Here is a 133,652-nt window from a genome sequence, read left to right as displayed (position 1 = left end):
TCCAATTATCTGGAGAAACAGCCACCAGACTGAAATATCCCTTCTAACCTCTTATTGCTTAGTATTCCAAACCTGTACCATCTCCCTGTACTGGAAGTTTCAGAAGTCACCTAATAAAAAAGATTAGAATTACCCTTAAATAGTTTCCATAAAGATTATTATTATCTAGTGATAATTCTATCTCTGAGCCTGTGTCGAGTACTTTTTGGATCCAGATGAGCCAAACAGAGCTGATGGCTTTAAAAGACTAAATTTATTTACAGGCCCTCTAGGGTGAGGCAAAGAGCTTGTGGGACTAACTGTGCACTTCAAATGCCTGGGAGGAGACTTCCCTCTTTCCTCCCCACTCTTTCGTGTTTGATTGATTTATGGAACTCGGCACTGCATGACAGGACTGAGAACTATCTACAAGAAAAAAACCGAAGATGTGATTGAAGATGCAGGTAAAAGGCACCTGCTTCATTATATTGATCCTAGCGAGTATCTGAATTTGCACTTGTCTCACAAAGTTTAAAATGATTACTGAGTCGAGAAGAGGTTTGCCTCCACAACTTAGCACAACAAAAGCATTCAGTGCTCATCATTACCAGCCTGTAATAGCCAGAGTGAACATGTCTTCCTGCAATGGATGAAGAGAGATGGTTTTGGTCTATGAGTCCCGTTGTGAATGCATATGCCAGAAGAACAGATGCACTCAGTAAGGGGGATTCAAAACTGTTTATTGTCTACAGTAGTCTGCTTGTTTTTGTTTATGGAAAAAGTGTTTTGCTCTCTGGGTTTTCTGTTTCTTGGGTGAGCTACAGATAGATGAATGGGTAGATTTACACAGGATATAATCCCGTGGAGCAGTATGATATGGAACAAGCAAGAGAATACTTGAGAGACTGAGGATATGGGAATGAGAGTATAAGATGTTATGTGAGAGTCTCCATTTTCTACAGAGGCCCACTGAGGATTGTGTAGACTGAAAGCACATCTGTTTCATAACAGAGGGCTTGCATTTGCCAGACTGCTATTTTAGTATCTGTCTTACCTGTAGATCTCTGCAGAAAATTCTGTATGTGCCAGAGTTCTACTTCTGGTCCAAGAGATGGTAGCGAAGGAGATCAGGAAAGCTCAAGAGTGCAAAATTCCAGCATGCCATGGGAATGTTTCCTTCTGCTTGTTTGATCTGACAGTGGGACAGATGTGGTGGGAACCACAGGAACTGTGAGACACTGAGATGATTCCCTTCGGCAACACTGCTTGTGATTCCTCCCCATTTGCAGCCTTACAGAGCCTGTTCTAGAGCTGAAGAGTTTTATGCTGTATTTACTGCTTTCTCATTTCATCCTTACCCATTTTTTCCCAGGTTTTCACTTCCTTCTCTTAACCTGTTTAGTCAGATAATGCATCTTTCCCCTTGCTGGGGGACTGAAGGGCAGCACTCCCACTGCAGTCAGTGAAAACAAGTGGCAGTCCAAAGCGTTTTGGAGGGGAGTAATGGGGAGAATTTTGGTTGAATTGTGGAGGTTCCTTGCAAACACTATACAGCTTCTATAAACTTCAAATGGAACACCTCCCAGAAACAAACACCCTATGAATTGTTGTTTCTTTAAGTTTTTAGAGAGCTACACAGAGGTGTATCTCTTGTTTGCAAGACGGAAAGTAGTAGTGCAACGGAGAGTGTGCAGCAGACTGTTCCTTAACCTGCCCACTGCTTGTTCTCTGTAGGGCAGTGGTACGTAGTGGGAAGTTTCCCACCAAAGGAGTTAGGAACTTACATAGTTTGTTCTTGTCTGGGTTTTGAGCACAAAGGTTGTTATGGCTATTGTTTTTTATTAGTTTAATATATGTTGAAGTCTACAAATAAATCCTGGGACCCAGGTGGAACAGATGAGATGTGACTAAGTTCTTGGATGATTGATAATGAGCAAGGACTGGAAAATCAATTGTGTTAATTCCTGGCTTGTCACCAGGACGGAGAATTAATGAGAAAATCTGTCTAACTTAATGGTATTTACACATTATACAGACTATGATAAAATTGTCTTCAGGCGCTACTTGGCATCACAATTATGGGATTATTGTAGATCCAGAGGCAGGAACAGAAATCCACAAGAACAAACATCTCTTCACAAGTGATGACATGGACCAGCTAGGAGGGCTGAAGAGGAAAGAGACAGGCATCATTTTTTGCTTCTTGTACTGTATGCTTAAGAACTTACTATAGGGGCTGTGACATTGGTGTGTGATGATTCATGTTGTGTGTGATGCTGTGCTTGTGATAAACACTATGCCCCATGGGAATCCTTCCCTCCAGAGGCCTTAAAGCACTTTGTAGTCAGCAGGGAGGCTGCTCATCTCCCAGTGCAGTGGATTCTGGGTAGCTGTTGGAAACAATTGAAAGACTTGAGCCCTCATCTTCCTCTTGAGTTAGGGGGTGGTCTGCAGTTATGCTCACTGAGCATGAAGAGTTGGTGCCAGAGCAGCAGCGGTGTTGTGGCACTGAGGCTGAACCAGTGGTGCTGGCTTCCCTACACTGACCTGCCAAAAAAGTTAGGTAGGCAAGCAGCAGATAGCCATTGGACTCCTGCAGAAATTCGTGAAGCTGTCAGTAACTCCTCTGCAGAACATAGTGCAAATGTACCTGCTTGAATGAGTGGGGAGCACTGGTCTTGATCATGACTGACAGAAAAGCGAATCCATCTCCTAAACTGCCTCCTGTCTGCCAGGAGTTAATCCAGCTGAGACAGCATCAGTATAATTGATGGTGTAATACTGAGTAAGTCATCCATAAACCCTGTGTACTCAGAACACCTGCATCCCTCTTGCTTTTCTTGTCAACCTCCCTCTCCTTGCTGTTGCGCTTCATATGCCCTCCCATCCTCCAGTCTACATTTCAGTATGCTGAATGGTTAAAATCCCAGCAGCTCCCAGGGCTGTTGAAAGGGGAATAAAGGAAAATGCTATATAGAGAGTGACACTAAATTTGTTTCATGTTTTCTCTCTAAAGATTTGGTGCAGGTTCTTTTTTTTTTTCCATCTCAATGTGTCAAGGTTTTAGTTGTGTTGGAAAGTTTTGGAAAAGAATAATTAAATGTTCCTCCTTCTGACAGGCTGATGACTACAGCGGTGAGTCAGGGGAATAGGCCAGACCTCAAATGCCCCCAGAGCTGAACTCTGCTAGTTCTTTAGCTGCTTAGGTAGCCTCTATATAGCTGCCTCTATAACCTAGAGGTCCCAATTCTCAAATCTACATTTTTTAGGAGAATTCCTACAGGGCAAGTCCTGGTTATCTCCTATAGGTTGTGTTATCCTCATGTTTTCTACAAGGGTCCTTAAACTTTCAGTGCCTTTCTTTCTATTAGCGAGATCTTATTGCTACCAAGAGGTGTAAAGAGTTACAGTCTGCTTAGCAAGAAAGGGACCCAGATTCTTCACAATTTCCAGACTGCTGTAATAAAGGTTGTCTTCTCTATTTGCATGCTTTGAAATTACAGCTGGGTTGGATGCACTGTGAGACTTGTCTCATAGTGGTTGTTTAAGAGATCACATACTAGAGGTATCTGATACACTGGTGGGCAGTGAGCAGAGACAGGCTTTCCAAAGTTTTACTGTGCATAATCTGTGATGGAAGAAGAAAGTAGCATCCAGAATGAAACAGTGTGGGACATACCTTTTTGAGATACAAAAGGTTGAGATACAAAAAGTTGAGATATAATCTTTGCCAAGATTCAGCTTTAATAAATATTTTCACAGGTGCTCAGTAAAATCCTAGATTCAGGCAGAGACAACCTGTGCTGTGACTATGTTTAAATGCTGGAAAGGAAGTACCATGGTGCCCTGAAGAAAAGCAGCTGAGAGCTCCCAGATTTGATCTCTGTCTCATGCATAGTGTATTTCTTTGTATGTTATCTAACTGGGAGGACTTGATAACAATGTAAAAACAGTATTTCTAGGGTGTGGCTGTGTAGCAAGAGATGTAAAATTCAGTTCTTCCAGCTCTTAAAACACCCAGGAGAATATCTCTAATGCGAGCATAAATGCACATGTAATACATGGGTTGACTGGTTCTGATCCTCTCCAGTGGAGGATAACGGCTTGCCTGCAGCCTCTCAGCTTTACTACACATCTGCACTTAGCCAGCGGGGAAACTTAGGAGCAATGTGCTGAAGCAGCCTGCTTGAGGCCACACAGTGAATCGGTGGTGTCGCAGATATAGGAACCAGAAAGTTAAACCATTTGCTGGTCCTTTACTTTGTTTGTTCATTTCATGGGGATGGGAAGATGGGCTTAGAGGTAAGGAGAGCAGTAAAGGATGATTCTTCGCCAAAATGTACTGAGAAGTCTCTAAGCTTCAGTTTGCCACTACACTGTTCTACTCCTTGGAACCCCTCACAAAGGAAGCAGCTGCGCAGAGTTGATTTGGACGTGTGTCCGAGGTGATTTGGACTTAAGGTATGTTGTTTCCCCTTCTGAATGTAATTGAATTCAACCCTGACAAAGCCAAATAAGGTGGCCACTGTGGCTGCCAACTGTAGTTAAGAACAGAATGCTCTCTGAATAAAAAGAAATTGAAATCCCAAGCATTCTTAATTCTCATGATTTCTGACAAGCTTGTGGAAAGCTGCCTCCTTAATCCTCAGGCTGTGTTCTGCTTGGATTCTCCCTGTTTTCATGAACTCCTGCTATGCCTGTGTCACATGAACATCAGACAGGAAGATCAATGAGCAGATTGAGCTATGCCTACATACTCTGACATACAGGTGTGCTGCCTCACAGTGCATAAATATATTTGGATGGCCCCAGACTGGATCACTTGCATGCAGAGAAGACAGGAATTATGAGGCTGTGAAATCAATCCATAATGATGCATGGTCTGCTTGGCTGATGCTTTCAATGTTGCTACCCCAAGTAGAAACTACACTGATACGTTGTGGGAGAGGATTCTCAGCGCTGAGAGCCTCAAATAGTAAAACTCAGTGCAAGTCTGTGCCTGCTGCAGTGATCTGTCCTGGGAAGAGGGGCAAAGTGTTACCGAGGGAGAACAAGACTTGCTTCATAGTGAGTTTTATGTTTAGGAGGTAAATTATAGAAGTAGCTAGTGGTTAAGGCATTAGTCTGCAGCTTGCAGGCTCATGTTAAATTCTTTGCTCAGTAGCAGGTTTTGTGTCTGATAGTGGATCAGATACTTCCCTTTCCTGGTATCCGTCCTCACCTGTATAATGGAGATAATTGTATCATTTGGCCAGAGTATTGTCATGACACATCTGTTAAGACTCTGAGGGACGTAGATACTGTTGTGATGAAAGCTTCATCAGTAATTAAGATGGAAGTTTAGATGTTTTTCTAGGTGATCTGTCCAGGCCTGGTTCTGGGAAAGACTTGCTGACAAGAGGCTGAATCAGGACTTCCTTTCTTTTGTTCTGCTCTTGTCTACAGGGGAGTTTTATCTCCTCCTGTGGGCTTAGTCACTGGAAACTCTGCAGTGCATGGTAAGACTGTGAAGAAAAAAAGATGAAAAAGCAAAAGGATTAAAATCTAAAGGCCTCATCCACGGTGTGCCCTGGAGAATCTGCTCAAACCGAAGCCTCTCGCAGAAGCTGCATATATCTCTGTATTAGTTCTGGCAAGGAGAATGTCTCTGTGTCTCTGTAATTAAGGCAGAGCAGCTGTGTTCCTGGACCTTGGACAGCACTTAGGCATCAGTTTCTTCAGACCATAGCCCGGAGGAGACCTTGAAGATAAGGCAGGTAGAGCTGGGAGCTTAACCTGCAAAATCTAGGTCCTGAGTAATAGAGTGTGTTTCATGGGGTTAACTTATTTTCTTTCCTGGGGAAACCATGACAAGAGTTTCTCTGATTTGTTATTTGGCTTCTTTTGAAAATATCTTAAACATTGTGTGTAGAGGAATGAAGGCAGTGGGTTGATCAGCATTGATAACATGCAGCTGTGCCCTTGCCTCAAAGGCAGTGGGTTGATTGACATGGATGATGTGCAGCTGTAGCTCGTTCCCTCTAGGTAGTTAAATAGCCCTAAGGAAGCAGGGTGGGGGGGTGTTGGATGGAGGAGGAGTAGTACTGTGGTCTGACCTCTGGAGGAAGGGCATAACAGTAGGGACAGTAGAATCTGACTGAAGGTAAAAGCCTTGTTGTAGCCTACTGGTTTGTTTGTGCTGCAGCAATTGTGGACTTGATCATGATTATGTCTTGTGGCTGAATGCAGGCAACTATGTCCTTCTTATGCCAGCTCACCTTTGGGAAGTGTGTAGGACTTAAAACCAAGTGCTATTTCTCAGCTCTGAAAGCCTGCAGAAGAAGAGAACCTGTGGTCTGCCAAGGATGGAGTTTGTGGTACATCCAGTCATTGAAAGATTTCCTTGAAACTAATGGTATAAATTGCTTAGGAATTGAGAATGAGTTGTGGTAAAGGAAAGGAGGGCGTGGAAGTAGGTCCAGGAAAAGAACTGTCTCTTGGGAAACAGTCAATAGAATAAAAAATTCAGCATTCTTTTTGCTGCACAAGGCTTACACTTGGATGGGTCCTCAAAGTCTTTTGAAGACTTTTATTTAGCAAAGCTGAATGCTGGCAGTGTATCAGTATGCCCTTTGCTGTGATAAGAGTCCTGAATTTACTTTCAGGAGAAGCTATGTTTGCTTAATTCTTTAAGGGCTGGAGCACTTGTAGAGATTCATTATCTAGTTTCAGAGGTTCCTCTCATCTAACTCCACTCCTGTCTTAACAAGGGATTAATATGTCATCTGCCTGGCTTCTAAGTTATGATGGGAGAGTGAAAAATGATGGATTTGATGGAATAGCAAAACTTGTTCATCTTGGAGAAGCAGATATTAAAATACTTCAACAAAAAAGAACCTTTATATGCTTCAAAAGCCTAAAATAGCTGAAGGGCTGATGAGATGTAACAATAGGAATAAGGGAAAGGTTTATTAGCAATATACCAGGAACTCAGAGTAGCTGAATAACTCATAAATCTTTCATGAATTTTACGAAAATGAGGGATGAAATCCTAAATGCTGTAGATAGAGATATGTATATGTATAGATATATTTCTTTTGCCTGAGAATATCTTGGTAAATCATTATCTTTTGAAATTAAGAAACTATCTGGTTTGGGTTTGTATTATTTTTCTGGAGTCTGAGAATCTATTGAAGATTTTGTCTCAGTGTTCTGATCTCCCTTGACAGAAGGAAGGGAGAGAGTGGATGTTTTAAATATTAGACAACAGATTTGACTGTGAAATTGTTACTCCAAAGCAAAAATGGGATACAGTGGGTAAACAAGATTGCACTCCAATTTATTGTGGAACCTCTGTGATTTCAGTTTGCAATAAATAATCTGATTTGTGCCCCTTATTCTCTGCTGATGGCCTGGTAAAATGTTTCCAGGAAACCAAATTTGCCAGTCTCCCAAAGAGGAAGAGACCTGGGGAGAGCAGCTGGAGGATGCGTAATGTGCTTTTCTTTTTGTGTCTGCATTCTTATATTACCGTTGTCACTGTAAAGGGGTCTGAGCCAGATCTCACTGAAGTCTGTGCTCAGAAATGAGTCTGTTTGATGGACTGGGACCTGGCCAACAGCCTTAGGCAGCCACATGGTTCCCAGGAGCACAGAGACATGGCACAGCCTATTTTATATTGCATGGCCTATACTCTGTGGTGCTAACGGGGGATTAGGTAGGAGATAAAGCCCACTATCCCCCAAAAATCTGCCTAGAAGGTTTAAAAAAAGAAAGGAGAGACAACCAAGCAGTACAGGATAAGTCAATGGAAACTGCAGGGTGAATGTTTAGTGGAGAAGGGCCACTGAGGAAAGGAGGCAATTTGGAGATTTGTAGGCTTACAAGAAAGGTCTGTCCTACTCCAAGTAGCTGTATTTCATCCCCTGCTGGGAATCTAATCCTCCTTGATCTTCAGAGCTTTGCCTGTGATTCCAAAAGTGTCAGCCTCAATGCCAGCTTGTTAGTAGTGCATGGGGGCAAAAGGTCAAAAATCAGAATGGAATATGATACAGCAGCACATACTTTTGGAGCAGGCAATGAGAGAGAAATATGCTGGGGACTTCCTTGGTTATGTGTCCAGAGATGCTGTGCCTAGAGTTGGAAAGATCTGAGGACCATAAAGGGTCCTCATTCCTTTGCCTAACCTCCATACCATCTTTGCATGTGCTCCCTCCATAAATACTACCTCAAGACCTATCCATCTTCACTGTCTCTAAAACACAGTGAAGTTTAGTGGTCGGTATGGGTATTTAGTTGGTATTATGGGTATTTTGGTCAAGTGGTAAGATCTTATGCCCATTTCTTCCGTAGGCAATGTTTTCTCTCTGCTAAGCGCCTGAAGTTCTCCAGTTGCTCTAAAGAGTGCTGTGAGCATACTGTACTGAGAGAGCTCTAGAGGCTAAGAAAACACTTAGCATCCTTCTAGTGTGAAACTTTTTCAGCACATCCGATTAGAAGAATGAAGATATTTTGCAGTATACTTGATAGAACCTCTAGGAAGAGAGAAGTCACAGCTGAAGAAACTTGTCTTTGAGTGAGAAAACTGTGGCTTTGCTTCTGTGCAGGCATGCAGCTTGGTGCTGCGTTGGCCCCACAGAGAAATGGGGTGGCCCCCACAACAGTTTGAGAGCTTCCATCAGATCCTAGTCTTGCTGGAATTGTCCTCTTGCCCATGATGCTGTGCTTTGCACATTGTTACATGCAGTTACAACTGTAGCCAGATAGGCAGGTGGAAAAACTGCTCTGTTCTTCTCTGGCATCTTTTCGTTGGCCTCTGTTGCTCAATTTGAACAAGTACTGATGAAAAGCTTTGTGCTGGCATCATAGGAAGCCCAAGTGCTCTGCTACTACGGAAGATGATTAGAAGTTTCTCTCAGGCTGTGCAGTCTGTGTGGTTCAACCAAATCCGAAGGTAGCATTCTGCAACATCAGGAGTCCAGCCCTCAGCGTGACTGCTGAAAAGGCACCACTCAAAAAGGATTAGCTGCTGACAGCTGCAGTAGGGAACTGGGGTGGGAGATCTGTCTCACTGCAGAGAATTGCCAGGACCTGCCTATGATGAATATGAAGGCAGTCCTCTTTGAAGCTGCTGGGCTATGTTTCACCCTGTTTTCCTCTAGCTTTCTACCTAGCTCCCCAGCTGACTGCGTGGCCTATGCCCACAGCAACTCTTTGATGTTGATACACTGCAGTTACTGATGTTGTCAGAGAAATTCCAGCAGGCAGAAAGGCGCTTTTTCCCAGTGCTGATCAATCCCAGATCCCTTGTGTCCGGCACAAAATACCCTGCAGTGTCAAGATTGCCTAGAGATAAGGCTTCGGTTACATCACTAGGTGGAGCTCACAACATAAGAAATACTTGACTTGGAAGAGCCAGGTGCTGTGTTATTGACTAAGCTGGCTGTTTTAGAAAAAGCTGATGTGGGGGGGAAAGATGTAGAGTACTAGAGAATGGGGGATGAGGAAGCATGAGGCTGAGAGCTGTTGCTTTGGGGTGAAGATTGAAGCTGCAATTCAGTGAGACGCATTGTCCTTTGAGGATCTGCTGTATCCTGTATTTGTGGATAGTTTGAGCACCTGTCCTAAGAGCACATTGTGGAAGTATGACTGGCAAAGACAATTAGTACAGGACAATGGTATCTTATCAAGTACAGGCATATGTGGGCACATTGTCTATACAGGCGCATGCACATCAGAATAAAAGGATGAATCTGTTTGCATCTGTTTGTTTCAGTCTTTCTCACAACACAGGCAAGTTGGCTCACTGACATCACTGGAAGGAACATACTTTCTGTGTGAGGGAGGTGTCTAGATTGATTCCTTTGTGTTCACTTTCTATAGCATTCATACCATCCAATCATACTATGCAGCAGGGAAGGAAATTTTAAATTCCATTTCTGTCAGCATCAACATCAGAATCAATCAAGGAACTCAATCGTTTGTCGAGTCATAGAGCAAAAATAATTCCAAATGACAATTGTATCTAAGCAACCTAGCCTGACTGTTGAGTGGTATAGAAAATGAAATTAGTGAAACATTTTGGTAACCAATTTGAAGTAACAAATCTGTTGGGTAAGAAAAAATTCCCCTTTCTCCAGAGACATTTTGCAAAAGAAGGAAGAAAAACTTGTTGAGAAAGTTATTTGTTGTGATTTATCTGGCTAGTAAGCTCTTTGGGGCAGGGATCATCAGGGTCTTTTATCCTGTGGTTATACTGTACCTAGCACATTAGCTACATGCATAGGCAGAGGGTAGCTTAATTCAAACAAATGTAAGTGCACTACAACCAGATTAAGGTACTTCATAAATAGATTGTAAAGGCTCAACACGTATCTAGTGTCTGAGTATTACATGTTAGGGGGGTGGCGTAAGGCGCTTGCATCATGATAAATGTTTATCGAGATCTCCCATTCATTTATTAATGGATAGATCGTTGGTATTTGGTAACCACATTGTTAATGCAGTTCCAGTATACATGGTGATGAAATGTTGATGAGAGCAGCACTGGGGCAATTATGCCAAAGCTCAGCATCCTGATGGACTCCACATGCAACCCATCCCATCCCTGGGTATGAGACTGGAGCTGTCTTTATGCTGAGATGATATCGACTTTTCTAGGTATAAATCAAGAGGGAAACCTCATGGGCCCAGATAACTTCTGCCATGCTTGAACTGGCTCAGGCAGAATCATGCTAAGGAAGAATTTCTTCTCTTCTGCTATCTTTCATCATCCCCTGGGCTTTAAAGCCAGCATCAGAGAGATGGTATCTCTTGCTGCTCTCTATCTCTTTGAAGTTGGAGTCCTTCTTAAGCCTTGGATGTTAACATACTCCTCCACAGCCAGCCAGCAGCATGTAGTGGCTGTAGTATCATTCTTCAGTTTCTTAATAGCACAGTATCATGACTAACTCTGTTACCATACCACTGACACAGAGCGTTACTAATTATGATGATTAATGGGTTTAATTTACTTAGAAAGAATAATGTGCAATAATTCCATTGTCAAAGCTGAAAATCTGGAGTTCCAGCTTCAGATTCTGTCAGCACTGTTGTTACAAACCCTTTTGTGTTGGAGAAGAGTCATTGAGAGATGTTATTCCCACATGTTTTAGGATACAAGCTGCCTTGGAAATTTTCCTATCCACTGATAAGGCTGCTTTGTCATGAAAAAGACTATTAGGAGAAATTCTGCCTTTTTCTTCCCTGTGCTTAATGTTTTCTTTAGTGATGCTTTTATAAACGATAAATATTTGTTACCTGTTGTGTAGAGGTAAAGGAGTCTGCTGTTTTTTTGTAGTGGTAGATGAGAGAGAGCTCTTGGTCGTAAAGAATATGAATGGTATTATTTCATTTGAGGCTGCTGGCTGGACAGGCCCTGCAGTGCTGTGTTTTCTAGCTCCCAAGGCTGACTGGTACTGCCTATTGCAGCTGCTTCCTAAGCTTGAAGGAGCAATATTGGAAGGAATTGCTTACATCAGGGCAGTTTCATGCTATCCCTGTTGATGTCCAATCTGAAAAAATAATTACAGTTTTTTGTAATGTCAAAGCCTCCAAAGATGATTGGGGCCCAGGTGATCTGATTCAAAGGTGGTATAGTCCCTGCACATCCCTATCTCTCCAGGACAGCCTGGCTGCTTTTCTGATTTCTTCCCACTACCCAGGTTTGTTTGGCTATGACTTCCATCCACCAGACAGTTAAGTTTCTTAGATCAGCAAGATCACTTCTGCACTCTGTAAGCAAGGCAGAAGAGGTCAGATACAATGCACCATTGTCTATGTTTTGAGAATCTTTATGGCTTTAATTGTTGACTTAATTATTGCTTCCTGTGAGCAAGAAACATTCCCCAGAGGTAAAATGATAAAATATCCACATTCCCTCTCCCAGCTGTCATTCTGAGATCTAGCAACTTTGTGTTTAACAGCAGCTATAAATAAACCATGCTTAAGCCCTAGTGACTACTATGATTCTAGTGAGTCACTCAACTGACGAAGCTTTAATCTGTATATCTCTGCCTCTTCCCATTACTTATCCAGTCTCACATTTTGTTGTGATCTATGCTCATGTCAGTAATTTGCATCAGGGTCTGTGTCTGGCAAAGAAATAGTTCACATGCCCATTGTACTGTCTGTTAAACCTTAATGCTGCAGAAGCATTAACAAATTAATTGCGCTGTGATTGAGGGGAAACTGAGGCAGAGGAAGGTCAGCCAAAGCCTCCCAACTGATTGTTGACAGAAGGAATAGCAGGATGTAGCTGTGCCCCCTTAGCCACTGAATGCTGCTTTCTAACTTAAATCTTGTCTAATCTGTGCTGTACATGGCATAGGTGTTCGACCTTTTTTCCAAAATCTCCTCTTAAGCTTCTGGCCAGAGCAGTTGCCCTTTAATATTGATGCACATGAAGGTCACAGTTGCTTGTTCGTGATCCTTGATGGGAAGATGATATTTTTCAGGTACACTAGAGGAAGGAAATCTGAGTTATTTACAACATATTAGCAAAGAGTTGTCAGAAATCTGTGACTTCCCAGCCAAACCAAAGTCTCATTAAAGCCTGTACTTAGGTTTTTCTGGCTTCAGTGAGAGCTGTATGAAGCTATTATGCTGTCAGCCACTGGTGTGGCTTAATATATTTAAATAGGATTTGTCGCTCCCTGCTTCCTACCCCTATCAGTGGACCAGTGTCAGATGCTTATTAAGGTGGAGAGTGTGTATCAGTAATGAGCAAAAAGGTGTCTGATGTACTCTGCAAGGCACCTGGAGAGTCATTGCTTCTGGAGAAAAGCCCTTGTAGAAAGAAAGGATATTACTCCAGTTATGAATATCCTAAGAATTGTGATCCGGGCAGCCTGGCTTGTCCTCGCTGAGCCATTCAGAGCCAGCGTGTTGTGCTGCTGGGGCACCCCAGGCAGAGTATTCCTTCTCTGCAGAGCCGTTGCTGTGTGCCCTATTCTGTACCAGCTGCATTGCATGCCGCCAGGTTACATACTCAATGAACTGTCAGCTTGCCAGAAAGTTTGTTTAATTCTTCAGCTGCCTCTTTGGCTGGTAGTTCTAACCATAAAAAAAGGGAATCTGAAACCACCCACAGGCCATTGCAACAGGGGACTGTAGTAGTTTGTCTCTCACCTTATGCACTTTCCTTCTTCTGTATTTTCTAGGCTTGCTTGTGAGCGGGCTCTTTGCTACTAGTGTGTGCAGTAGAGGAGATGGTGCAAGATCCCCTCTGAACCTTGTGCTTAGCCCACAGTTTTAGACTGTTTATTCCATAACTGCCCCTCCTCTCCCTCATAACTCCAAGTCAGATAAATCTGAGATAGCCAGCAAAGCCTGTCACTGACTACTGCCATCTACTTTCTCTCCAAGAGTTTATCTGTCAGCGTGCTCAGATGCGGCCTCCGCTCCACTCTTGAGCTGGCAGGGTATTGGATCAGACATTAGGAAAGCAGGTTTCTGTGCGCTTCTGGTGTGACTGGTGTGACTTCTGGAAGTGACTGGTGAGACAGAGGGCAACTCCTGTGTCTCTACTTCTCCTTTGCAAAATAGGACAATCCTTTCCTCCCCATTTTTTTTCTCTTTTTAGATAGTCTCTTGAGGTATTGATATAGAACAAACACACAGTGCAGAAGGGCCCTAATTTCAGCTGAGATCTTTAAGAATGCTATGATATCCAAGGGGATATTTTGTGGCAGAAAAGAGGATGATGTTGAACTGTATGTCATTCCTTACTGGCTCAGCTCTTATCCCCCCTCAAATGAAGCAGAATCTTCAGTACCCATTCCCTCTTGCTCCACTGAAACAGTTAATAGATAATGTTCTTGTTTGTACTTCTACCAGGAGTTTTTTAATTACCTGTATGGTTTTATTTTGTAATGGCAATGTTTGCTCCATTAGGCTATTGGCATCTTTGCAGGAAGCAAACAAACCTACTGGCATCCATCAAGTTGAGTAATTACTGAGAGTTTTTTTACTTTTTTTCAGTTTTCCTGATCAATACTGGCACTAGCTCTGCAGCTTGGGCTCTGAGCCTGGCTGCTCATGCAGCCAGTGCTTATGCTGCAGCCTTAGCAGTCAGCTAGCTGGGAAATGAGGGCTCGGTAGTCCTGAAAGAACCAGAAAGGGACAGAGAAAGGCTATAATATCATCCCCAAGAGCCTAGGCACAGGCAATGCCCAGATTGTGCCCTGATCTCTTCCTGTAGGATTTTACAGCTAGTGGAATCTAGACTTTTGTACCATAGGTACTTTTTTAGAGGGAGCTGGGAAGTTTTGTTTAGGCTGGTTGCACTTAGGCAGGCTAGGTATCTATTTTGTGAAAGCCTTCAGAGTTAAACATCTGTTCCATGTGCATCTGCTGTTGTAGGACCCAGCTTATGCCTTTGAGGCCTATGTTGAGAAGGAAAAAAACTAAAAAAATGAGAGCCCAAGTGTATTCCCCTTCATATCCTCATCCTTATGTGCTCATTATACTTGTCCAAATAAGGTGTGAAATGCTACACAGCAGAAGGAAAGCTTTTTGTATCATAGCTAGCAGTAAGATAAGGTGCAAAGTGGGAACAGCCTAACCCAAGGCACACACGCAATGACTGTCTTTCAATCATTGTGGTGTCCTACTGGGGAATTGTGCCAGCCAGCCATCTTTAGCAGTGAAATACTTCAGTGACAGACCAAACGCACCCTTAGTAGTGGAAGAAATAGATATAATCATGGTAGAAGTGGCATCTTGAGCGTAAGCCCTACTTTCATGGCTTGTTTATACAAATGCTCTGGAGTGGATCACTGCTAGCTTGTGGAGACCAGGACACGCAGAACATGCTATTCACCAGAATAGTTAGAGGACAGCAGAGGGTTCTGACTCCTCTTCCAGTGAGGGCAGAAGGGGAAGGAAAGGACCAGGCATTGAACTGAGCGGTATCCATCCTGAACAAGAACAGCTTCTGTGTGCAGAGGCAAAACCTCTTCTGCCTGTGTTAGAATTTAACTGGCAGGGCTCAGTAATTCGTAAGGATTTTGCAGCCTGACCCTCATCAAGTGGAATGTGTTGGGCACTGCAGGGAGAGTGCAACATTGTCACTATTTGAGCAGTGAGATGTGGTATAGCCTAGTGCAATGATTTCCTGAAGAGAAAGGAAGCTGCAGTGAGCTCTGAGAGGAGGTGGGGAGGCTAAGCAAGGATGGCAAAGGGGAAGGATAACTTGTATAAATGGCAGCGCTTTAACCCTCCTTTCCAAAGCATGGTAAGTCCAAATGCCCTGATACAGGACATTCCTGTGGAGATAACTACAAATGGGACAGCCATAAAAGAGTAGAGGAAAGGCCACATATTCCCCCCCTCAGTGCCTGTCACTTTTTCTCCCCACAGCAAGAGTCTATAGGAAGTGGAACAGGGCCGTATGTGCTGATATGCTGTTGATCTGAAAACTGCTGTGTCTTGGAAAGTCAGAGCAAAGGTTCATAACTGACTCCAGCAGGCACAGGAACCCAGCTTGGGGGCTGATTGGTATTCAGCTCTTGTGCAAAGTGCTTAAGAAAAAACTTATTAATTTCCCCTTCTACAAAGAGCAGGAGTGCGACAGTAATCACAGTATCAAGTCATAATAATAAAAAAACCTCCATTGAAAATAGCTGTTAAGACTCTGGAGGGTTCAGCAGGGGAAGATTGTATTAAGATAAAGTAGATTATAACACCGGTGGACATTAAAGGTTGTCATTGTATGGTAAATCACATCAGGAAGTCACAAAAGCTGCTCTTTACACAGTCAGGGATAGAATACTCTGATATAGCACCTGATTTATTCTCTGCCCCTGTTAGACCATCCCTGGAAAACATGTAGGTAGAAAGAGGACAGGAGGAAAGGAGAGGCTTACCAGCTAGACTGGATTTCTGAGCTGCAGTTTTGGGGAAAGTTGGATGGGACTGGGTTGGGGCCAGACAAATTCCTTTCTTCCCCTGTTGGGGTTGCTGGGTTTCTGCATACTTATTGCAATGCAGTGGCATGGACTAAATAAAGCTCTTCCTAAAACCCTTCTCTCCCCTGGAATACCTGCACTGATCTGAGTGGGATACACATGGTTCTGGTGCTGTATATCCCACAGGGAGCATCCTGTGCTCCCCTTGATGATGGGGGCTGCCAGCTAGGCAGTTCAGACTGTCTTATTGCCACCACAGAGACAGCAGCCCACCAGCAGTCCCCAGTCCCCAATATGTGCATATCCAGCCTGGAACATACCCCCAGCCCAGTCCCTAGCATCCTGAAAGTGTCCCAAGCACACCTACCTACCTTTCAACTGTCCAAACCCTTTTGAAACCTGCCTTCTTGCTTCTCTGCCCAAACTAAATTGCTAAAATCTCTTTACTCCTTGCTTGACAGTTACAATCCAGGAACACGTTTAAACCTGTCAGACATTTCCTGATGGGACTTCACACATTGCATAGCTTGACCAAAGCCCTTTCACTGTTGGAAGTTTGTATGTTGGTAAGTGGGCAAGACAAGGGCTACTGGCTCCTTCCTCCCTGGTCAGTGCTGTGTGTGTGTCTTTCCAGGAGTGTGAGTCAATTCTGTCTCAGATATGGATTAAAATAATGCCTAAAATTAACATACGTACGTCATTGTCCCCCCTTCTCATTTTGCAGCTGAGTGCTTTCAAACAAACTCCTGGCTATCATAGTTCTGTGTCCTTGACAGGCAGTTGAAAATCAGTGTTCTGCCCCAGATCTAAAGGTAATGTTTTACCAGATAGCCATACCAGTGAGGGGTGTGAAAAAACAGAATGCCTTGGCAAAGGTTGGAGCGCTGTCATCTTCCTTGCACACTGAAGGTGACCTGCTCTGTCACCATCAGAATTGTCCTGGAAACCCAAAGTGTCCCTGTTAGACCTTGCTGTCAGTCACAGAGTTTATTAGATTCTCCAAACTGACCCTCAGGTGAGGCCCAGCATGACAGACTTAGCTTTTTTGGATGCAGTTATATTCAGAACTTTCCTCAAAACACCACTTTGTTTTCTTTTTCAGATCAAACAAATACTGTTTTCACAGTCCTCCCTCCAAACATTTTCTGGTGTACAAAGCTGAATCAAAGCAATATCTCTGCATCTTTTCCTAGGGAAATGTTATATTGCTGTTTGAGCAGCTGAGAAGGGCATAAGGTCTTGCTAAACTTGCACAAATGTGCCTCTCCAACTAAGATGTATGGTTTTTTTCCTGTCTTTGACACCCTGATCTTTCTAGTTCCAGGTAAAGTGTCAGCATGCTGGTTTCATTAGTGCTTCTGAGTTTTATGGTCCTGAGAAGTGAAAGAGAAGGCATTTTAAGTATAATAGGCTTTTGCTGAGATGAATGTTAGCTTGCATAGATTGACTTAGTAAGTTGTTCCACACCTAATATGCACATTTAGAAACAATTTTAGAGTGTGAAAACATTTGAAAGGAATGCTGATTTCCAGCTGAGGGAAGTATGTTTGTGTAGAGAATAAGAAAGCCAGGACCGGCCAGGCAAGAACCAAACTGAGTTATTTCTGATTCTTCTGGTTCAGCTGCGTTACTATATTTGTTAATGTATTTCAGATCTTTTGCCCATTGTGCTGCTTTATGAGCTCTTATGAAGTGGAGGGAGAAGAGAATTAAGTCACCACATTGCTAAAAGATGTCAAGGGGAAAATGTGAATAACTAACTGAAAACTGTGGCAACAGTCAAAGAGCTGGACTGAGAATGGAATAGCAGGCTGCATATTGCAAACAAGCACTATGATTAAACTGTATGATTTCAACTAACTTGTTAATGCATGATTTTCCAAAGAGTAGCCTGGATTCACCCAGGTGCTGAGCTCTGTTGAAAATATGAACCTGTTGTGGGCACTGAGTTTGTTTGCATGTTCTGCCAAAATCATATTGCCACCCCTGTTTGAAGCAGAAGAATGATAGGGGAAACCTTAGTTTGCCCTTGATACTTCTTTTTCCAAATATTTAAGCAAGTGCATTTTGCTGGTCCAGAGGTTTTTAAGTAATTTGAGGCTGCACGCACAAGCACTAAGAGGAGTCAACATGAACATTTACACACTTCTGTGCTCTTCAATTGAAATCGTTCTGACTTACCTGGCTAGCAGCAAAGGAATAGCTGCTCAAGCCAGTGAATTTTTATCAAAATTTTATGTCCAGTGCAGATAAATCCAGTGAACAGCATAATGACTGCACTTCTGGAAATTCTGTTTTCCATCATGGTAGAGTCACAACTTGTGTATATTTATCTTTATGCAACTCTGTGAAATGTGACAGTGCCAAGAAGTTGCATCTGGTTTATACAAAGGAAGCTAAAGAGGTGACTTGATTACAGTCTTTAAGTACAAGGAAAAGATTTCTGATAATAGAAGGCTCATTAATCTAGCAGACAGTGGCCACAGTGAGATCCAGTGCCTGGAGACCGCATAGCTGGAAGTGCGTTTAGTCTGACTCACTTAGGCTGGAAATAAAATTTAAACAATGCAATAATTGGGTATTGGAAAAGCTTGTCTAGGGTTGTTGTGGGTTGTCTGTTAGTAGAAGTCTTTGAATCCAGGAGTCTTTCCAAAAAGTGTATGATATCTTAGGTGGGTAGGCTTGTCACAGAGATGGTCAGTTTTCTAGCTTGCGCTAGGGAAAAGACTGTTAAACGCGTTAATGATCAAAATGTTTCCTTTTGGCTGCAACAGCTAGAAGCTTTGCTCTTGCTTCCATATCACATCTGCCTTCTTATAGCGTTATAAAGGGTGGGTGTGTAGAGAGGCTGTGGCTAAAGTCCCACAGCTCATTAAATTGAATGGTAGGTTGGTCACTGACTTCAAAGGCATTAGGATTTTACTCCTTGTTTTATTGGTGACTTTCATTCCTCCAGGCTTTTCTATGGCATGATGGTCCCACCAGGAGAGCTGTGCCTTGTAGGTCCTGGTACTTGTTTTCTTCTGCTGACTGCTGCAAGGACTGGTCTTTCTCCATGTCAAAACCACTTCTAAGCTTGCAGCTAGTGAGACTCTTTCAACGCAGCTGCAGGGTGTCCCTAACTGGATGTTGGCAGTCCATTATGGCTTTGTTTCTCACTGACTGTTAGTATTTGAAGCACCCTAGAAGTCTAAGGTCAAGATCAAGGGGCAAGGAGAGAGGCTGGAATCTCGAACAGACCAGCTAGAGGAGGTTGTTCTGGAGTCTCCCTAACAAAACTGAGTGCTGTCTGCTTTCTTGACATTGGGAAGCCAAAGAAACTGTCTCCTCTAGGTCATCTCTACCTGCTTCATGTAAACTATTTTCCAAGCGCTTTTCTGAGCATTCTGTCTTGTTCCCTCAGGGCAATTCCTGCATGATTTTCCCAGGGCATTTCCCTTTGGATCTTCTGCCAGACATGCATTCCTCACATGCTGGTAAGTGTAACATGCCTGGCCTGAAATTGCCCAGACAGACTCGTGAGGCTGTAGGTTCGAGGCCTGAGTTCCATCATCTGTTGTCAGAAGCCTAATGAGCTGTGTTATTGAATGGCTCTACATTGTTACCTTGTGCTGGTGATGAACATGGCCAGCAGGCAAAGAAGAGCTAAGCTTCCCAATTGTATTGAATTTTCCAGTGCTTCACAAATTCTGGATTGCATTGCTGACAGGGAGTTGGTGTAGCACTTCAGTGACTGCCCAGAGCTTCGTGCCGCCTAGGAAAGGCAAATGTGACTCACAGAAGTTGCTACAAATTAGGCAAAGGAGGGAGCTCAGTGCAAGGGCTGTCTCAGGAGAGAACGTACCTTGTGTATTTTGAATCCAGTCTAAGAACTCCCTAAGGTGGGGAGTTTCTCTGAAAATGCTTCCCTTGCTCTTGTTTTGCCAGGAGTTGAGGCTGGATTATCACTGTGATTTCTACTGTGACAGTACATGGAATCCCAAAGGGCAGGCTCCTGCTCTATAGATACTGAGAGACATTGTCGCTTCCCCAGAGAGCTTGTGGTTGAGGTAGGTAAGACAGACAGTGGACAAGTGGAGAAACAGAGACACACATTGACTTGCTTGTCCATTTTATCTCACCTTGGCTGGCCAGAGGGTGGTTATTCCAGCTCAGTTTTTGCATGTTACATTGTTAAGTCCCAGTTGCAAACTTGCTCACATGCCTGAATGCCACGGCTTGCTGTGAGGGAGTAACTGGGAACCTAAGGCTGGTGATATGGTCACAGTAACACTCAAGCATGTACCTGTTTATGGCAGCCCTCCTGAGAAATAGTGTCCCATGAAAGGGACATGTCAAATCCTGTTCAGAGGGCAGAAGGCGTAAGTCTGCACTTGAAAACAGCAAAACAAACTAGGAGAGTTTGCCTTGTTACTAAGTAGCAAGTTGATCACTCCCATTCCTCCTGGCTCAGAGGGAAGGAGGCAGTGTCCAAGTATTTGTCTCTCCAAAGGGCAGTTTTGATTTAGGAGTAACAACTGGGAAATAACAGTGGTAGGAGACACAGGTAATGCAATTATGATGATATAAAACTAACAACAGGCACATTCTGAGTGACAGAATGAGGCTGAACTGTGTCTGGAGTGTGGTAGGGTGGTACCTAACTTTCCATCTGCCTTCCTTGCCTCGTAGTGGGGTGTGCTGTAGGGAGCTGGAGCACCAGCAAGGGGGTGACAGGGCTGTGAAGGAAATAAATGTACCTGTACAGAGTGCTGCCCCTGGGAATGGCTTGCTATTAATAACAGTAATAACATATGCCAGGATGTGGAAGAAGCATCTTTTGTAAAGTGCTGATCACTGCCACACTATCTGGGGTGAAAACAAATTGAAAAAACCGGTTTCATTATTTTATAATGCACAGTAATGCCACTTTTCTATTTTTTATTATTTCCCTGTTTTAAATTTTGCCTGTAGGAGAGCTGTTTGTTTTTAGTAGGCCATGCTGCAGATTGTCAGGTAAATCGAAGCACTATATGAGGGAGGGTGCTCAGCAGCCCTAGACAGCCATAACTAGAGTAGCCAGAACAGTAAGGTCCCAGAAGCTAGCTGCTCTGGAGTCTTACTCACTCAGACATGTCACGGTCAGCTTGCTTGTCCTCCCTCTGTCCCAGATCCACTACAAATGGAAAAATTTGGAATGCAGCCCAAATCCCACTGGAGCAATTCAGATGCAGATGGTGAGGAAAGCTGAAGGTGATTTCTTCCACCCCTTATGCCATACTAAATAGTGAAGATGCAAAGAGAAAAACCTTTCCTGTACTAAAGAAGAAGGAGCAGAGAAGAGAAATTCACAGGATTTGGACAATTCTTGAACCAAAGTCCACGCTGAAAGCGAGCTGCCTGCAAGGTCAAGGGATGTCCATTCATGGGATTAATGCATGTGTGGACACAGTGCAGAGAATGTAAGCCTGTGCAGCACTCGGGCAATGAGAAAGATCACCCTAAGCAGGGATCAAAGGTTGTTCTGAAGGAGTTAACCTGGGCAGTATCTAAGTACTATAGCTTCAACAGCTTTTCTTTTATTAAGGAAAACATTTTTGTCATTCTCATAAAGTAAACTCAGCAAAGCCTCCTTACGCTGAATCATTTATTTTTCCACAGGGAAAGATGGCTGTGAGCATAGCCTCATTATGGAGAGAGTTGCAATGTGCTTGTTTGCACTGATGGAACAAGAGTGTTTCCTGATGTTCCCTGATGCAGTGAGTTTCTTTAAAGGTGAGTAATCTCCAGCCCCTGAGGATGTTCCCTTTGGGCAGGCAGCGCAGGATTCAGGCAGACTTCCAAGGTCCCGGCCCCAGGGCACACCTGGATCAGAACCTGGGGAGGCTGGTCAGAGGTGTGAGGGTGCTCCTACAGCCCTGCTATGCCATAGCTAACAAGAAATGTCAGTGCCTGGGTTTAGAGAGGTCACAATACAATGGGGTTCAATGCCAAAGTAATTTGTACTTGAGTGTGAATTGAGGGGCTTCTGATCAGCCTGGGTATATAAGACAGCCCCCAGACAGAAAGCAGCTGCCACATCAGCGCAGCTAACTGATGAATTGTGTAGTAACCCTAAACACCCTTTGCTGTGGCACTTTGCCTCTGCCACATGTGAATAGTGCCCCTAATCACATATTATGTGTATGAGATGTCAAAGAAAATCCCTGGCAACTTCGAGAGGTTTCAGCTCTCTGCTCTTCTCCCAAGCAGCAACTGAAATGGCTCTACTTTTTCTTGCTGTGCTGGGCACCCACGCAGAACTGAAAGGGTCCCCTTAGCCATGTTATCCTTGTAGTTATATGGAAGTAGCAGCAAGAGACAAACACAAGGGAGTTTTTCATTTTTCCTAGGGCTGAGACACAAGTCTCTGTGTGTGCTTTTCTCTTTTGCCTTTTTTTCACTCTTTCCCCCTTCCCCCCCCCTTTTAATGAGATTCACAATGAAAGGAGGAAAAGCAAATTTAATTATAAAGCCATGTCTTCCTCCCCTCTGTCTTTCCGGGCTGGGAAGTGCAATCATCTCCCCTTTGATGCAAGAATGAATTCAGCAGCATACATTGTTAAATTATTATTTATTTAAAATGAAAGGAAATTACTTTCAGTTCAGTGCCAGTTTCTAGCTCAGCGAGAACAGCAAGGGAAGAAAATAAAGCAGGAGTGCTTTAGGAGACAACACCACATATATGTATATGCATAGTTGGTAAAGGAGCTGGGGCAACCGCACTGAAGGGTTGCATGCTTCCCAGACACGTATTCTCCCTTGCTAGCACACAGCTGTTAAAAAAGCAGAGAAAGCAGTGTCTTATTTGACCCTCTAGAGCCCCCTTTACATGCTGAGTTGTACTATTATGTCACCTAGACCCTTTAAAATAATCCACTATACTGAATTGTAAGGCTCCAATTTGCAGATGAGGAAAGAGAAGCAAAGACAAGTGAAGAAATGCTCAAGGCCAGGCTGTGGATCAGTGAAAGATCCAGAAGCAGAATTCAGTAGCCACAGCCCACAACAGTAATAGACTGTGTGTGCCTCACATCTTTAAAACAAGCTGAGAACATTGGATGTGTTCTCTGGTACAGGGGCAATCTTCTTGGTATATCTTTGCACCTTAGGTAGCACAGAGGAGTCTTGGCTTACTGGCTAATGCTACTGCAGTGTGAATAGCAGTATTTCACCAAACCAGAACCATTCTTGTTTGTCAGAACATCATATTTCAGAGCAAGCATGGGTCTGAGGGAGGGGTGAGTGTCAATGCTGCCTTTCTCTTGACCCATCATTTCATTTTTCTGGTTATGAGCCAGACATCCCCTTGTCCTTGCAGTACACTGTTAAAAGGGAGGACAAGGCCATCTAGCCTTCAGTGCGTCTGTCTTACTGTATTTCTCTGAGCTGTGAGCAGCCTGGGACTTAGTGTAAGGCCTTAATGAAAACCAAGCAAAGGTTGACTTAAAAAATAAAAAAATTTCTTTATGATCTGTGCTGCAGATGGAGCAACAAATGGATAGTAAAAGAGCTGGAGACAGGAGGTAAATCCTCCCCTTAGATTAAGGCAAATTAAGTCCTTTGGGGGATATGTGATGTATGAGGCTTCATTATTCTTCTTGGGACAAGCAGCGTATGATCCCTTGGTCAGAGAGATAAAAGGATCATAAACTCAAATGGTTCCACATAGTCCCGTGACTCAGACGGCACCAGAGAATCTGCTGGAGGTAAGCTAGATATAACTGAGCCTGCCTTGTGCTGTAAAAGCAGTTCCTGTGACACTGGAAATCGTATTGTCCCCATACTCTCATGTCTTCTCAGGTACTATACTCTTGGCATTTTCTCAGGGTGGGTAAATACATACTGTCTGCATGGATGTCTTAACTAGGGAAAGGATCTTCTGGAGGCAAGTAAAGGACCCCAGAAGAGATACATATCAGAAATAAGTGTAGGTCAGGAGGCCTGTAACCTCTCCTTCACAGTCCCAGGTACTCACTCTTCTCCTATGCGGTCTTTCTGGGTGCTGCAGCTCATTTCCACCTCTGCTTTCTTTCCACCGGATGCTTTCCCTGGCCCGCATCCCCATCTCTCTTGCACTTACTGAGTCTTATCTACCTTGTGGTGCCCAAATACATTTGTTGTCCCTACTCCCAGCTTCTGAATCCTTTTGTTCATTTGATTATTTTTTTTCTCCAAATTTTCAGCTGATTTATACTGTTCTGAGAGGTCCCAACACATCCTCCATCTTTCCAGAGCTTTGGGAGCACATGCTTAACCTGTAATCAGCATGACTCAAGACAACATCGGTGTCTGTCCCTGGAGCAAAAAGAAACAATGCGCTTTATTCTGCTGCTCCCTATTCAAAGGTAAATTGTTTTTTTTTCCTCCAAGAGCAGATGCTCACTTCTTTTCTTTACCTCTTTCCCTGGTGTCTAACACACAATTAGGAGAAATCACTTTCTCTGTTTTTTTATGGAGTTTGAGGGTGGAGAAAAGTTGTGTTACTGGGGAACTTGACATATCTCTTATTATTGAGTTGTAGGTCAAAGACAGACAACATATGCTCTTGTATTCATCGTGACACTGCACAGGGGAGTGCGTGTCTCTGTGCATCTTTTGAGTTTACTTTCTATATTCCTGCCATACTTACAGATTCCAAACACGCTTACATCTCAGTGTGCGCCCCTTTCCTTTGTGTGTGCTAAGCTGTTATACATATATTTTTCTGGACTTGTGCGTATATATGGGCCTTGTGGAAGTATCTTGTGTGTCTTGTGGCTTGGTACATGCCTACGTGCTTGTTGGTCTGGGGTGGGTACGTGTATCTATGTGCCTGGCCTTTTCAGAGGAGCAGGTTGGCTCCTGCTGAGGAGTCACCTCTAAGTTAGAATATGAACTAGTGCCATATAGTGAAATGCTGCAGTTTGCTTTATATTTCTTCAAGTACAGGGCATCACCTCTCTCCTCTGTAGTGGAGCTGGGGTTGATTTCTTCTGCCAGTGGCAGTTCCCTAACAATAAAATGCCCTTGCCATCAAAACTATCCAGTCATCATACCTGGAAGTGATTAAAACCTACCACAAAACTCTAACTAGCAAATGGGAAAGCAATTTCTGGTTGCTGCTGGTATGGCTGACACCAGAAAGCCCTGCTCAGCTATGTGAGGCATTGTAGTTTGTAAGTTGTCACTACAAACACAAAAAATATTTTTCATGTCTTTCATCTTGTTTTACTTCTGTAATTCTGAAGTTCTGAGAAATCCTGCGTGGATTTTCCACTCTAGGCTCACTCTATCTCCATCATTTTCCTTTGTTTCACTTTCTGCCTCTGAAAAGATGTCACCATGATGAAGCTCTTGATGGATTCCTGGGTGACTCCTACCCAGTGGTGATGGATTGCTGCTCTCTTTGCTGCACGCTCCAGCTGTCTCTGCAGTTCAGTCTGCTGGATTGACAGGGCCCATAAATCACTCTTGGAAGGCTAGGTGCTCTGAGAGCTCTGGCCCCATTTGCGATGTGCTGGTGTGACATAGCTCCACGTATACCACTTGCATGTGGACAGTGGCAGATTGGGGTGGTTGTGGATCTCAGATGTGACTGCCAGGCTCTCATATGTCCGTCTGGGTTTAAGGAGGCTGTGTTAGAAGGGCTGGGAACATGCTGTTCCTCCTACTGCTGTTTCCTTTCTGTGCATCCAGTGCTTCACAAAACTGAAAAGGAAGGAGCTGTGGTCTGAAGAAGTTGTAGAGGAGAACTGGGACAGTGGATGATAAGGAGGCCAGGGTGATGCACGTTCAGGCAGCTGCAGAGCCTCCTCACAGAAGTTGTGGATAGAAAGAAGGCGAAGGGCATATTTGGGTAGCACTGCTATCTTGGTTAGTCCTCCTTGGCCTTTTTTTGTATGGAGTTGGAGGAACTGAAGGGCGCAGTGAAGAGAGTTTTAGGAGGAAAAAAAGGGGAATCCCAGCAAGGCAAGCAGGTGAAGCTGCACATTGGACTATCCCAGGATGTAAGAGATGCTTGGTCATTGCATGTGTCCAGGAATTTGCCAAAGCTGTCCTTGGGAGCCTCTGCAGCAGTAGTACTTCATCCTCTTGATGCATGTGCCCCCTGTGCACCATGGGTATAACACAGACACCATCAATCATTCCTGAAAGTGCCCAAATATCTTCATTGAAAATCCTACAATTGTTTAATAGAAATTCCCCTGTTTCTTTACCCCTGGGTCTCATCAGGGTAATGACAGCTTCACAAATCACTTTAACCACCATACCAGCTGTAGCTTTGTGAACCTTGAGTGGTCCCCAACAATTGGGGGCCACCATTTTCCACAGGGTGGCAGCAACATGCTTCCATTTTCCATGCTGAGTGATCCCACTTGGATGCTTCTGTCAAGGTTCTGGCCAGGATTAAACCTGAAAAGAGAAATATTTCTAGGAGGGAGTGAGAGAATTCACATGTACGCCATGCAGACAGCATACATCCCCAGATGAAGCATCCTGACAATGTTAAAAGAGACAGTAGGCAGAGCTATATGCAAGACGTCCCTGCTTCTTTCCAATACAGCATGAACCTGCCTTCCAGATTAACCCTACTGTTTTTTTCCTCGTCCCCCACACAGAAAATCCTCAGGGTGGAAGAGAGGGTTTGTTTCTCAGAGGCTGAAACTGTGAAATGACAGATGAAACTTTTATTGTGATGATTTTTATTTTTGTGTCTGGGTTTCAAATGATGGTGAAAATTCTCAACAAAAATACCTCATGAATATTCAATTACAGTGCCAGCAACACTTTGCAGTCATGGATTATTTATATACGAAATAACCAAAGCTTCATAAATAATAAAATAGCAGCAATCTCTGCTGTATTTTATGTTCCCCACAGCCAGCACGGGGGTGGGGAGGATGTGTCTTTGTAGCACATTTACATGCTGTATCAGCCCCTTGCAGGCCAGGAGCAGTGGGGAGGACAGAGGTAGCAAAACAAAGTGTGCACGTGAAGGCAATAAAGGCGTGGATGTGCACAGCACAATATGTTCACAAGAAAATGTTTCATTTGCTCCAGCGCTTGTGGGTGCATCTGGCTGCAGAGGACTTCTGGGATAGCATGAGGTATATGTATTTTTGAGGGCAGAGGTAGGAGTACATGCAGAGGGATTGCAGCAAGGGGAGAAAACTTTCAGCCAGGGTGTGTAGCTTGTGGGCACGAAGATCAAGCACTTGACTGCCTTCGGCTTGGTGTAGCTTGGCAGCAGCTCTCTATATGGCCATAAACATATGGGGTAACCCCATAATGGACTGCAGGAATAGCAGGACATAGAGTTGTTTAAGGAAAGGAAGCCCTCACTCCTCAGACTTGGCCCTAATTGATCCACCCTTGGTGATTTCAGATTATCCTAAAAGCCTCATGTTGGCAGAGCTAATGATCCCCTCCTGTGCAAGGCTCGGGTTTGCCTAAGTGGGCATAGGTGTAAAGGACAGGGGAGTGGGCTTTCCCTCTAGCCTGGGCAGCACCCCCGTGCAGTCCCCTCTCCTTTAAGTAAACCTGTGCTTTAATTCCCAGGACAGATCTTTCTCACTCACATTTCCCAGCTGAACAACTGGCATGTGCTATGCAGCTTATTATACAAGAAAGGAGCGTGATTCTGGGGAATTTCTAATGGAGCTCCTCTCCTCCAGCCTAACCCCACTGTTCAGTCAATAATAAAGCAGAATAAAACTTAATAGTTGCTTTCCTTTTCTCCGAACAGCAACATAAGCACGTGATCTTTTCAGACTCCACTGCTTTCAGGAGAAAGGCTCTTCTGCTCGGATGCCTTTGCTGGGTAATCCTGTGTGGATGAAAGAGAACTGAGCCCTCCATTGCCCGTGGTATTCCCTCTTTTCCTGAAGCCTTAGGCTGATGTCCCTCTCCCTACAGCTCCCACTGGGAAGCCTTAAATGCCATATCAGTAAAAAGCATCATTGTTTCCTCTGAGGGATGATTCATCGCTCCAGTTTGGTGGCAGCATATTTATCCCCCCATCAGCCCACCCGGCAAGAGCAGAGAGATAAATTACTGTCACCTCTTTTTATGGAATGTATAATGGGGTGGTAACATGGATAGTCGCCTCGGCTCAAAGTCATTCAGGATGAATTACTCATTCACTTAAAATGCCTTAAACAGAAAGGGAAATTGTCTCCCTAATACAGTATCTCTTCGTGGCATTGCTGCAGCTGGACATTACTTGAAGACTTCTGTTCTGATATATAGCATGAAGTATGGACAGCTCCCCACCAGGGTCGCAGGACCTTCTGCAGCTCTGCAGTGGCTGACATAGCACTTCTGCACTGCTCCCAGGGAAGAAGACAAATCTCCCGGCTCAAGGTTTAGGAGCAGGCTCAAGAGTTTCTCAGCATCCTCCTGAGGGCTTGTCAAGGCAGCTTTGAGTGTATGTAGGCCTTTCTGCACTGGATCTTTGCACATGGGGGAATTGTAACTACTCTCTAAGGTCCTCACCAAAGGCTTCTTGCTTTTATTCCCCTAAGAATACCTGTCCCATGAAAGTTACCCCCTCCACAAAGAAAACCTCCTCACAGTGAGCTCAAGGCGGCCATGGTTCTCAGAGAAAAAAAGACTGAGGTGACCTCTTCTGAAAGAGCTTCAGAAGCAATCATCTAACCACAAGTGTACTTCTCTCTATCCTGCAGGAGCAGAGAATCTGGCTTTTTAGAGGTTGCCTTCTTGCTAATTCCCAGTCTGTGTATCATGACAAGTGACACTTTCTGATACCTTAAATTCTGATGTCCTTGTTTTGGATTCCCCAGTTGGAACTGACTGAAGCTTTGGCTGTATTTTTTCCTAAACTGTCTTATATAGTAAAAGGGTTCCTGAAGAAGAAGTTTATATAATAGCCCTGGAAGATCATCTAGCAGCTTGGAAGTATGTCTGAGGCTGCTGAGTCATTGGAGCAGAATTAGACATCTCCCATGGAACAGGCTTTCTACTGAGGTTTACTCATCTTGCCAAAAACTTCACTCAAGACTCTCGGTATTTTTAGCATTTTGTTGAAAAGTGTGGATTTTTCACTCACTGGAAAATGGCCTTTAATTAAAACTTTCCTGAAAAATGTTGGTAATTGACAAATTGGGACTTCTCATGATTACATAGTATTCTCCATCTGGTTATCTGGAATAATAGCTTTTTATATTTACCAAACCAGACGTTTTCAGGTTAAAACATGGTTTTGTTTGTCTGTGTGTGGAAATATATTTACCATGATTCTGTGAAAAGTTTTGAACAAGCTGAAAATCAGCTTTTCCATTTCCCATCTCAGCTAACAAGGAGGAAGAAAAACACTCTTGATACAAAGAAAATTCCTCTGTATCTACTTTCTCCACATAACCAATTTAATGCTCATCTTTTTCCAGAGGAATAATATTGGGAAGCAGAAGTTGCTGAGAAGGGGAAAGATTCTGTACCCATATATACTGGAGAAGGATGAGGAAAAGGACTTCTGTATATTCCTGTGGCTTTCAGGTAGGAGATACAACACATAACACGTGTTTCTGGGATTTCATGGTGGTTTATTTTGTGCTGTGCCATGGGGAAAATGTCAGTCGATTCCTCACTGTGTCCTAATCTGTCTGTGCAAAAATGTCAGTAACACTTTTATAACACCTAGAGCTACCCTTGCCTACCAACCTTTCAAATGTGTCTCCCTGAGGCTGCTCTTACCATGTTCATTAACACACACACACAAAAACCATAACAGAAGAGACTGTCAGAATTCAGAGCTATGAGTGTGTGTCTATGCAGTAACAGTACTGGCAGGATATCTGAAAGGTCCTTGGCATAGGCAGCTGAAATGTTTATTTCTGAGCAGTAAACTATTTAAATTTGGATCCATCAGGAAAACTTGGAAAGGTCTCCCATCTTTCTTGATGCGCTCTTTGGTCATTTTCAGAAAGCCATAATTGCTTGATTTATTTTATGTCACCTGTTAGAACAGTTGCGAGTGGTGTTTCTTAGCACAGAGAGAGTACATCTTTTAATAATACATACTTTCTGTTGCATGATCTCAATGTGTGTGAGGTAAATAAACTCTCCACTGCGAGGGAATGATGTGTTTTATCTCTCATTTATGAGTGGGGAAATAAAGGCAAGAAAAGCTACACAATATATGTGTCGGAAATCCATGTACAGTCCCCTGACATCATAAATGCTAAAGTCATCCTCCCCTCTCAACACCTGGGAGATTAAGGAACCAGTTATTGATGAAAACCCTTTGGTTTAATGGCTGTTTCCTCTCTATCACTGTTCTGGGGAGGGGATCTTTTTTATTTGCTTCCCACTCATTATCCTCAATTTAAATTCAATAACAGAAAAAAACAACACTGCTTTCTGCTAAGAACAAGGCCATGTGTCTGAGCTCCATCCTGTCCTGCAGAACTAGGGCAGTTCCCCTTTGCCATACAGGTAATTCAATTTACAAGGAGTTTCTAAGATAATGGTGAATGAAGCATGAGCTTGTTATGTCCATGGCGAAATTAGTTCTCAACAGAACACTGCTGAAAGAAGTAGGGAAGGAAAAATGAACAAAATGAAATGAGAAAGGTTATAAACATATTAAGCTGGGCTTCCCTGCTTCAGTGTTTAGAGCTGTCTCTGCTATAAATTGTATTGATTAAGAAACTTATTGGAGCTACCTGCTGCTATCAATTACTTTTCACTTACTGCTTTCTTTACCTGCTGCGCAGTCAATAGTCTGACAGAACTGAAGCCCCAAGTCTTCTCTAACCTAGAGTTCACGAGAGCTGGAAAACAGAAGAAACTAATTTCTACTCCTACTGTTTCCTACTGAAAAGGGAAACAACCTACATGGCTCATAGGGGTGGGCTTTTTCTTTTGCCTGGAATTGGGGTGGAGGAAGTCCATGAGCTTATGAAATATGAGAAATCCTACAAAATGCTATGGTCTTATGTGACAGACAGTTCTCAGCATGTAGTCTCGTGGTAGAGCTGCCAGTCCTGCTCTGTGCAGTGTTTCTGAAGCTGGATACTGCCTCCAGAGCCTCACACTGTGGAACAGATAAAGGTGTTGTCAGGTAATGAAATAATGATGTGGAAGGATGGGATGGAAGATTCTTAGGACAGTAGAATCCTCCATTGTTTCCACCCGGTGCTGCAGGGGGTCTGGTAAGTTAGGGGAAAACTGATGTAACCCTGTTTATGTTATGGTAAAAAGGAGGGGAAAGCAATAGGAGCCACAAGACCATGAATGTCAGTAACCCTTCTGCTGTTCTGGAGTCTCTTTGTAACTCCCTTTTATACCCTGCAATGATTCCTCTGTAGCTTGCAATTCTTGACCCTTCAGGCTCTCTGATGGAAATGATTGGCTGGTTTTGCTGATTCTTTATATAGATCTGTATATAAAAAATAAAAAATAAAACAAAGTCTAGCTCCTCTCCCAAATTCAGACCTCCAGAATCAGAGCAGCCCACAGGATTTTCTTCGTAACAATCCAATAAAATAAATGGAAATGAAATCCAAGTTGTTGAGAAGGCTTTGAAAATCTCAGCCTAAGTCCTTAAAAAGTCCATTTGCTTTCTCACTGCTGTGACTTCAGGTCAGTTTGGGCTCTTGACTTCACTAACTGCTTTAAAACTACCTTAAATTTCTCATCTCTTTTATCCTATGGGATTTTTCTTTCTTTGCCTTTTTTCTCTGACCCTTCATAAAGCCTTTCTCTTTTTCCTCCTCGTCCTTGCAAAAAACTCACCAACCAGAGATGTGGGGCAGGGGCAATGTGAGGGCGTGCCTGGTTCAGAAAAATGCCCCTGGTGTGCCCTGCAGCCAGATCACCTCAGGCTGTTGTCAGTTCTTGCATACTAAGCAAAATTGGACTGGATAACAGATGCTGAAAGAAACCTAGGTTTTATAGGAGGCAGTGTTGGGAACCTGTCAGCTTTGCCTGCACAAGGCCCTTAGGTGTGACACTGGTGCGTTTGGTCCTAATGTTGCCATGTGGGGTGGGGAATCAGTTGAGGAACCAGTGATTTTGTTCAAATGTTGTCCATTTCCATGGTATTTACTGTGAACTTAGCATTATTTCGTCTTCTTTTTTCAACCCTGGGGATCCTAGAGGAACAAGATGCCACAAGATATTTTGTTGTGATCAGAAGCCAATTCTTTCAGTTACAGTGCAAAGCTTGAACATTTGACACTGGTGCAACCTGAAGACTCAGGAGCCAGAAGGCAGAAGAGAGCACCTATTTATAAAAGTATCCTGTTCGATAAGCCAATCCGATAATCTGAGTTATAAAGTGTCCAACTTAGGTTTGAATTCAAGGGACTTAAAGAAGTCAGCATCCCTCTTGCCCATATGTATCTGTTTATCTTGGGTGCCCAGACACTGATACCATAAAGAGGCAGGGAGATCTGAGTACTTTCTAGAAATGAATCCCTTGAAGGCATTTGTCAGTAGGATTCTGAATTGTTAATAGTGTTTAACAAGCCAGGCTTTATGCTGACTGTATGTTGTGGTTTGACCCCAGCCGGCAACCAAGCACCATGCAGCTGCTTGCTAGTGCCCATGGGATTTTGGAGGATGCCATGTGGGCTAATACGAACTGAGCTGGAAAATGTAACGTTATCCTTTGTGCCTAGACTGAAGTGGTGCCCTAGCAGGCTCTAGGAAGCAGCTAGTGCCTCCGGAGCACGCTGTTAGCAGGGCTGTGCAACTGCATTCTTGACCTGGAAGACCAGAGATGTCGGAGCATTTTTACTTTTAGGGCACTGGTTTTAATTTCTTGTGTTGTGGCCACTGTTCAATATGGTGCAAAGGCACTGGCAGCCCATCTGAAGTCTTGCCCTGTACTTTTAGCCAGATATTTGGGTCTTTTGTACCAAGAGCTCTTGTATTGTTTTCTAGTGAAGAGATGTCTGCATTTTATTTACATGGACAGAGACTTTTTAATGTAAAAAGCTGAGCATGACTATATATTGTAAAGACGTATTATTTAGCATGCAAAAAAAAGACAGTCTTATTCTGAGGTGGCAGGGATTTGTTTTCACTTGTTAGAGTGCAGTATGAACGCATTAATTTGATAGTGTATATACAAGTGCTATTTTTCTATTTAAAATTGTGACAAAGTCACCCCCAGACATCTCACAGTTACTGCTCAGTTTCATGTCTTTGCATCTTGAAAAGTCATTGTGACAAAGGCAATTGAACTCAGATCTGTCTGGTCCAAAGTTAATCACTCTTCATACATGAACTAAGGAATTTGATGAGGTCCTTTATGAGCAAGATACAGGTACGGACTGCGACACGGATTAGCATCTCTGAATCTGCCTGTCAGAGGGCGATTAAATGCTCATGTGGAAGAATACACTGGTACACGCACATGTCTTCTGCCAGTTCATTTGCTTGGGGTATATATCTCTCAACTGCCACATTAAAATTCTAATGCCTGTAACAGGTCTTGAAATTACAGTCATGAGCCATATTCCTTTGACCTTCTCCATATTCCGTTTGGATTCACTCCTGCCAATTTAGCCAGGCAGCCAGAAAGTAAATAAATGCTCTCCACCTGGCAGGTGCGGAAAGGTTAGATTTGCATAAAGTGGCCAGTGTAAATTTGTCCTGTTTGTTGTCACCTCTTTTCTCCAGCTGGGAATTCCAAGGCAGAGATAAATGTCAGCTGGAAATAGCCCTTCATTGCCAGCAGTTAATCTCTTCCTGCTATTTCCCTGTAGCCAATCACCTCTTGTATGAGCCTCTCATTACGGGGCTCTTCTGTTATTGCTTTGCTTGGAATCTTGACTTTCCTTTTATGTTTCCCGTTTGTAAATTAAATTCTTCTCAACTGGTAAGTCACCGTGCTGAAATGGTTGTGTGAAACAGCCTGCTACCAGTTTAATTCCCTGAATGGTTCAGTGTCTCTACCCTCCATTTCTGAGCCTAGATGGATTAAGAATCACATAGATTCTCTGTTATGTGTTCGTCATAGAGCAAGCAGATCATATGAGGCACTGGAAATCCCCAGGCTGAGAATTCAGTTCTGCAAAGCTCTAAGCTGTTCCTGAGGTCACTGACTGCTGCTTGCTTGGTGATGTTACTGAGAGTCCACGAGAGTCAACTGGAGTTCTGCATCTTGAGCACCAAAAATCTCAGCGTGCTCCTTCTGTAAGTGCCTGTCTCTTGCTCGGGAACTATTGGGTAACGGGGATGCCACTGCTGAAAAGGAGAGTGAAAGCCTCATGAACGGGTCCAGTTTTTCAGGTCTTTGATTTGGACACTCATTCAAGGGCCTGCTGCTGGTGTACCCTGTAACATGCTACACCATAATGTTTGAAAAGACTTCACTCTATGAGAGCAGGGACTCCCCACTCCTGCTTCGCCATTTACTCTGCTTTTAACTCTCTCTGGTTATTAGCGCCACTTAGGAGGCAGAGGAGTCTTTAATCACCCTTTTTTCTAGTACCATCTCACTGTGTTTTTTGTCGGGTTTCCCTTGCTTATTCTGACTGTTCTTGGTGATCTGCTCCAGTTCTGGTTATTGTTGTATTCTCTCTGTCTTTTTGACACACACGCATGTGCGCACACACACGCACGCACGCACCCCTCCAGCTATTAGTCTAGAGTAAACTCGCAGCTCTGTTTTGAGCTGTAACCTCCATTGCTTCAGTTTGTACCAAGCAGAGACATGTAATTGTTCTTTGATTTAGCCTGAATCAGAGACCTCTGCTTTTCTCGCTGGTTCCAATGAGATTTAACCTAGCCCATAACGAGTCCCATATTGCCATCTCCCTTCTGCTTTGCCCATGTGCCAGAGTGATTCTGTCTTCCAAGCAGCCACCTGCCCCATGTTTTTTCCAGCTGCCTCTGTCTGTTCTCTGTAGAGTCCCCCGTTCCTTAAGAGCTGTTTCCTGGCTTGTCTAAACCAGACTCATCTGTACCCTTGGAATAAATTATATGATTGTTTTGGTATTTTTCCAAGAACAGTTTGGCCCCTTCATGTTGGACTGTGGTGGAGGATGGCTTTCTCTTCTGTCTACCCTTCTGTCATGTGTTCAAAATCCGCTGTTTCAGATGGCCTTTCCAGTGCTGCTATTGCTGCCTTCAGTAAGAGGGAGGAGGTAAAAGAAACAGTTCAGTAATTGGGTTCTAAATCACTTCCCCAACAAAGCCAGCGCTGAAGGTCACTTGTAATGAAGCTGTCGTATGGGTAAGGCCTTACAATCAGGGAGAAAAAGAGGAAAATGAGGCCGGAGACGAGTTCATGTTAATCTTGAAGCAGTTTTATAAAGATGCAGGTGTTTGGATTGGAGTCTGGGATGCCAACAGGAAAGTCACGACAGAGAAACTGCTTGCGTGGAATTTCTCTGTTGTGGTACAACAGACTGCACAGTCCTTTAGGGGTACTTAGCCCTAACTGTATGAAAACCTGTGAGCAGGGTCCCAAGCTCCAAGATCTGTGGGGGGAGGAAATTATGAGATTAAATCATTGTGACCCTGCCTGGATGCCTACAAAGTGAGTGCGCATAGATTCACGTCCTCTGATAACTGCAGGAAGGTTTGCATGGAGGTTTGAAACCCAAATCCCTTCCTATAGCAAAGTGGTAGTATGGAGAAAAGAAGCCCTGATTTGCAGGAAAAGGTAATCAAAACCATTTATAAATTGTTGAAAAATTTATATTTGTTTTTACATTTAGAATTTATGCTTTCAAACAAGAAATTAATCTGCCAAAAAAAGTAAATAACATCTTTTAAAGGTTGACATAAAATGAATTGGTTTAAAATTATTGCAAATAAACCTATTGATTGACCTAGGTTGAATTTTTTTAGACAGGGAGTTTAGGTTCAGGAAGATTTTTGTTGTATTTCCATCTGGTTCCAGGATGGAAATTATTGTTTGTCAAGATCGATGTTGTCTGGCTTCCATCTCAGGCTGGCACTGTGTCTGGGTGTGAGATGCCTAGGGCTTTGGTGTCCTGCATGAATCCACTCCCCCTGCTGCAGTTCAGCTCAGACCAAAAGTCTTCATTGACACAAAAAATTGTACCCATGTAGCTGAAGCCTGAGAGCTCAATTCACTCACCTAACAGCAGGTGTGCACAGGTCCGAGACTTGCACATGAATCCTGAGCACTATCCTTAGTGCTGCTTGTCCCCCAGCTCAGTGCCTCTGTTCTCATCTGCCCAAGTCTCATTCTGGCTCCCAGTGAAACAAATTGTTCATTGATGCAGCTTTTGAATAAATTTGCCTCTCTTCCAGAATTATTTCCCCTGGGATTTCCCAGAAAAGTACTGCAGCAGAGAGGAGTGGGAGTGAGGAAAGGAAGAACAAGCAAGATTCCCTGATATACAGCCTTGAGAGCTGCAGACATGTTCTTGAGAGTGGGATGGGATGATCTGTCTTTACGATGACCCTTTATCATAATAACTGTTCATTGAAATTCATGGGAGGGGGGGTGAAATTTAGTGTGAAAATATTTCCTGTTGGTGTCCCTGGATCTAGCTCGCTCCCTCCCTCCTTCTCACCTACCATCACAGAGATCACATTGTGATTTCTGGAGAACCCAGATCCCGAGCCCAAAGAGAGCAATATTTTAACTTGGCACTTAGCCCCCAGGACTCAAGGTGATATTTATACTGGCAATGGTGGGAAGAGGAAAAGAAATAGTGCACTTGCTGGGTTTTACAGTGCCTGTCATGTTTATCGTCATTGAAATTCACTGGAAAAAGACTTCAGGAAAGACAAGCGGGAAGTAAATCTTTTTCTTCTTTGGGGAAGCTGTTTGCATTGTAAGAGATTTCCATGGCTGAGTTCAGAAGGAACTTTTCAAACTGCTGGGCAGGAAAATTTTATAGCATAACCATGGATTTCAGGGGGTATCCTCAACAAATAGTGATGTATCTCTTGCATGCAGTGCCCTCTGGGGAGGGCTTTGGGCCACTGATGATGAAAAGGCATCAGTCATCCTGTATAGCAGTGTTTGACAGTGGCTTAACTGGTGTAAGAAACTGCGTGAGAAACCAGGCATGTTGAACTAGGCTACTAAGTGTCTTTCAGGGCTTCTGGAATGAAGCCTAAAAGGAAAAGTCTTGAATGTGTTTTGTCATGGGCTTTTGCTGGGGGAGGATCTCAAGTGTCTGTGCTTTGAACATCACAAAGCCAGCATCCTTGGAGAGCTTATTATCACAATTCCTTGAACAGCTGGCCACTCCCAGAGGGCTGCATGTACAATAATGTAATGAAGAACTGTTGTCTTCAGTCTCAGGCTAGAGCTCTTCTACATCACACCCCCTGCCTCTTTGTACAGCTCTGGATGTGTGGCCTTTGTTTGGCTAATGAAGCTGTCTGGAGCTTTGAAAGCCCAAGCATGCTCCTAGTGCTCATTACCTGGCTCCTGCAGCAGGAGCCTCACTTAAATACCTGTTATTTCATAAGAACCAAAAGGATCCATTGGGAAAGTAAGCTTGGAGATGCAAAGTAATTTTGTGGAGAAAACAGCTCAGGTAATTAGACTTGACAAAACTTTTTGGTAAGTGACTACACCTTTGAAGGGAATGTAATCTCTCTTCACAAGCATCGTGTCTGTACCCTAATGAGTACTACACATGCATATATAGACACAGTGGCAGGCATACATGCACGTTTGTCTTTGAGCCCATGACAATATATATGCAGTATACACAGTTGATTTGCAATGTCTTGAACATATGCATGTGAAGAAATATTCTTGGTCATAATACTGTGTAATGCTGCCCATGTGCACAAGTGCTGATGCACACACATGACAGAAGCTTGGAAATGATAGAGAAATAGTTAATAACTCTCATGCTCTGCTTGCATTTTTTTGCAGTTACAAAATATGCTGTAGCCAAAATGATGGTTGGTTTGCTGGAATTTTCCATCAGCACCCCTCTGTCCTAGCGTTTGGTTTTATTTTACATATTTGTTTGCATGTCACACCTATGTCAATTCCTTTGTCAACTTCCAAAAAAAGCCCGTCTATGTAGTGGACAAGATCTAAGTTATGCACGTTCAGATAAGCAGATCTCCCAAAAACATACTTTTAAGTGGCGTCACCTGGTGTTGCCCTGCAGCGTAGCAGTGAAAATGGATCTCTTCCAATATTTAAAAGAAAATCTGAAATTTTCCTGCAGAGTTCTTATACTAGAAAATAGTGTCCTTGGTTGCAGGTTCATCTGTTAGACAATGCACCTTGACGTCATACATCCCAAGCCATGCTGTGGTCCATCGTTTCCTGCTAGAGCACATAATTGGGCTGGGGAGCAAAGAGCAATTGTGGGATACAAAACCAACTCTCCATGGGACACTCTACAAAGATTTTTCGCAGTAGGAGCTGGCCACATTCCCCTGAGCTGCACAGATGCTTGAAAAGGAGGCTTGAATTTCTATGGCAACAGGCTGCATTCTGCTGACTCTGGTAGTCTGTCACTCTCCGGATATGTCTGTCACCCCTGGTGCTCTGAGTTTCAAGGCCAGCGACTTGTGATGGACAAAGACTGAAGTGGGGCTGCGCTGGGGTCAGACATTCTGGTCAAGGGAAGGTACTGCAAACACACTGGGGGAGAGGCACTGTGAAGTTAAGATGATGCAGGCGAATCCCCTGGCCTGGCTCAGGCATCAGTTACAATAGGATCTTGCTAGTTAAGCCGTTGTCTAGTTACTAGGAAGCTCAAAGGCATCGTGTCAGAATATGATTGTGTCTTTGTCTAGCTCCTCTCAGCTGAAGAGCTCAGTTTTTTGTATATGTCAGATGACGAAGTCTCACAGTGTCTCTGTGAGGCAGTCACAGTGGGGAAACTGAGGCAGCCCTAGGAAGTAGCTAGATCTACAGAAAATGCTAGTGCCAGAGCTGGGAGCGGGATCAAGAAGTTTTTGTTTCCTTTGTTCTCCCACTTCATTGTGAGGAGCTATCACCTCTCGTGGAACTTGTGGTAGAAGGATGTTCCTGGTTATTTCTTGAATCACTTCTAAGAAGAAAAAACATTTAACATGCACATACTCAAAACAGTAGGCAAAAAGGTTGTAGTGGAATAGAGGACAGTAGCTATGGACAAATCTGAGGGAAGGGAGTTGTGTGCTAAGAGGTAGGGGTGGGGTGGGCTGAGGAGTTTTCTGCTTCTGGGTGGGATTGAGGCAAAAGAGGAGGGGAAGGTGCATTGATGGTGGTGTGAGACTGAGTGTGAACTCAGAGGGATAGGAAAGGCTCTGTCTTGAGTTTATCCTGAGTGTAGTGCAAGTTCAAGGGTTGGCACAAATCCTGTTTGTCATGACCTGTGTATTTCCTATGAGCTGCAGGAAAAATATGGGTTACAGCTCACAAGAGAGAAAGGGCTCTCTCTGCTGAAAGGGCTGCACATGGCTGGAGCCAGAACACTGGACCTAGGGGAAGGGCAGAGAGGCTCACGAAGGAGGTTGCTGGTGGTGATCTTTGCCAGGCTGCCTGGACGTGTCATGTATGTGAGGATCCTGGTTTTCTGTTGTCACACGAAGACACTCCAGCACAGAGGCACTGTATATGGCAAGCTGGGCTGAGGGGAGGAGCTGAGGGAGAGGGATGGTGTGGTGTCCTCTTCCATCGTGTGGGAACATACCGGTGTGGCTGTGCTGCAAAATGGAGGGGGCTGTCAGGCAGAGCACTAGCCTCAGCTAACTACACTAAGGGAAAAGCACGTATCTTGGCCCCCTCGAGACACCGCTCGTACTGTGAATGAGATATCCAATGACGATATCACTTCTGTGTGCAAATGCAAGAGGAGTGGGATGGAGAGAGTGCATTCCCTTTGAGAATTGGGTTATCCTTAGGGAACTGGCATGCAGGGGAGGCTGAGCATCTGCAGGCTGGCAGGCAGCATTTGCCTCCACTGAGCAAGTGTGTTTATCTCTAGAGCTCTCAGTGATGTTTATGGCTGAGAAAGGGTGTAAATCTCATTGGATTCGAGTCCTTGGTGGATAATTATTCACTGCTTCTTCCGCCCCCACTCCCCATGCCCTCCTGCCCTGGATATGAGACACTGTTCACAGACTATAAATGGATGCAGTGCTATGCTTAATGTGGAGAGACACCTTATAATCAGGTGAGGCACAGAGTGGGAGGTGAGGGACAGGGTGGGAGGCAGCGTGCCAATTCCTGCTCCTTCTCACATGTAGTCAGTCCCTGAGCCTCCTATCACGCTCATCTGTGGGAAGCTCATTTCTTCCATTTCCCCTTAAAATGACTTGTAGCCTGTAAAGCCTGGAGCAGGGCAGCTGCGTGCTCAGAATCCTAAGGTGCTGTCCCTGACAGGAGAAAGTGGCAGGGTGCAGGGAGGGAGGCCGTGACACTCTAATTCCACATCAGGACTCTGGTTTGGCTCTTGCAGCTTATGAGGCTATCAAAGCCTCTCACTTAATTACAGCCATAGCAATCAATCTTTCTTCCTGTTCATTACGCTTCTAGCCAGGGTTAGCAGTATTTTTATTCTTGAGGCCTCAGGAGAATTCTCAACTCATAAGGAATCACGGCCAACCATGGTGATTGGTACGGGTTGTGTCTGTAGGACTGCATTCCTCCCCCATGGCTGCAGGAAAAGTGTGGGGCAGTAAAACTTGAGACATCTGGCACTGCAAGATGTGGTTCTGCTTTGCACAACGAAGGTCCGTTGAATGGGCCCTGTGCCTAGAGAGGCATACAGGGCTTTGCATTAACTAGACACGACCAGCTGAATTGCTAGAGCTCTTGCACAGTGGCAGTTAGTTGTTCCAAGGCATTATGACTGGGCTGAGTGTTACATATTAAGTCATTATGGCATTATCTCTTCATTACACGCAAAGTGCTGTTGGAGCTCAGGGAGGAGCACGGGGACAAAGATGGAGAGGAGGGAAGTGGCTCATTAGCTGCCCAGAGGAATCAAGCTGAACATCTCTCTTTCTCAGGCAGAGGCTCTGTCATCACCCGCAAAGGACAAGTCTAATCAAAATTAGGGCTTGCCTCAAGGACAGCTGTGTGTAGCAGTATGTACATGTGCTAATACACAAGAGCATGTCACCTACATATACCCCTACCCCTGGGCCAACTAACACACATACAATGCAAATCTTGGATACTCCCATAGTGCAAGAACAACCAGCTTTCCTTCCAACACTATCCACTTACATTTCGAAACACATGTACCAAACCATGTTATTGCATCTACAGATGTGTTCATCTGCTTTACAGGCACTGCTTACAACCATATCCACACAGCTACATCTAACAATCTCTCATTGCTTACCCTCCTACCAGAGAACAAGCACAGCAACTGCACCAAGCTTCCTCCCTATGGACAAGGAGTTGTCTTCCCCCCTGTATTCATTCCTCTGTGTTCACACTGTGCACTCCACTGCATTCTGTCCCTTCAGCTGTGAAATCTGCTCCTGTGCAGATGCACTCACCAGCACAAGTGTGTTCTTGCTTTTCCCTTCCTTCCAATTTTCTTTATCCTGGTTTCCATGAGTTCTGCTGGCATGCACTGGGGCTCCTGCAGGTTTCCCCCTGGTCATGCCCTGTCAGAGCCAGCTGGAGCTCTTGCAGCCAATACAAGGATGAGCAGAGTGAGTTGGCAGCATAACTAGGTGAGCTTTCTGGTGTAAGGCCCCCTTTCATGGGGGCTGGGAAGCATTGCAATTTGCCTGCTATTCTGGATGAAGCATGGGAAACAAACTCCTGGTGCTCTCACCCACCAGCTGCTGAACTTTGTCTGCAGTGACTTTGCAGCACTTCTTATCCCTGCTGTGCTCCCTCTTCGGACATGGATCAGGAGGCCATTAACTTGTTTACTCTATGCTGGCCCCAGCCTCACAGACTTCTTGCTGGACAATATATCAACAAAAACCATTTGGCAAGATTTATGGGGCTGTTGCTGCCAACTGTGGACTGTGGAAAGTAAAAAATGTCCTTTCTGAGGCAATAAAATATAAAACGGGACCCAATTTCTCTCCAGGGTAGGAATCATTATGTTTGACAATGCTGTAAAACACATGGTGCTACAGTGTGGGGGTGAGAGCCAGAGTAAACACTGCCTTCGGAAACCTCATTCATTGCAAAGCTGGGATGTGTGATTCATTGCAAAACAAGACAGGAAGGGTCCTGGGTGGAGACAGTCTCCGTTCAGCATTTCTCTTCTCTGAAAGAACCGGAAATCCCTCTACAAGCTTTGCACAGTTTTTCTGAAACTGATTTTAAATTCATTTGGTTAAATTGGAGCAAGTATTCTGGGTATATTCAGCAAGACAGGTTTGCTCCTCTATTAAAGCAGTTTAGCTGAATTGGCTCACAGAACGATTAAACCGGTGGAGTTATATGAAGGGAGTTTTCACTAGTTAAGCTGTACCAATTAGAAATCAGGCCTGATACACCCAAATCCTCCTCCTTGTGCCAGAGACTCTGGGCTTTGTACAAAGACTTTGTCTAGGGGAGAAAATAAGTAACAGCTCTCAGATGATTAATTTCCATTTGTGTGCCTGCCTCTTTATCCTTCATTTTTTCTATACATACTACTGTGCTGGTCTGTATATACTGTGAATCTCTGGCAGTGTTGCTGTAGTGAAATGCTATAGCTACAACATTTTGATTTAAGTTACCCTATACTAGGGAAGACCTATATTTCTAAAATCTACCTGAGACGAGGGAAAGAGGAGGTGTTATGTCAGGCAGGAATAGAAGATGAAAGAGAGATGAGAGAGATGTAGCTGTAGGGCTGAGTTGTTCCCCTGGGTGTGGATAGGAAAGAGATGTTCATGCCAGAAGAATAGTGCAAAATTGTATTGTCTCATCCCTTATGCACTGTGCTCTGCAGAGCATGTGTGCTCAGCAAAGTTATGTCAGCCTGGTGGGAGAAGCATCTTTTCTGGGTCCTTTTAACTTCGTGTCAACGTTTCCAATACTTAATAAAATCAAATTGCCTCAGGATTCAAAACTCTTGATGTTCAGTTCTAGGAGGGCAATAATGAAAAGAGAGCCCTTTGAGAGGAAGAAGTATACTGGGCAAGTGTGAGATTCCTGTCCTTTTCCTAGGCTGACTTCTGGAAATCCACCCCATTCCTGCTTTGTGAGCACTAACCACTGGCTCTGCAGCAGTAGCCGTGTCCCAACAGTCTTGTGTTTGGCTGAGCTTGAGGCTGGGTGACCCTTGTTAGACAGGCAATTGTGTTATAAAAAGGGCTGGAGAAAACAAGTGGACCTGTCCTTCATTCTATGTATCTCAGGAAATTCAGTGTAAATGCAAAAAGCAGGGAGATCACCTTAAGCTAAGACAGCAGGGTCTTTTTGGCTTACCAAGAGCAGAAGATGCAGTATTCTGAGAAGTGGTTACTTTGACTGCATCTGTGGATGCAGACATTTACCTAAGTTGGGGCACTGTAATCACTGACAGCTCCCAATAGCACAGCAATACAATTTTGAACAAATGCTATTCTGGCTTGACGGCTTTGGTTACCACTGCTAGCTGGCCAAGATTCCTTTGATCCTCAGCAGTGCACGTTATTGTTAGCTTTTTCTTTCTCAAGTGTGTTCCTTCTTTGATGAATAAGTTTCTTTCCTGCAATATTCTTCGATTCTGCTTATCTGGTGTCAAATGCTTTGTACCCAACTAGGACATAATTTACACCAGTATTGAACATACCACATAGCCTGTAGTATGTGTCCCATTATATATATCCTAATAAATCTCTAGAATATGGACTATATGGACTAAATTTTCACATGGACACAAGCCAGAGTATTTGAACGAGAGAAGCACTCCCTTGATATCCCAGATGCTGAACTGTTTGGGAATTCTGATCCATGTGGTGATGAACTTCATCCCCCTGCTACAGCCTCCTGGTGCTTCTCCCCCCATCTCCTTCCACAATCTGTGTTTGGTACATCACTGCCACTTCAATAAACATGCGAAAAGACCTGTCCCCACTGGCTGTAAAACACTTAACATTTTCACACAGCAACTGTTACAAAGTAAGTGAATTACATAAGGCACTCTTTAACATCAGGCAAAGGTGGTGGTGTGATCATGATGTGTGAAAGACAAAGCAAAGGACTCTTAAAACCAGAGGAAAAAGGTGAACAAACGCATTGAGGGCAGCAGCTTCTTGTTAGGACAAAAACTGTTTTTAGTGAAGAACTCTTTTTGGTTTTGCTGGTTCTCCTTATCCTCTCCCAACACCGTATCTCCCTCTTCTGTCAGGAACCTGCTCTAGGCTTTCTTCTTTACTATGCAAGCTTGTCATGTCTGTATTTAATGAAGTTTAATTATCTTCTGAGATTCAATGAATAATTATAAATCTCTTCAAGATGCAATCACAAGCACTTCATGGTTCATTAACAGTGGAAAATCAATTGTAATTCACGTAATCCGTCTCTCCTGACCAGGCATACCCCCTGTGCACCTTGTTGTTCCTCCCTCATTTCAGCACTGGGGAATACATTGGTCTGCTTTCCTATGAAGCAAGTTAGAGTTTAGGGTAGGGGTGAAGAACTGGAGAATGCAGGAAGCAGGAAATGGGAGCCTGGAGAGTGATGTTGGATAAGCCCACAAGTGAACTCTGTTGTGAGTGCTTTGGAGGTGTCATCAGCTCCAGATTACCAGTTTCCTCAGTTTGGAGACATTCACCTCCAAAGAGTGCAGTGGCCTCCCTTTGGGAATTGCCTTTGGCTGTGTACATCTTGTCTTCCTCTTGATCTGGTCTTCAATTTGAACTTGTTACAGTTTTCCCTGCTGAAAATCTCCTGAGGTCTGTGAGCCTTTGCACTGCTTGAAAAGTAAGGACTGAAAGTTTATTTTTATTGGGACTGAAAAAGCTGGAGGTGTCAGCTCTAGCACAGGAAGCTATTCAGTGCTATCTTTAACTTTCTAAATGGCAGGCAGCATGTGAATCCAGCTGCACAGTGATCCTGGAGTGACCTTTCTAATTGAAACCCTTTAACCTTTCTGCACAATTATAGCTACAAAATTTTACTGAATGCAGAAAAGATGGTTGTTTTTTAATTTTTTTATAAAGGTTAAAAGATTGAAAAATAAAAGAGAAAGTGAGATAGAGAAAGAGGGATGGAAATTAATGCAGTTGAGTTGCAGTTTCCAGCAGCCCCAGGAGAGCTCTGCAATGAAGATGACATTTCCATACAATTGACATTTCCCGGCTGGAGCAGTCCTCTGATTTGCAGCTGCTTGTGTGCAAAGACCATCATGAAGAGGATCATTTAGTTTCTCATATTCATCAAATGGGATTTAATTTTCCCCCATCCCCACATACCCCACATCTCTTTTCCAGAACTGGCACAAGCTGAAAACTCTTCCTCTCCCTCACCTTTTGTAGGGGTGACCTTTGCCAGACCTCCTGCTTTTTCAGCTCTCTGCAGAGTCTTCCAGAAGTGAGAGCTTGCTATTTACTGGAAAAGTGGATGGGATGGGGACAATGGCTCTCATGATTTCAGCTTCCAATGTTTGAAGTGAGTGTATTATTCCATTTCTTTATGTTTGCATATTTGTGTTTCTGTATATGTCTCTTCTTGGCTAATGTTGCTGTACAGCACTACAAGGACTCCTTGCAGAGCATAGCTTTGTGGCTTTCAGGATCTGCAGGCTCATACACAGGCTTCCAGTATCTTATACACAAGTCCTTCGTGGGTGATACTCCTTCTGAGCACAGGTTACTGTGAAACAGAGCAGCTTTTCTTCCAGATTATAGAAAATTTTCTAAAGTGCATGTATCAAACTGGAGATGTATGCTCCATGACACTACATCACTTTGAATCTGCTTAATTCAATTTAGTTGAGTAGAATATGCATCTTCAGCTGAATTATTCCTCTTCAATAAATATGTTGCTGCAGTAATCAATTGGCACGTAATTAACAAACAATAACTATCTTATTAAATATAAATGAAATGCAAATGCAATTTGGATTCATTTAGCTCCCCAGTGATGAGTTCCTTTGCTTCCCCTTCAGCCATTGCTCCTCTTGAACAAGAGCGGCTGCCACGGCCGTCACTAGATATAATAATTGGCATGCTGCCTTCTAGGGCAGTGTTGAACCAATGTTTCATGCATGCCTTGTGCTTGCACAGCAAGTCACTATGGGCAAAGCTGGATCAATTCAGTCAGCAGCTGTAGGCCACAAGGCACAGTGCTTTTATTAACCCTCTAATCCTGATGCTTTCCTATAGGGGCACTTCAGACAGCACAGAGATCAAGGCCAGCCCTTTCTTTTCACTCCTTGCCACCAGCACTGTCGCTTCTGTCTTTGCCCCAGACCATGCCTATTCTCAGTCTCTGCCTCAGTCCATCTAATCAGTGCTTTGCTACCTCTCCACGCCGAGCTGGTGTGCAGCTGCAGCTCTTCCCTAAACTAAAGCCACAGCTGCTATACGTGTCCTAACTGCTTGCCCTGTCGGTCTGCTGTCCCTTGTGCAGCTGCTCCCCTGCCTGCCTCTCCAGACTGGGCTTTCTGAACGTTGCTGCTCACTGAGCACAGGGGCAGGTTAATGCATCCCTGGCTGGGAGCTGTTGTGTTGCTGGGAGCCCTGATGGATGGATGAGAGGAAACTAGGAACCCCAGCAACTTGGTGAAGCAGGCTTCGCTAGAGATCAGCTCATGTTATTGTCCTGTCCAATCTGAATTCAGGTGTCTGCCAGCTGTGTACGGGATAGGATTTTGGATTAGATGACACAAATTAGATACAACATCTAAGTCACAGTTGTCTAAATTGCCATGTAACGTTGGTATGCCGTGCTCATAACACACAGTTTCAGCTGAGAAATGGTGGTGTTCAGCAGTGAATGAGCTGATTTTTAGCTGGTGTCATCCAGGGCATTGGAGCAAAACTCGAGGCACTTGAGTTTGTTTCTGACTTGGCCAGTAATCTGCTCTAATACCTTAAGCAAGTTGTTTAATATCTCTGTACTTTCATTTTCCTGTTTATAAAATGGATATAATGATACACACTTCCTGCATAAACAGCTTCAATATCTTTTGCTATAAAAAGCTAGAAATTTTCTTTAATATCCTCTAGTTTGATGTTTTGCTAAAATAGAAGGCACTACAGGTGAGATGATTAGATAAGTGTTGACAGATTGTTTTTAGCAAGAAAGCCACTGGAAAGCATTCCTTGCAGATTTTGGCCATCATGGGCAAATTCTTCCCTATAAATATACCCCCAAAATCTTACTTGAGCACAGGTTACCTTTTGACCCTGCTTACACTGAGAGTATCAATGACTGACAACAAACATAATTGTTTAGGAGAGAAGCTGAAGATAGGAATGGTATGCTGGTAGACAGCTGTGCTTGAGCTAACACAGTAACAGAAAGACTTTGATGAGTGGTATTCCTGTTGTCTTAAATGTGTCTACAAAAGAAAGCTACTCCTGTAAAACTAAATTGCCTCTGAGCTTCTTTCAGAGCAGAGATACACATTCACAGGTTAACAGAAATACTTTAGCATCTTTTAGAAAAGAAGTGCCAAGCAAAATGGAAACTTCTGCCTTACATTTCCAGACGAGGATCTCCAGGCCATATTCACACAGCTTTTAATTAATTGATGGTTCAATTCCTGGCATCTTGCAGGTGCAAGGTAGGGTAGTCCAAGTGCACATCTCAGATATTTCTCAATTCCTCAAGCTGATTTAGGCCTGTTCCTAAACCCAGAGGAACTGAATAGGAGTTTATCATTGGCTTCAGTGGAGCAGGCCCTTTACAGAAGAAGGCTTTGATGACTGTGCAGTGGTGGAAAGGGTCACTTACAGGGCTGAAAGGTTTCAGTGGTGATGTCTCAGAAAGAAATCCATGTATGCTTCTGACGTAGAATACCCACAGTCCAGCATTCAGGATCCACCAGATCCATTGTGCATGGGCTATGGTGGATACGAAGTAGCAATGGGCCATTAATGTGCAGACTACAGCTGCTGAGGATCTAGTCAAGGGTGATAAACTGAAAAAGTACATACTTTTGTCCTTTATGAGATGCTCTGTATTTGTGGTAAGTCTAGCAACTACCCACATTGAGCTGTGGCTTTTGAGAGGGTCTATGCAAAACTGAAGGAGTGATTTCATACTCTTGTCATAGTGGTCCAGGCTCATTACTGAGCAGTGTCATCTACTGCATGCCAAGAATCTTGTTTACATAATTTCTTTTAGAAATGTTAATCTCAATGCTTTAATGCACTTGCAAGTCATATGGGAGATGAAACTAGGAGAAAACCCCAGGGGACTCTGATGAGAAAAGAACTGGCTTTCGTGTTTCGAAATAGAGTATTAGTGCCAATGTAAAATGCAAGAGGCCAGATGCAAGAACTTCCCAAAAGCATTAGAACAATCCAGGGCTGCTGAAAGGCTGTAAAACATGTTTGTTTTCCCTAGTCCTGCAGCTGTCTTCCATGCTGCTGAGCAGAAACTGCTGAGGACTTCTGTGATGTCTGCTGGTTGCCAGATGAAGGTCCATGTCCTTGTTTCTGGCAATATTGGAAGTCAGTGTATTTTTTCCATATATGTGAGTAGAAAGAGAGAGGGAAAGATCACCTAACTTCTCTGTCATTTTGATGATGGCACTCCGGAATATATCCCACCAAGGGGAGCAGTGCCTGGACCCATTTCTTTATTGCTTTTAACCTGCTTTCACCATTTTTAGCAGAGTGAGATAGGTGGAACACAGTTTCACTCCCAGTGGTGACAGTTCAACAACTGCATTGCCCTGGTACAAACTGTGATACAAGAACAAGGTAAAGAACAGAGAAGGCCAGTACCTGATAGGAGTTTGCCCTACATCCTGGAAGTCTCCTGTACTGCAGGCTCTTGCCCTACTTTTCTTTGGGAAGGGGGATGAGGGATGACTTGTGTTAAGTGAGGGAGATGCTGTTTGGGAATCATCTCTATTACAGAGCCATTAGGTAAACGTTCCTGAAATAGCAGCAGATCAATTGATTCATAAGTAATTCATGCATTCCCCTCCCCTTGAGCAACTCAGAATCTATAGCTCAGGAAGTAGATGACACAGCTCAGCTCCGTTCAGCTGAGAAAACATTGGCACTTGTGTTCCCCTCAGTCCTGCACATACTACTGTGAGCACCATCTCTTCTACTGCAGAGACCTTCCCTTCTTGTGCTGGGGAGCCCTGGCACTTATCTTCTCTGTGAAATGGAGCATTTCCTGCTGTAGTTGCTGGCAAATTCTGGTTTTAGCTGTTTGAATGGATGAATCGCCTGCATGCCGCCCCAAATGCTGCAGCTGTCTCACCTTTTCTCCATTTGTCTGGTAATGTCACCCTCAGTATTGTTGCCTGCAGCAGTGTGCAGAGTGAAAGAGCAAGAGATGCTTCTGGTCAACACCAGTGTCACTGAGATCAGAATCAGATCCTTTGCAATGTTATAGCAAGAGCTTTGCAGAACTTTAAAAAGGGAACAAAGCCTGGTACATCCATCTATGGAGACTGGTGCACAGTAGCACAGATGGGCTTCAGTTCTGCATAGGTTTCTGTATCTCTTAGTGGAGCACCAGGACTCTGCAGCTGTGTACCCAGGAATAACTTTTCCTAGGCTATATCACTTCTGACTTCAAAGTATGAAAAAATAAGGCTTTCTTTCAATTCCTGGTCATAAACAACCTATTCTTAGCTGTGGTCCTTGTGTGAGAATGGACGAGCAGCAAAACACAGCGAACCTACAATGTGTTTAGCTGGGTGGCGTGGTTCTTGGGAATTCCAGTTGTGCTCTCTCTGCTGTCAGGGACGGTTAGATTAAATGGAAGCAAAGGCCTTCAAAAACTTGGGCTGTGTTACTACAGCTTTCTGATCTTCTAATATGCTGCAGATGCTCTGATCCAAACTATCTGGGCATGCAGTAGGAATTGAGCAGTGGGCATGCATTGGACAGAAAGAAACCAAGCTCCTAATATTTCTAAGACTTACAGGAACATTATTATTTTTATTTATTATTTGCAGTCCCTACAAACACTAATTAGCAGCCTCCCAGGGGAATCTGCTAGCTGTGCATCCTACTGGGCTTGAAAGCTACTGCATTCATTTTGTGTTTAAGTTGATGTTTTAATTAAACTGCCCCCTAATTATCTTAACTAGCTTTTAAATAATAACTTTCCACTGAACCATTCACATCAGCTGCTAATTGGCTCCCTTCTGTTTACATAGATCTGGCTGGCTTAAACAAATGTGGCAATGGAATGGCAGGTAGGTTTGGGAAGGGGCTACGCTCCCTTTCCTACGCTGTGCTTCTGCTCTGTTTGCCTTCATGATAATGAATCAGATTCCAGGGTGAAATGGAGATGGCTATGCTGGCAAGTGCTTCACTATTTATCCATGTGCTGTGTGTGACGAGGGTATTATATGCTCATGTTTCTGCAAGTTACTCCATCTTCAGGGCATCTGATCACTGGCCCAATGGCAAATTATTCTGTTTCTGTGTTCACCCAGTTTGGACTAATTCACAGTGCATAATTAATAGACCCTGACCCTGGCGGGGACCAGGGTCAGTTCTTGGCACAGACACTGGCATTAATAATGTATGCAGTGGCTGCCGCAAATTCTAGAGGTCACCACACAAGCTCAATAGTTCATGGGCTTGCTGTGTCTTGTACTTAGTAGGACTGGAAGGAGGAGCAGCATATCCAGAATTCCAGGCATCCCTCAGCATGCTGATATTCTGCCTTCCATGGGGCAGTATTTGCTGTGCTGGGAGAAGGCTGGTGTTGTCTGACTGCTTCCCATTGCAGCCTTTCCCCTGCAACCCACGACAAGCAACAACTGTTTGAGTGATGCTCTGTGGTGACAGTCACACTCCTCCCCACCCCTGACTGATACAGCTGGGTGGAGAAGAGCCTGAAGTGTGGACATGATATCTGATGCAGTGTTACAGCAAACGTGTCTTTGTTAGATGGTGTGTGCTGGGATTTTGGGGGTGTCTGGGTGTTACTGGATTACTGTGTGCACAACTAGGTGCATATGTGTGGGCTCACACACGAGTGTGTGCCTTTATGTGCACTGCAGGCTAGACTTGTGTGCACATCTGCAAGTGGGTGGATGTTGCTGCAAACTCTGGACGTGCAGCCATACTGGTGAGCAAGTACATGACTGCACTGTTGTTAGCACATGGGGATCAGATTTGATTCAGAGCTCTGTACTCGTGTTATTTAAATGTTCTCTGCTGGATTGCATTCCCAAGGTTCTGATCTATATATTCTGTCTCATGCAGTTTGTCAGCCTGTTTTTTCCTTCTTGTTTTCCTGTGTTTGTTTAAAACCTCTACCACAAAACCAACAAAACATGGTGTGAAGAAAAGTGTCCCAGAGGTAGCAGGTGAATGTATGTAATCATTCATTACTTGTGTCACCAATGCAAAACCGTCCTAGATGCCACCAGCTCCCATTTGGAGATGTGTGCTAATCAGACTTTTATTACAATGTGTATTTGAAAACAATTAGAATTACAGTGCCAGCATGTGGCTAATTCAGCCTTACAATGTTGATTCGGTGAAGTCAGCAACGGGTGACTTAGTTTGATTGCCAGAGTGCATGTGTGTGTGAATAGCCTTTGATCAGGTGCCACTGCAGCCACCTGTCGTCAGAGAGGGACACAAATACTCTTCAGTGCTCCTTAGCATCATACAGGGTCCTGTCTAAATTTTGGGGGTATAAATGTCCCGGCGCCCTTGAACATTTATGTTGGGCCATGAGAAGAAAGTATGCATGGTGTGTGACATGCCAGGATCGGGTGGGCTGGATATAGTTTATCCTTTACCTCACCATTCATCACATTTTCTTCTGAGTATAGTGGAGCTGCGATGTCAGTGTTTGCCCCCGTGTGCTCCAGTGCCAGGCTGCTGTAGTGCAGAGGTCATTCAGCTGGGGGTGGAGCGGTGCAGGTATCTGTCATGTGTCTTTTGAGTGAAAACTCCAGAAGTTTTGAAGAGAAGGGGCAGCCCTGGACTTTTAGAAGGGACAACCCTGGAATTATAGATGTGAACTTGTGCGTTTCTGTAGTTTTGTGGAATGAGACAGGACCAAGACCACCAATTTGTCTCACCTGAGACCATCAGCAGACCTTAGGGCAATGATCACTGCTGGCCAACAAGAGCCATTACCTGAAAGAGAAAGGCTTTCACTTCATTGCTATTCCCCTGATACATCTGGCATTGCTCCAAAGATCTCTGTTGCCAGAGGATGCTGAGCAGAACATATTCTTGGAAATAAGTGATTCTTCCTCCTTGAGGAATTTGCATTCAGCAATCTTCATCTACTCATATTAATTCCCATGTCACAATGCAAAATAAAGGCCTTCATCTTCTACATTTCCAACAGCAGAATTTTGCCTGCCTTACAGGAGAAGCCTTCTTTTTCCATCATTACCATCTGTTGTCAAATAGACTGTCAGGAAGTCAGGTTTGGGTTTAGTTTAACAGAGAAGACTTGCTGTTTGTCTGTAAATTCTTTTCTTTTGTAAATGCAGCACTGTTTCACATCATAATTGTGACAGGTTTAACCTCTGCAGCTGTACTTTCATGCTTTACATCCTGTGTGTGTTTTTTTCTAACCTGTGGCTGTTAAATCTGGAGGTCTGGAAAGGGAGGAATGGGAAGACAAAGGCCATGTGTTTTGCAGGGAATGGCTCGTGCTTAAGTGCATGGTCTCACAAGCCTCCTCCTTTGAATGCATTGACAGGTGCCTTCTTTGGCAGCCTTTGTCTAGCTCCCAGTCTCTACCTGGATTAATGCAGTGGTAACGCTAATGCAGGTTTTAAGCACCTTGCATGCACATCAGTGGCCGTAATTGTCAGTTAAAGTTTGCTACTGGAATAAAATAAAGACCCTTGAAGGTATAAAAAAGTAAAGCTGGAGATAAGGAGCTGTTTTATATTGACTTTCATTCCAGAGACTGGAAGAACATAGGTTTTTGTCATCTGAGCAAAGCCTTTATGCACCAAAAAGGACAGAAAAGCAGAGAGAGATACAGAGATTGATGGATGAACAGGAGGAGAGTGAGGAGGATGCATAGAAAATAAAAGTGGTAAAAGGGATGATTTCCTGTGATTTCAATTCTATATTAACAGACATTAAGTTGCTTCTTCTAAAGGGCACCTTCACAATTCCAGAGCAGTGCAGATGTGAGCACAATGGCTCTTCAGCATTTTGCTGGCACCTAAGGGGAGCTTGTGGGGCTTGTTTAACAACACACACAGATGTCTGATGAGAGAACTACCAATTTTTGCATGCAGGCAAGAAAATGAATGGGATGAGCTTTGTTCCCCCTTCATGCATCTTCAACAGAGCACAGTGAGGTGTGCGTTTTTTGACAGGATCTTTTGTTAAGGATATGAGGAAACCTGAAGGTTTGATCTGCCCAGTGCTCACCCTGGTGAGCTGTCCTTACTAATCTCAACACGCAGACTATACCCCAGAGTTAGAGTCAAAAACTAGGGTAAATTCTTTAACTTTGAGTCAGTAAATTAACACTCAAGCAGAAGTTTTTCACTGAAATAACTGAACATTTTGGCACCAGATTCAATAGATTCAGGATTTCACCTTAGCAGTCTCTCTGAAAGGCACACTTTAAGCTAGCCACAGGCTCTTGGACTCTCTGCAGCAATGCCTGGCTGAAACACTACATGCTGCCCTATGCAGACTAGATCGCTGCAGGACTTTTAGAGCTGATAGCATTTCAAAATAGTCCAGAAGACCATGCCTTCTTCATTTTTATCAAAATGCAACCTCATTATTTTCAAGTATTCGTGCCAGTGGATTTTGAAGTGCAATGTGAGTTACACTGCACCATCAGTTGGGCCCCGTGATTTATTTCCTCCCCTAACTCAATTTACCTGTCTATTTTAACTCTTGCTGTGGCTGGAAGCCAGAACATGCTGAGAGCCTCATTCTTCTTCACCAAAATCTCACATTTTCCTTCCTTTTTTAGGGAGGCCAAGAGAACTGAATTATATTGTTCGGCTTCTTGGCCTTTATTTTAGACAAGCTGTGCTCATTTTCTCTGTTAATCAGTTTGAGCTACTAACACCACAATACAGAAACAATGGGACTTTGTGCCTGGACAGGAGTCAGATTAAGGAGTACACTGGAGCTGTAACACAAATGAACTTTGCTGTGAACACAAATCTGAGAGCTCATGTGAGTTCCAGGTGTTATCTACTGCTCTGCTGTTCTGGCATGATGGAGGTACAGAAGGCTTTCTGGATTTTGTTGTAATGGAGAAGCAGCTCTTTGGGGATATTTTGATCCCTTTGCAGCTTTAATTTTAGCAGAACTTACTCATTTTGGCCTGTCTGTTACACTCATTGTAAAACTGAGCTTCATTGTTAAAACATTTTAACTGAAAAATTCTGGAGAAAGGAAGAGATTGGATTTTCTCGGTTACGTAATTTTCTTTTAAAACAAACAAACCATTTTCCAGATGACAGGATTTATGTGGGTACTTAATCTGGAGCCAGCCATAATCTCTAAAAATGCAGCTTCCTAGTAGCTGGCTTGCTGTAATACTTAAAGTTTATAGAATTGGTGCAGCCAATCTGGGACCCTCAGAGAATCATATCACCCCAGTTCCTTCTGCTGAGAGAAGCAGCTTGCATCTTTTTATGACGTTCTCCCACCCTTTCAGCTTCCCTTGATTACTGTTTTCTTGAAATTAGCTCCTTAAAATTCTTATAGCCAATCTCCTAGACCTCCCAGTTGACGCATCTATCTTATGCTGCTGGTTTCCTCCTTCATAAGCATTCACACGGAGCATGTGCAGTACTTCACATTTTGTTTGCTAATAAAGACCATGGAGGGATGTTAAACGAATAGAAACCACCTTACAAGAAGATGGGTTGAAAAATATTATATCACCATATCCTTTCTTTGATTTATAAGCTCAGCTCCTAGTCTGGCAATGGTTTAAAGCTTGATGTTCCTAAGAAAAACAAGAAATAGAAGTGGAAATAGAAGGCGCTGTAGTTTAATGGTAAATGCACCAGCTGTCAACATCGCCACCAGCTCAGTTCTGCAGCTTCAAACCACACAATGTCTTTTATGTGGTTTTATTTCTCTGTGTGTGAAAAAACACTGTCATATTACCTTTTCCTTCCCTCTCTTGTGGTAGCCCCCCCTCCAAGGTATTTCCAGTATTTTGTTCAGCGCACCTTATTAAATCTGTAGCATGCTTTAAAACCTTGAGCTACTGTGGAGATGGTTTGTCTTTTAGTCAGGACTCCAGGGTGAAGTATCTAGAAACCATTCCCTCTGCCATGCTCTTGTTTCTTCATTTGGTTTATTAATTAAATATTTATTTTGTTACTTCATTATTTCAGATTTTTATTTGCCTTTCACATTTAGAGGAACTGAGTGAAATACTTAATTCATTGCCTTCTGCGTATGCTGTCTGTTGGGGAATTCCTCCTGAAAGTGCTGGGCTGCTTTGGTGCTTTTTTGCGTTGCCATTTCTGAGGAGTTTTATATTTACTCAATTAGCCAAAGGTGATTATTTATTCAACCGGAAGAAAAAAAATCATAAGCAGCTGGGAAGCTTTATTTGTACTTGTGTCTTTCTTCTCAAATCTGCAGTTTGTTAAAACCTGCTGTATGAGTATTTAACAATCATTTTTCTCCCTCATGCATGTCTATTTGTGAAAGGAAAAATAGACACTGATTGCATGGTGTAGCTGATTAGTTAAACAAATGCTCTGCAAGCCTCAGCCATATTGGAGCTTTCTGTATTGACCCCATATACTATTTCTCTGCACATAACAAATACCACGTGACTTCTATCCACATTTGGCATAAATTGGCATAGGAAGTGCTGCTGATTTACACCACCTAAAGATGTATTTACCCTGCTAGTAATGATGGATTTCATCAAAACTCCTGATGCCACTAACAGAGCAGATCATAATGAGAACAGGATGGACTGGGATCAATAGCATTTTGATTTCCTTAGGTCTGCAGTCCTGTAGCACACACATTTTTTTCATTATTATTCTTTCAGAACCATGGCTGGCAGCCAGAGTGGTTCCATGCACTGCACTGAACTCTCTGAGGTATTAAGCGGTGTCTCTTTGTTACTGACAATGGCATGCAAGGCTCTGGTGGGACTGTATAAATGCACTGCAGGCCTGAAAAATGGAGAAATGGCTCCCCAAATACATTTTGCTAATCCAGACATGCAGCAGAGTCAGAGCAACAAAAGAAAACAGATCCTGCCTTGTTATAACAAAGTTTTGCCTTCCCCATATCTCTGGGGATCCAGTATTCTCATTATCACTAAAGTGATGGTAGCAGTCACAGGCACAAAGTGACCGAATGCATAGGAGATACGCATTTATTCTTACAGATGAGACAAATGTGGAGGCAGGGGGAAGCTGGCAGGGAAGATGCAATGCTGCCATCCCCAACTGCTGCAGCTTGAAGACACATCTTTAGAAGATGTTCCTGCAACCCAATTAGGGAGGTAATTAGATAACACTGTGAAAAACATCCTGGTAGCCAAGTATATGGTAGGCACGAAGCTGAAGAAGTTGCATACTCTGTCCACAGCAGGGGATAAACATGAAAACTATTTGTCTCCTTTCTACCATTGCAACAATTTGTAAAGTCTAGTCTCCAATTCTACAAAAGTCCAAACAAAACAAAACCAATGAGAAGTGTGTTGATGAAAGTGCTGTTCATCCAAAGGACTTTTGGCAGGATAAAGGGTTTGTCTAATCTAGGTCCTGGATTGACACTGTATCACAGTGAACCTAGCATTTGCACCTTTCTCTTAGCTTTTCTAGGTAATAATAGCAGATGGGATGCAGTGGGACTGCAGTCACAGAAAGATGCAATGGGATGGAGGTTAGCACAGGTGAACCATGCACACCCAGGACACTGGGGAAGCATGTGCAGCCCATACTGGAATTTATGCTTCTGTTGCTACTGTGTGCTTGTTTGAAGCTGGCTCGGGTACTTACACTGCAGGCAAACTCCAGTTGCATGGCAGGTGAAAGTAACAGGATAAATCAATTGCTAGTACTCATTTTTACAGGATAAGGGAATGCAGAATTCTGCAACAATCACATCCAATTGAAATAATGGCAAGGCACAGGCAGGACTGTTTAAATTTTCTGGGTTGCTTTTTCGTCAGGGGACCTGAACACTGAATTGTGTAGCAATTATGGATGTAATAACTTGACAATGTTAAATATCATTAATGACTGATCTAAGGGAACTTGCAAATGACCATGTAGTTACACAGTGTTTGCAGCATAAATATCAATTAACGTTGTAGCTGTAGCTGTTTGTACTTAGTAGATTATATCAGAGAATCCCACAGAGTGGGAAGGAGTGTCAAATGATCTAGCACAGGAGAAAAGGGTGATATTATGAAACTGATAATTAAGGAAGATCTTGGACTTCTCTATGATACATCTGCTAAAACAATAGGGATGCTCAGGAGTCATGTGCAGAAACCTGAAAAGCAGTATGTATATGTCTATATCTACATCCATCCATCTGTCCCTACCAAATTAGGCAAGGTAAAGGAATTAATGTGGCAGTTAGCTCAAGGAATTTTGCTTTAGCTTAAGCTGCAGAGGCTGTATTCTTGGACTAAAAGGCTTGGGACTCTGGATTTTGGTCTCAGTGATTTATACAGTAATTGTCTGCAGTATGCAGCACATACATTTATTTCAACAGGAAGCTGAAACCTGCTCCAGTGCAAAGATACTTCTGGACTCCCTCCAGAGCCCACACTGAAGGCCGATGAGTGTCTGTCACAGTCACAAGCTGCAGAGCTCTGGGAGCACCAAAATGACACACTGGCTCATCAATTTCAGCAAAGAGGTTATATCTCTGTCTGATGCACTAGTCATCTACTAGATGTTTGTCACTCTCATAGAAAGGGGAGAAAGCAGCCAGTTAGCCAGGGTTTGCTTCACAAGGAAGCTTGGGAAGAAGCGTTGTATTTCATTGTGGACAGAAATTGCTGATGCTTTTTCTTTCCCCTTCCCTTAGCTATAAATGAGACCTGGAGAGAGGGACAGAGAGAGCAAGGAAAAAGAATTGATAAAATTCAGTAAACCTGTTTCTAATTAGGAACTACAGCAGCAGCAGGTGCATGGTGTATGTTCTCCTGCCGCGTACTCATCCTAACAGTAAGAAACCAAATTTTAATAATATTTGCATCAGCATGAATGTGAAGTAATCCCAGTGAAATCATGGTGTTTATCCTGGATTTGTACCAGTATCAAAGAAAGCTTAATCTGTCTGATTCATGTCAAGGGTCTTCTTTACTGTAATGACGAAACCAGCCTGAATTGCAGCTTGCCTTTCTGCAGGCTTAAGGACACCCTTATTTTCTGTTGTCCAGGGTTTGGGTATTTCATGTCTTGGCCCAGTGGTATACACTCTGTTCTTCCCTTCAGAAATGGTGGCCACTGTCCTGATTGGAATTCTTGATTTTGTGTTCAGTACTGGTATATGTAGGAGTAACTCCATCACAAGTGTTGGAGGCAACATCTTTTATGCCTGGCCTGGTATCCCCATTTCCTGCTGGGGAGTGTAGCAATCAGGCATTTGTATTTGAAAGAAGGAAGTTGTAAAATAAATAAACTAGTAGAAGTATGGAGAGAGGATTCCAGCTTGTATGGAAGAGGCAGGAAGAAGAGAGGAGAGATGCAGTGGAAGGTGGAAATGACAGGGGTAGAGTATTAGGTGATGCAGATAGGCATCTGGAGTTCTTCCAAATCACATCAGAAGAGGCCCAGTCCCATAACTCCCACCTCAATGACTATTGCATTAAAAATCTGTCTAGCAAATCAATCTCAAGTGAATACTGACAGTAAAGTGTATGTTGTAGGGTGAAGTCAAAGGACCTAGATCGATAGAGGTGAATATCAAATGCCATAAGAGCTGGCAAAGGGCTTTAAATGTGGTGAGTAGGACAGGAGCATGGGAGAGCAGTACACGGGAGAGCAGCACAGGAAACAGTGTACTCTCTAAATGTGTCAATCTCAGAGAGGTGACAGCTGTCAAGGCAGATGACAGCCTGATGGATTGTCACCTGCACTGACAGACAAATGAGCTGTGCTTATTATGGGAGATTTTTTTTTAATGATGTGCTGCTTTTTTTCCTGTTTTCCAGAATCAGAGTTGGTCTAAATTCTGATCTTTGTTAGATGCTGTTAGTGTTTTTTATTGAAATCGAAAAACCTTTTACATCTCATCAGAAGCATGATTTGGCTCTAGTTCCATTGGACTCACTGGAGTCTCTGAGTGGAGTCGGAAGGATTCTATAGGCACAGATGTATGCAAGACCAGTCCTAGGACCAGCCCAGGATGTTCACACAACCTAGGGACAGCCCTTTTATGGGGCCTCAAGTTAGTATAACCTAGCAGTTTGGAGAATCCATTAATTTTTCTTCTCTTTTCTCCTTTCTGCGCCATGGACTTGAGGAGAGGTTGAGCTGCAGTGCTAACCACTAATTCAGAACACATTATCTACACCTCTGCTTTATTAAACGGTTCAGTTCTGCACAAGGATTAAAAAACCCTCCCTGCCAAAACATGCCTGTTCCACTCAGTGTGTTGGCTGACAGGCAAGAGCAAGCAGCCTTGGAAATGCATTGTTCATCCTCAGACAGGCCAGGCGGTGAGAGTCCTCCTATCCCCAGCATTTCTGGAGCAGATTATCGGGACATCAGTGTTCTGTTGATGCTGTTGTGTCTCTTTCCCTGCCAGAGAAATGATAGCAAGGGAGGGCCTGGTAATCCTTTAGCTCTTTTATAGCTTGGAAGGGAGCAGGGCCATACTTAATTCTTGGTTTATTATTATAAGCTGACTCAGTTTGTCCTTCCTGTATGTTTATTTGTTTTGTGTGTGAATATCAGTAAACATTTCTGCACACCTGCAGTCAGTTCAGTGTGGGTGGCTCCTTAACTAGATCTTGGTCTGTCCTGGAAAGATGTTCTGTAGTAGGAAGGGTTCAAAGTTTATAGCTGATCGGTCATTCCATATTTAGTCCCTGCCTTCTCTGCAGGCATGTCCAGGTACTATCTGCAGCTGTGATTTCACAATCATTGTACAAGATCAATACAATCCCAGTTCTTCTGGCAGGACAAATTTGATTTTTGCACTTTGTTACACATGGCTGCATTTCTGTGGGATTAGCAAATACATGTAGCACAGACTTTAAGCCAGTTTAAATTTTTATGTCAGCTTACACCCTGCCTGTGGGAGGACAAGCAATATCTGATCCAACATAAAGTTAAAGCAGGGCAGACAGATAATGTAGACGTTGCTTGGCAATGTGATGCTTTGTCTGGGACTGTCCTCCCAGCTGGGGAGAGTACAGAGTTTGAACAGAAGGGGCATTGTGGAAGATACCTGGAAAGGGAGAGGGAGACTGGCTAAGTTGAAAAAAGAATGGCAGAAAGAAAGAGACAGAAAAGCAAACAGGACCTAATCCTGTATGGTACTGAGTTCCCTTTAAGAAGCATACACTGCCTTCAGCTCCTAGTGACTGCAGCAGAGGTGGCTTTTACTGATACACTTTTTTATTATTCTCACTCTACAGTTACAGACAGGATTTGGATGGAGGCAGGAAATGCTTAGTACCCTGCTGGTCTGACCCATGGTGACAGAGAACAATAAGGGCACAGCTCAGGGGTTGTGAAAGAGCCAAGAACTGGGGACAGGCAGGAAATCTACTCTTATCGTTTATCATTCCTGCTCCGTGGCCCCTTACCAAACATCAGCAAAGATCCCTTGCACTCTCCAAAAAGCAGGAAGCCATTTTACAGGAGGGGAAACAGAGGCAGGGGTAGAGGAAGGCTCTGTTTTCCAAATGAGACTATCTGTTTTAGATGACTGTTTCCTCCTAAATCATGCACCAAGTTTGTGTGAGATGCTGCGTGTTGCCAGAAGAGGGTCAGAAACAGAACCCAGGCGACCAGATTGCCTGAACAGGGGGTGTCGTGTCATATCCCAAAGGAGCTGAAAGTACAGTCCCTCTATCAAAGGCGGGGAGGAATCTGCAGCTGGGGTGCCAGCTGAAATAGTTAATAGAAGAAAATATTCACCTAACATTTAATTATTTAGAGCCAGAGTTAATTTTGCAGTTCCTCTGGCAGGTTTCTCTGGTCATTAGGGCACTGGCAATGAGTCTTTCCCAGGAATCCAGCTATTGATCAATCTCTCTGAAGGCTAATGTGTCACTGAGAGGTTGGAGGTAGCTGTATCTCAGGGCAGAAGCTGAGCAAGGCAGGATTTATCCATGCTCTTAAACTTTACTTTTCCTTCTTTCCTCCCCATCCTTTCAGAGAGATAATAAAAATAAAGACACATAAACTCAAAAAGAAAGAATAATGGCTTCACCCTGCTGAGGGACTATATTTTGAGATTTTGGCTAGCTTTCATCATAAGTGCTGCTGACTTGAAGAAATTCTTTTGATCATCTAAACCTTGGCTGGAGTAAATTGCCAAATCCCATTGGATTCCTTGGGATTTACCACAAATGCCAAATGAAAGATTTATCTGTGGCCCACCAGGCCAGCATAGCCATTCAGAGCTGTGCTGTCCCCAGAAGCAAAGGGCAGCATTGGGGGAATAATCTTTAACCCCTAATCTACTGTGCAAAGGTCTGACAAGGTGTAGGGATCATCTGATCCTGCCCAGGGCACAAGAATCATTTCTGATGGAAGGAAGTCCTGAACAGGGACACTCCGGCTTTACTTGGAGAGGGGAGATCTTTACGTGCCAACCTTGGCCCTGGAGGGTCAGGGTAGCAGCGTGTAGAAAAAAGGAATTCATTCTGGGCAACACTCTGCAATGTTTGCTTGTATTAGCTCTCTACTTTCTCACTTTCTCCTCCTGTCCACACTTTTAACATCACACAAAGGCTTGGGAGTAGTGGAAATAGCTTATATGTTATTAATGGTTGTAACCAGTGGCCATGCTAACTGAGCCATTACCAAGTCAGCTCCATTTCATGCCCTCTTTCCACTTTCTCTGGCTTGACTTTTCTGCTCTATTTGTTTGAAATGAACAGAGATGAAGTGAAATGACTCTACAGCTCTCCCTGTTTCATGCTCAAGACCTAGAAGGAGAGTAGAGTGTTGCTGTGTCTGGCTCACAATTTGTGGCTCTACTGCAATGCAGCCATTCCCTAGCAAGTGCTAGCATGCACAGAATCCTTCTCTCCCATTCAAAACCTAATTTGCATGCACCACCCCACTCCTTTCTGCTCTTACTTTCCCTATGCTCTGTACGCTTTCATTCCACATGCTCAAAACCGCCAGGTGTTGAATGTTCCCTGAGAATTTCAGCAGTACACAGGACTACACAGGGAGTCCAGATGTGATAAGTGAACTAATAGTTATGTGCTTCCTCACTCAGACCCAGGGGGATCTTGGGAACTCAGCGGGATCTTTGCCCAGATTCCAGGGAATAAGCAAAGAGGCTACAAGGACTGTGGCATTGAATTTGATGAGGCTTTTTCCTCTGGGACTCAGCTGTAGCTTGCATTGCAATTGTAAGGTAGACACACAACATCCCTGACCCCCACAGAGATGAGATATTATAGCGCTGCTGCTGTTGAGGCTTCTGCCTCGCCATGCTGTGTGAAGAGGTTGGGAGTTCTGCCTGGAGTCAGCCAGCAGTGGGAAGCCACCACACACTGGGGTTGCATGAAGAACACCCACCAAGCATGTCTCCTTGTGCTCTTTGCTGGCTGAGAAATTGTTCCGGCTGTAAGTTTTAATCCTTTCTGTATAGAAGCTTCCAACTGGTACAGCTCATTCTTCCTGCTTAGCTAAACGTGTTTTCAAACACAAGCCTGAAACTTAGCGGATGGTAATTACACTTTGACATTAATATTTAAAACACAAACACAGTTAGCACTCTAATACTGTCCCCAAAGGCTACTGCTCATTTAAGTTTCATCCTTATGAGACTTAATTATTGTCAGGGATGAATCCTAAAAGGCAAGAAATATTACAGCTCAAAGACTTAACATTCCCTTGATTATTAGAGCTACAGGATTTGGGCACAGAGTATGGAAAGGACCTTGGCTACAGTGGTAACGCTTATACGGCTACTAAAATCCAGTGAGTTTTTAAATCCAAAAGCCTGATTTTAAATGGCTGCTGAGATCCCCTTGTACTTACAGTTATGCAGAGATCTCAGCATTCGGTTGGTTTCGCCAAAGAATAACTTTGCAAAACATAAATGTCATTACCTGTTGTACGGATGGAGAAACAGCAGTGTTTTGGGGGCCTGACCCAAGGCTACATCAGGACTCCGTAGTCTCAGCCTTCCCCTCTCTGGAATAAGTAGCTCAGGTGGTGAGAATAGCAAGTGTCTGATGTTTCAAGCCTGCTGCTTAACTATTCTTCAAGCTATTTCTCCAACATAATCTCTTCATAGACCTTTTATAAGAAAGAACCCTGACATCACACATTTTCAAATCAATTTGTGCAGCTGCAGTTATGTTCCCAGGATATGAAGAGCTAGCTGGCCATTTTAGATGCTTTTTGGCATTCTGAAACACACTTTATTGTTTGCAATACAATAGGGCAATCTGCTACAGAAACACCAGTAAAAAATGTTAGATTTTCTGCTGGTGTAACTCCAGAAGCATCAAGAGACTGGGCTGTGAAGGGAGTTTGGCTAAACACCACTGACTTCATCCTCAGTCAAACATGAGTCTGTTCAGTTACTCTCTGGATGTCTCTGAGATAACAGCTGCACACTGGGTGAGAGGAGAACAGTGAGCTAGAGCTGGGAGGAAGAATTCCTTATGTGTCCTTATGTCAACAGGCATCCCTGATAGATACCACCCAGCACGGTGTTGAGGAGACAGGCGGCTACTGATAACATCTCATGCTCTAGGGTTGTCACAGGGGATGTATGCACTCAGCCAAGTTCTGCCCTGGAAACCAGATAGTGTGTCTTGATCAACAGTCAAGATTTGTTGTCCTTAGCAGGCTTCAGATGAAGGCTTGAATCAAAGCCAAATCAGGTGCATGTTAGGGGCTGTTTTCTGTTGTACTGCATTAAAGTAGGAGTCAGTGTGGTTAGACTAGTTCATGGCTGGAGTGCATCAGGGCATGTGTACAGAGGTGACTCTCCTTCAGTTCTCCAGCTGCACTTTGCTGAGGATCTCCTGATTTTTGTTTTGAGTGCAAACAGGTAATTAGCTGAAATCACCAATTCCACCTGGCTTAGCAACAGCAGTTGTAAAATGGCTTGTTTCCAGTCTTCTGAAGGGAAAATCATACATTTCCAGAGGTCTGATCAGAACTGAAGCCAGGTTTAAATTTGCCACCTTCTGTTTGGAATTGGGTCTTGGACGATGTTCCCCTGGACCCAAGCATACTGCAAAATTTTGCAAGTCTTGGCAAGCCTCTGGCTCAGCTTGGGATGAATTTCAAACCTGAGACCGTACCCCAAAGTATGTGAGCTTTTCTATTTCAAGATGTCATTATTTACATTTTGCATGGTTCTAGTAAAATTCATAGCCAGGAAGCTGAATTTTGTTTTTCCTCTTGCCTCCCTCCCTCTTACTTCAGCTTCTGTGCTGTGTTGGCTACTCAGTAGTAATATTACATGTGGTGGGAAACCCAGACCTCATGGAAGGAAAGAAATCCTTTGACATGTATCTTCAGATTAATTACTAGTTTCATTAACAGTCTCAAAGCCTTTAATGGAGGGTGGTGCAGACTCTACCACCTGTGTCCAAGGAAAGGCAAGTCTGCTGCCATCTGCTCCCTCAGCCTAAAACTAATGAGTGCATTAACTTCTAGAGAGAGATTCATAAACTTCCACTGCCTGAGGATGCTATGAGCTGTTGATGTTTAAAGAGTAGCCTCCAAGGATTGCCTAGCCAACTGTGCTCCATTTTATTTAGAGAAACACATCAGAAAGCTCCCATTATTCACAAAAAGGTGTGTGATTTTTCTGGGGGTGATAACTATGTTATAATAGATTAAATCCATCATTTACATTGCTCAGGAAGCAGGGCTAGTAAGTGCACTCCTACCACTCTGGCAGATGATTTAAAAAATAACAAATACAGGCACAGTGGATGTGAAGTCTGTGTCCCACTGCACAAACGTGTGATGTGTGTAGGATGCTGGAGCACCAGGGTGGCTGTTTGTATATTGATGTAAATGATGACCCAAGGAGCAGTGAAACCAGGAGGGTGTAGAGGGAGCGAGTACCAGGAGCAGAAACAGAAGTCACAGGTCCTATTCTGCTTCCACTTTAACCAGCATGAAAGGCTTTTTTCCATACTGCCACAGCACTACATTGATTTTCTCCATATCCTTCTAGTCAAATTAGATTTGTCCTCCCTTTGAGTGTCTAATTGGTCTCTATTTAACATGCAAGTGCAATGTTTTAAATGAGAAGCCTTGATTTGTGGAAAGAGGCATTGACGTTCAATCTATATTTAAATTCATGGGCGAACAGCCTGTGGACTGAGATACAAGCTGACGGAGTTATTGAAGTCCCCATGGAGCCTGACACAGAAAGCCTGAATCACTGGTGTGTTTACCCCCATAAATTAGTGGTAAAAATACAAATTAATACAGAGGTGACTCAGATCCTTTGACTTTAATCCACGTTGTTTGGCTGGTGTAACGGTGGGGTGAACGCTAATGTGCCTGCTTGGAATGTCCTAGCTTGTTTTGCTTTGTATCTCAGTTGAATGCTGGCCTGAACCATTTTGTGTACATTTTTCTCATTTTTAAACACCAAGCCTCAACATTTTCCAAGTAGCTCTTTGGGGCTTTAGCCCCATTAAAGACAACAGCAGTCATGTGCTAAATCCTCATGTGCAAATTTATCCCAAAGCATCCTGGGATGCAGCGATCAGGAACCATTCTGCTTTTTGGCAGTTGCCAATCAGGGAAAGGTGGTGAATTTCCCTGTTGTGTTGTCTGGTGAAATGTTATGCTGTGAGAAGTTGTTGAGCACCTGCTTCTTCACAAAGGGAGAAGGTTGAAACTGCTCCCTGATGCCCTGTAGATGCTGCTAAAAAGGTAAGGAGGGAGTTGGGGTCAGATGGGTAATTGCTAAAATGAGCAATGTGCTAAGCGCTCAGACTTTTTAGCATTGGAGCTGTGTGCACAGTGAGTTTAATGAAATTAAAAAATGAGAGAAAGCAAGTTTTTGTTGTTGCCTTGTTGAAGCTGACATTCTCCTAGAGAGTGTGACGTTAAGCACTAATGCAAAGAACTGCACAGCAGAGGCCATTTGCTCTACACAGTCTTTATTATGTGTAACACACAACTTTCAGAGCTTGGTCTACCGGCCCCTTATTTGTTAGCCAGCTGCATGTTAACAGATGTCTGGGTAGCATTTTGGTCATATTTGAGATGCTAGTGACCCAATGGTGGCTGGTACAGGAGTCTGGACAATGATTCAGGCTATAAAAATGAAAATGATACAGTGCAGTTTTAAATCTCATTTTGTGAGAGACGTGGCACCATTTCTGAGGTGGAGGGGGTTAGTTTTTTCTGTCAAATGAATTTGTCTGCTGCTTTAAAGAAAATACTGAGCATTTTCCAAGACCCTCTTCTATACGTGGGTCAGAGGTGCCCCAAGAATACTGATGATCAGACCAACCCAGTGAAGGGCCCAATTCTGTCATAACTGCTGACTGTATTTAAGCAGTTGGATTTGTTGTGACATAAAATCCTATTGATGACTCTGAGAGAGACTTGCCAAGAGATAATAAAGAATAAAAGTGGAAGACTGTTCATCTGCAATTACCTTAGCTGCTTTTAGTAACAAAAGAATGAATAATTTTGCATGCAAGTGAAGCTACGCAGAGATTAATTTGGCCTGTAGCTTTATTTTTTTGGTGAGTTCTCTGTACATTTTTCCTTTCAAAGGCTATTTTTCTGCTCACTATTTGCAAACAGAGATTGACCATAACACAGAATGAGCACATGATAGTTTCAGGTGTGGCCTCACATGGCCTGTTTATCCTTTGATTTCAAAAGCACACCAGATAGAACTACCTGTCTAGTCCTCTTCTGTAATTCCCTCCTTTTCTTGCTTTTTTCCCACTTCTTGAAAATTGTAATAGTAAAATTGCACGAGAGCTGAGATCTTCTTGGCCGAATTGTAGCACAGGAGTAAGCTTTCTGCGCCAAGACATGAAAAAAACCTCAGAGGAAAGGGAGTTAAGATGGAAGTGCTGATGCGACCTTAACTCTAGCGTCATCCACAGCAATGCTTTAATTTATTCAATCAATTTCAGGGCCCTTAGGCTGGGAAAGGATAACGCTAGGATATTAAATCTGTCCCTCTCTCCAATCTGTCACTGGTGTGTCAGAACACATTGATTCTTCTAGTCCTGCTTTTATTAACTGTCTCCTCAATGTGGCCTCTCAGTCTGTCACACACTAACCTGCAATTGGTTGCTGAGTGCAGGACCCCTGGAAAACCTCTGGATTCTCTGCTGACCCCATTTTTTAGCAGTCAGTGCAGATGTGATGACCTGCTATTACTGTAAGTCATTCATCCCCACATACCTGGGAATTTCTATGGAAGACTAGACTGGAAGTCTATTTTGTCTTCTACTCTCTCACAGGCTAGTGGTATGTGCATCAAAAAAGATGTATGGTACCTAACCACCTGTGCTGTAAATCCCATGGCATGAGGAAGGGTGGTCTGAGGGGTGTTCCTCCCAGATCCCAGTGGATGATGGCTTGTGGCCTGCAGGGTGGGAGCTGATCACCCCTCCCATTTTATCTGCAGCTTAGTTAGTTTAATTGCACATGCCATTCCTGCAGATGGCATTTCCAGCTTGCAGCTGTATTGGGCCCTGGGGCAATCTCTGTCAGGCAAGTGGCTGCCTAGGACAGTAAAAGGTTTAATAGTTGCTCACAGTGCAGATAGCTCAGAGCTGAAAGGCAGGCACTTCCCAGTTTGACTAAAGTGTCAAAGCACCTAAAGCTGGCCTGACTGTCCCTAAATTAACCCTGTGCTTAAGAGTGTTATGAAAAAGGACTAAACTCATCCCTCCTTTAGCTTGCTTAGTATAGATTCAAGTCCTTTTTAAAGGCTACGTCTACTTGTAAGCATCCTGTGGATTATTTTCCAGGTGTACTAGTGGTTGGTTTTTGGATGTCCACGTTAGTGGCTGAAGTTGGCATACGTTTATGCCTCTGCACAGCTTTGCCTCATGAGTACTGACCCCCAATAGCACAAGCACACAGTCACGAACATTAAAGCTGGAAGCAACATTTTGATCACCCGCTCTGGCCTTCTGCCTAACACAAGATAAAGACTGACCCAGGCTGCCTGTCTCCTCAGTTTGGACTGACTCTTATTAATTTTGGTTTTAGAAACTGCCAGAGCTGGAAAAATCTACAAGGTGTCTTTCATACAAGTTGAAATGAATCAAATTAATCAGAGAAGTGCCCAGGGAGCTACATGTGCCACATACCCCATGCCACATCATGAGTGAGAGACTGAGAAAGTCCTACCTAACCACCATTGCCACGATGGCTTCATCTAGCCCTGTTACTCCTGCAAAATCTGGAGAGAGGTTGTTTAAGGTTCCCATAATCACCTTTCCAGTTGCAGCATCCAAATCCACTTGCAGCTTTGAAAATGTCAGCCTTTTTGGCTATGTCCTGATTACATTATCCACAGCCTCAGAGTGCTTTAGAGATGGTCCCAGTATTTTAAACACCACAAAGCTGGGCACTGGTGGTAGTGTTCTTTGAAAAGCAATGATTTTTTAACATTACTGAAAACTGTCTGTTGTAAAGAGAAGTACTTTTCCCCTCTCTAGACTGAGTAATCGAGACACCTCTCTTTCTTGATTTATTTGCCCATAAAATTCCAGGTGTTTTTGGCACTGTTTCTTTCCCCTGTAGCGTGAGCAAATATTTAGCAGCAAATCCTCACCTTAATTTCATTAATTATCTGCTAGGGCTGGAAGCCTCTGAAATAATGTCTGATTTTAATAGAGATCTCACAAGCAAAATAAGCTCCCAGTGCCTCCACTTCTTTCAAAGGCCTTTTTCTCATTTTACTTTGAATCTGGTTTTAATTCCCGCTTCTTCACCTTCCGAGGATTTTCAAGTTTCTTTGTTCTCATCTGAGATGGAGAAGAATAGGTAATTGTGTTTCATTACCATGTGCAGTACAGTCTGATCCAGGGTAAGTTTCTCACTCCCATGAATAAACAATGAAATAAAGTCCCTAATTCATCCAAGTGATTTTTATTTTTAGTGCCTGCATGCATAATTATTCACTGTGTCTGTGTGGAGATCAGGTTGGAAAGAAGCACCCATCTTGCTTTACTGTACACATCCTAGCATGAATAGTATAGAGTGAGGAAGGGTAGTGGAGAAGAAACAGCTGTCTGAAGTCTTCCTGCAGTGACCCTATTCAAGATGCAGACTCTTATTAGCTGAAGTTCTGGCCAGAGACCCTAAAGCACCTGAGAAATGAAGGTTTTTTTTCTAGAGAAGTCCCTGCTGCCTGGGTTTCTTATGAGGTTGAATCTCACTTTGATAATCTGTAATAGACCCGATGTGTGCTGCTGCCCCTTACTTCCCTCCTGCTGCTGCAGCAGCACTGGGGCCCAGGGGAAATCAGCAAAGTAAAAAGACTCCCAATTGTTTCATTAAAAAATAAATATTCACAGTGATGAAGGATGGTGCTGAGTGTCCAGATCTCCACTAGCTTGCTGATAGAAACACCCATGTAATCACTTTGAAAGCAGAGTTGCCTAGGACGAATACCAGAGGAGCCAGGCAGGTGAAGGCCAGCTGAGGGCATGTCCACTGGCTGACGGTGCCTTGAGGTAAACCATTCCAGGCTGTGGATTTCTGTCGTTGTTTTGTAATCGGTAGGGGAGAATTCCAGGTGACTGGAAAGGCCATTTCACTTCTGATAGAATCTGACCATCACCTTTCCCTTCTTTTCAGCCCTCCCTTCTGCAGTCATTCAGCCAGGGCCTACAGCGATGGGCTTTGGGAACAGTCTTGGTCTGTGAAAACAATAATGTCCATGTCCTGGGATCTGTCCAGGCCTAAAGTTGGCCAAGTCACTTTCCAACTATTGTACCTTGTGCTTTGGGGACCCAAAGACCTCCACATTTCTAGCAGATTAAGGAGTATCATCTGATCCAGTTTTACACTGCCATCACTGCCTCTTAATTTAGAGATCGCATTCTCTGGGTATGCTGGTTGCAGTCTCTTGCAGCCAAGAAGCAGGACTTCAGTCTGATTGCCCTTTTGGTTGCAGGCAGGCTATACTGAACAGTGATCACATTAGCCTCAAAAAGCTAAGCAGGGTAACTTGTCAGATGGGAGCTCTTCATGGCATCTCAGGGAAATAATGTATTTATTTTAATAGATCAAAGGCTGTCCATAGCTCCAGGCATGGAGGAGACTCAGTAGTGCTCCTCCATCCAAGCCAGCTTGAAATTAAAGCCCAGCATGACATTTGGTTATGGAGAATGCACGTGTGCAGGATAGACACCATCTCTGTTGTGACCAGCTGTTGAAAAGTTATAGTATTGTTTTTAATTGGTTGCAGAGATTTGTCCAACTGCGGTGTATGTAATTACATCCCACCTGTCCGTCCTTTCCCATTCTCTTCATTGCATTCCTGGCTTTTTTTTTTTTTTTGGGGGGGGGGGGGCGGGGCTGGCACAGCTCCTCTCTTCTCAGTGGCAAAACCTTGTCTCGCTTCAGCGGAGCAGGGACAGGCTCCCACAGTCCTGACAGCGTTGCATGTCACATCATTCCATCCTGACATCCTGTTGTCACATCATTATGCACAGTTTAAGTAGCAGTTGTGTTCCTCCCCAGACGTGACTGTACTGCGGGGAGCGGAGCATCTCTGTTAGCACGCACAGAGCGCACAGAGCAACGCTCGCTGAGGTCAGGGGAAAGCTCCACTCCCTACAGCGGTGCCTTTCAGGCAGCCTGGTGCCTTGCTCCAGCAGCATCGGTGATAGCCCCTGTGTGACTCCATCGTTCTGGGCAGATTCAGGACTTGTAGCATCTTAAAGTGGCAAAAACGTTCACTTTTCAAAACCTGACTTGCAGTTTTTTCAAAAGTGGGAATGAGTTACCGTTACACTGCTTGTGCCTCTCCACTTGTCCCTCCTTGTCCCTTTTGAGAAACATCCAGCCCCTCAGCCTTTAGACCGGAGGAAAACCCTGTCCTGCTGTACCCAGCAGGCACAGGGGTGAGCTGGGCTTTCACCTCTTTCCTTCCCCAGGTTGAGGAATGGTGCTCTATATTTACAGCTATCTTTTAGGCAGGAATAGGAGGCTGTTCAGGCCACTGCTGGGTTTCCAGATAGGGAAGTTGATGGCTATCGTAGCAAATCAATCTCTTGCACATGAAATATCACTATAAACAGGGAACACATTTCTCATCTAGTCGCTGTTTCTTCTGGGACAAACAGGCAGATCAGAAGTTCCAGGAAAATTAAATACATCTTGCAAAGGATAGATCAATGTACTCGTTTATGGGGAAGAGCAGAGTGTGGACTGTGTGCAGGGTGAAGTGGTGACAGCTGCTATCAAATGCTTTCCAAATCCTATTAAAAACGTTGCACCGAAGAGTTTGTGAGGAAGGCTCTGTGAGGAGGGAGATGAGGGAGCCAGAGAAAGGGAGGAATGTAGCTTTCATTGAGCAAGTTTTCTTATCAGTCCTGAGAGCGGTGTGTGATATGTATGAAGATGCAGTAGATCGGTGCGTTAGTGAATTTTAATTGGGAAAAATCACTTTTGTAGGAAATGCTTCAAGACAGGATTTTGATCAATGTGAGCATGGAGAACACAGTCATTTACAGAGTGCTTGTAACTCATTAAATACACGGAAAGTTGGTCAGGACAGTAATCCCAGAACTGGGAGAATATTTTAAGTGCCGTGGGAAAATCATTTAGAAGATCCCCAGAATAAATAGGCACTGTCTCTCATCTTCACTCCTAAATACATTTATTGGTTTGTCTCTTTTTTTATCTGAATCTCATTTTCCCATACATGTGGTAGGGTATGTGAGCAGAGAGCCTTTGGAGACTAAATATGTCAGCAATTAACACAGTACACAAGCATCCTGGCTGGAAGGACTGACAGCTCTGGGTGGATAAATAGGTATACGGGCAGCAGTAGATAGAGACACACAGACAGGCAAACAAATCACTATGTGCTGTATGGTTTGCTTTAATAGCTTATAGACTCACTGTTCCAAGTCCCTTTCTGAATTTCTGCTCTCCCCAGTAAGTGGGCATGTGGTTTGGGGCCCAGTCGTCAGCACACTGACATTTAAAGTTTTGAGTGAAACCAGGTATTTGCCTGTTTGTGCTTGGTTGGAAATGCCTTCCAAACTTGGTGACTCTATCAAGTTAAATGGAGAACTGCAGCAATTGTTGTGATCAACAACCTAGATTTCTGAAGTACGTTGCATGGGGGAATAGCACACCTTGGTTGGAAAAACAAGGGCTAACACCTGTTCCTAGGCCTTGAAGCAAGGTCAAAGCATGTGGGTGGAAGAGAAGGGTATAGCTCCCAGAAATAACTTTGCAGGCGCTGACTAGCATACATCCACAGTCTAGAGCATGTTCCTAATTGTCCCTCATCTGAGCACTTGCAGCCCCAAATTGAATTGCCTAGTTAGGTCATCTCTGCATCTCCTAATCGTGTGTGACATTAAACACTTACTCGATGAAACTCTTTTCTCCAGCACTAATTATTAAGCATGAAAAGTTGATATTGAGCGAGCCCATTGAGCCAAGACGATTCAATAACTAGCAGGGAGGAGAGATTATTTCAATAAAATAAGTTCACTTGAGCCAGATGGAGTTCCCAGGATGCACTGGGACAACATGACACATGACATTGTCCTCTGGCTTGTGTTGACAACTCTTACTGTGCTATTAAAAAGCCATCAACGAACTGGAGTGAGGAGTTGCAAGAAAGGACACAATGAGGAGGAAATTGAGGGTATTTTAGACAAAATGTAGGTAAGTGGTGAATATAAAAGGCAACAAGGCATGGCTGGGTGACTCCGAATTCCTCCGAGATCCTCAGTGACAGAGATCAAAGAAAACTGCTGTATTTCTACAGGATTAACAGGCAGCCATTATGTGACCTGCCCCTGCACAGTGGGGCAGGCTTGTCCACCCAGTGAATTTCTAGCTAAAAGACCTCTGCATCCCACCTCCAGTTTAAGAAGGAAATGCCTTGTATCTGTGCTGGGCAAAATCTGCAAGTCAGTCAGTCCTCCCTTTAGATGCAGAGGCTGTTCTCCAGAGCTGTGGCTGGAAGATCAGTGCTAATATCTACCATGTGAGACCTACATACCGGTCCTGCAAGGTCTGTAGAGGGACATCTGGAGATGTTCGTACACTACAAGGCATGTACATAAAAACAGAAAGCACATTTTGAAACCAACCTCTTTCTGCTACCTTTTCCTCCTCCTTTTCTCTCCTCTTTTAGATTTGCATCCTTCCCTTTCATTTCTTCTTCTCTTTCTTGTTCCCTGTGCTTTGCCTCATCCTATTTTTCATCCTCTCCACTACTAACCTGACCCTGAGAGGTCCAGTTTGTAGCCAAGACTGCTCAGAGACAACACCTCCATGTCCTTACTTTTTTCTCCATACTTCATGGGACCTGTTCCTTGTGTTCTTTGTCCTGGGATGCTGCTAACAGCCTCTTTAGGGAAGGAAATGCCATCCTGTAACAAGTCGGGTGGTATATGACATCCAATTATCCAAACAGAATATAATGTAATTTCACCCATGGGCAGCACTGAAAGGAATGAATTTCCTCTGAGTGTGATGTATGAAGCTGCCTCTGCTATCTCTGTTTGCTGAGCCTCTTGCTTCATTCCTAGCTCCCCAGCAAATCTCTAAAGCTCAGAAGACGCTGGAGCACAGCACGTTTCACAGCTGAGGAACCAAGATAAACCAGAGACATAGCAGCTTGTTGTTTAAGTCCCAGAGCAAACAGAGGCAAATTAATGGGTCTATCTATATCCCTCCCTTTCACTTTTCTGTTTGTCTTTTCGTCTTGTTTTCTCTCCTCTTTCCCTTTTCCTTTGTTCTCTTCCTTCTTTGTTTCTTGTTATGATAAACATGATTCATGCCACAGTGGCATTCAGCCTTAGAGGCTTTGCTTTACATCAGGGGAATGGCTAGCAAATACAGGACAGTTCAGGGGATTTAGCAACTTGTATTAAACCTGCTTTTCCCAGGGATGAGGTGCTGGTTGGGAAGGAGAATGGAGCTGTGCTGAGATGGGTTAGTTAAAACCTGAAGGGAAGGGCCAGCAAAGGTGCTGGGCTTTTTCCAATCTTACATCTCACAGATTTTTTATAATACTTGTGAATAACTTAATACCTACCCTCCAGTGAAGAAGTCTATAGCATTCCTGACTGACTCTGGTTTGGGACAAAAGTTCAAGGGTATGGAGGCATCTATAGAAAGAGGAACACTTCTAGCAAAATGTTCAAAGCACCTAAGCAGTTTGGGTGTCTGACTGTGGATGTGAAGGGGTCGCTCAGCTAAAGATGCGTATCGGTGTCTTGCTGCATGACTGTCTGCATCATGAGGTGCCAGCAGCCTGCAGTAACTCTGACCCTGTATTTTAGCTCGGTCCAGTGGATGCAGGAGCCTGTTGTGCTGCCTCTTGAGTACTTGCACCACATGTCTGCCTGCACTAAGCACCACATTGCTGCTCCTCTTAGAAACAGAGAGCAAACCATATTCCCGAATGTACGGTGCCTCAGGCAGCTTTGGGGAGGGGTAAACAGAGACCTGGCTGTTATTAACATGCTACTCTGAGCACTTAAAAATTCCCTTTTATCAGAGAATTGCCCGGATGTGAGCAGCAGATTATGCCATCATTAATGAATCACAGGTGTGAGAAAAGAGAAGGAGGAAAGGAGAGAGAAGTCGCTGTGAAGAAACATGTTAGAGTTTGTCTGATCCCTGGACCCAGCTCTGCTCCCCGACCAGCTGGGTGCTGTCCCAGGGGCTGCTGTGGGATTCCTCCAGCTAAAACTGGGCCCAGCTATGACACAGCTTCTGCACTTCCTGATTAAATGCCTTGTTACAGAATGGAATTAGTGGAATTAAGGGTTGTTTTTAGCCTTTTTGATGCCCTGTGCTCTAAAATGAGCTTTAGGACTTCTTTGTGGGCTGTCACTGCTTTTGTGAGCTGAAGGTGATGTCATGCATGCCAGCGCTGAAGTTAGAGCCACTCCGATCCAAGCAGGGGAGTTCCTTTGAATGTGTACTAGTCTAGCTGAGATCAGCTGTGGGATTACCAGAATGTAACAGAGTGATGATGGTTTGTCTGTTCCGGGACTGTGCCACTGGCAAAGGACAATGATACATACTTCAGAGGGAAACATAAAACGTGTACACTGCGCAGCATTCATCATATAAAAGCATGAAAGTGGAACGCTGAGGACTGTTTGCAGGCCACACTTAAGTGTGAAATGGCTTTGGCTAACGCATCACGCCTGTGTCTCCTCTTCAGGCATTCCTGTGATTGGCACTGGCTCTGTGCATGCCACTGCCTGGTTGATGAAGAGGCAAGGATACCTCTCTGCCCTGCAGCAGGTTATTGCTAGATTCTTCCCTTCTGAAAGTTTGGAATGGGGTAAGAGAAGAGTCTCCTTTTTGCAGCACTGGTGGGAGACTTAGGAAAGGCTGTGCAGGAGTGAAAGGAGCACCCAGCACTGCCCTGCACGGTCAGGAAACATGAAGGCAAAAGTTGTGTTAATCCTTCTGGCTGGACTGTGATGCAGCCTTTAATTGTAGGATCACACACAATCTCCTGCATCATGCAAGAGATCAAATAGCATGTTCTGCAAACTCCAGCTGTATTCTTCTAAGCTGCTGCCCTCATGTCTGTTTAAAAGAGCTGACTGTGAAGCTTGTTTAAAAGTGCATCCAACGGAAGATGACAGCAAATAGTGCTGAGAGCAATTGTGCAGATCCCAAAGGCCTGAACATAAGGGAAACCCCTTTCCTATGGGAACAGCACAGGGAGGTTTCAGGAGAGCCAGTCCTGCCAACCCTTTTTATGTTTCTCTTCTACTGCCCTCTGCCTTTCTCCTTGCTGTTTAAGGTAAATACCAACCAGTTGCTTGAGGCATCTTTGGCCCTCTGAAGTGGTGGTGCCTATTTGATCTGCCATTTGAAAGGACGTTGTAGTGGTTTGGCATGTGTACATCTCTTCTGCTTCCTTGCCGCATCTTTGTTGGGGTATAATTTAGGACTAATTAGTTCTCAGCTCTCAGGCCTCACAAAGGAGCATCAGCACCTGGTGGACTCTATTTGCAAAAGCCTTTATGAAACGGGAACACGTTGCTCTTTCATCTTATTGTACAAATAATTAGAATAACTTAGCCAAAGTCCACTGGGATGCAGTTCGTGCTTGAAACACTTCCCTTCAGTGACTGCCTACTTTGGCAGCTACGGTACAAAGAGCTGAAGGGGCCAAGACCTCTTGCTTGTAGTCACTGCCAGCCTTTCGTCTGTATCCCCACAGGTCCCAGTCCTTTCTAAGAAGCTGTATTTCAGAATTGTGCCTCTCCTAGGGGGCGGCTGAAAAGAAGGTGGAAGAGGCAGGATGGATGACAGATTGTGTATGTGAATGCAGGAGGTCCTCTAATGACTCTTCTAGCTTTGTGGTCTGGAACACTGTGCATGCCCTTTTCAGGGTGGGGGGGCATGGGGGTCTGTTGCCTTTCTGTTGGACCCCTCAGCTCTGTGGTTCTGGGTCACCCCACCAGCTCTATACAATGGAGAAGCGCACGCATGTATGCTCAGTGGCACTGTCTTTGGCTCCAGAGTGCTGCAGCAGCTTTGAGGCCAGTGGAGTTCAAAAATAAAGGTAACACCACATCAATCAAGTAGTTCTGCATGTTGCAAGGTTGAATCCCGTTCATGTCCATAAAGATCAAGATCTTTGAGATCTCTTCTTTTTTTTGGTGTGACATCTTGTCACAGACAGACCTGAAATGTTTCACATTTCTGGGATTGCAACCTTTCAGTCCTTTCACTGTCAGTAACGTAATCCCCTCACGCATTTTCAATTGCTGCCTTGGGTGATAATTTCCCTGCTTTTAATGTATGTGCACATTGAGGTTGAGTTACAGTTGCTGTGGGAACCATAACTTTGAGTTTTATGATTCAAAAAGAAGAAAAAGAGTATATTTATATACTTTCTTTATTTTGCTTATGAATCAGCATGTTAATATTGATGCAATGGAAGAAGAAAGAGAAACAAACTTCTAAACAGAAAGCATAACATCAAATAGTGATCTATTTATTTTCCTTCTGCAAAGTTCCCCTAACAGGCAGAATCCCTGCAATAAAAAGGGAAAAAATATGAACGAGGAAGCAGACAAAGGGGAAGAAAGCAAGCAGCAGATAGCTGAGAGGTTAAATTAAGTTGTTGAGAGATAAAATGTGTGCATTTGCCAGTCACAGATTGCAACATGCTCGGAACGATATATAAAACCATACATAAAACCAGCCAGTAACTTGAGATGCTGAGATCGGCAGAGCCCAGAACTTATTGAGGGCAATTTGAACCACGCTGCTGTTGTCCTTCAGGGGAGTATGTCAGAAAGAAAACAAAACAGACACTGAAAAGCACATGGTGGAGACCTAAAACCTGTTTACGGTGTCTCTCCCACTGCCCTGGGGGAGATCACGGGTTTGTGAATTTAAAGCAGAAAGGTTTGTTCCTCACAGACTCAGATGAAGTGGAGAATGTTTGTAGGAGGCTCAAGCAGAAGAGTGCATAACGCTCTCCCATTTCTCAGAATGAGGAATCTGGCTTTGATCTTGTACTGGTGTTAAGTCAGAAGGAACTTGCTTCAAGTTAATGGTGTTAGATGGTATAAATCAGGAGTAATGTTGGAGAACCAGGCTGTGTAGTGTACTACACAGGTGTTCCGCTTCCCAGCAGCAGCCAATACTGTGTCCTAGTCACAAGTTAATATGATGTAGGGTGCTGAAGTACATTCTGTGTATATCAGTACCTTTCTAACATAGCTACTTCTAATGAAGCCACAAAGTTTTCTTTTTTCAATTTCTCACTAATTTAAAAAAATACAAACCCTTTCCCTCGTGCAGCCCACAGCCACTCTGTCACGGGTCACACTGCCTGCTGTGATTTAATTTGTTATTGATTTTTACTGAGGAGGTGTCTGTAACGGAAGTGAAGCAGCCGAAATTACAAGTCACTTTTGAAAATTGTGACCAGCCTCATACCAGCCTGCAAAGAGGATGATCAAAAATGACTGAAAAGGCAAAATCAATTGGGCCCCTTCAGAAAGTTGTTTGGGTGCACAAAATCAAAAAGCAAACATTAGCAATATTAAAATCAGATGCTTTCAAAAGCTTCAGCTGGTCTCTTATGTGACAGAAATAGCTTTGTTTCCTAACACAGAGCAGGGATTTATTTCCACAGCAGTGATGGCTGAGGAGGAGTCACTCTAGTGTGTCAGATAAATAATGTGTGTTTCTAACATTATTTTGCACTCCAAAGCTCACAAAAGTCATAACGGCCTTCAGGACAATAAATCTAGAGAGCAGGTTATGGATTTAACATTTTAGCTCCTGGATAGCTGCTGTGAGAGATATTAGACAGGCACTCCAGCGGATCAGTGGATTCTCAAGACACACGTGTCCCTGCTCAGATGGGCTCTGACCCTGCTGTGCTGAAGGCACTCAGAAGACTCCCATGGAGCTCACTTGCAGCCCCATGCACTCATCCCTGGACCAGCTCCAACTCCTGTCGGGGTTAAGTATAGTTGCAGTGATGTATTTGCAGGGTTGCTATTTTCCTAGGAGCACAGCACGTGGATATTTACAGACATAACCTCAGAGAAACCTTGGGAAGAAGTGAAGTGTTAGCATCCCGTGGGAATCAGCCACGTGCTGTCATTAAGCAGCTTACTTGGTGCAGCCCAGTGTCTCACTCAGCACTTATTGTCAGGGTCCTCAGTGGGTATAAACTGGTCTAAATCCATCAGGTTCCCTGGCAATACACTGACCACACTGATCTACACCATGAGAGCTGGTGACTGTGGTCTCAGATGGAGTTGATGTGGTCATTGACTATGAGAAATACTCCTTATCAAGCTTGGCTGGATGACGTATCATGGTATGTTTGTAGAGCAGGTGACTGCAGGGAGAGAAGTCCAGTAAGATCTCTGCATCTCCTCTTGCAAGGCGTGAGCAAGGTTTGGCCAGGCCATTTCTGCTCTTGCCTGTCAAATGCGCTAGTTCTGTATTTCCATTACATTAATTATGGTCACAGCAAATATTTGATTTCAGTGAAACGTGAAAGGAAAGGAAACTACTTCTTCCTGGCTTAGGGTGGGCTGGATGCAAGTCGGAGTAAAGGAGATGGGGAGAGAGCTGGGGAAGCAGCTCTCACAGTTTGTGGATGAAGTAGCATGAATATGTATGAGACTGTAATTGACTCCCACACGTAACCAAGGTGCCTGAAGGCCCAGGCGTCCTGGCTAATTGTTGTAGACAATTAATAACTTAGATTCTACTAATTCCATATCATGCTGTGCAACTCATTACAGGAGCAGAAAGTGAGATTTCTGCAAAAGCTGCCTGAAGATAAGGGAGTGTTTGAGATAGGTGAGAGATCCAGGCTCAGGGACAGAGAAGGTCACAGCTAGGCTGGCACCATTCTTGGCTCAAACAACAACGAAGGGTCGTTATAAATCACAGCCACAGCAGGAGACAGTGCCACTCACTCTGACCATCAGCCTTTGGCTGAGTTCTGGAGTCACAGTGAAGGAGAGTGCTCACCCTCTTGCTCCTCCCTGGAAGCAGGAGCTGGGCAATGAGTCTGTGGGTTTAGTAAAGCACAAAGAGATCAAACCACATTCTTGTCCTGGGAGCTGGCTTACACATAGACCTTTCTTGTGATGATCCTGAATTCTGTAAGTCAAAAACGTAATTGTGTTGCACCCACAGGGATCGCCTGCAGACTGGATGACTAATGGTGGTGTGTGACTTCCTGAAGCCCACTTGAGGCTTTCATGAAAACCTAAAACCAAGTCTCCTTGAGAGGAAACATGAGTAATTGTGTTAGGGGAAGGGGATGTGGCAGCTGCCCAGTTTGTTCTCTGTTGCAGGGCCTGGAATAGATGTGGACAGTGTATGTGGGAGGACTCATGCTGGCATAAGCAATGTCTCCCTGTGTGCCCTGGGGGGAGCTGGTATCACTCTCAAGCCAGACTGTTTTATAAGTAGTCTGAGCAGTGATGGACCCTGGTTTTCAAAGTCTAATAAAGCTCACTTTTGCTAGGTTTAATGCACTTGTCACAGCAGCATTCATCAAAAGCAAACAGCACCTGAGAGAGTGTAGCTCCCTGGTGCTTGAGCGCCCAGGAAATGGATGGTGCTCCAAGCCGAGATTTTGAAAGCAGCATGGAGTACATTACATCTGGAAGCAACTGATTTTTTATGGTGTTCCAACAAGCTCCTCCATTAGCTACCTCTCCCTTCCCCTTCATGTACTTGGGCTTGCTGGGGTTTTAACTGCACAACTTCAGTGACTCTGTCTCTGTCCTATTTTAACTTTCTCTTTTTTCTTTCTATTCAAATTTCTATTCAAATTTTTCCTGGAGTTTCATGCTACAGTTAAGAAAAGTTCCTTCTCTGCAACTTTTCTATCCATCTTGCACAAATTCTGTAGCAGCAGTTATAGGTACCAGTCCTATGCTATAGTTTTATTCTTCCTTTGTACCACTTTTAACCCCCTCACCTGTCTCTTCGCTCTTTTTCTCTTTTGTCTAGTCTCCTTGCTGTACCCACATATTCCCCTGCTTTTTTACTTTCCTTCCTGCTCTTTTGGACAGCCTGACCATAGCAGAAGAGGTTCTGCAAAACCACAGTCCTTTTTCTGTGGGCTGAAAGGGGCTCAGTGTCCCACAGGTTGGTGCCCAGGCCTGGATTACAAGGAGGATCCTGGGGGGGATCCTGGATGCCCTGTTTTGGGGCAGGGTCATGTGAGCTACTTTGGATGGTTATAGAGATCCAAATAACTACAATTCTAAAATGTAACTGCAGGGAAAAATGGGAAATAATTATAAATGAATGAATGTAACAGACTGCTGATGGGCACTAGTGGAACTTGAATCTCTGGGCCTTATTAAAGTAAACACATCCATGCCACCCACCAGCTCTGGCCATTCTCACTGCTTTGCCATCTGTTGCAGGATGGCTGGATGGACAAAATTTCCATAATTTGCAGAATGTCCTCATGCAAAGCACAGCAGGAAGGCTGCTGATAGTTTTTGGTCTTCTGGCTCTGAGGAGACAAAGCTGGGCTTTCACTATAGGAAGGAGATCCAGATTACTTCACACGTAACTCTTCCTCTTTTGAGATTCAGAACTTGCAGAACTTTTTCCAGAATTTCATGAAAATCTCCTCATTTTCCCCCAGGGACAATGAATTTCCCAAGCATCCCATGGACTTCAACAAAACAATTCTCTGCCAGCACCTGAGGCAGTCTTGGACGCAAAATAAACAAGTGAAACCCAAGCCACACACACTGCTTGAGCTTAATGCAAATAAATCACAGACGTATTAAGTTCAGTTCTAAATCTTTCTCTCCATCTTCCTGTCTTTCATGCTGTCTGTTTCTTGCCTAAGAATATTTTATCAGTCTGCCAATCTGGGTTTGTGTAGAGTTTAGCTTTTTCCTATGGCTGTATCTTGTCTGTCTGCTTCCCTGGTTATACTTCTCACTTTCCCTTTGTACTAATAACTCTGTGTTGGTAAATAGAGACATGCCACCAAAAGCCCTAAGGGACACTTTTCTTCATTTTGAGTGACCAAGGTCTCTTTTGCAGCAATGGTTCTAGTTCTCAGCTACAGCCTCCACTGGAGCCTTCCGTACTGGAGGCAGCACAGCTGGATCTGTCCCCACCCTGCCATGGCTGCAGTTCCATATGGACACAAACCCACTGACAGTGGTATTGGGCTCTGGTGAATGATGTGGAGCCACCACAACAGGCAGAGCTGGCCTGGAGCCACCCTCTTCAGCAAAAGGCAATCCATATCTCCTGTCTGCCTGGGCTGTGGTGCTCAGACACACATGTGGCCCTTTTTCTTGCTCTCTCAGAGAGAACCAGACCAGTCGTTAGCTTCCTCACCCATGGGGCAGAACAGCCGTTCTCCCACATCAGCAGCTCTAGCAGGCTGATGTTCAGATGGAAATGTCTGCACAAAGCAAAAGACAAAGCTTCACTGGCAATAGGTGGAGGGTTTTGATTGCTCTCCACTTGCTCATGGTATGAAAACAGCACAATCTTTTATTCTGTTTCGTCATCCAAGGCAGGATGCTTTTCTTGGCTAGGTGGAAGGACCCAGAGATGAAAGAAACACTTAGCTGCTTAGCTTCCCAATGTATAAATAGCTGTTGCTGAGATAACTCTGTGTGTGCTATTTTAGAGGAGGGACAAAATATTTGTTTGCCAAGCGGATACCATATAGAACTCCCTACTACTGGTATGTGAAATGTGAATAGACAGGTAATCAGTCATATGCTTCATTGCTAGGAACTGGGCAACCTCTCTGAGGTCAAAATGGAACAGGACTGATTTATAGCAGCTCTGAATTTGGTCTGTGTTTTCTCCCCACGGTTAATTTTTTTTGACAGTGGTAACATTAAAAGGAAAAATACCTGATATAAATGTGTGGAATTTGAATGACATCTTCTCTTGCATTAATCATTAGGCTAGAATGTGCCCTGCATTTGTTACGTGCACTGGAACATTTGCCACTTACTGTTCATGGTGATTTACACTGGGAGAGGAAGGTTTGATTTTGAGGAATCCTTTTGCTTGCTAGGAAATTCTGACCCAGAACCTTCCTAGGAATTTTCTGGTTTATAGGAATTTTTTGCTTTCTGCTAATTTTCTGACCCATAATCACTTCTGCAAGCTCTTCTGGTTCCTGGGAGTTGAAGAGATTGGTAATGTTTCCTGGTGTTTCCAAAGTGGTAGTGGGTATGCACCCTTGTTTCAACATGTGAATGGCTTAGTTTGATTTTTTGTCCTCCTCCTTTTTTTCCTAATTCTTACTCTGTTCTGGCTTCCTGGAGCAGGCATTTCTCCCACCTGATTCTCAGAAGCACTTTTCTACTGCCACTGCCAATATGCAAAACCTTCCGATTGTCCCCACTGCATAGCTGGTGGGGAAGGAGTAAGAAAGGATGCTTTGCTTAAGCATATTTTACTTTTATTACTTCAGAAAGGAATATCTGAAACCCCAAATATTTCAACTTAAGCTAATATATTTTGGTTCCAGAAAGTGCCTCTTACAGAATTGTGTTTCCAGTGAAGAGCTGAAATTCTTCTGCTGGTACAGTAGAGCATTTTTTTGAGAAGCTCTTTATTCCTGTTTATGTATTTGGAAACAAATGGCCGAGTTTGAAAAGCTTTGAGCATTCACAAATTCTGTTACATGTGACGGGAGCTTCAAGTCTGATGCTTAGGGGTATAAATATAGATTTGAAACCTACCTTTTGGCATCCGGATTTGAACATCTTGGCTTTTTATTATCAGAATGCACTGACTTTTCCCCAGAGTGACTGCTTCTCCTTGTGGTGTATTCCTTCTTTGGAATCTTGCCTTCATCAGAGAGATAATTTCTGAAAAGCATCAGGACACAAGACTCTGAGCCTGATTTCTGTCTGTGAGACATCGCAGACGAGAGGACCTGAGACTTCTGCGTGAAGGTCAGGCAGCTGCTAGGGCATTGCTGTTAGTGAAAATGCAGTTGAAGAGCTCAGTTAACAGCTCTCCCTCTGTGGTGTCAGGGGGGCTCAGGGGACTGGTAATGGAATATGGCACTCTTTGCCTCTGCTTTACCAGTTAATATTCTCTCTGGTGAGTCATAAGTGAAGGCTAGTGCCAGCTGACTGTGATTTTTGGCCTCTTTGATGTGACCTTGTGAAGTCAACTTGGTTTCTAAATGCCAGATTCAGCAGCCTTCCTTCAGCACTGCTCATGGGAGGGAGCATTGCTGGATGTGGTGGGAGGAGGTATGAGCAGGCTGTGGGTGGCAGAGTACAGCTTTGAAGGGGCAAGTTTAGAAATCACCAATTTATCCTTCTGAGTTCACTAACACAGTGTTCTGAGCATGGTGAAGGCGGCAAGAAGAGGCAACAGTGGACAAATAAATGGCACCCCAAATCCCGCCCACCACAGGCTGTACAGAAGGGAGCAGAAGGCTTGAGGAAAGTCAAGGCAGAGGTAACCAAGATGCCAGAGTGGATCCTGGGGGTCCAGGAACAGAGAAATAGAGCGGTCCTCTGGACTGCGATGTGCCTCAGACCACCCCCTCTCTTTATAGACACTTATTATCTATGTTTATACCATTAATAATCTGAAGAAAATCCGTCTATAGTAAAAGTTCACTTATCGTGTCTCCTTTTCTGTGTTCGACTCCTACTATGATCTGTGTGGTAGAGTCTGTTTAGGGACAGCTCTTTAATTAGATGGCAGGTAAAATGGTATTACATGCTGTATGGGTGGGTCATGAAAAAGAAGAGTTGAACAATTGCAGAGAGGTTTCTACAGACTCCAGGGCTCAAGGAGGGGACCAATTCTATAGAAAAACAGAAGGGACACACAAGGCCAAAGATGAACTACAGAATAGCGATAGCAATAGCAATAGGAAAAGAAGAAGGAAAGGTTCAGCAGCATCTGCCAGAGGAAGACTGTTAAAAACAGGGCAACGCTATCCGAGTTCATTGGTCCCTGCAGGGAGACAGCTGCTACATTTGTTCTGCTGACTTCCACCTCAGATTGGCCTATAATGTATAACCTCACCAGGGGGCACAGAAATGGCCTCATCTCTCTCCTTTCCCCTATGTCTTCTGATGAGAACACTGAAACAGAGGAAAGGATACCTTATTCAAGGTCACACAGTGAGCCAGTGGCACAGCTAGCTGGGGACAAGCCTTGGGGCTTCTGGAGTCCCTGGCCTGCATCCACTGTGCATTCACTGGCACGAAGCAGCTCTGCAAATCCCGCATTCATTACAATACAATAAAGCTTTGCTGCCTGGGTCTTTTTTTTTTTTTTTTTTCCCCCCCAATGTCTCTCAAAAACCCAAGACTGATTTGCATTTTAAAACTACCAGTTACAGCTCAGGAAAATGCTATTCAGTAGTTCCCGGAGCTCAGGAGTAAAGATTCTCTCTCAGTTGTTCTCTCCCAGTTCTTTTGCCTAAAACATATTTTTGTCCAAATTGCACAATACTTATTGCTAATATTTATGTCATGAATATTCATGACATCCTGGGGCTTCAAGACTCTGGTGGAAAGGCGAGCACAGGAGGCACAGCAGCCCTGATACTCCTACACTCCATACATACAGGGCAGAGCCGTCAGGGTGAGAAGGCTTGTTTGGTTAGGATGTGAGCTGTGGGGTACTAATGCAGTCTGGAAGCCTTTGGGGAATGCTGGTGAAACTCCATTAAACAGTGCAGTGAAGGCCTTTTAAACAAACAACTTCCATAAAACCATTAGCTTCACTTAATTGCAAGGAAAAGGCCCCACACGCAGCGGGGGGTTAGAGTACGCTCTGCCTCTCTTTACATCTGTTTCTTTTTCTCAGGCAGCGCGCAGATGGGCCTTCCTTTCCCAGAGAGCTTCGGGACTGGGGAAACTCCCCCTGCCCTCGAAAGTGTAGGACTGTACCTGTCAGCAGTGGCGATTTAGGGTTCCATGTGCAAATTTACACTGCTGCTTGAATGCAGAAAAGCCTCCCGGGCTGTGCCGTCCTGTGCCCTCGTGCCCGAGCAGAGGCAGCTGCACTCTGCCTGCGCCAGCACCGGCTGCGGCGCTGAGCCGCTGCGCTCCCACCCTGGGTCACGCTTCCTGCTCGCTGATGTGGCTGAAGGCTTCCAGGCTCACTGCTGTTCAGATGGTGCCATCTGGCTCTCATGAAATATATGAGAAATGTTATCCAATAAAAGGGGGGGCTGGCTGGCTGCATGCCTTCACCCCTGTGCTCTTTGGGGAAGCGATTGTTTCTGCATCGGGGAAATGTTTAACATAATTTTTGAGTACTAGTGTTGCCTGAGTAAGAAATAATAGGCTGGCAGTTTGAATTCAAGCCTGACTCGGTGGTAACTAGAAGCTATTTTGCTCGATCAGGTCAGGGCTGAGGTTTATAAATACCCAACATATAGAAATAGCTTGTGATGTGGCTTTGTTAGTTTTGTGGACAGAAAGGAAAGGTCCTTTTCCTTGATGTTCCATCAAGCAGGATGTTTGGGTGAGGAAAGACGAGGAGAAAAGGTCCCAGTCCTCTGACAGGAAGGCACTAGGAAGCAGATAGCACAACTTCAAAAAGGCTGAGGGATGTTTCTAAACAGAGCGTTTGGTCCCCACTCCCCCCTCTTTTCCTCTGAAAATATGCTGTATCTGCAGCTCAGCATCCTTTAGGGGTTGCCCCCAGGAGCTGAGGGGTGTTGGATCTATCTGCAGATTCTCCTGGGACACTTAGCTGGCAGCTGATGAAACTGTCTCTGGCTTTGAGGGCTATTGCCCTTTCTTCCTGGGCTTCTCCATTATTTTCTCTCCACTTTATTAAGCTTACTGGTGTATTCAAACAGCCTTTGGCTTTGAGCCCTGGCTAACAGCAAGCACTTGGAGAAAGCTGCTCAAACAGGAAAGGTCTGAACTCCCACAGCCTGATTCTGTTCTCAGCTGTGTCACCATAAACCCCACTGACTCCTGAGCACCTACTCTGCAGTGACACCTGTGTAGCTGAGATCGGGCCCACAGACATAAGCCCACTCCTTTTTCATGCACCCACAGTCTTGCACTCACTCATGTACAGTGTCACCCTTCGATGTTAGAGAGAAGTAGGCACTTCTCTCTAACATTCAAGCACACACATTCATTTATGCAAACACTGGTTGCCTTGTGTATGCTCCAGGGGCATGCTGGCAGACTCTGCATGCACTCATGCATACGCGCTCACATGTATGCATTTCACCTTGCTGAGCCTGGCTCCCAAGCCAGCAATGGTGTTTAATAGAAGTTCACTGCTCAGTTGTTACCTGGCCCTCTCTGCTGTATGGCTTGCTGTCTGGTGCAAACTTGAAAGCCTTTCAGGCAATCAGGCAGTAATAGACCTTGTGGAAGCTGAAAGTCCCCCAGATAAAATTTACAAGGCCTAAGAGAGCCTGCCTGGCATTATTTAATGCTTTAGTAATGAGCACCTGAACAGGAAAGATTGCTTGGGTAGTTTTATTCTGCATAGATGAGCAGTCAGAATTTCAAAGAGGGGCCATAAATATAAGCAAGCAGAATGGCCGATGGTGCCTGATTGTGGTGTGGAAGGCAGTTGTGCTGAGGCTCTGAGAAGGTTAGAGAGCATGTATAAACGAGAAGATGTTTTCCTTCAGCTTCCCAACTCCAAAAGCCATCCTTTAACCAGGAATGGCTTCAGGCGCAGTAGCAATCCTTTTTTTGCCTGCTTATGACTGTGTGCCTCTATGCATGTGGCCAGGCATTTATGAATACGCAGCTTGCTAACTAAGACTGCAATACAGTGCTAATGTCTCTTGGTGTCATGCGTGTGTTTGTGTACCTGTGTGGTTAATGAGGACAACAGCAGTGTGCAGCACCTCAGTCTGTGTGCTGTTTGCCAGTGCGTGTGTGGGGTTAATAAAAGCCACAAATAATGCTGATTCTTTGTAGATGCATTTTCATTGTTAGTGGAGCCTGCAATAAAGCCCTGAAACCTTTATGTACGGGCGTGTGCAAGTAATGTAGGTACAGTTCAACACAGTTTGTGGTTATGTGCATGGGTAGTGCTGCTTACGTAGACAGTTCTAACCCGTGTCTGAGTAAAACGCGTTCAGTGTTGCTGATTTAAACTAGTAGTGAACTATTTATTCATTTTGGCAACACATGCTGTTTTGTTGAGCACATCTGTGAGGCCTGAGGGAGGGAAATGATAACAGTCATAGGCTGATGCTCTCTGAGCACAGAGGGGCATAGAAAGAAATGTTAAGCCAGGTATGAAGGTTTCTACTGTGCACCATCCTGCCCCTCCCATCCCCGAATATTTGAAATGTTTGATTTCCTTCTAATGCAGAATGAAAAGAGACTGAAATCACAGAAGTTGCTATAGAGCAGGACTGTCAACCCCCAGTCACCCCTTCCCATCCAGTATTCCATTACAGGGCTTTTTGAGTGCTGTGCAGACCCCTGTGCATTCATGGAGCAATATTTAACAGATGGATGGGGCAGTCTGAGTGTCTCTTTATTGACAGGGAAAGACATATTCTTCCTGCATATGTTGTAGGTGCTAACACAGCAGGAGAAACTTCTAGTTCAACTGAGGGCTAGCATAGCTCTGTGGCACGTGTGTGGCAAAGGAAGCTGTCATGTGTTTATGCTGTGGGAAAACAATGTACAATTTTTAAAAGCTAAAGCTGTCAAGTTGATGTACTTCTGCCTGTGGAGAGATGGGTATGATTCATCTGTGAGCAGGTGTGTCAGCATCACTTTGGGTCTGTCCGCCCCTGTGTGCATCGCAGGCCTTGGTGCGCTGCATGCTTGTGCGAAGAGGGGAGCAGGGGGCTGAGGATGGGCTCATACATGTGTGCCTGTGCCTGGAGGGCTGCTGGAAACACTGCCGAGGAGAATCGTGTTATTGTCTAGTTCTGATACACAGTGCTGACTGACAACTCCCCGCAGTTTGCTGGGCTCTGCTGTGTGATTGATCGAGCACTGTCCCTCACATCAGCGTGGGCTCCGCTCACACCACCGCAAAGTTAGAAAAAGCGATTTTCCCCTTTACTGTACACTTGCTGTTTTCAACAATATTGCTAAGCCCTCACCATCACATTCTCTGCAGAAACCTCCATCATTGGCAGAAATGCGCGAAGCTGGTGGAATGCAATTTTACTTCAGGAGCCTCATTAAATTTGCATTCCTTGGAGCCCCACAACGAAGATGATGGCCTGGCTTTGTCTGCCAGGCTTCCTGTTTGCTCTAAGCAGTGTACCAGAAAGAGCACGATGCTTCTGACACAGCTGCCTGCCGGGAGACAGGCTCAGGTGATGGGCCTGTTTTACCATGCTGCGCTCTGTTACTGACTTGACAAATCTATCTAAAAACTGGGGTGACAGATATTTTCCCTAGGTACCCTCAACATTCAAATAAGCAAGAATATTGGGCAAAACATGCTTAGGTCAGCTCTGTAATGTAGCTGGATTAAAGGCAATTTCCATCAGCAAGGTACTGATGTCCTGCTCTTGCAGGACCCCACGCTGCAGTACCAGGCCACCCCGGTAAACAGGCCAGGGACGGGGGAAATGTCCTCTCCCTGCCTCAAAACCAGAGCAAGTCACAGAGGAGCACACGATAAATAAAACGCAAGACCACCGTATCCAACAGTCTTAGAGGCCTTCTGTCAACACTAAGCGAAGCCCCTGTACTCAGGGATGTCTTTATGACAAGCAGGACTCCTTCGACCCCTGGAAGCCAGGGCAAGGGTTCATGGCCAGGTTAGGCGACCAGCTGCGAACGCCTAGCTGCATAAGGGGCGAGTGTGAATATCTAAAACGGATTTTCTCTACTACCCTAGTAAGCCTTGCCACCTCCCATTTAATGACTCCCACTTAATTGAGGGATCGTTGCTGCATACCTCTGCTGCTGAGTACATATAGGTGTCTCCTATAAGGAGCATGTATCGAGCGGTGAGAGCGCCAGCAAGGGAGCCAGATGAGTCCTTCCTAGAGCCCTGGCTCTTAACACGGGGGGACCTGCCGCACTGGCCAGCTGCTGCTAAAGTTTCTGGCAGTTTCTGTTCCAAGATCTGCCTGGTACCGGTGTGGTGGCAGTGCCTGTACCGGGAGCGGGGGGTGGGGGTGCCCACCCTGGCGGAGCCGGGTTCCCAGCCCCTAGTCCGGAGCCTGTTCCACAGGGCACCCCTCGCCCCGGGACGGCAGCCTGGCAGCCCGAGCTGCCTCTGCGGCGGGCGGGGCAATCCCGGGGCGGCTCCGAGCGCATCCTGGGCTCCCGGCCCCGGCGGCCGCTCCGTTACCCGCCCGCTCCGGTACGGAGTCGCGCTGTGCCGCACACCTGGGCCCGGCCGAGGAGGCCGCCCCCCTCGGTGGGGCTGCCTTCCCCCTCCCCGGCGGGGCTGCTCCCCGCGGCGAGGCTGCCGCCCCCCCCCCCAGCGGGGCTGCGTTCACACACACCCCCGGCGGGGCTGCCCCCCTCCCCGGCGTGCCCCCCTCCCCGCCGGGGCTGCCCCCCTCCCCGCCGGGGCTGCCCCCCCGGCGTTCCCCCCGCGGCGGGGCTGCCTTCGCGGCGCCGCCGCACCGGGGGCCGGCCCGGGGCAGGGTTTATAGCGCGGCCGCAGCGCCGCCCGCAGCCCGGCGGGGCGGCAGCGGGCAGCGGCCGCGCCCGGAGCTCCGCACCGCTCCGCGGCGCAGCGGTGGGGGCTGGCGGCCGCCCGCCCCTCCGCCCCCGGGGGCCGGCGGGCAGTGCTAGCAGCCGGCCGCGGCGCAGGGCAGAGCGGCATTAAAAGGCGGCGGCGGCGGCTGAGGCGCGCCGCTGGCAGGCGGCGGGGCCGTGCGGGCTGCGGGAGCGGGGCACGCCGCGCTGCAGGGCGGGCAGCCCGCACCGCCGCACCGGCTCTGCCCCGGCATCGCTGCGAGCCCGCGGCCGCCCGGGCGGGCGGAGGTGAGTGCTGCGGGCGCGGCGCGGCGGGGGCCGGGGGGCGCAGCCAGCCCCGCGGTGCGCGGCCCCGGGCGCTCGGCGCTGCCCGGGAAGGTGCCGGGGGTCGGTCGGGCTCCCGGGTCCCGCCGTGAACGCGGTGGGTAAGGAAGCGCGCAGCTTGCCAGCACTCCCCTCCGCCCCACTCCGCTGTTTACTTTTTTTTTTAATCCCTCCAACCCCCCCCCTCCTCCCCCCCCCCCTTGTTTTTTTCTCTGCGAATACAACAGCTGAATCCCGCAGCTGTGTGTGCAGCCAACTCTCCCTGGAAGCTCTGGAGAGTTCATGAATGCGCGCGGAGGAGAGCGTCTCCCGGGGGGCGGCCGCTATAATGAGCCGATTGAGCGGTGCCTGCAGCAGGGCTCTTCTCCTGGGGGAAAGTTGGGCGCAGAACTGAGCGGCTTTGTGTCCCTGGCAGCACGGAGGGCTGGCCTGCTTCCCTGGGGAGGGGAGGGCCAGAGAGGCGTCCCCCCGCTCAGGGCTGTTAGCGGGTCCAGCCAGGCAGGATTCTCACCTCTGGCACCAGCTGCTGTCAGATCTTTGCTTTAAAGATGTAGAGACTCATGTACCAGGCACGTGTAAAGTAACCCTCCTGTTTCGTACTGGCTTGTGTAGACATTGACTTTTCCTGCCTAAAAAGGAAATTTTCCTTCCTGAAAGGAACTGGCCTTTTCCTACCCGGGTCACTTAGTAAGGACATTGCATCGCTGAGCATCGGTCCGAGCTGCAGCCCACTCCTGGGCCTTTGCCAGTCCAGGTGGTCTGCAAAGGCATGCTGCAAAACAGCCTGTCTCCTGCAGAAAATGGACTCTTTGGTGTTTTTTCTTACTCGGTGATGACCAAACCAAAAGAGTTGGTCTGGCTGCCACTGTCCGGTGTTGGAAAGCACTGGTGAAGGGTAGCAGCTGAGCATAACCAAAAACCTCTGGGACAGACAGGGTAAGGTGAGTGGCAGGTCCCTCAGGCATGTGTAGGACCTTGCATCTACCTCACTGCTGCATCTTGTGTCACCTGCGCTTTTGTTTTATGCACAGGCACAGCAGTGTGCTGGTTAGCAACCTTAGTTTATGCAATTATTAGGATAGTATTTTGACAGCTGTGCTAAGCCTTTTAGGGTTTAATGTAATGTGCAAGCAAATAAGTTCCTTTCAAACAAGGCTGATGCATGCCCTCTTCTGCAGCTGCAAGACATATGAGTCAAGTGGGATGAGGACTTCTGTATTGGAAGAGAAGTACTTTTACAATTCAAATGACAGAATAAACACACAGACTTTGTGCTCACAAAGCCACATGCTGATATACATAAAATCTGCTACCCTAAAAGCTCTATTTCTTAAAAACAATTTTCCCACAAAAATCTAGGTGAGATTTTGAAACTAGCTTTCTGTTCTCACCAGTAAAACTTTGCTCGGGGACAATATTTTTCCCTCTTCCTCCCCAACAACCTTGTGAAGTGTTGATAAAGATATTATCCACAGCATCAGCTTTCTTTGATTGCTCTTTTAGGCTGTGTGTCTAGATGGAAACCTAGCAACACAGTAACTGTATTGAAGGGAGATGTTTCAATAGCTACACTTCTTTTATCACGCTGGATGCATCTTCAGAGGTTAGACTCATCAAGCCAGTCTCTTTACCCCTTTGTAGCCTTATAGTTTGGTTCCCTAAGCCTGGAATAAAACAGACCTGAGTGAGTGAAGAAGACAACAAAGTTGGAATGGAAATGCTTAATATGATAGAAGATCCGTTCTTCCTTTCTTCCTGCTGCCCCTGTGAATACCTGCTGTTCTCCCATGGAGAAAACACTGTGGAGGGAGAATGCTTGTCTAGTAGAAAAATGATTCACGGGGAAACTGTCATCAGCATTTGTGACCATCTCACATAGACACACGTGGGGAACAGCTAAGGGGCAAATGACCCAGAGCAATATATAACAGTATCATATGTGAGAACCAGACCGATGTTTGGGAAGTAACATCAGCGTTGTTCCAATCGCCCATTGCGATGAAGATTGTGATTCAGTTTCTGCACCGTACGGGGCCAAATTCATCCTCGGGGGGGGGGGGGGGGGGGGCGGGGAGAACCCACAGCCGCCACCATCTGAAGTCGCTGACGCTGTCTAGGTTTACCTCCTGGCTATATTGACAAATACCCTTGTTGTGCATAACCTTTCTTTACAACGGTGGAGTAAGGCACTTGTAGGGAGTGAAGTGACAATATCTGACTGGCTCAGTGTAATTTGGGGGCACAGAAAGGAGGGATTTCACCAGTGTGAAATTCCAGATAGTTTTCAGGTGTTTGGGGAGAATGTGTTTGCTAGGTGCTAAAAATTCTCTCAATTCCTGGTATGTCCTTGGCCACGACTCCTAGGATCTTATATTTCTTCAGTATTAATGAATTAAACATCACAAATGCTGTTGTCAGGCCAATAGAAAAAGTGGTTAAGTTACAGGAGAACTTTGCCTCTGTATCTGTAATTTCTGAACTGTCAATGACACGTGTTTTTACCAAGCTGTATTGTGCAGGACTTTACATATATGTAACTGTATAGCATGAGGGTGACAGGCTGTGTGCATTTTGGTATGGCCCTGGGGGAGGGTATGCATACAGTGTTAACAATTTGCATCCAAAAAACCGCAGCACATCTGAAATCCTCTTGTGATGCCAGTGCTCGGAGATAAGTGCTGCTTATACAAAGACTTGCCTGTTGGGTACAAGTACTTAATAAGTAAGCTTGACTGAAACTGGAGAGGGATAGGAGTTCATACCCTGTTGGCATATGGAAAATCTGGATAAACTGTGATTTTATTTTTTTATTATTATTATTTCTGAATTTTGAACAGGTCCTATTGTGAGTCCCAGGGTCTTGGGGTGATGCTGCCATGGTCTCTGTGCATGCCAACATGCAGTAAATCCTAGCAAGACTGTTTAGCGTGAAGCATTTAGCATACAGTTGGTTTAATCCTCTAATCTTATCAAGCACTGACATAAATGAGAATTGAACAGATTAATTCATTCTAAAAAATCAAACCTCGTTACATTTCTCAATGTAATGCACAAGATTTCTCCTTTCACTTACCTGATTGGCTTATTTTTTTATCCATTGTTTGTTTCAAAGTATCAGACTATAGATGTGGGCTCAGTGGTGAAAGCTACTCTGTAATGGGCTCTCCTCTGTGATGCCAGTTTATCTGCTCTTTAAGTCGCCTCAGGGGATTTCAGGACCTGAGCAGTACTGTGGTCTGGGAGGCTTGGCTACTGGAAGCTGCAAGGCTGGCAGAGGGAAGAGTTGCTGGTAAGTGTGGGTACTTGCTACCTCCTTGGTGGCAAGACCTGTTACTTTTTGTTCCTTTTGTGCCAGTCAAGAGGAGTGAAACATGTCCTTTGCCTTCTTCCTTTCCACACACCTCCCTGTTTCTCCCTCTATAGAGAGATAACAGTCCTCACAAGGTGTGCGTGCAAGTTGCTATTTGGCTCCGTGAATGTGTGGCCAGGGGCAGGAGAATGTGTTTCCAGACGTTGGGATGAAGTTGAACAATGAAATATTAGTTTCTAGCACTCCCTTATGTCTCCCCTGTGATACCAGAGAACAGGCTATCTCTTTAAATGATTGATTTCACACAGATTTACTTGAGTTCATTCATCTTGATGCAGCTTTACCAGGGTGAATTTTCTGAGGTGTAGCCTTACTGATGTCTTTTCTAAGGGCTGGATCCTGCCTCCTTTCCTCTCGCAGAGGAGTTCCTTCTTTCATGAATAGCTCTGCTGCATTCAGTGAGACTGTTTAAAGAGTAAGGTGCTGTGGTGCCTGTGACTCAGACTAATGCAAGTCAATTTAAAGGACAGATTAAGCGCAGTGTGAGTATGGATTGCAGTGCCTGGCCCTTAATGAATAATTCAGGAACATGGAGGAGACAGTATAAGAGTTAAGTGCTTAATCCAGCTCTGGGTGAAGTCAGCAAGAGACTTTCCACTGACCCCAGCCCAGAATATGTTTCAGCAAGGGCTTAATTGTGAGTTTGTAAATTGTCCCATTGATGGCAGCATGCTTCAGGCATGAGCTACAACAACTGTCTGAATTAGCACCCGGTAGAATATTATTTATGACCCTCTTGCCTGTCATGCTGTCACCAAGTGTCCTCTGCAGCACCATGAGAGTTTTCTGAGGTCTCAGCATAGCTATTGAGTCATACTTTTATAGTATTGAAAAACAGAAAAGACTAATAACTGGAGTGCTTCATTTAATGGGAGAAAATAGACATAGAAAGTTGGGCAAAACGAGCTTCAAAGCTTTAATTTTGGTTGCTTAGAGCTGGGGATGGTGGACTCCTTTTGCAAGAACAAGGCACTTGCATGTCATACAGACTTCACCAGGACTGGACACTCGCCACTCCACAGCTTAGGAGTCCACTTGTGTCTGTTCCTGCCAGTGGCTGAGTACATTCTGCCTTCCTGGGGGTGATTTGAAAACCCCGGCACTGGAACTGCTCCTGGGAGCACCCTTTGTGGTGGGGATGGCAGAGCAGCTATCTTCTGCTGATGGGAAGCAGAGGATGCTCTGCAACCACAGCTCTTTTTTTATGCCGTGGGTCACGGTAACTGTGGGAATCCTGTCCTTCCAGCTGCCCTGGGGTGATTTGCTTTCCCATAAAGGTACAGTTCAGTGCTAGTCATAAGCAGTGCTGATTGACAGCAGCATCATTGACTTGGAGAGGCCAAGCATCTCCTCTTTCTTGTTGTAACTCTGGCAGTATAAAACTTCCAGCAAAATCTGTGCCCTTGCTCTCAGCCTGTGGCACTGGCAGTGCAGTGGGCTTTGCTGGTCCATGGGGAAGCAAGCACGCCGATTGCAAAGCAGGGCACCCCAGGCAGCGGCTGTCTGCTGCCCTGAAATTAGGGCTTCACTCATACCTGACCCTGTCTTCCTGTTTTGTTATCTCTGCTTGCTGGGAGAAGAGGTTTGGGGAACAACTCTGGGATGCTTTCCCTGCCATCTGCCTTAAGGCAGCAGGCTTGAAAGTTGGCACAGTTAATTCCTGATCTTTGCCAAGCTCTGTTAATAGAGAACAACTCCTCCTGAATAGAACGCAGCAGTGCTTGTTACATAAATAGTGGAGAAGGGGGAGAGGCCAATGTGTTTGCAGGGGGTGAAAGACATACTGGCAGTCGTCTGGTTCTTAAAACTGCTGCTGGCCTTAACTGTCTGCGTCTTTATGGGGGAGAGTCAGAGGTGACAATCATTTTTCTGCCTGGACTTCAGGATATGGCTTCTGGGGCCTGGTTCTGCAGCTGCGATCTCGCTCGCTCTGTGTAAATGCAGTCACATCAGTGAAGTCACTTTGGATTTGTTACTGGGAATGCCAGCCCAGAACCTGCCTGCTAAGATAACTAATGTGGACGGACTTGTAGAGGCTTCAGGGTATCCTGCCTGATGATGTTGCCACAGATTTTCTTCCTGTCTTACTTTTGCGTAGCAGAAACTTCTTTGGCTTGAACACAGAGCAGGGTTTTGGGAGCTCTCTAGTTTTACTCTGAGCTCACTTGGCTGTCTGATATTGGGCTAGCAAGTCACAGATTCTCTATTTCTTCATCTATTTGTGGTGACATATATATTTAATAAATGTCCTACATTGAATTGGCATTTTCATTTCCAGGAGCATTGGCTCAGTACATTGTTCCTTTCACAGTCAATCTACAAAAATGTATCACAGGAGCCCTGTTCCCCCTGCCTTCTCATGTTCTTAAAGGACCTGTGTGTTTGCAGACCAGTAGCAGAGAAGGAAATTCATGTGTCAGCATTACAGGCCCCTGCTGGGTATCAACTCCTTTATAAGGTATGACATCGAGCATGGGAGGAGCTGGGGTGTCTGCTAATGGGGAGATTGGGAAGAGTTGGGTCCTGTTGCTGCTCTGCCACAAATCTTGAACAGATCTGGAAGGTTGCTGTAGCAAAGGCTACTCTAGGTTTTGGATGCCGCGGTTTCTGGGCACCCGCATTGTGTCACTGTTAACTGGGGTTGTAGGTATGGCTGCTGCTCCCCAAATGGCAACTAAAACTTAATAATGTTAGTTGTAACTTGCCTGGTCTGTACTTAGCTTCTGTTAAAGTCAGCAAAAGTAATGGCTGAATTCCAGCAGAGCTGGAGCTAGATTGCGGAGCTGTGCTTAATTAATTTATAAACTTGCATATGATCTGACCTGTTTCCCTAGAGGAATAAGGAAATTGGATCTGATAGGTGTTTGCAAAGGGTTTATGTGGTCTCTGATAGAAGCTGATATCATGCACAAATGCAAAGTGCTCTTTGCTCCTAAGGGGGTGTGCTGTCTGTTGACTTGTTTCTTGGCTCAGGTTTGCACTCAGGAGCTGAGAATGAATTGCTTTTGAATGCTGTATTAAAGTCTGTGGAGACAATTTGGAAAAAAACCCAAACCAGCACCTAATCCTTTCTACTGCTTGGGGTATTGCTGAACATGCAGCACACTTGATTCTCTGAATCAAGTAATTTGTCTTCTTTTTTTTCCCCCCCTTCTTTTAACAAGGAAAAAATGAATACATGAAGAAGATGGGGCTGCAAACTGAGATTTGAACTAGAACCCAATGGGGCATTTTGAATGTGCCTGAGAAAAGCCCAAAGCAACCCTGACTCCTGCTTGCAAATCAAACCCAGCCAGATCCTCTGTCTCCATATTTTCTCTGCCATCTCTTTCCTTCCACCTCCCTCCTCGCATACCCTCCCACTTGCTCTCCAGCTAACAACTCATGCGCCAAGTGTAATCTCCAAGCCAATTTTTATGGCTGAGTTGAAATGGAAAGGTGGACAGGCCTACAAGAGCATGGAAGTGACTCAATAAAACAGTGGGCTCCATTTAAACTGAGGGCTGTGAGTCTGGACAATATAGACAACAGCTTGTTTTGAAACCTAAATCTGTTTTGCTGGAAAGCTTGGGCTGGTTCTTGAACAGCACAGAAAGCTGCTCCTTCTGGTGCCTCCTGCCAGCAGTTGGGATTTCCAAGCTGCAGGCCCAGGCATTGCAGTCTGTGGCTCTTCGGGACCCACTGAGCAATGTCTGTGCCTTGGACTCTCCCGAGTGTCAAATCTATGGCCATGCTTTTAAACAGTGTGTTTCAGACTGATATACATGCTTTGAGACATTTTTTTTCCCACATCCAAATTGAATTTTACTTCCAAGGCTACCCTTTCTCTCAGTCCTAACCCTTACATCTCAGCTCTGTCACTTAATATGGGGCTCAGTGAGACAACTGAGTGGGCAACTGAGCTGTGGTCTTGGGTGTTCTTTGGTCCGTTTCACTCCTGTCACCGATGTCGGTATACTTGTGCACAGGGCACCGCAGCAACACTGCAGCATCATAGGGAGCTATAAAACACCAGCCTATGACAACTGGAAACAAGATATATCAGCAGGTAAATGTTTCATCCCCTGTGGCACTGCTTAAGCTGAAGAAAAGAAGCTTCATTCCTGTAAATCTGCTACGTTGAACTATTTCCTTGGAGAAGGTTACCTCACACTAACTGCAGAGTTCATAGCATAGGTTTCTGTGGAAGTGGTACAGTAAAGCATTTGACCTTATTTAGATTCCAATAACAGAGAGCTATACTGTAAGTAGCAGAAACAGATTAAGTTAAGACTGTGATGACATTTTCTTTACAGACCTCTTGCTGTTTCTTGTATTTCTGATGTGTTGTGGGGGAGGTCATTCCTTCTGGATCCGAGTCTTGGCACACACGCAGCTGAATTTATTCCTGCGTGTATACCACCTGCCTACATCCCCATCTATTCTGTTACGTTGCAGATCCTGGTACTGTTTGCGTTCCCATTCCTCTGGCTGATTCAGGGAGTAACTGCAGTGAGGCTGTCCCTTTACTCAGCCAACTGGGGCTGGTTTCCAGAGGGCCAGACACAGCACAGGGCAGTGGAGTGAGTCCCTTTGAAAATCAATTTACAAATGTCTATGCAAGCATTACTCCGTGTTTGCTTGTGGCGGAGAATTCCAGGAGGCTTTGGGACAAGGCACGTTATGAAAGGGTGGAAGATGGGGTCTCTGATTCTAGAATATGAGGGCAGCTCAGAAGCAGATGATGTGATTTGCCACAGGAAAGCTAGAAAAACTTGATAGCAAAGCCATAAATGTTTCCTTTGTTTTTGTGTTTTAACTGCAGGACTTGGTCATACGGTTAGCACAGGTAGCATCTCAGCCTGTGAATGCCTGGCTGAAACTGGGATGCAGTAAGGAACTGGGAACAATTGCCTGAAATGCTTTGATCCTTTGCCAGATGGCAGTCCCTTGGTATCCTTTGGGCTGGACAATTGCTGTTCAGGAGCTGCTGAGCTCATGCAGCTCACAGGACTGTTAATCTCTGAATCTTTGGTGGTAGAAGGGGAATAGGGACAATGGTGGCATCTGTGTCTTTCTGAACTGCTCCTGGGCTAGGCTTAGATCACGGCCCTCTGGGTCCGTGTTGGGACAGGGAAGAGGGAAGGGACACTGCTGCTCTGAGCTCAGTCCTGATGGCCTAAATCTGCATCCTATAGACATGGCTTCACTGGCCAGCTTCTGGCAGCCGTAACCAGCGTCGTTTCCCTCCTTTGCACAGGGACTAACAGGAACCAGCTCTTAGCGTCTCTTGTCTGTATTAGGAAGCATCCTGGACTCTCCCTGAGATTAATGTGTCATTAAACCAGTTTGCTTATTTTGAGACCCTGCCCCCTCCTCTGCTAATGGTCTGCAGGACTGTGCTTATTGAGCTGCGGTAACATTTAATGTGAGTTTCTGCATGGTTGGTGCAGCTGGCAGTAAGCTTTAAGTCCTTGTACTGGCAGGGGATCTGCCGACGTGCTGTGTAGGCACTCGGGCATCTTGTCTTGTCTCCACAACCTCACCATCCCCTCAGGAAGTTTCCCCTCTGTTCTGAAAAGCCTTGTATTCACCCGGGTCCTGCTCTGGAGCAGTCAGTTGTGGCACTGGAGGCTCTCCAGTCTCTGGGTTTTACATGTCTGCTTTCAGATTTCTTCCGGATCCTGGGAAGATGAAAAAGCAGTGCTAATTAATCTAATTCCAGAAGCACCAGGTTTTCATGGGAGGAGAGCAGCTGGCTGCATATGCTTCAGAGAGAGAGAAGTGTGGGAGGTAAGAAAGACATACCTGCTCAGTTCCCGCTTTGTAGGCTTCTGAGAGCCAGCTAGCTACAACCTACTTTGTGAGTCCCTCCTGATCCAATAGTAAGTTGTTCATGGGTGACAGTAGTGTGGTTTGCTGCAGTTATTCCCACTCAGCTGTAGTGACTGTTAGGATGAATTCTCCCCAAAATTCAGGCCCTCATATTCTCGGAAACAAGAGGCCATATCTATGCCACAGATGAGCTCAGGTCAGTGCATGCAGCTGGAATGGTGCATGAACAACCTTAGAGATGTGTTCTGCTCCCTCATAAGAGGACTACAGCATCATCCATGGCTCTTTCATGCCAGTACGTGGAAAGCCCTGCTGAAGAACTGAGTATGACTGAAATGCCATGGGAGCTGTGTCCCCACCACAGATTGCAGTCCTTACAGCCTTTCTGTTCTGAATCTGGCATTTTCTGATGTCAACAAATTATAGAAGCAAAAAGGCAAGACCTTTAGATCCATCAGAGTGAGGCAAGGTAGCATCTGGAGTGAGAAACTCTTGAGCCGCATGACTCAGACCCATGTGCAGGTGGGACTTTCTCCCTGTGCTTCCTTTTCCTGGAAGGTCAGTTTGAGGAGCAGAGCTGGCTGAATACAGACACTTCAGGTGAAGGGGAGTACTTGCAATGTTTCCTTTTAGCCTTAATTGTGCTTTTTATGTTGGAGTGGCAAGGAGATGAAAAGCTGCCTATGCTGTGGCTGACAAGAAGGACTGGCAGCACAGGTTGGCATTCCTGCCTCAGCTTTCATATTGCTGCCCACAGCACCACAACCAGCAAAATCCCATCGGCACAAACTGCCACTTAGGCTGCTGGCAAGAAAGCAGCTCGTGTGCACGGTGAGGAAGAAATCACCCTCCTCCTTCCCAGTGATGAACTAGCAGCTTATGGGGAGACTCTGGAGAGGGGCCTTTCGGAGAGGGTGTTTTGATTAGTCCCAGAAGCAGAGTGTGCACACAAGCAGGCTATTGCTGGGGAGCTGCAGATGGAGAAGAGTGCACAGCCAGCCCTTGTCTTCATACTTCCTCCTGCTGCAAGGAGCAGGTGTGGGGAGCAGGGTCAGAGCTGGGAAATGCAGCTGAGCATAGAGCGCTATCAGTGCCCACAGTGACGTAAACTGGGGAGCCTGGGCACAGGGTGGAATAATAAATGACTGTCAGGCGCTGACAGCAGGACTTGGCTTTCCTTTTCGGGGTGACAGTGGTCTGGGAAGCTTGAGTTTATCTATGAAAGAGCAGCACACAGCATTTGGGGGGATGGCAGTTTATTCCAGGGGCTTGGGAATGGGTGAATCCTCTCCGTGGCCTAAGATTCCTTCCTGGAGCGAGTGACGCTTCCTAGGATAATAATACAAGGCCCTGGTTTGTGGCAGCCATCTGTATTTAATGATCTGTAAAGGCTTTGCTGTGACCACAGGTGCCCAGGGGCAGACACTGGAGTGTGGAAATCCACGCGCCTTTAACAAGCCTGTGATCTTGGGTCTCCGGGAGGTGGGTCCGGGGGGCTTTTGAAGGCTGTGTGGCAGCACCCAAAGCACACAGCTGATCCAGAAGCCAGCCCTTTACTTAGCAACAGCAAGTGGCTGAAGCTCAGACAAAATCTAAGTAATTTTTGTAGTGGTTAGGTGAGTCATTTCTGAAGCATATCAGAGGCTCAGCTTGCTTGGCGTCTGTGCAGAAACCCGCAAGTGCCACATGCTTGAGTGACAGCGAGGCCTTATCATTAACACAAGCAAGTAACTCAAGTGGTAGACGTGGCACAAGGCTGCGAGGCATGTTTTGTGAGATTATAACCAAGAAGCTGTCTTCTAACACCTACAATCATTAGTTACAATAACCAGGAGCAAATTGCTTTATCAGGAAATGAATTTGCTTTGGCAATGACCTGCATGTTAGTGATGTTCTTATGTGGGTTTACCTCTGCAGCAATCCTGGGGTGGCAGGGCACCAAACATGCATGGTTTGATGCCAACAAATCTGGTGACCTTACCCTTTGAAAAGTGCTAGTTTCAGTACTTGGAAGCAAGTGTTTTGGGGCGATGTATGGTGTCCTTTTGAATATGTATTTTTTTTTTTTTTATTTTAAATCCGTCAGGATACAGATTCTTCCTTGAGTCATTCAGGAAATAGCACCCCAGGACAGACCTTGTGGTTAGCCTGCTGGAGCAGTGGTGGGGCTGCCTCTGTTTCCGAAAATAGTGCCATATGAAGGTCTCCCCCTGATCCAAACTTGTGGGATCGCTCTTTTTCCTAATTCGGGAAACATTCAGGAAAAGTGTGATGTTAAAATAGGAAACTCGGATGGCTGCGCTAGTTCTTATTTGTAGGCATCTTACTCCTAGCAAAGCACAGTGGAGCTGCTTTTGCTTTCCTTTTTGCTTTTGCTATACAACCTTGTGTGGATCACAACTGTAAGGTTACCTTGTTCTTCTCGGTCTGTTGTGTGAGAAGGCACTGCCTGCACACGCAATCACAGAGCAAATGCCTTTTAAAACCAGTGTCTGTGCTTTCCCCATATAGTAATCTTGCAGTTCCTTTCTCCACCCTGTTCCTTGTCCACACGGCCAGGTTAGAGGTGAGGAGGGATGAGGGAACTGATGGTCCTTGTGCTCTGGCACTGTTAAGCCTTTCTGAGGTGTGCCAGGTACTGGCACCCATGTCACTGGTTAGCGTAGATTGTGTGAAATTGGCTCTCCCTGTGGAGGCTGGATGTACCTCACCAGTGTAGGGGTTACATTGCACAGCAATGGTTATGCTTCACATTACAGCTCAAATTGTACCCGCAGAACAAAGCCGAGCTTGTAGTTTGTTGCACAGCCTCCATCTGTGCCGTGCTGTGCACTCCAAGAATTTGGGTATCGTGTGTGTCAAACTAGGCAGCCAAAATACATCTCTTTTTCTTTTTTTTTTCTTTTTTTTTTTTTTTCTTTCTGATCTCCTGAGCTCCCGCATCTGTCACATGCGGACTATACCACCCCCTCCTTCTCAGAGATGCTAAGAGAAGATTCAGTTCAGTCCTGTTTGTTCAGCCTTCAGACTCTGTCGTGACAGGCAGTGCTGAAAAGCTCATGAGGAAATTAATAATTCTGCCTCTGAGCCAGGCATGAGCAGCGTGCAGGAAGCGAGGCGTGAGACCACACACTGAACAATGAGGAGAGAACAAGGTAGCAAATAGCTGGTGGGTTCAGGGAGCATTGTCTATCGCATGCAGTGGTGGAGGGCAGAGGTCTTGCCTTTAGACACTGAGCTTGGAAGAAAAATTGCACGGCAAAGCGTTTACAGAAGGGGGGCAAATTAAGGATGCTGTGTCAGCCCTGAATTTGGCATTTCCTGACTGGTGAGTGCTTGACTTTGCAGCTAATCTTTCCACACTGTTTTTGGCATGCAATTATGAGTAGATCTAATCAGTGCTTGTCAGACACCTGGCATAGCAGGCAGGTGCAGGCAGGAGATCCTTGATATCGTAGGCTGAGAGTGCTCTAACTGCCCTTTGTCCATTCTGAAAGCAGGTTGATAGATCATGGAATCATTTTGGTTGGAAAAGACCTTTAAGTTCATTGAATCTGACTGTTCCTTTCCATTTCCAGCTGCTCATATCTTGGGGTGTAGGAGTGCCTGTAGGGGGAAGGAAGGGCAGGAGAGTTAGCAGTGAAGGAGGACACCTTGTTTAGGAGTGACTGTGCATGCTTGTACTTCATAAAGCTTGGAAGATCAGACAGTCCTCCATCCTGTATATAGCCCTATCTGTTGTCTTGCCCCCTGTGGGCAAGTTCAATTGCAGACAATAGAGCTTTAAATATATATATTTTAAGATAATTTTATCTAACTTTTTCCCCAGCAAACATGTTTGCATCATTGTGTTGCAATTCCAACAGCACTGTGCTGCTGGAGCATTCTGATTTCATTCTGATCTGAAAATGCCTGGGGTCTGGCAATGTTTTTGTGTATCTTATCGAAGGATTCAAAGCAAATGGGAAGGGAAATGCAAAGGGCCCAGAAAGCAAATAGATTAAAGCCTTGTTGCTGCATTGTGCTGTACAGCTGGATAAGCAGACCTGCTTGATTAATAGTGGTGCAATCAGCCCAACCAGCGCTTTAAACCAGTGCCTTTAAACAGCACGTGCATCTCTGGGCTTGTGTTCCACTAAAACAGGTCCTGTGTTGTATCTTCAGGCACAGGTTCTAGTCAATGGCTGAATCAAGCCAGTGTTTTCAGAAGTGTTTCAGGAGACTCAGGCTCAGGTGCCCAGTCTCAGGTGTCCTGGGGCAGCTTTGCTTTCCCAGGAAGGACTGCAACACCTCTGAAAGTCAGACCTCCATTTAGGGGCCCAGAAATCGTATCTAATTCCTCTTTACGGTTTCATTTTTCCCACTCATGAAAGGCAGTCTGCACTGGCAAAGGGCAGCACACAGCTTACTCCATGCACTCAGTTACAGCTGTGTTGATAAAGGGAGAGCAGGGACCTGAGAAAGCCCTTCTGCGTTGTTTTTTTAAAGTGATGTTTCTAGACCGGTCTCAGTGATTCAAGTGCAGAGCAAAACTCTGGTCCCGAGTATCACTGTGGTGCCCTGCTTTAGAGTGGGTGTACATTAATGATGCCCTCTGGTTGTTTTACGAAGCCAGAGCTTTGTACAGCGTTCCTTAGTACAACAGGGCCTGGGGGGCACTGTGTCCATCCACGCTGTCAGCTGAGCATCATTACAGAGAGGTGGCTTTTTTCAGAAGCTGGGTGCTCTTGGGATGATTTTACAAGCACGAAAGGCTATTTCTCTCCCTCTTAGAAGAACTTTATACAGCTAACAAAGGGGCCTAAAGCGGCCTTTGGTAGAAACTCCAAGAGTTTTGAGGAATACAAATAGGACCATAAAACTGCTAGTTCTGCTCTGAAAGCTTTGCCCATGGGAGAAATGAATGTGAAGTTTAATTATTTTGTCGATAGGAATCTCCCATATTACAGAAATTGTCTTTCCCTCCCATTCTAGCCTTGTGCTTTCTTTCCTTGTTTCTTTCTAGCTTGCTGATGCACAAGGCTTCCTTTTTCCTGTAAGAAGGAACAACTGAGTAATTGAAATGGAACACTAGTGAGGATTTTTTAATCTGAAAGTCAGCATTAATTAGTCAGGTCGGGTGTAATTAGCTTCCTCATCTGTCACTGCCTCTCCCCAACTTGTCAATGACTTTCTTCTATCCTAGATTTTACTGAAAAAAACCTCTGTCATGTGGGAGCTGCATGGGGGATTTTCCTGGTTGGGGTGCAAGTGAATGACAAGCCCTGCAGGGCTGTTGGGGTCTGAGCTGGATCCCACCTGCTGCTACCAAGGACAAAACTCTTGCTGATCTAAAGGTCTCCCAGGTCTGGCTTTGTCCCTTCTTTTCTGCTGTGTGTCAGGCTCACAGGAGTCATAATTATTCCTACCCTGTGCTCCATCGCCCTACAGTGCTTTAAATCCTTAATTCATGAATCCAGTCAGACTGGTAAATTGCAGCAAGAAGTGGAGGATGCCCGGGTTAGATAGAAGGGCAAATACCAAGGGGCTTGGAGGCCCAGTCTGCCAGCCACTGGTTGCTCTGTGATAGTCATCCAGGAAGGAAAAGGGTAAGCCTCTTCCATTGGGCACCGGTGGTATTCATGGCCGTGGTGCTGAGGTTCAGCTGCAGGTTGTCTGGTGTGCAGGGCTGGCAGCGTGGCTCAGATCAGATGTGAGATAGCCTCTATGCTCCTCTGGACAGAAGTGCCCATTGGCACTGAAAAAATAGACTTGGCAAGGAGGCCTTTCTTGTTTTCCTCCTAGTCATGTTTCCACACTGCCGCTGCAGCTGCCAGGAGGCAAACCAGGTCATCAGCTGGATCCTGGCATTACTGGTACCTTCCATAAAGCTGTGTGTCTTTGTACCAACACAGGGTTGGAAGATGTGAGTCTCTTTGGCCATATGTCTCTTCGCTGTGATGGATTTTCTGAACTCACAGCTTCAGATCAGGCAGGACCTTCATCCTGGGATGGTGCTGAAACTGCCCAGCAGTCTGAAGACTGAATGCTAAGGGAGGAGGCTTTTTATGTACTGTACTACAGGCTAATTCTTCCTTTCCCCTATTGAATCCCCCTTCTACCCTCCCTTTCCAGCTCTGTTTTCTACAACATCCCTCCAAGCTCAGCTGTGCTGCTGAATCAGCAGCTCGCTGGCCTCTCCCCGCTTCCTCTTTCCCCATCCCCAGGTGGTTCTTGGCTGGCTGAAGGAGTGAGGCAGCACAGGTGAACATGTGCCAACGCCAGGCTAGGAGGGGGTGAGCTGAACAGGAGCTGTGCAGGCCCAGCTTTGCCGGAGCAGCGCAGCAGCTGTGGATTCTATGCAGCCATTAGGCAAAAGGCTTGAGATTTGTCCCCGCTTCGCAGCATACTCGCTGTAGGCAGCTCTGCAGCTCTGCAACCCTGCTGTTGGACTTCATCCATACCACGGTAGTGTGGGGAAGGGAAAGGGCCCCACGTCTTCCCCTTGTCGGGTACCCTGGGGAGAGCTGCCCCTTGCTCTGCCCTGGCCATCAGTGCGCCCAGTCGGCCGCTGCATGGCTGTGCAGGAAGCAGGAGCTGCTGCAGGCTCCGAGGGCTTGAGGAGCTGGTTTTGCCCAAGCAGCCAGTTCAGGGTCTGTCCTTCACTGGGTGTGTGATGACAGCCTGGAGCTTTGAGGGATGCAGGATTAGGTCCGCTGTGCGTATCCTGGAAGTGAAAAAGTAACTGGGCCATGCTTCAGTGCTGGGAGTCCCTGGGTAGTATGGGAAGTGGTAGAGGGAAAACAGGCCAGCCCCCAAGTAGAATTCAAGTAGAAAAAACGCATTTCACTCCCCTTCTGGCTGATTTTAGGGTTTATCTCCCCTGCCAATTGAGTTTGCCATGTTTTGGATTGGATAAGCTTTCATCCTGACCCAGGCAGGATCTGATGAAGGCGGTAAAGCCAGACGAGTCCCAGGGGCAATGCTAAGTGAGCTGTCTGGCTTTGCAGCTGAATTATGTGGCAAACTCTTTTGAAGGGAGTTCAGAGCTGTGGCGGAACTAGGGCAGGATGCATGCACACGCTTACCCCGCGTGGACAGCCCAGGTGCCTCCCTCCCTGCCCTTGCCTTTCTGCCTGGACCAAGTCCTGATTCTTCCCTGACTCAGTTCTCACATAAGTGCGTATAATCTTGGGGCTTTTCCAGCACTTGCTGTGCTGGGGATTACACCAGCATCAGAATTTGTACCAGTCTTCAGAGGGCAGCATGCACTGGCCTTCATGCATTGCGGGTGTCCACCTGTTATAAGGTGGGTTTTGCAGTCACCGTGAGAGTGGATGGAAGAGCCAGAGGGAGATGCCTGACATCTGATCCCTTGAGTTGAGGATTTAGTGCTTGGTTAAAAAAAGAAGTTGGTATGATCCTTTTTCTGCTGGCTTATTACTATCTCAGTCTCTCTCATTTCCCTTTCTTGGCACGTGCAGGCCATTCTGTTTCAGGACTAGAATCTTTTCCCTCCTTCTCAGCAGCTCAATAAATGGGAAATTATTATGGGTCTTTACCTCTCATTCTGAAGAGAGAATACATATGCTGATCAGGTCTTGCAGTAACTCTGTTCTGTCGAAGGAGAGCCCGGGCCAGTGGGAGAAGGGGCAGCCGGGTGGAGCGGAGGTAGCTGCATGCACACACCAACTTGTACAGGTGGGATGGGTGAGCTTTGCACCTGCATTCATGCAGCACCAGTCTGCACTGCTAATGTGAGCTGAAGTTGTAGCTTGATTGTCTCTTAGAGGCAGAAGGACGACAGTACTTGTCGGCCGAGTGATAGGTGGGTGTCACTGGCCAAGGGCTTGCGTGTGCTGAGCTTGCCTGTCTGCAGAGGCGAGCAGTGTGGGGCAACCTGTGAGCTGGGGCTGGCAACAGTGCTGTGTTTGGGGGGGCTAGCATGTCAGCGGGCTTTGGACACATAGGAGGATGTCACTGCCCTCCACTGTTTTGTCAGCATTGATGGAGTTACGGCTGCTCTGTGGGGAAAGTTTGGGAGCAGCATGGAGTGTGGGAGAGAAGGCGGGACTGCAGTCAGGAGCAGCTGGAAGAGGATTATATGCAGATTGAGGGACATGGGAAGGCCTCTTGCCTGTCGTGGGGCAAGTAAGGCGCTCTAAGCAACAACACAAGAGCACGTGGGTGTGCATCCCATGAAGCTGGGTGGAGGAGCACCTGCAGGCCAGTAGCTGCCATGGGCAGCATTGCTCATATGCTCTTGGCTTTGCTCCCATGCCTGAGGCGCACACAGTGATGCATGGCTGTTCAGGGAAACTTTCAGATGTTCCCTGGCTGCTTACGATTTTGCATCCTGAATATTAAAAAAATTTTAATGGAGCCTAAAAGCAGCTAGATTTCTCCTAACCTTTCCAGAGACTTGAAAAGACCCCTCTGTGCTTTCTTCTTGCTAACAGCCCTACACGTGAAGGGGGGAAACAACACAGCAGTTTTGTGAGCCACCCTCTCCTCACCCCATTTCTTAGCCTCCTGAGGGTGAGACATCTGGCAGAAGAGAGACTGTGCCCATCTGCCATCAGTGGTGCCCATCTGTTTTTGTACTGTGGGATTGCAGAGCAGGAGGTGGATTCAGCGTACGCTTACGTGCCCTCCCACACAGCGCTGTACAGCCTGGCCGAGGTGTGTGAGCCAGCTGCATGAACCCAGCCACGGTAAGGGACTGGGAGAGGCCCTGCACTCCCACTGGCAGGAAGGGTGGGATGTTTTGAGACTGTCAGCTGCAGATTAAGGCCACTGATCAACATTTGTGCTTTCCTCAGTGTGGGCAGGAGCAGGGGGGCTGGAGCTCAGAGGTTGCCTGTTCTCCACAGGGTCTGCAGTGCTGGAAGTGCTCTGCCCAGCCTAGCACACATGCTATCCAGACCAAAGTGAGTCCCATGGGAGCTGCTGTAGCATCTGTGAACCCCCTGTGAGCAAAGCCACAGGCATCACCCAGGCTGACCAGAGCCAGGGAGACTGCTGTGGCCCTTGCTCCTTTGCACATCCCTCTTCTGCCAAGGAGCGTTTCTGCTACTTTGCTTTTCCTCTTGGTCCAAGTTCCAGCATCTCGAGGTCTTCTGAGGACCTAGAGTTAAGGGGTGCTGGCAGTTCATCTTCCTGATGATCTAAGTCCTGCTGAAATAGAAACCCTAGTTAGTAGTAGCAAACCTGGTAAATTGCTTCTGGCTTATGTGTAAATTGCTTGCAACTGTCAGGGTCAAGTAACAAACTGAATCTCTTCATTCATGCAGCGAGCAGGGGCTGCTGGCATGGCTGCTGGGAATGGGAGTGATGCTTACAGGGTCTGGGCTTTCTGGGATTTGCTGTTGGGGACCACCACCTGGGGCTTCCTGGCTTGGGAGGGGCACGTGGGAAAATCTAAGGACCTATGTGTGCTGGCAGACCTGTGCAAAGGAGAGCACCTCCCAGGGAGTCTCCCTTCCTTTCCTGCACAAGCGTGGGCTGGCCAGGGAGAGTTTCCTCCTTCTGGTTCCCTTGGGGACAGTAACTGCTTTTGCTTCCTGGCTGTTCCAGAAGAACAAGGAAAACCTACTCCATAAACAATGTCCCACAAGGGTGGAAGGAAAATAGGGTTGTTCAGCCCTTTCCCTTCCCATGCTGGTGGTGGAGAGCCCTTCAGGGACTAGAGCAGGGTCACAGTGAGTTCTCCATGGGGGCTGGTATGTGCAAGCGTGTGCATACATATGCATCTGCAGGTGTGGGTGCATGTGCTTCTGGTTGTGTGTGCACATGCACACTTTGTGGGAAAGATAAACACAGCTATCAATAGCTGGTGAAAAATCTCTTGCCGTGTGTAAGGAAAGGAAAATAGGGTCCCTTGCATTTTTCATCTGGTGCCATGAACTGTTCCTGGCCTTGACAACCAGATTAGCTAGTTAAATGTTCCTGCTGCTGCAGTCTGAGCAGCATACTGTGAATTCCCTGCCATCTCCATGCCTGGTGTTCCCGGAGCCATGCAGAGCCCTCTCCAGCCCCAGACCTCAGTGCTCTGGCAGTAGTTTGAAATTCTCCCTCTGTGCCAGGCAGGGTGTTGGATATCCCATGGTGAGCCTGTTCTTTCAGTGGCTGTAGCAAATCTGCGGGGTTTGAGAGGGGTCATGCTTTGCTGCTGAGTGTGCAGGGCTGAGAGAGCTGGAGTGTGCCTCCCTCCCTGGCTCTGCTGCTGAGACCCTTCGGCAGCCGCTGTGGATTCATGGCTGTGCCCAGTGACACATTGCTGGGCCTTACTGACTGCTTTTTTCCTATCCCTTTGCGCAGGTGCTGGACATGGACACAGAGGATGACCCCTTGTTACAGGACGCCTGGCTAGATGAGGAAGATGAAGAGGTAGCCTTCAGCTCCTGGAAGAGGCGAGAGGGTGCTCTGTTGTGTGGGAAAAGCCCATGCAGAGTCAGGCCACTGCGTGTCACACTGCCCGTGTCTGGCTTCTGGAATATTGTTGGCTGGGTATTTACCAACCCGTACTGCGCTGGCTTCATCCTTTTCCTGGGCTGTGCCATCCCTGCTGTGCTTGCTGTTGTCATGTTCCTCCACTACCCAGCCCTGGATATTGACATCTCCTACAATGCTTTTGAGATTCGCAACCACGAGTCCTCTCAGCGCTTTGATGCACTGGCCTTGGCCCTCAAGTCCCAGTTTGGGTCATGGGGGAGGAACCGCCGGGACTTGGCTGACTTTACCTCTGAAACCCTGCAGAGGCTCATCTTCGAGCAGCTCCAGCAGCTTCATCTCAATGCTTCCCGTCTCAGGGTTGGCGCACGGGTCAAGCGCAGCACCTTGGAGGGCAGGATGAGCTCCCCCAAGCCCCATGCCCACCTGAACCCTGGAAACCGGACTTCCCGAATCGGGAGGGGTGCCCCACGCTGGGACTACTCCGGCACTTACATCAGCACCAACACACAGACACATGCCCACTGGCGCATTGAGCTCATTTTTCTGGCTCGGGGGGACTCTGAAAACAACATCTTCACCACTGAGCGCCTGGTTACCATCCATGAGGTTGAGCGCAAGATCATGGACCACCCTCGCTTCCGGGAGTTCTGCTGGAAGCCCCATGAGGTCCTGAAGGACCTGCCTCTGGGTTCCTACTCCTACTGCTCCCCTCCCAGCTCTCTTATGACCTACTTCTTCCCCACTGAGAGAGGAGGGAAGATCTACTATGATGGCATGGGACAAGACCTTGCTGACATCCAAGGTAGGCTGAGGGCTGTGGGCGAGGGCTGCATGTTTAAGGCAAGCATCTCCTGCAAATTCAGGCAGTCACTGACGGGTGTGCAGCTGAGAAGGCTGACCGCCTTGTGCAGAGAGGAAGATACTGCGATGTCGTGCCTTGAGGAATCATCTTTTCTGTGCTAGGGCCCCTTTTCAACCCTTTCAGCAAAGCCCATATAACTCCAGTCACGGGTCATGCAGGCCCCAACAGGCCAGCAAGAAGGACAAATGAGGGGATCCCTGCATTGTACAGATGTCCCCTGTAAATTACTATGGTTAACTAGAGGAATGTCAGGTCTTGGATAGACAATCAGGATGAGATTCCCTGCGCTATAGAGCAGATGAAAGGTCTGTGGGCTGTTCTGGAGCTTGGAAAGCAGCTTGTGAGTCACAGGTGGAAAGGCTCCTATAAGGAGAGGAGGAGGGCCATGCCTCCTGTTCCCAGCTCCGTACCCCGTACTGTGTTCCTCTAGTAGAGCAGAGGCTCTGGATGGTAAAAAGGAGGTGAATCATGAGGAGCCTGTGGGTGTGATGTGGCTGTGGGATGAAGCCTCCATCTGTTTCCTGAGCACAGGCTGCAGGTGACAGCTGTCCAGGAGCCATACAAGGAGCAGGCAAAGAATTAACTCCATCTGTTCCAGTGTGAGTAACAGTTCTGCTACTAAAACAAGAAAGAGCATAGTTTCTGGGTCTTTCTGGTGTGAACTCAAGGGAACTTGGATTTTTGGGATAGACAGGCAATGTCTCTTATTCAAAACTAGCTGAGTACCTCCATCTCTGTATCCCTCACACCATCAATTGGCAGAGGTACCAGTTCTCAGTGGAGCCAGGACCCCTTATCTTCCCATGGGCTTTGTTTAGCTCATGTGCTTCCCATTGTGATGGAGCAAATTGATAGGGATGCTGAGTGCACTGCTGCTTGGGGGAGCTGCGGTTCAGATCAGTCGGTGGAAAATGCATCCCTGATGGGGAACTGCATGTAGGCAACATCGCAAGCAGAGTCACAAAGCAGAAGTGGAATGTGAGTCTGACGGTCCAGCTTTCCCAGCCCTCCTTGCTCTCTGTGGGGTGGCAACAGTTTCCCTTTGTCAGACTAGACCCTGTGCCTTGCCACATCAACTAGGCAGGACCTAACAAATGTGGTCCTGCTTTCTCCTGCAGGGTCCCTGGAGCTGGCCATGACCCACCCTGAATTCTACTGGTATGTGGATGAGGGCTTGTCTGCTGAGAACATGAAGAGCTCCCTGCTGCGGAGCGAAATCCTCTTTGGGGCACCACTGCCAAACTACTACTCAGTGGAGGACCGCTGGGAGGAGCAGCGCCGCAAGTTCCAGAACTTTGTCATCACCTATGTGGCCATGCTGGCCAAGCAGTCCACAAGGTGAGGGGGCATGCAGACAGGGCAGGTGCCTTGCTGGGAATGGGTGCGAGCAGGGAAGGGCAGAGGCTGGAGGGGCTGGTGCTTTCTGTTGCACTGAAGGAGTGGATGGAATAGGCCCTTTGGCGTGTTCAGGCTCTGCCTTAAGGTTTACGCAGGACAGACGTGCCTGCTCTGCTCTGAGCCAGGCAGCATTCAGCCTCGCCGGGGAGGCACTGGGACAGAAGGCTTGGCGTGCCAGTTCGGACTGTGGGTCAGTCTCATACAGTGGCCGTGGCGTAATGCTCCAGACGAAGGAGGAAAACCATCTCCTTTGAAGTTCAGCTCAGCCATGGTGCTATGCGTGAGGGTGGGGAGCATATGGCAGAAAACCACTCATATGCTTCCCTTTAATGCCACTTCCTACTGCAGCAACATGCCAGAGACATCAATAGAAGCAATGAAAGGGAGCCAAAGACTGAATCCAGTGCCTGCCTTTCTACTCAGCCCCTCTCTGGCATTGGACCTGTTTGCTTCCACCTCACAAGTCCAATTCCATGGACTCCAACAGAGCTGCTTCTCTGCCTTCCTGGTCTGAATTTGGCCCCAGCTGGTCTGATGCGGGGGATGAAATGATTCTTACTCAAGGCATCAACTTGTGGATCCGATTCTGATTTTTCTCATGCCAGTGTAACTCCTTTCAGAAGTGTTTGCTCTTTGTATAGAGATATGGGGAAGGGAGTTTCAGGGCAGGATGAGTTTCAGGAAATGCAGTCTTCTTTCACCACCAGGTCTGTATGACTGTGGTGGAATAGAGCTTTGCTCAGTGCTTGTGAGAAGGGAGATGGTAAAATAGAGCTAAAAGAGTAGCTGGGTATCCGTGTAGCTGAGGGACGGCAGTGAGTCCCAGTGTCAGTGTACCTGCTCAGTTTCCAGCGCTCCAGTGAATTTCAATAGCTCCCAGAACGAAGGGATACTGATCTTCAAAAGCAGAGCGACTGCCGGCAGCCCTTGTCAGCCCTGAAAGCCGGCAGCCACAGAGGGTTCTCAGCAATGGGCTGGCAGAGTGGGCTGCCGTTATTGGAAGCCCAAAGGGAATTGGGGCCAAGGCTCAGTTCTGAAGCTCAGGGTCCTGATAGCCTCCCACGGTGCAGTGTTATTGTACTCCTGGTTAAATTATCTTGGATTACTTCCGCTCGGAGCCTGCTTCCAGAACCAGAAGCTGGTAAATCATATGGTTTCTGATAAGCTCTCGCTCTGCCTGCATCTGCTGGTTATTACCTTTGTGCTTAATATAATAAGCAATGATTAGGATTCCAAATGGAATTGGCTTTGGAGGCTTCAGAAGCTGTCTATTAGTGCCAAAGGCCCACCATGCAGTGGAAGAATTTAAAAAAATATTAGACTTGCTCTTTTATTTTTCTCCCTTGTATGAACTTCACCTCTAGCAGCAACCTCGTTCAACCTGCTCTCACCACTCTGAGCTGTTTCCTCAGAGAACTGCCAAGTTTATTAGAGCAGTGATCTCCTTTGGCTCTGTGGGGAGACATTGTGCTTTTAAGTTTGCTGGCTCTGCTCCCTTTACACTCAACTATGCCTAACTCCTTTTCCTTCCTTCATATTTTACCACTCTAGCAAAGTCCAGGTGCTGTATGGAGGAACAGATTTGTTTGACTATGAAGTCAGGAGGACTTTCAACAACGACATGTTGCTGGCCTTCATCAGCAGCAGCTGCATAGCTGTCTTGGTCTACATCCTTACCTCCTGCTCAGGTAGGCTGTAGTCGTGGTTGCTCTGCTCTCACACAAATCCAAATGGGCCATGATTGCCTGTTTCGGCGCAAGCCCCAGGCGAGGCTCTGATGCCCTGACACCAGCCTGGCTTTCTGGCACAGCAGCATGCAGAAGGTCTGGTTCTCCAGAGCAGAGATTTGTGGGCTGGGTGGGGGGAAGGCTCACAGGAGAATAGGAATAAGATGCAAATTCCCATCTTACTAATGCTGTTGTAAAGCTGATATTTCGTGGATGCGCCTCAGGGGAAGGAGTCTGCAGGCGGTACTCCGGCAGCCTTGAGCTATTCTCTGTCACCAACACACTCCTGGGAACCAGTGTCCCAATAGAGCGGGTGTGAGATGTCTGTTCTCCCAGGGGGTGGCCAGTGGTACTATTCTTTTCCATGTTTCTTTCCTCCTGTAGTGTTCCTGTCATTCTTTGGCATTGCCAGTATTGGGCTAAGCTGCCTGGTGGCTCTGTTCCTGTACCACATCGTATTTGGGATCCAGTACCTGGGTATACTCAACGGTGTGGCTGCCTTTGTCATTGTGGGGATTGGTAAGCATATCCTTGCTCAAAACCTGCCTGTGCTGCCTTGCCATAACTCCTGCCTGCAGGAGAAAGAAAGGTGATGGTGGCAAATGCAGATTGAATTTTCAAGCCCTTTCCCTCTATTACCTGTAAGTGAAATATTTGCAGGTCAGATGTTGAAGGGAAATTAGATTTTTAGCATATGTCCCTACAGTGAACACTGTATCAAAATATCGCCCCTCTTTTCCCAGGGGTTGATGATGTCTTTGTTTTCATCAATACCTATCGCCAAGCAACCCACCTCAAGGACCTGCGACTGCGCATGATCCACACCATCCAGACAGCAGGGAAGGCCACCTTCTTCACTTCCTTGACCACGGCTGCAGCATATGCTGCCAACATCTTCTCTCAGGTACACTGCAGCTTTGGGATTTGGGGCTTTCTCTTTCTGCCAGAGGGCCTAATAGAGAGGGAAGCTGTCAGCACCTCCTTCTGTCCTCTCCTCCAGCACAGGGACATGCTGGACTTGCTTGCCCTAGAGAGCTGTCCCTTACCTGCTCTAAGGCAGTGGACACTCTCCCTGTATCAGCATGCAAGACAATATTTCCCATGCCACAGATTAAACATGATCCAGTGGCTGTCAGGTTCCAGCTCAGCTCTTCACCTACCAGGTTTGCTGACTACCATGACTGAGGTCAGCATGTGCTATTCTCAGGTTCCTCCAGGCTGGAAAAAGGTATCTGGTGCCTCTCCAGGCCTCCTGCCCCAGTTGATCCTAAGTCCATGTTCTCTCTCTTCCTGTAGATCCCAGCCGTGCATGACTTTGGACTCTTCATGTCGCTGATTGTGTCCTGCTGCTGGGTAGCTGTGCTCTTCACCATGCCAGCTGCTCTTGGAATATGGACCCTTTATGTGTCCCCACTAGAGAGCTCCTGCCAAACCAGGTGAGCCCTGGAGCCTCCTTGTGTGGGTGGGAAGTTGTTGCGGAACTCATGGCTGAGGCAGCATGGAAATCCCTGCCCTATCCTCTCAGTTATCCTCATCCCCCTCAGCTTGGCTTTGCCATTCCCTCTAACAAAAGGAAACTTAACTCCTACTATTCCAGTTTGAAGGGCCAGGTCTCAGTCTCATTCCCCCGGTGTACACACAGGTGTCTCCCAGGAGCCAGATGTTGAATCCCATGGAGTATCGGAGCCATTTGCGTGGCTCAGAGCTGAACCTGCACTTGCTGCACAGCTGAATCCTCAAGCTGTGGAGACACAAGCCCTGCAAGGCACACAGATCAACGTTGCTTCTGCCTGTGAGCACAAGCAGGGCATGTAGATTTGTACTTGGAAGTCAGCACGTTTCCCCTTCCCTTGCTCTTTAGCAGTGCAGATGACCTGGCCTGATTTAATTCATTAGCAGGGAGATGAACTGCTGAAAACTCCCACCACTCAGCACCCAGTGTTCGTGGCTCAGCCCTGCTCTGTGCATCCAGCCCAGCCTGCTACTGCTCTGCCATAGCAGCTCAGCCCCTGACCTCTCAGCACTTAGCAATGGAAATTGCTCATGGCAGTGCCTGTTGTCTTTCCAAGTAATTGGAGCAGACTGTTCCTGCTGTCCTTGTCACTGCAGGAGCCCACTGGTAACACTTTGCAGGGTATGTGGCTTAAAACTTATGCCTTTGTCTCCTTCCCTGCTCTGATCCAGCTGTAGTCAGAAGTGCACCAAAAAGAGTGCCTTGCACCTGGCTGAAGATCTCTTCATTGCCTCAGAGGTCACCTCCAGAGCAGGCAGAGAGACGCTTCCCTATCTTGATGATGACATCCCACTGCTCAGTGTGGAGGAGGAGCCCGGTATGTGCCTTGCTGTGTAGGGCCTTCAGGGGGACCACACTGCCCTGTTCATCCTGTCCCTGCCACTGGTCTGTGCCTCGGTTTCCCTATTTTTAATCTGGAGATGGTGCTGTTACAGGAGGTTGTAGGAGTCTGAACTCACTCACGGTTGTAAGTTGCTTTGAGATCTTCAGTGGGTGTTGATACATGCTCTCTAATTACTTTGCTAATCCTCTTGGGTCTGACCTGGATTGTACTTTCTGGCTGGAATCTCTGATTGTGACATGGATTTAGCCATGAAATACCTAATCCATAGCACCAGGACAGCTCGCCTTCAAGTAAAGTGTTTTCCCCTCTTCCCTGCCATTCAGAGCACTGAGTTTGGGAAGTAAGCGAGAGAACGCTTTGTTATTCTCCAGCATCACCTCCTCAGAGCATCTGCTCCATCATGGCAAGAAGAGGGCAGTGAGTTGCATGAGACCACATAAGCAATCTAGAAAAAGAGCCCAGAAATTCCCTATCTGTTGTTAGCAGGAGATAATCCTTCTAGCCTGATTGAAGACAAGGGGTGCTTACAGGGTCATGCTCTGTTGTACTTGGCTTTTAAAACTTGCTGGGATCTCTTCCTTTTAAAACCCCCCAACGGAAGTGGTCTGGGCAGCGCGTAGCTTTCCGGCCTAGCAGCAGACTGGAGCTGGAGGCAAAGGGATCGATGGCTGAGAGCCCATCAATCCCACAGCAGTGCGCAGGCCCCCTCCCTGCAGAGCAGGCTCTGAGCTGCCTTTGATAGGCAGGCAACTAAGCTTTGGCACTGCTGCAAGAGCTGCCTCCTTAGTATGCCAGAGCCACATGCGATGGTAATGTATGGAAATAGCTCCTTCCCTTCCCTTGAGCGAACAGCAGGAGGCTTTTCTCCAGGGGCCCCTGGGCATCAGGTAACTTGTGAAGAAACAAAGCAGCTTGTTCCAGTTGGTGTCCAAGCACGGTTTGTGGGGCAGCTGCACAGCGTGCCAGGCACACTTTGACCCCTCTTCTTTCCCTAGGCTGCCGTGAGCTGGAGAAAAGAGATCAGATGGGAGCCAGGCTGCAGTCAGGAAGAGGTCAGCTGTCTGTAATTAGCTCTAAGGCATACTTAGTGGGACAGGGACAAATTTTGCTTGGCCTGAGAAGCATGCAGTGTCCCTGTGACATTATGGGCAGTCTTAGTGGGATTTGGCAGAGAAAGAATAGTCTGAAGCATAAGCTTTGGACTGAGCTATGGATTTAGAAGTGTAGCTGTCACATGTCAGTGATTTGACAAAGATGCTTCCTATGACATCCTGGGAAGTCACTGCCTCCACCTGGTTCTTACTCCATCTCTTTAGCTTGAGTGAGTTGTACAGCAACTTGCAGACAATGTTGTAAAGGAGAGCAGAAAGCTATGGGAGACACTCGTGATGCTGAGCACTGAGACTGCCTTTGATTTCTCTCTTTCTAGTCTCCCTGGAAATGGGGGATGTCCCCTTGGTATCTGTGATGCCAGAAAATCTGCAGCTTCCTGCAGAGAAGAGCAACCGGGGTCACTTGATAATTCATCTGCAGGAGCTGCTGGAACACTGGGTGCTGTGGTCTGCAGTGAAGAGCAGATGGGTGATTGTGGGTAAGTAAAGAGGGCAGTTTTCCTTCCCCATGGATTTTTAGAGGGTTTGACAGCATCTCAGTGAGTCCCCAAGCCTTGATTATTAGTGACAAGAGATTGAGAAAAGGGATATAGTGGATGGCTTCCAACTCTGTGGAAGAGCATCCTCAGAACAGTCGTGAGGAACTCTGAGACTTTTTCATCCCTCTCCTTTTGCTCAGATCTGAAATGGCAAGTCTGATGGGGTTTTCCAGGCATGGGGCTCATTACAAGTAAGCTCAGCTGCCAGCGTGCATCAGGGGCTGTTCCTTTTTCCTGTTGAAAATACCATCTCTCTGCTACACCTCTGCTGTCTATGTTGTAAGCGTGGGATGCATCTAGGGTTACACACACTTACCTGGGCTTCTCCTTGCAGGGCTCTTTCTCCTTGTTTTGCTCCTGTCCATATTCTTTGCTAGCCGCCTCCAGCCAGCCAGCCGTGCTCCAGTCTTGTTCCGGCCAGACACTAACATCCAGGTGCTGTTAGACCTGAAATACAACCTGAGTGCTGAAGGCATCTCCTGCATTACCTGCTCAGGTGAGAGCACTGGTCCCCAGACCACAGTGGGTACAGCCTGGCCTAAGCTCTGGGCCAGAGGAGCTGAAAGATGAGGTGGAGGCCGACATTGTTCAGGTATCTCCTTGGACATTGGATGGACCCCATCGAAGTGAGGCGTGCATTGGGAGTGGGGTGGTTGAGTTGCCTGTAGGAGTGGAGTATTTTGAAAAGTATTTCCTGCTTTAGCCAGGAACTGCCTGAGTGTTTCTGCTGGAGCAATTCTTTTATAGTCTGTGAAAACTGACTACTTTTACTCATAAGTGCTGGTCACATGCCAGTGACCGGCTAGGGGTCTGTGGTTCTTCCCTGTCTAGGGTTTGATGTTCAGTAGCAGGGTCCATGGTGTGCACAGGGCTGGTAGGTCTCTTGTCAGCCCACTGGCTTTTTCCTTCCTGACTAACCTTGTGGGACAGGTTTGTTTCAGGAAAAGCCCCACAGTTTGCAGAACAACATCCGAACCTCCTTGGAAAAAAAGAAGAGGGGCTCAGGGTCACCTTGGGGAAGCAAAGGGAGCATAAGTGATACAGGGCAGCAAGGTAAGTGGGGCATGATGACTCTGACCGCATTTGGGGCCAGGGCCCGAGGATTCACTCGGTTAAAAATTTGTCGTAAGATCTCTGAATAGGTGATGGGGATAAATTCTCTTTGGACCCTGCTCCGCTGAACTGTGGTTTGGTGTTGGATGTAAGGGGCAATCCCCTTTCCCCTGAATGCCTACTGCTCTGTAGGACATGGTCCTGTGACCCAGGTGACAGTACAGTCAGGTGACAGATCTCTCTGGTCTGTGTACAGGCTAGGAGCTCAGAGCTCTTGCATCCCAGTCCTGTGTCACAACCTGGTTGGCAGGCCATGAGAAGAGTAAATGCAGCCTGCTTTGCAGGGGATTTTGAGGATGAAAGAGTTATCGGGCCAGGTCCTGAGATGACATGAATCAGTAAGCCATCGGGAATTACTGCAGCTCAGGATATATTTGTGAAAACCTTTGAAAGGTGTGCTGTGCTGCTGGAAGACAGAGGCGATCCCTGCTGCCCCAGGGGAGACAGCAGACCGGAAGAACCCTTCTTTGCTGCTGCCCCTATCTGTAGGATTTCCTGATTGAGAAGTCCCACTAGCCCTCATGTCCTCTGTTTTTTTTCAGATCTCCAGGGGACTGTCTATATCTCCAAGTCCAGAAGCAAAGGAAGGCCAGCCATCTACAGATTCTCGCTCAATGCCAGTGTCCCTGCCCCCTGGCAGATGGTGTCACCAGGAGACGGGGAGGTGCCTTCATTCCAGGTGAGTCAGTCCAGGGATGTTGGACCCCTCTATCAAGAGTGCAGCACTCAACAGGTGAGCACAAGAGCCTCCTCCTGTCTCTCCATGGGGTCCTAGGTAGCTCAGGGTGAAACTTGCAGAACAGTTCAGTAAGGTAGCTAACACAGAGGGCGTTGTGCCTGGCATCGTTAAAGATTATGCCTCGGAGTGCCACAATACTTACTCATTGCTGTTGTGATGTGACTGTCAGCAGTGGGAGCAGAAGTGTGGGTGTCAGTAGAGATCAGATGAGGCCTGGTGTCATCGGCTGTGCTCATCCTAGTAGAAACTGCTGCTGAGACGGCTGGATTCCCACTGCCACCTCCTGCCCAGCCACAGACAGGCGAGCAGGCCACACTGCTTGTGCATAGGCCACACTGGACACACACCCCCCCGGATGGACTCGCTTTCCGATGTCCTTCACCCTGGACAGAGCAGCCACCGTTCAGCCTAGGCCACAGAGCAGGGGGGTGGTGAGGGGCTCCATCACACGCTGGCTGACCCTGGGAAGAAGGCAGGCTGGGGGCTGGCTGGGCTTGCACCTGCAGTGCTCGTTCTGTGTGGCTGTGCCGGTGCTCAGGGAGGAGGGGAGTGTGTGATGCTAATGTGCAACAGGCTGCAACCCTGTGGAGTTAAGTGTCTGTTTTCATTAATCCGTTGCTTAGGTGTATAGAGTGCCTTTCGGTAACTTCACCAGGAAGCTGACAGCTTGTGTGTCCACAGTAGGGCTGCTTAAGCAGACGAGCCCCAGGAAGTGGATGATGACCACCTTGTCCTGTGACACCAAGAGAGGCTGGAAGTTCGACTTCAGTTTCTACGTGGCCGCCAAGGAGCAGCAGCGAACACGGTAAGCTTCCAAACCCCACTTGGGGCCAGGCAGCAAAACCAGCACAGCTGTGTGGCTGATACGGGATGCCTAATGCCCAGTGCCAGTCCTGCCCTCAGCTGGTGACATCCGTGGCCCTAGGACTTGCTTTGCTGCAAATGTGCCCTATCTTGGCAAAGCTATTTGCAGGCCCATAGTATCATTAACGTGCCAAAGGCTTGATGCGTGCAGGACTGTGACTGGGGGCTTCTTTGGGTGGCAAAAAGACATTGGTGATCTTGGTCTTGCCCTTACCCACCTGAACTCATGGGCTGAACAGGAAGCACAAAATATGCAATAGCTAGGGATCCAGGTCTGGAGTTGCTCGCCTTTTCCTTTCCTTCTGTCCCTGAGAATGTCTGTTTCCATGTAATGCTTTGGGCCCACCGTCTTTACTACCTCTGGTCCCCCATAACAAACTCTCCTTGCTCTACAGGAAACTGTATTTTGCCCAGTCGCACAAGCCCCCTTACCATGGCCGAGTGTGCGTAGCACCTCCTGGCTGTCTTCTCAGCTCTAGCCCAGATGGACCCACCAAAGGCATCCTCTATGTTCCCAGTGAGAAAGGTAAGCTGATGAGGACCTGTTCAGCCGCGTTTGGCTGTCAGGTCCAGAGAGTAAGATGTTTGGTTGGCTGGTTTTTTTGCTGCTACCTTCTGATGTAACCAACCTTTCTTCTGTGTTTGACAGCAGCACCCAAAGCAAAGCTGTCAGCCACTTCTGGATTTAATCCTTGCATGAACACAGGCTGCGGGAAGCCAGCGGTGCGGCCACTGGTGGACACAGGAGCCATGGTGTTTGTAGTGTTTGGGATCAGAGGTGTTAATCGCACGAGACGCCCGGACAACCACGTCATCGGGGACATGGTACACGCATTCTGACATGCTGGACTAGCATGCTTGGGGCTGATGAGTGAAGGACAGTCTCCCTGAATGGTGTTTAATTAATCCCCACAACCTAGGCAGTGTGGCCCAGCAGTCTAGACAGATGGAGTAGCAGAGATGTTAGCATTGTGACGAGCCAAAAGTAGATTTCTGGTTTAGCAAAGTCAAAAATAATGGAAATCAGGAAGCCCTTACTAAAATCACTTCAGACTTTTCAGAAAATCCCTTTCTGAGTGTAATATCCAACCTTCTAATTTTGAGTATAAATCTGGCTTTCTTGAGGATTTTAGAAGCAAACCCATCTTGAGCTCAGTGTGAAAATCTCACTACAAATGCAAGATCCAGGGAACTGATATTTTTCTATAATTGTTTATCTTGATATGAGATATTAACATGAAAAAATGCAAACCAATTACTCCAGGGAAAGGTTATTCAATGTGACTGTTCCAGGAACAGCTTACCTCCCGGGTCTGATACCTTGAGACATTCACAGCCTTTCCCCAGAAAAATTATGCTTAGCTCTAGTCACTTGGTAAATGCACTTCAGCTTTCTGCTGTCCTGGCTTCTGATTTGGGGGCTCTGTGCAGAACCAGCCTTTGTCTGTTTCCTCTGGAGGGGGCAGTGTGAAATACAGGCAGTGGAGTGGGCAGAAAGCTGGAGTGTCATGCTGGGCACTGCTAGGGATTCAGAGCTGCTCCTTGGGCAGACCCTGATGTTTTTGGGCACAGCATGGTGGCTATTCATTTATCAGTGCTTCTGTCATGCTGCCTGGCTTTTTTTTCTTCCTTTTTTTGGGGGTAGGAGGGACATGTGGCTTCTTCCTGGGGAGAGAGCTTAGCTTCTGCCTTGTGCCGGTTGCTGTGTGTATGCCTCACGTGTGGTGCTCTTATTGTTGTATCTCCTTGTGAAAGGGCAGCGTTATCTATGATGACAGCTTTGACCTCTTCAAAGAGATTGGCAACCTGTGCCGCCTCTGCAAAGCCATTGCCAGCAACACTGAGCTGGTGAAGCCAGGAGGGGCTCAGTGCCTGCCCTCTGGTAGGTAGGACTGATGCCACCCACAGAGTCCTTGGGGAGATCCTGGGTCCCTGGGTGGAGACTGGTTCTCACCCTCCAGCCTGAGGAGCGTGACTGCTGAGGGCTTTTAAACTTTCAGAGCTCAGCTTGATGGAGCAGGGAAAGGGGAGGGAGGTACCAGTCAATGATAGATGCAGGCAGTGCTGGGAGGAGAGGTGTTTCTCAGCAGTCAGCTCTCCCAACCTGGCTGCAGTACAGCTCTGCTCGTTGCCACCTGGCTTAAGTCACAGCACCCATCTCCGTGGGCCATTCACCTCATGCTTCCATGGGTTGTGCCAACGTTTTGGGGATGAGAAATACACAGTGAGTGTGACAGGAACATCAGGCTCCTGTTCTGCAGCTCTGCTTGCAGCAGTCTGTGATTGAGTTGGGGTCCTCAACAGCAAACCAGAAAGGGTGGCTGCTTCTTGCAACCTCCCTTTCTTCCCAAGGCAGCTTTACCCTTCTAGAACGTGCCCCTGGTCATGCTTTCTGGGAGATGGGAAAGAAATGGTCTCTTTAACTCCAAAGACACTGGGCATATTCTTTGGGATTTAATCCAGTAAAGATAAGAATGGAATTGTATCTGTTTTTTCCAGTTATGGATATTGCTTATGATACACTTAGGATCTTTGGACAAGTAAATATCTTCTTAGTAGCTCCTGAATAACCAGCAGATCACACCTGATCTCATTATGATGGGGCTACTCACTGCCCCTGTGGCTTCACATACCTAACCGGTGACAGACTGTCTCTTTCCAACTTCAGAGGTCACAGGGTTGTAGAGCTGAGTCTTGGAAGGCTTCAGGCCAAAAGCCAATCTCTTGCCTGGAGAAAATCCCTGCCAGGCGAGGCAGACAGCTTCTCTGCACTTGCTGTTTGTACTGCTTCCTGACAGCTGGGGACAAACAAACAGTGGTGGTAGTGTCCTGTCTAGTGCTATTGGCACAGAGTGCCCTTTCAAGCTAGCAGCAGCTGAGGGCTCTGGTGCTGAGACCTCAAGGGTTTTGGCAAGTCAAGAGTTGCAAGGGGAAGCAGCTGCTGACAAATGGGGCCTGCAACTTTCTCTTGGTTTTTTGGGTTGGTTTCCCCACCCACGTCCCCTTGCTCCACTATGCTTCCTTTCCCTGTCCTGTTGTCCATCCCGTGCTCTTTCTTTCTCTCCAGGTTACAGCATCTCCTCCTTTCTGCAGATGTTGCACCCTGAGTGCAAGAACATCCCTGAGCCAAACCTGCTGCCTGGACAGCTCTCTCATGGGGCAGTGGGGGTGAAGGATGGGAAGGTGCAGTGGATCTCCATGGCATTTGAATCGGTGAGCACGTGGCATCGCCATCTATCCTTGTGACAGTCTCTTCTTGTGACTTCTGGGGGTTTAGCTCTGCTCTTTCTGCACTGGCCATTTGCACTTGCAGCTATAATTTAGTGTTTGCTAGTGTCTGTGCCATGTTGCAGGCAGATGCTCGCTCTCACAGGTTGCTAGAAATGGCTGCTTATGCCACAATTTGTTCTTACCGTGAGAGCTCAGGCAAAGAGCTGGTGGCAGATTTGCCCATCTGCCATTGCCAGTTCTGCCTGGTGATGCAGCTCCAGCTGGCTCATTCTGTCTCTTCCCATGCCATGCGTACCCTGCCTCAAGGAGCAGGACACAACAATAACATGTTCATCTTGTTACAGACGACCTACAAAGGGAAATCTTCCTTCCAGACTTATGCTGACTACCTGAAATGGGAGACATTCCTGCAGCAGCAACTCCAGCTCTTCCCCGAGGGCTCAGCTCTCCGGCACGGTTTCCAGACCTGTGAGCACTGGAAGCAGATCTTCATGGAGATTATAGGCAAGTGACTGCCATGTTTCTCTCCCTGAGGAGCCCATGCTCTCTGATACAGGCCCATCAGATGGGACAGGGTGTGTTGTGAAGAGGTGTTCTGCCTTCAGTCCCTTACCGTTGCTGTGCAAACTCCTAAGGCCTGTTTCTGCATCAAGCAGTGTATACTGTCAGAATCCTGGGCAGGGAAATAGAGAAGGATCTCTGCCCTGCTGATGTGAGAGGCAAGAAGTTGATTGCCCGCTTTCCACTTCCATCCTCCCCTTCCCATCTCCCACAGTGTGTGCCTGCCTGCCTTGTTGTCAGCAGGGTCACGGTGCCTTTCTCATCCCAGCTGTCACCTTCCAGGAGTCAAATCAGCTGACTCTTTTCTTCCAGGAGTGCAGAGTGCCCTGTATGGTCTCGTCCTCTCGCTGGTTATTTGTGTGGCTGCAGTGGCGGTGTTCACCACTCACATCCTCCTCCTGCTGCCAGTGCTGCTCAGCATTTTAGGTAAAAATGCCAATTCCAGTGTGTCAAGCTTTTCCATTGTCTGAATTTGGTGGATTGTGGTATCTAGTGATCTGAACTGAATTGCTCTTACTCTATGTAAACTCTTCTGGCTTTCTAGGAGCCAGTCCTGATATACCTAGGTGAATGGGAGAAACTCTGAACAAATGCACAGGAACCTCATTGGGAAAGTAGATTTGTGTTTCTAATTCCCAGTGTGTTTTATCTACACAATCCCTTCTATTTGTTTAAATCAGGGTTTTAGCTACACAAATGCCATCCTTGCCTGTTACGTATAATAATGTGATTAAGTCCCACATGCTCTGAATAACAATTGCACTGCTTCCCAAGGAATCTGCACCACGGCTGCTGTTTCCAAGCAGTGGGAGACTTTAAAAGCTGAATATTTTAGCAGTTTTGTTAGTATTTGAAGCAAATTTGTAAATAGTTCCCTCTCCCTGGCTGGTGATTTGACGATATCGTGGTCTAAGTGTGTTGCTAAACTTCTCAGTTTAAAAATCAAATCTATCATTTTAAAACCACTTAGTCTCCCACACATGACTCTCAAAAAACATCACTCTTGCCTTTAAGAAAGAGTGCTCATGTGTATCATGAGCTCAGCCTGTGTGTAACTCCAGCAAGCAAAAAAAAAAAAAAAAAAAAAAAGCCCCTCTTTCCTGCAGTTCACGTGTGCACAGATGCATACTTGCCAGGCTTGGATTCATTTAGCAAGCATTAGTCTGGATTGGCATCCATCTGTCAGTTTGCCTAACATTTAGCTAGGTGCTTTACTGTCCTCAGCAGGTCTCGTTACTTTACTGAATGGTTCCTGTGGCAAGGGAAGGTGAGGGAAGTGTTTGCCTCTGGGCAGGAGTGGGGAGCATGTACAAGTTTCAGGCTGGCTAGGGTGAAGACCTGCAGGGTATGACCCCAAACTCCTCAATGGCTGACTTGCAGCAGAGTCCTTTAAATTTGCCTAATGTGACCCTCTTCACACAGGGGTGGTCTGCTTGGTGGTGACCATCATGTACTGGTCTGGCTGGGAAATGGGAGCCGTGGAAGCCATTTCGCTCTCCATCCTCGTTGGCTCCTCTGTCGATTACTGTGTGCACTTGGTGGAGGGCTACCTGCTGGCAGGGGAAAACCTGCCACTACACCAGGCAGAGGTGAGCTTTTTTCCTCCTATAGCTTGGCATCTGTTCCCTTCATGCCCTCTGTGCCACTCAGCTGTGATGCAGGACCTAAGGCATGATGGGCAAGGGGGGTATGTGTCTTGCCACCCTCACAGCACGCCTGGGATGCTTGCTGCTCATCTAGCTGACTGCTCAGAGTGGTGTGAGCTTGTGTACCTGAGCATGGTAAACCCAGCTGAAGGTCTAACCCACATGGCTGTCCCTTTCTTACGGGCCACGGCTTTGTCTAAAGCACCCCTTTCCACGTCCCGGTGAAGGCAATCTTGTGCTGGAATGGCCCTACCCTCGTTCCGTAACCTCCGCAAATAGCTGTGCTGTGCTGGCCCTCGGGCCTTGTTAACATCTTTTGCCTCTCTGAGAAGATGGACGCCACAAAAGCTTGAGGATCTCTGACCCCAGGTATAGTGTCTGCATGCAGTGCCTCTGGCTGATGTGGCTGAAAGGCGCCACAAAATCCAGCAGACTTTGCCTCTGCTGGGTTTTAACCTCACTGTTTGCCCAGCGTGCTCAGAGACTGCATGGACTGTCCGATCTGCACTCCCACAGCATCTTTGTCCTGGATCAGGACCCTATGAGCTAAGCCACCCTCTCAAAGGCCAAAATATTAGCGCAGCCCCGTGTTCTTGTCCCCACTCCCCCTTAACACTGCTGTCCCTTCTGCCAGGACCCCACAGCCTGCCGCCAGTGGAGGACGGTTGAAGCGGTCCGTCACGTGGGTGTGGCAATTGTCTCGAGCGCCGTCACCACAGTGATTGCCACCGTCCCGCTGTTCTTCTGCATCATTGCCCCTTTCGCTAAGTTTGGGAAGATTGTGGCCCTCAACACAGGAGTCTCCATCCTGTACACACTAACTGTGAGCACGGCCCTGCTGAGCATCATGGGGCCTGGCACCTTTACCCGCAGCAGGACTTCGTGCCTCAAGGCTGTGGGGGGGGTGCTCCTCGCTGGCCTGCTGGGTCTATGCATCTGCCTCGCCCTCCTGAAGAGTGGATTTAAGATCCCTCTCCCTAACGGGACAGCCCTGTAGACCCTATGCCGAGAGCCACATGCTCTGTCCCCTTGCTCCCTTTCTTTTTTTCTTTTTTTTTTTTAAAGGATATTTTTTGTAAGAAAAAAAAAGAGGAAAAAAATCCCCTTTTCCAGAAGTTTTTCAACTCCAGATGCACTTTATTTTCTAATGGGTTTTGCTCTAAACTTGTATTTATTTTCGGTAGTGATGGATGGACGATGGACAGTGAGGGCTGCCCAGGGAGTACCTCAGCCTGTGAGTAGGAGGGGAGGTGGTCTCCTCTCAATTTTCTTTATATTTTTCTTACTTTTTTTCCCCCCCTTTTCACACCCCCACCACCTCCACCCCCCCTTCCTTTTTTTTTTTTTTTTTTTTTTAAATGAACAGAGCTTTCTGGAATCACAAAGCTAAAAGGGAAGTTGGGAACGCCATCCAGTCCCTTTCAGAACCCTTCCTTCTGTTCCTCCCCTCCCCTTGGCCAGGGTCAGCACTGCGATAATGACTCTTGAGGTGATGTCCTACCCCCACGCCAAGCCTGTGCCTCGCTACCTGAGCCTTGAAAAACAGTAGTGAGCTGTTGGACAGACCTGGGAAATCGCATTATCCGGACCCCTTTGCCGTGCCCTGTACCCAAGCTAGACCAGCACTGAAATCAGTGCACAGGACAGGAGCTCTTATGGGTGTCATTGTGGGATCCAGATTAAAGATGCTGGGTGGCACAACCTGCAGTGACCTGCTTTCATCATTTGTGGAGGGTGTCAGGATGCGTGGCTTTCCCCTTCTTTCTGATGGGACAGCACACCTTCTGCTGGGATCTCTTGGGTCTGTGAACAGCCATCAGGAATGCAATCTGTGCCCTCAGCAGCCTGCCCTCCCCTCCCTCATCTCAGTAGTGAGGCCAAGACAGTATCAGAGCCCAGTCCCACCTCCTGCTCCTTGTGTGACCTCAGCAGTTACTGCCTCTACTCTTCCTGGTGGAGAGAAAACAGACAGCACTGAGGTTCCTGCAGAGCCTTTGGCCATGGCAGCCACTGGGGCCAGGTTGAGCCCATACCTCATGGCATGCATGGATAAACAGTGGTGCATCCTCTGTGGCAGCTTAGAGACACTTTCCATGGTAGAGATAAGAGGCCAGCAGAGCTTCAGCCTGTGGCTGCTGCCTGTGCAGAGCAGATGGTTTGCATTAAAGTAAAATGAAATGGCAAACTGGTGCCATTAACAAGTACATTTTGAGCATCACTGATTCTATCATATTTTTAAAGTTGAAATTGCTAAGCATCTCCATTGATATGCAGCGCATCTGGTCCTCTGCAGAAGGCAAGGGGTCAGGCCCACTGGGAGATGCATTAAACATTATTTACAGGGATGCCAATAGAGGGGGGTGGCCAGAAAGCAGCCCAGCTGCATTGGTTTGCAGGTACCGGTGCCCTGGTGACTTTGTGTTCTCTGTCTGGATTGACCCCCTTTTTAAGATGGAAATTCCAGGAAGCCCATCCCTATCAAGTTCTGGGGACAGTGCTGCTGAGACAGACCAGCAGCTGCTTCTGCTTGGCTCTGTGCATCCCTGTTCTGATCCCTGCCAGTCTTACACCATCACATCGTGTCACCCCTGTGAAACTGAATCAAATATTTATTCCTGAAGTAGGTTCCCCAAGGTGTCATGTCAGGGGCAACCCAGAGCAATCCTGCTGCAGGCAGTGAGGGTGGTCAGAGCATGAGCAGAACAGACCTGGTTTCTTCCTCACCATCCCATGGTGCAGCTGAGTTACCCTTTCTGCAAAGTGTTAAACATTCCTTGGCACCTACCTCTGATCTGCACCAGTTCCTTCACGATGGACCTTGTGCCCATGAACAAGTGGTTCTGGAAAGGGTGTTTTACTATCCTTAAGCCATGCTGCTTTGATGGCTGCTGTGCACAGTTCTGCCGCAACACTGTAAGCTATGCTTTTCCCTATGACTGTTTTACAGATTTAATAATTAGTGGTGCCCTGAGCACTCCTACATGGCAGTGATCATGGAGGGCAGTGTGCTGATGATATACAGCTCCATGAGACCCATGCGGGTGCTGCAGGGAAGAGCAAGGTAGCCCTTGTGCTGTTGCCAAGGATGCTCTGGCTGGCGGCTTGACCTGAATTTAGCTAATGCTTCAAACTTCTTGGGGTGATTAAAGCTGATGGATATTTCCAGGTCACCAGACAAGAGAATAAGGTGCTGAGTGCACCCTTACAAGAAGTTCTTCCTCCTGTGAGCATGAAGAAACCTTGAAAGGCCTTTAAGACAAGGCATAGATGTTCTTTGAATCCTGCAAAGTTTAAAGCTCATTTAAGCCCCTGGTGTCTTATGTTTGCGCTCACAATAAAGAGGCTATGTAAGCTCCCCCAACTTCCAGAGTGATTCTGGACACACCATGCTGGGACCATTCATTCAGTCACTCTTGGAAGGCAAAGATTAATTTCAAAGTAGTGGAAAACCTTTTATGTCTCTTGGGTCTGATCTGGCAGTATTTGATCTGCAGACAAAAATAACAGAGTTCTTGGCATCTTCTGTCCTGTTTTCTGCAGCAGGTAGGGGAAAGGACAAGCTATCATTTTCCCTCTTCCTCTCCAGCTGGCCGAGGCTCACTCAGTGCAGAAGGGCTTGCTGGCACTAGCAGGGGCAGGGCATCACCTTGCCCTTGTTTCTCCAAGGTGATACTGGTAGAGTTATGGCTGGAGCAATTCAGGAAGGAAAATGAGAGGCAGAGATAAGTGCAGAGCTGTAGCAGATGATTCCCAAAGGCAGAGTGAGGAAATTGCCCCTCCAGCAAGGAAGTGGAAGCAAGGAGGGAGGAGGAGCCTGCATCAGTTTGTAGTAAGCTGGCAGAAGGGCCAGCAGATGATCCTAAGTGATGCTTGTCACTGCGAAGATTCACTGGATGTTGGTAACCTGGAAACGTGGTTAAACATAGTCAGGACACTTGTCTTAAGGCTTAACTGGACATTTGTTTGTCACCATTTCACTCTGCACAGCTCTGTGTTCAGGGCCGCTGGTGCTTTCTCCATGTGCTGGGGAGTAAAAGAGGCTTAGAGGTGGCACCCAGCCTTCCCCAAAATGCTTACAACACTCTCCTCTCCCCAGGCATCTGTGGAGACAATAAATCAGTAGCAGATGTGTACATCCATCTCTGTGTAGGCAGCATTCTCCTTGGGATTAGAAAATATTCATAAAATTATAGAGGTAAGAAAAAGGATGGGTTTATCTGAGCAAATGCGAAGGTGGGGCTGACAGCCCTGCTGGGAATTAGTACTCCAACGCAGATGCTCGTAGCAATAAAAAGCAAGGCCTCACCTGTCTGGTTGCTGTTCTGGGAGCAGATGCTCGCCCTAAATTAATTCCTCCCACATCTCTGCCTATCTTCTTTCTCTGATGACTCCTGTGTTTCCTAGGCCATCTCTTGGGCCTTGTCATCTGCTGAGCAAGATTCAGCCTTCTCTGTGTTAGCTGCTCATGCTTAAGGTGCTCACAGAGTCTGGACTAAAAGTGGCTGGAGATTGTCTCAGGGAGAATTCTCAGGCAGAGGAAACTCGGGAGTTAAACTTCGTACAAAGCTGTCAGTTTTGATGTTTTTAAACAGCAGAGGACAGCAGACCAGCCTTACTTAGAAGAGAATACTCCATTTTTCCGTGTAAAAGCAATCTCGCTGCAATTAAGTTGCATGAGTTCTCAGTTACAGCACACTACAATGGAATATTTCTGTTAACTGCCCGCTCCTTTATTTCTAGTAAATCAATCCTGTTTTGAGGGTTACGTTCTGAAAAGCTGATGTTAGTGGTTCAGGATTGGGGTCTTTCTGAAACTGTGCCGTCTGCTACAAAACGGAGCATGTCCTATCCTGGCCAGAAGCTCTCTCCCTGCCAGCCTAGGACAGTCATAGAAGGGCACTGCTCCCCAGTGCTGAAGCGCTGCAATATATGCACGGAGCTGGTGTTCCTGCCTTCAGTGGAGCTGCTGGGTGAGTTCAAGGCTCACTGTGGCTGCAGACACTCAAGGAGAGGGTCTCTGCTCACAACAGCCCTGTTGAAATCAGCTTTGGAGCAGGGAGGAGCAGAGTTGACGTGATTTGTAAAGATCATTGTCAGAGGAAGGAACAGACCCAGGTCTTGCTCTGTTTGTTTCCTTATGTTGTGGTGCCTTTTGAGGTGCTGGGTTCACATGGGGTCTGTACAGGCAGCTGGGGCATCAGGTTTGGCTGCTGACCTTGGCAATTCTAAAGGCTGCAGACAGTGGAAGTGGTTGATCTGGGCTGTGTTTCTCAGTCCCCGCTGGATCTGAAACTGCCAAGCAAAGGCAGCCTGAGAAATCCCTCCAAGGAGAAGGATGTGTGGCATGCTTACAGAGTTACTGGGACCACTGATACGGTAGTCTGGATGCAGTGGTCTCTGGAGACTCCGGCTTTGTCTCTGCTGGAGCAAACTGGGATGTTGCTTTATGTCACGGCATCTTAATTCTTTTAGCTTGTCCTGCACTGAATTTTCCTACCAGAGCAGCCTGCCCTCCTGAAAGGTAATAAAAGGCTTTTTATTTAACCCTGTGACATGTATAAATCCTCCAACGCTGTCCACCAAGGAAGCTGTGCTGACTGATTTGCAGCCAGGCAGGACAAATTCAGTCTCTTGGTTACTTTTTGCAAAATCACTCCTCACCCCAGATAGCATGCAAGCCATAGTTCACAGGTTTTTCAAAGGCCTCTGCTAACTGCTCTGCCCTGGCTTCATACCCAGGGTCCCAGAGCTAAAGGTCTGTCAAGGCCTGTCTCCATCCTGAAGACACAGTGGTTTGGTCGTTGACTTTCTCTGCTCCTCCTTTGGGCTGGAGGAGTTGCTGGAGGAGGTGGAAGGGCAACAGCCAGGACCAGAGGCAGAGCAACAAACAGATGAAAAGAAAGGTTTGCAGGGGGAAGCAGGAGAGAAAAAACGGGAGGGAGGATGGTTCAAAAAGCAAGGGGAAAAGAGGTGTGAGCACCGCAAGGACTGAGGGAGGGAGGGCACTGCTCTTTCACCACGTTGTGTGCAGACCTTAGAGTGTCAGTTCTCAGAGTGATGTAGCACAATTCCTGATGTAATGTACGCGTGTTACTTTTGTAAGTCGTCTCCTACCCTCACTATTTTCAGTGTTCCTTGATTTTTGGAGACTGTTGTAAATAAAAGATTTTGACATTCGCATGTTTGGATCCCTCACTCATCACCATGTTACTGTTGCATGTACATGTAGTGCCGGCTAGAACGGCACTGACCGGTTATGTGTTGTGTGTGTAAGTAATGCAGCGGGGACAAGGCCACAGCACAGCTTCCCAAGGTGCACAGGACCGTCTGCTCCTGCTGCTGAAATCAGGCCCCTTGAAGCCAAGTTACCACACCTGGACAAGCTGACAGTCTGGAAAAGCCCGCTCAGGATCTCACACAGGTCTGCAAGACGGCTGGCTTGAGTGGGAGCTTTAGCCAAGTTTTGTGGAGGTCTTTTACTCCTCCATTCCATGCTGTGCTTCTTCCAGTGCATGAAGATTGCACTTCTGCACTGATTCCATGAGGATTCATCTGCCTCTCCTGCAGCACCACAGTTCTTCACAACGCGTGATGCCTGATGCAAGCTTCTGGTCAAGGTTTTGTCTGTGTGCCCTGTGCTGCGGCAGCAAAGGGTGACTCTCTGTACCTCCCAGGACCACACTGAACCCATTCACGTGGAGGCCAGCAGCAGGTGGGAGGAGGACCCAGCCACTCGTCTCTCTTTGCAGCCACGCTAAGTGAGGTTTGCTCCCCGCACCCTCGCTGGGGTGAGCTCACTCTGCAGCCAGGTACGACGCTGCTGGGAAGGACAACACCAACGGCACATTGCAGCAAAAACCTCCCATGTTTTGAAGCCCTCACTTCTATGGACGAGGCCAAAGATAGCGGTGAAACCCCCAGTGTACTAAATACTGGGAAGGCTCAGGGTCACAGTCCCATGAGTAAGAAAAAAATGCAGCATCCACAGGAAGGGGGAATGTGGTCCCTGCGGTGAGAAGCGGGGGGCTGTAGGTAGGGGAGGGTTTAGGCTCTGGCCTGCGGCTGGGAAGTTGCCGAGCAGGCTGGAAGGGGGGTGAGTTTGCCTGCGGATTCAGCCCCCTGCCCCAGGGCCAAGGGGCGCTCCCTTGGTGGGAGCTGTGGGTGGGCTGCAGCCCGCGGAGGGCACCGTGCTTCCCTG

The 133,652-nt window shown here is 46.2% G+C and overlaps 1 protein-coding gene across 7 annotated transcripts; it reads left to right on the top strand.

The window, feature by feature from the left end:
- The first annotated feature begins 21,546 nt into the window (after positions 1–21,546).
- DISP3 (dispatched RND transporter family member 3) lies at positions 21,547–132,634 on the top strand. 7 transcript variants are annotated; one of them, XR_005103240.1, is made up of 24 exons: positions 21,547–21,659; positions 24,110–24,271; positions 29,312–29,420; positions 110,171–111,107; positions 112,286–112,505; positions 114,117–114,253; positions 114,677–114,811; positions 115,036–115,196; positions 115,589–115,728; positions 116,477–116,622; positions 118,079–118,240; positions 118,635–118,796; positions 119,231–119,353; positions 119,956–120,092; positions 120,776–120,957; positions 121,412–121,542; positions 121,666–121,841; positions 122,772–122,898; positions 124,084–124,229; positions 124,592–124,751; positions 125,121–125,234; positions 126,231–126,397; positions 127,089–127,688; positions 127,821–132,634. XR_005103240.1 is itself a non-coding variant. In XM_037380754.1 (24 exons), the coding sequence occupies exons 3-23, from the start codon at positions 29,382–29,384 to the stop codon at positions 127,639–127,641; spliced, it is 3,705 nt and encodes a 1,234-aa protein (XP_037236651.1). In that variant the 5' UTR covers positions 21,547–21,659; positions 24,110–24,271; positions 29,312–29,381; the 3' UTR covers positions 127,642–127,688; positions 127,821–132,634. The 7 variants fall into 7 exon arrangements, 6 of the variants coding, with proteins under 6 accessions (XP_037236651.1, XP_037236647.1, XP_037236650.1 ...); XM_037380754.1 differs by having other exon boundaries at positions 127,639–127,688; XM_037380750.1 differs by having other exon boundaries at positions 121,669–121,841; positions 127,089–132,634.
- The last annotated feature ends 1,018 nt before the right edge of the window (positions 132,635–133,652 follow it).

The sequence above is a fragment of the Falco rusticolus genome, chromosome 3, assembly GCF_015220075.1.
Source record: "Falco rusticolus isolate bFalRus1 chromosome 3, bFalRus1.pri, whole genome shotgun sequence".
In the NCBI taxonomy this organism is placed as follows: domain Eukaryota; kingdom Metazoa; phylum Chordata; class Aves; order Falconiformes; family Falconidae; genus Falco; species Falco rusticolus.
This window is presented reverse-complemented; position numbering and strand designations above follow the sequence as displayed.

Bases quoted from the DNA above. Each gene is read 5' to 3' on its own strand.
- DISP3 (XM_037380748.1), top strand. From the start codon at position 29,382: ATGAGGAAAAGGACTTCTGTATATTCCTGTGGCTTTCAG. The intron at 115,729-116,476 runs GTGAGCCCTGGA...GCTCTGATCCAG, and splicing joins GAGAGCTCCTGCCAAACCAG to CTGTAGTCAGAAGTGCACCA. The intron at 119,354-119,955 runs GTAAGTGGGGCA...GTTTTTTTTCAG, and splicing joins AAGTGATACAGGGCAGCAAG to ATCTCCAGGGGACTGTCTAT.